Here is a 119201-nt window from a genome sequence, read left to right on the forward strand (position 1 = left end):
ACGAGCTGGAAGAACCATGAACCCATCCTGCCATAGGATGGACACCAGAGACTTTTAAGCCAGCAGCTGTAACGTCTCTGCTAGAGCCTGCGTTGAGAACTGGGAGATTCGATGCATGTCATGTAGGATACTTTAACAACCTCACTCTCCGGCTTTTCTTTCTTTTAGTAATAAACCTTTAGACTGTAGATGCTAAAGGACTGGCCCAGCGTGACCTTGTGGGTAAGATGCAGAGTGTACATTGACCTGGGAGTTGTGGCTGGTTTTTTGGTACCAGAGGAACAGGCTCACGGTAGGTGTCATTGGGTTGTGTAACCCCTCACTTTGTGAGGCCCGGGGCGATTAGGGCACAGGAAGAGCTGGGGTGTCTGAGGGGTTTTGCTCGTGAGGTTCCTGCCGGCCGGATTGGCAGCTGGAGCGCTCGGTGGGACTGGTGTGTGGCCTGTTTGGGAAGGTCTCCAGTCTGGGGCTGGAAGCAGCCCTGGTTTTGAGTAATTCACCCCGAGCAGACACCCTCTGTGGTGCCCAGACCTGGCCCAGCCCTTCACAGCTCCATGTCCTGGACCTGTGTAGACGGAGAGCCGACCCCAATGCTCAGCCAGACCCCAGGGCACCCGGAGGTGGAATCTCTCCTCTGGCAGCCTCTCAGGAGGGGTGAGCAGGTGGCTCTGGGCAGAGAATGGAGCCCATCAGTGGCCCTGGTATAACAGGAGGGCAAGGCATGGAGCAGCTCTCTGAGTCCTGCCAGTGCCCCACTCCCACCCCACAGCCTCTGCCAGCCCAGCCCTGCCAGTGCCCCACTCCCACCCCACAGCCTCTGCCAGCCCAGCCCTACCGGTGCCCCACTCCCACCTCACAGTCTCTGCCAGCCCAGCCCTGCCCCCAGCCCCGCCGGTGCCCCCCACTCCCACCCCACAGCCTCTGCCAGCCCAGCCCTGCCAGTGCCCCCCTCACCCACCCCACAGCCTCTGCCAGCCCAGTCCTGCTGGTGCCCCCCACACCCACCCCACAGCCTCTGGCAGCCCAGCCCTGCCCCCCAGCCCTGCCAGTGCCCCTCACTCCCACCCCACAGCCTCTGGCAGCCCAGCCCTGCCGGTGCCCCCCACTCCCACCCCACAGCCCCCGCCGGCCCAGTCCTGCCCCCAGCCCTGCCAGTGCCCCTCCAAACCATTCCCTGCAGGCAGGCAGAGGGGGCACGGCTCCTGGGTTCATCCCACACAGGGCGCCGGCATCGCCAGTCACCAGGGCACCCCAGAATATTGGGGGGGGGGGCATGCGTTGGGAACAGGAGGAGGCTGCAGTTACAGGGAGCAGCCACTAGAGGGCAGGGGGCGGGGGAAGTCCCCAGGACCCGCTAGCATTCACCCAGGAGCTCAGAAAGGACTCCAATGTGCAATTGCAGCACTCCTAGCCGTGGTGTGTGACCTGCCCTTACATCACCTTCTGTGCCACATGCCTGGAAGATAGCTCATGTGACACCAATGGGTTTTTAAAGGGCTCCAGAGGTGATCCTGGCAATTACAGAGCAGTAAGTTTAATGTCAGTAACGAACAGAATTGTCAGACACATAGAGGAACATAATTTGTTGGTGGGGGGAGCCAACATCAATTATGTAAGGGGAAATCGACTAGAATTCTTTGAAGGGGTCAATAAACACGCGGACAAGAGGGATCTAGTGGATGTAGTGCACTTAGATTTCCAGAAAGCCTTTGACAAGGTCCCTCACCAAAGGCTCTTAAGTAAGCTAAGTCGTCGTGGGATAAGAGGGAAGGCCCTTTCATGGGTTGATAACTGGGTAAAAGGCAGGAAACAAAGGATGAGAATAAATGGACAGGTTTTCAGACCAGATGGGGTAGCTAGGGGGGTTCCCCAAGTGTCTGTACTGGGACCCATCCTGTTCAACATATTCATAAATGATCTGGAGAACGGGGTAAACAGCGAGGTGGCAGCATTTGCAGATGATAGAAACCTGCTCAAGATAGTTCACTCCAGATCAGACTGTGAAAAGCTTTAAAACAGTCTCGCAAAACTAAGTAACAAAAACTAAGTCTCACAAAACGAGGCAACGAAAAGGCAGATGAATTGTAATGATGATAAATGCAAAAATGAAAAACATAATCCCAACAATACATGTAAAACGATGGGAACTAATTTAGCTCTAACGACTCACGCAAACAGAATATTTGGAAGCATTAAGAAAGGGATAGAGGATTTCCCCTATTGAAATCCATGGTACGCCCCCATCTTGAATACAGTGTGCAGATGTAGTTGCCTCATCTCATAAAAGATATCTTGGCATTGGAAAATGTTAAAAAAAAAAGGCAACAAAAATTATTAGGGGCATGGAACAATTGCCATACGAAGAGAGATTTAAAACACTGGGACATTTCAGGTTAGAAAAGAAGAGACTAAGGGGGGATATGACAGAGGTCTATAAAATCATGACAGGTGTGGAGAAAGTGAATAAGGAAAAGTTCTTTACTAGTTCCCATAACATAAGAACTTGGGGTCACCAAATGAAATGAATAGGTAGCAGGTTTAAAACAAACAAGAGGAAGTTTTTCTTCATGCAGCTCACAGTCAACCTGGGGAACTCCTTGCCAGAGGATGTTGTGCAGATCAGAACTTTAACAGAGTTCAAAAAAATAACTAGATACATTCATGGAGGACAGATCAGTCAGGATGGGCAGTGTGGGTAGTGTCTCTAGCCTCTGTTTGTCAGAGGCTGGGAATGGACAACAGGAGAGGGATCACTTGATGATTCCCTATTTTGTTCACTCATTCTGAGACACCTGGCATTGGTCACTGTTGGCAGAAAAGACAATGGGCTAGATGAACCTTTGTTCTGACCCAGCATGGTCCTGACCAGGGAGCGAGCCACTGGAGGGCAGGATGAGGCTGCAGTTACAGGGAGCAGCCACTAGAGGGAAAGAGGAGGCTGCAGTGACAGGGACCAGCCACTAGGGCAGTGTGTCTCAACCTTTTTTTCTTCTAAAGTACCCCTTTAAAAATATAAGTACCCCCAGTACCTACAGTTTTCAGACACACAATTTTTTTCTACCATTGCAACACATTTGTTTAAACAACTTAATCGTAGCCAGGTGGGCGATGACTTTTTTGGGTGTAAAAAGTACAAAAATAATAAAGCGCTGTGAAACTTAAAACAAAAATTCAGTTTTCTGCAAATTTCAGTTGTGCTGGCGTACCCCTCCCCAGGCTTCTCTCAAGTACCCCTAAGGGTACTCGTACCACTAGTGGAGAAACACTGCAGGAGGAGGCTTCAGTGTCAGGGAGCAGCCACTAGAGGGCAGGAGGAAGCTACAGTTTCAGGGAGCAGACACTAGAGGTTAGGAGGAGGCTGCAGTGTCAGGGAGCAGCCACTAGAGGGCATGAGGATCTGCAGTTACAGGGAGCCACCACTAGAGCAGCTGTAGCCAACCCGCAGCTTGCCGGCCAAATGCTGCCCACCAGGGGGCAGCTCACAAAACCACCCCTGAGGCTTGTGAAGCATCCCCTGTACCCCTGAAAATGAACCCTGCCTCTCGACTCACTGTGCTTATCGGGGCAGGGAAGCGGTCTGGCAAGGGCATTAAAAATGGGGTCTTCAAGAGGGCGTCAGCTGGCAGGAGCCTGATGTGGCCAAAAAGTCTTTACATGCGCATCTAAAGGGGCAGGCTTTTTTTTTTTTTGCTCAACCAAATGCATCTGGGGGGCTCCTTTCTTCCTTTTGCTCCACAACTTTGCCCCCCGTCTCTTTGCCCTATATTCACAACTATTTTGGCTCCTTTCCTGTAACCGGTTGGCCAGCCCTCCACTATAGGGCAGGAGGTGGCTGCAGTGATAGGGAACATCCACTAGAAGGCAGAAGGTGGCTGCAGTGACAGGGAGCAGCCACTAGAGGGCAGGAGGAGGCTGCATTGATAGGGAGCAGCCACTAGAGGGCAGGAGGGGCTGCAGTGACAGGGAGCAGCCACTAGAGGGCAGGAGGAGGCTGCATTGATAGGGAGCAGCCACTAGAGGGCAGGCGGTGGCTGCAGTGACAGGGAGCAGCCACTAGAGGGCAGGAGGAGGCTGCATTGATAGGGAGCAGCCACTAGAGGACATGAGGCTCTGTAGTGACAGGGAGCAGCCACTAGAGGGCAGGAGGAGGCTGCATTGATAGGGAGCAGCCACTAGAGGGCAGGAGGAGGCTGCATTGATAGGGAGCAGCCACTAGAGGGCAGGAGGCTCTGCAGTGACAGGGAGCAGCCACTAGAGGGCAGGAGGAGGCTGCATTGATAGGGAGCAGCCACTAGAGGGCATGAGGCTCTGTAGTGACAGGGAGCAGCCACTAGAGGGCAGGAGGAGGCTGCATTGATAGGGAGCAGCCACTAGAGGGCAGGAGGAGGCTGCAGTGATAGGGAGCAGCCACTAGAGGGCAGGAGGAGGCTGCATTGATAGGGAGCAGCCACTAGAGGGCAGGAGGAGGCTGCAGTGATAGGGAGCAGCCACTAGAGGGCATGAGGCTCTGCAGTGACAGGGAGCAGCCCCGCTCATCTCCCCACCACCTCTCCAGCACATCCCGCCCCCTGGCAGCCCCACCGGTCAGAGCCTCCTTCTCCTTTTCTCCTGCCCACTGGGATCAGCTCTGTGTCAGTGGGAGACACTGGAGGGGGAAGCGTGAGTGTGACAGGCTCCGTGGAGAGGGTGGGAAGTGGCAGGATCCTAGGGGGGTAGCGTCTAGGGCAGGGCTGGTTGTGGAACAGTGAGCACCCTCCGGCCGAGGGGAAAGTTGGCACCTGTAGCTCCAGCCCTGGATTTTTTTTAAATAAAAAAGAAAATGGCCCTCCCCACCTGGCGGCGCGATGCAGTCCTGGTACACTGAGGACAGTCCGCCCCGGTTGACAGTTGCACCAGGAGCCCCACCAGGAGGATGGAGGGGGTGGGGAGCCACGGGGGGAAGGTGCGGTGGCGGTCATCTCCCTCGGCCCTGGGAGGCGGCGAAGGCTGCTGCCCAGGAGCTGGAGCAGCCGTGGATTTGCTACTTATGCAAGGAGCCGCATATTAACTTCTGAAGAGCCGCCTTTGGCCATCCTTGCACTAGAGGGCAGGGGGCGGCTGCAGGTACAGGAAGGAGCCACTAGAGGGCAGCAGGTGGCTGCAGTGATAGGGAGCAGCCACTAGAGGGCAGAAAGTGGCTGCAGGTACAGGGAGGAGCCACTAGAGGGCAGGAGGCGCCTGCAGGGACCAGGAGCAGCCACTAGAGGGCAGGAGGCGGCAGGGAGTGGACGCGGGGGGGGGGGGGGGGGGGTTCACCTGGTCCTGCGTTATCAGCCAATCCCAGCAGAGCTCGGGATAGAGGCCTCCTAGGTCGGGGTGTCCCAGTGGGACCCACACATCCTGCAGGGGCTATGGGGTGGGGATGGGAACTGGAAGTGGGGGACGGGAGTGAAGACACCTGGGTTCTAGTCCCAGCTTCCAGACTCTCCCCACAGCCGCAGTTCTAACCAGGTGTCCTGCCTCCCAGCCCCCGGCTCTAACCACTAGCCCCCACTCCTCTCCCAGAGCCAGGGATGGAACCCAGGTGTCCTGGCTCCCCCCTTCCCGCTGCTGTATCCCTTAGTCTCTACTCCCCCCCACAGAGAACCCAGGTGCCTAGACTTTTGGTGCACGTCCCCCCAGTGGAGACCCAGCGCCCGGGGAGGCCGAGGGGCTGGACCCCAAGGGGGTGGAGCAGCAGGTGGCGTGTTGGGGCTGGGGGACAGACGGGGCCAGGGGCCGACAGCACGTGGGCCCAGGGGGACCGTGTACAGGGCGGGTCCTGGAGACTGCAGGAGAGAGACCAGCACGAGGAACCCAGGCGTCCGGGACACCCCTGCCAACACCCCTGGAAGCAGTGCCCGGCCCCACACCCTGGCAGGTGGTGAGCGAGTCCCCCCCACGTGCCAGGCCGTGGGGCCGGGGCGGACCTGCCACCCCACGATCTGGCCTGAGGGGTCGGGGGAGTGACGGGGGGGGGGCTGTCTCCACTTGTGGCCCTGGGCCCACGCTGGCGGGGCACTCCCTGGTTGCTGTGTGGGCTGGGGGTGACCCCTGCTGGCCTGCGTCTGCACTGCCCGGCGGGGGTGGCCCCGAGAGCCTCATGTCCCGGAGACCAGGGCGCTGAGCAAAGGAAGGGGTGTTGTGGAGGGGGCAGGCGGCTGTGGGGCAGGGTGGGGGACGCAGACTAACCAGTGTAGGGAGGCTCAGGGGCCTGCGACCCCTTCCCCCAGGGGAGCCGTCCTAAGCCCCCATCCGTCCCATGCGGGGCCGCAGTGACCCCTCGCTCTTCCACTGGCTGGCGGAGTCACATCCGGCTGGGGGCGGGGGTGCAGGGTCGGGAGAACCCCGACGCGCCGTCACGGGGGGCACCTGCTGCTGGGAGACCAGACACCGGGGTGAGGGGCAGCCGGCATGACGGGAAGGGAGAGGTGGGAAAAGATGGGGGAGGGGTCAGATACTCCCCTGGGACAGGCAGGCTCCGTGTGACACCTGCAATGGGGGGCAGGTCCCCCGGTTCCATCGACTCGGAGCCGGCAGCTCCTCTGGCATAGCCAGGAGGTGGGAGACCGGGGTAGATGGGCCCCTTGCTCCCTGCCAGCCAAGCCTCCCCCAGTGCCCCGCACTCCCACCCCCCAGCCCCTGCCAGCCCAGCCCTGCCGGTGCCCCCCACTCGCACCCCCCAGCCCCTGCCAGTCCAGCCCCCCCAGTGCCCCGCACTCCCGCCCCCCAGCCCCTGCCAGCCCAGCCCTGCCGGTGCCCCCCACTCCCACCCCCCAGCCCCTGCCAGCCCAGCCCCCCCAGTACCCCGCACTCCCGCCCCCCAGCCCCTGCCAGCCCAGCCCTGCCGGTGCCCCCCACTCCCACCCCCCAGCCCCTGCCAGCCCAGCCCCCCCAGTACCCCCCACTCCCGCCCCACAGCCCCTATCAGCCCAGCTCCCCCCAGCCCCTGCCAGCCCAGCTCCCCCCAGCCCTGCCAGTGCCCCTCAGACCCGCCCCACAGCCCCTGCCAGCCCAGCCCTGCCCCCAGCCCTGCCGGTGCCCCCCACTCCCGCCCCCCAGCCCCTGCCAGCCCAGCTCCCCCCAGCCCTGCCAGTGCCCCTCAAACCCGCCCCACAGCCCCTGCCAGCCCAGCCCTGCCGGTGCCCCCCACTCCCACCCCCCAGCCCCTGCCAGCCCAGCTCCCCCCAGCCCTGCCAGTGCCCCTCAGACCCGCCCCACAGCCCCTGCCAGCCCAGCCCTGCCGGTGCCCCTCAGACCCGCCCCCCAGCCCCTGCCAGCCCAGCCCCCCCAGTGCCCGCCACTCCCACCCCACAGCCCCTGCCAGCCCAGCCCTGCCGGTGCCCCCCACTCCCACCCCCCAGCCCCTGCCAGCCCAGCTCCCCCCAGCCCTGCCAGTGCCCCTCAGACCCGCCCCCCAGCCCCTGCCAGCCCAGCCCTGCCGGTGCCCCTCAGACCTGCCCCCCAGCCCCTGCCAGTCCAGCCCTGCCGGTGCCCCTCAGACCCGCCCCCCAGCCCCTGCCAGCCCAGCTCCCCCCAGCCCTGCCGGTGCCCCTCACTCCCGCCCCACAGCCCCTGCCAGCCCAGCTCCCCCCAGCCCTGCCGGTGCCCCTCAGACCCGCCCCACGGCCCCTGCCAGCTCAGCCCTGCCGGTGCCCCCCACTCCCGCCCCCCACCCCCTGCCAGCCCAGCTCCCCCCAGCCCTGCCGTTGCCCCTCACTCCCACCCCACAGCCCCTGCCAGCTCAGCCCTGCCGGTGCCCCCCACTCCCGCCCCCCAGCCCCTGCCAGCCCAGCCCTGCCGGTGCCCCCCACTCCCGCCCCCCAGCCCCTGCCAGCCCAGCCCTGCCGGTGCCCCCCACTCCCGCCCCCCAGCCCCTGCCAGCCCAGCCCTGCTGGTGCCCCTCACTCCCGCCCCACAGCCCCTGCCAGCCCAGCCTCCCCCAGTGTCCCTCACTCCCACCCCCCAGCCCCTGCCAGCCCAGCCCTGCCAGTGCCCCACACTCCCGCCCCACAGCCCCTGCCAGCCCAGCCCTGCCGGTGCCCCCCACTCCCGCCGTGCAGCCCCCTGGGGCACGTAGGGACACAGGCCGGGTCGTGGCTGAGGCTCGGCAGAGATGTTGGCTGAGGATCTGCGTCTCAGAACCCGTGTGCAGTGAGCTCATCCCTCAAAGCCTGACTTTGGCTGCAGGGCCGGGGCGGGAGCCAGATACAACTGCAGGGAGCCAGGGAGCTACAGCTGTCTAGACATGTCTGGGGTCAGAGCGGGGCGGGCGGGGGGCCAGGACTCCAGGGCTCTCTCCTGGCTTCGCGAGGGGAGTGGAGTCTAGTGGGTAGAGCAGGCGGGTGGGGGCCAGGACTCCAGGGCTCTCTCCTGGCTTCGGAGGGGAGTGGAGTCTAGTGGGTAGAGCAGGCGGGCTGGGAGCCAGGACTCCAGGGCTCTCTCCTGGCTTCGGAGGGGAGTGGAGTCTAGTGGGTAGAGCAGGCGGGCTGGGAGCCAGGACTCCAGGGCTCTCTCCTGGCTTCGGAGGGGAGTGGAGTCTAGTGGGTAGAGCAGGCGGGCTGGGAGCCAGGACTCCAGGGCTCTCTCCTGGCTTCGGAGGGGAGTGGAGTCTAGTGGGTAGAGCAGGCGGGCTGGGAGCCAGGACTCCAGGGCTCTCTCCTGGCTTCGGAGGGGAGTGGAGTCTAGTGGGTAGAGCAGGCGGGCTGGGGGCCAGGACTCCAGGGCTCTCTCCTGGCTTCGGAGGGGAGTGGAGTCTAGTGGGTAGAGCAGGCGGGCTGGGAGCCAGGACTCCAGGGCTCTCTCCTGGCTTCGGAGGGGAGTGGAGTCTAGTGGGTAGAGCAGGCGGGCTGGGGGCCAGGACTCCAGGGCTCTCTCCTGGCTTCGGAGGGGAGTGGAGTCTAGTGGGTAGAGCAGGCGGGCTGGGAGCCAGGACTCCAGGGCTCTCTCCTGGCTTCGGAGGGGAGTGGAGTCTAGTGGGTAGAGCAGGCGGGCTGGGGGCCAGGACTCCAGGGCTCTCTCCTGGCTTCGGAGGGGAGTGGAGTCTAGTGGGTAGAGCAGGCGGGCTGGGGGCCGGGACTCCAGGGCTCTTGCATGGCTGTTTCGGATCAAGGCTGTGTCCGGTTAGGCCCGCCGATGGGGCACAGGTCTGGTACGTTTGGGGGATCAGCTGGGGCTGCAGGGCTCTAGAAGTGGGGGCACCAAACAAGGAGGAAGGGATCTGAGGAGTTAGCTCTGAGCTGCGCCCCCAACATGCCGCTGGGGGTAGGGGAGGCAGTGACACTGTGCAATGCATTGTGGGAGGCTAGCGACGGTCCCCTAGATGCTGGGTGGGTTGCAATGCATTGTGGGAGGCTAGCGACGGTCCCCTAGACACTGGGTGGGTTGCAATGCATTGTGGGAGGCTAGCGACGGTCCCCTAGACGCTGGGTGGGTTGCAATGCATTGTGGGAGGCTAGCGACGGTCCCCTAGACGCTGGGTGGGTTGCAATGCATTGTGGGAGGCTAGTGACGGTCCCCTAGACGCTGGGTGGGTTGCAATGCATTGTGGGAGGCTAGCGACGGTCCCCTAGACGCTGGGTGGGTTACAATGCATTGTGGGAGGCTAGTGACGGTCCCCTAGATGGTGGGTGGGTTGCAATGCATTGTGGGAGGCTAGTGACGGTCCCCTAGATGCTGGGTGGGTTGCAATGCATTGTGGGAGGCGGCCCTGTTCAGGTTGAGATGCAGCAAAGTTTGCTGGGTGATGTGTGCTGAAGACTCATAGCTAATGGCCAAGTGCATTGTGGGAGGCTAGCGATGCTACCCTGGGAACGGGGCCTTGTAGCTAGGGTTGCTGGGTAATTTGCAATGCATTGTGGGACCAAGTTGAAGCCAATTCCCTCAGGGATGCAGATAGAAGGACAGTCTTGCAGCAAAGCATTGTGGGATACCAGTGAAGCCCCTCTCTACGGAGCCATGCAGCAAGGGCTGCTGGGTAATTTGCAGTGCTCTGTGGGACCCCAGGGAGCCGCCCCACCCGTGCATTGTGGGACACCGGCGATGCCTCTCCAGACGGCTCAGTTTGCAGTGCATTGTGGGACAAAGTCTGTCCGGCGGGGTCCAGGCTCGTGAGCAGCCTCCATGAGGCTGGGCAGGGAGCCAGGTGTGTGGGATGGCTAAGACCCAGCACTCTGGGGGGCAGCCCCCAGACTCCCCCCAATGCACGGCCTCTGGGTGCCAGCTGAGCTGAGGTCCGCTGTCGCTCCGCTATCTGTCGGGGGCGGGGAGCAAAGACGGGGCAGACTGGGGGTTGTGACCCCCCCATCCTGTAAAGAGCCAGAGAGCAGCCTCAGGGAAGGGAGTTTTATTAGGGGACAGAGAGTGGGGCACAAGGGGGCAGGGGCCAGCCCCTCGGATGGGCGCCCCTCACTCCCGCCCCCCCGGGATTCGAACTCGCGGCCCCCAGTCCGACATGCTCAGATGCGCCGGATTTTCATCTCGCTCTTGCGCAGCGAGTAGTAGAAGCCCTTCCACTGGGCCCAGTTGAGGCCGTTGGCGTAGGAGAGGTGGGCCCCGCCCAGGTAGAAGCCGTTCAGGTTGGAGAAGTGGCAGCTTTTGAACCACCAGGCCCCGGAGGAGAGCGCCGCGCAGTTCTGCACGTACAGGTCCTGGTCCCGGTCGAAGGTGGAGAACTTCTGCCCCGTGTGGTAGGACAAGGAGTCGCCTGGATCGGAGGGGGGCGGGTTAGAAGGGGGGGCTCCGTCCCACCGGGGGAGCGGGCCCCGCCCTGGGAAGGGGACGGGCGGGATGGGCCCGGGTAGGGCGTCTCCTCCCCTTGCTTTCCTCCCAGCATTTTTGGTGAGAGGGACACTGAGGAAGGGCCGGGGAGATGCGTGGGGGAGGGGGCTGGGGCCAGGGCCTCTGCGTTCTCTCCCCGGCTCTGGGAGGGGAGTAGGGGCTAGTGGTTAGAACGGGGGAGGGGCCTGGGGCCAGGGCCTCTGCGTTCTCTCCCCGGCTCTGGGAGGGGAGTAGGGGCTAGTGGTTAGAGCGGGGGAGGGGCCTGGGGCCAGGGCCTCTGCGTTCTCTCCCCGGCTCTGGGAGGGGAGTAGGGGCTAGTGGTTAGTGTGGGGGAGGGGCCTGGGGCCAGGGCCTCTGTGTTCTCTCCCCGGCTCTGGCAGGGGAGCAGGGGCTAGTGGTTAGAGCGGGGGAGGGGCCTGGGGCCAGGGCCTCTGCGTTCTCTCCCCGGCTCTGGCAGGGGAGTAGGGGCTAGTGGTTAGAGCGGGGTAGGTGAGATTCAGGGTATGGCTTGCAGGAGGGGCCCGGGACCCGGCCGCCTGGGCTCTCTCACCGGCCCCGCCGTCGGTGAAGGCCCCCACGTGTAGGGTGTAGCCGTCCTCCTCGGCGCTGATGGCGTGCGGCGACAGGGAGAAGTCGGTGTACTTGGCCCAGGCCGTGTTGTTCTCAAAGTCCTCCAGGTCCACCCGCAGCTCGTACTTGCGCTTCAGGGTCAGCAGGTGGATGTTCTGCAGCCCTGCGGGCGGGGCGCGCGAGTGAGGCTCCCCCGGGGACAGGGTACTCGGGGGGGGGGGGGAGCGCGTTTCCACTGGGGCACCGGGCAGGAACCGGGAAGCCAGGGACGGGAGAAAGGGGAAAGAATGGGGAGGGGGAGGCGATGGCGGTGGGGGTGGGCGGATGGCCGGGGGTGTGCACCGGTGGGTGGATGGCAGCATGTGGGACGGGCTGGACTCACGGGGTTCACGGAGCTGGAGGGGGGAGGGTTAGGTGGGTGGGGCAGAGGAGGGGTGAGGTTTGGGGCCAGTGAAGGGGCGGGTTAGATGGGGTGGGGCCGGTGGTGGGGCCGGTCAGACAAGGCAGGGCCGGAGGGGTGGACGAGGTAGGGGGTGGGGCCAGTGGTGGGGCGGGTCGGACAAGGCAGGGCCGGAGGGGTGGACGAGGAGGGGGGTAGGGCCAGTGGTGGGGCCGGTCAGACAAGGCAGGGCCGGAGGGGTGGACGAGGTAGGGGGTGGGGCCGGCGGTGGGGCGGGTCGGACAAGGCAGGGCCGGAGGGGTGGACGAGGAGGGGGGTGGGGCCGGTGGTGGGGCCGGTCAGACAAGGCAGGGCCGGAGGGGTGGACGAGGTAGGGGGTGGGGCCGGCGGTGGGGTGGGTCGGACAAGGCAGGGCCGGAGGGATGGACGAGGAGGGGGGTGGGGCCGGCGGTGGGGCGGGTCGGACAAGGCAGGGCCGGAGGGGTGGACGAGGAGGGGGGTGGGGCCGGTGGTGGGGCAGGTCAGACAAGGCAGGGCCGGAGGGTGTGAACGAGGAGGGGGGTGGGGCCGGCGGTGGGGCGGGTCGGACAAGGCAGGGCCGGAGGGGTGAACGAGGAGGGGGGTGGGGCCGGCGGTGGGGCGGGTCGGACAAGGCAGGGCCGGAGGGGTGGACGAGGAGGGGGGTGGGGCCGGTGGTGGGGCAGGTCAGACAAGGCAGGGCCGGAGGGGTGAACGAGGAGGGGGGTGGGGCCGGCGGTGGGGCGGGTCAGACAAGGCAGGGCCGGAGGGGTGGACGAGGTGGGGGTGGGGCCGGCGGTTGGGGCGGGTCGGACAAGGCAGGGCCGGAGGGGTGGACGAGGTGGGGGTGGGGCCGGCGGTGGGGCGGGTCGGACAAGGCAGGGCCGGAGGGGTGGACGAGGGGGGGGTGGGGCCGGCGGTGGGGCGGGTCAGACAAGGCAGGGCCGGAGGGGTGGACGAGGGGGGGGTGGGGCCGGCGGTGGGGTGGGTCAGACAAGGCAGGGCCGGAGGGCTGGACGAGGAGGGGGGTGGGGCCGGCGGTGGGGCGGGTCGGACAAGGCAGGGCCGGAGGGGCGGACGGGGGGGGGGTGGAGCCGGCGGTGGGGCGGGTCGGACAAGGCAGGGCCGGAGGGGCGGACGAGGAGGGGGGTGGGGCCGGCGGTGGGGCGGGTCGGACAAGGCAGGGCCGGAGGGGCGGACGGGGGGGGGTGGAGCCGGCGGTGGGGCGGGTCGGACAAGGCAGGGCCGGAGGGGCGCACGGGGGGGGGGGTGGGGCCGGCGGTGGGGCGGGTCGGACAAGGCAGGGCCGGAGGGGCGGACGGGGGGGGGTGGAGCCGGCGGTGGGGCGGGTCGGACAAGGCAGGGCCGGAGGGGCGCACGGGGGGGGGTGGAGCCGGCGGTGGGGCGGGTCGGACAAGGCAGGGCCGGAGGGGCGCACGGGGGGGGGGTGGGGCCGGCGGTGGGGCGGGTCGGACAAGGCAGGGCCGGAGGGGCGGACGGGGGGGGGGGTGGAGCCGGCGGTGGGGCGGGTCGGACAAGGCAGGGCCGGAGGGGCGCACGGGGGGGGGTGGGGGCCGGCGGTGGGGCGGGTCGGACAAGGCAGGGCCGGAGGGGCGGACGGGGGGGGGTGGGAGCCGGCGGTGGGGCGGGTCGGACAAGGCAGGGCCGGAGGGGTGCACGGGGGGGGGTGGAGCCGGCGGTGGGGCGGGTCGGACAAGGCAGGGCCGGAGGGGCGCACGGGGGGGGTGGGGCCGGCGGTGGGGCGGGTCGGACAAGGCAGGGCCGGAGGGGCGGACGGGGGGGGGGGGTGGAGCCGGCGGTGGGGCGGGTCGGACAAGGCAGGGCTGGAGGGGTGGACGAGGAGGGGGGTGGGGCCGGCGGTGGGGCGGGTCGGACAAGGCAGGGCCGGAGGGGCGGACGGGGGGGGGGGGGTGGAGCCGGCGGTGGGGCAGGTCAGACAAGGCAGGGCCGGAGGGTGTGAACGAGGAGGGGGGTGGGGCCGGCGGTGGGGCGGGTCGGACAAGGCAGGGCCGGAGGGGCGGACGGGGGGGGGGTGGAGCCGGCGGTGGGGCGGGTCGGACAAGGCAGGGCCGGAGGGGCGGACGGGGGGGGTGGGGGCCGGCGGTGGGGCGGGTCGGACAAGGCAGGGCCGGAGGGGCGGACGGGGGGGGTGGAGCCGGCGGTGGGGCGGGTCGGACAAGGCAGGGCCGGAGGGGTGGACGAGGAGGGGGGTGGGGCCGGCGGTGGGGCGGGTCGGACAAGGCAGGGCCGGAGGGGCGGACGGGGGGGGGGTGGAGCCGGCGGTGGGGCGGGTCGGACAAGGCAGGGCCGGAGGGGCGGACGGGGGGGGGGTGGAGCCGGCGGTGGGGCGGGTCGGACAAGGCAGGGCCGGAGGGGCGGACGGGGGGGGGGTGGAGCCGGCGGTGGGGCGGGTCGGACAAAGCAGGCCCGGAGGGGTGGACGAGGAGGGGGGTGGGGCCGGCGGTGGGGTGGGTCGGACAAGGCAGGGCCGGAGGGGCGGACGGGGGGGGGTGGAGCCGGCGGTGGGGCGGGTCGGACAAGGCAGGCCCGGAGGGGTGGACGAGGAGGGGGGTGGGGCCGGCGGTGGGGTGGGTCGGACAAGGCAGGGCCGGAGGGGCGGACGGGGGGGGTGGAGCCGGCGGTGGGGCGGGTCGGACAAGGCAGGGCCGGAGGGGTGGACGAGGAGGGGGGTGGGGCCGGCGGTGGGGCGGGTCGGACAAGGCAGGGCCGGAGGGGCAGACGGGGGGGGGTGGAGCCGGCGGTGGGGCGGGTCGGACAAGGCAGGGCCGGAGGGGCGGACGGGGGGGGGTGGAGCCGGCGGTGGGGCGGGTCGGACAAGGCAGGGCCGGAGGGGCGGACGGGGGGGGGGTGGAGCCGGCGGTGGGGCGGGTCGGACAAGGCAGGCCCGGAGGGGTGGACGAGGAGGGGGGTGGGGCCGGCGGTGGGGTGGGTCGGACAAGGCCAGGGCCGGAGGGGCGGACGGGGGGGGGTGGAGCCGGCGGTGGGGCGGGTCGGACAAGGCAGGCCCGGAGGGGTGGACGAGGAGGGGGGTGGGGCCGGCGGTGGGGTGGGGTCGGACAAGGCAGGGCCGGAGGGGCGGACGGGGGGGGGGGGTGGAGCCGGCGGTGGGGCGGGTCGGACAAGGCAGGGCCGGAGGGGCGGACGGGGGGGGTGGGGCCGGCGGTGGGGCGGGTCGGACAAGGCAGGGCCGGAGGGGCGGACGAGGAGGGGGGTGGGGCCGGCGGTGGGGCGGGTCAGACAAGGCAGGGCCGGAGGGGCGGACGGGGGGGGGGGTGGAGCCGGCGGTGGGGCGGGTCGGACAAGGCAGGGCTGGAGGGGTGGACGAGGAGGGGGGTGGGGCCGGCGGTGGGGCGGGTCGGACAAGGCAGGGGCCGGAGGGGCGGACGGGGGGGGGGGGGGTGGAGCCGGCGGTGGGGCGGGTCGGACAAGGCAGGGCTGGAGGGGTGGACGAGGAGGGGGGTGGGGCCGGCGGTGGGGCGGGTCGGACAAGGCAGGGCCGGAGGGGCGGACGGGGGGGGGGGGTGGAGCCGGCGGTGGGGCGGGTCGGACAAGGCAGGGCCGGAGGGGCGGACGGGGGGGGGGAGGCCGGCGGTGGGGCGGGTCGGACAAGGCAGGGCCGGAGGGGCGCACGGGGGGGGGGTGGGGCCGGCGGTGGGGTGGGTCGGACAAGGCAGGGCCGGAGGGGCGGACGGGGGTGGGGCCGGCGGTGGGGCGGGTCGGACAAGGCAGGGCCGGAGGGGTGGACGAGGAGGGGGGTGGGGCCGGCGGTGGGGCGGGTCGGACAAGGCAGGGCCGGAGGGGCGGACGGGGGGGGGGGGGCCGGCGGTGGGGCGGGTCGGACAAGGCAGGGCCGGAGGGGCGGACGGGGGGGGGTGGGGCCGGCGGTGGGGCGGGTCGGACAAGGCAGGGCCAGAGGGGTGGACGAGGGGGGGGTGGGGCCGGCGGTGGGGCGGGTCGGACAAGGCAGGGCCGGAGGGGTGGACGAGGAGGGGGGTGGGGCCGGCGGTGGGGTGGGTCGGACAAGGCAGGGCTGGAGGGGGGGACGGGGGGGAGCGACCCACGGTAGGGCACTCTGGTCAGACGAACGGGCGCAGGGGAGGCTGGTGGGAGGCCCGGTCCCATCACCTACCCAGCCAGTACTCCCCGTCGGCCCTGCCGAACCCGAACCGATAGTCGTTCCAGCCCCGGAAGAAGCTGACGGAGCCGTTGAAGCGCTTCTGGAAGACCTGGAGAGAGAGCGGGGTCAGACGCCCGGGGGAGGGGCTCCGGCAGGACGTCCCTTTCTGGGCTGCGAGGGCAGTGGGGGCTAGTGGTTAGAGCGGGGAGCAGGTGGGATCCGGGACTCCTGGGTTCTCTCCTGGCTGCGAGGGCTGTGGGGGCTAGTGGTTAGAGTGGGGAGCAGGTGGGATCCGGGACTCCTGGGGTCTCTCCTGGCTGCGAGGGCAGTGGGGGCTAGTGGTTAGAGCGGGGAGCAGGTGGGATCCAGGACTCCTGGGCTCTCTCCTGGCTGCGAGGGCAGTGGGGGCTAGTGGTTAGAGTGGGGAGCAGGTGGGATCCGGGACTCCTGGGGTCTCTCCTGGCTGCGAGGGCAGTGGGGGCTAGTGGTTAGAGTGGGGAGCAGGTGGGATCAGGGACTCCTGGGGTCTCTCCTGGCTGCGAGGGCAGTGGGGGCTAGTGGTTAGAGCGGGGAGCAGGTGGGATCCAGGACTCCTGGGCTCTCTCCTGGCTGCGAGGGCAGTGGGGGCTAGTGGTTAGAGCGGGGAGCGGGTGGGATCCGGGACTCCTGGGGTCTCTCCTGGCCCCGGGAGGGGCATGGGGGCTGGTGGAGAGAGAGGTGGAAGGGCGCCTGAGGGGTTGACGCACCGTCCATTTCCCGTCGTCCGTGGTCATGTCGCAGTAGACCGGCACGGGGGTGTTGGGGCCCGCGGGGTAGATGAGATAGACCCCGTCCGTCTCCGAGCCCTGGTCGTAGATGTCATCGCAGTCCAGGGGGAGGGGCTCGTCCGCACACAACTTTTGCTCGGCTGCCCGGCGGAGAGAGCGTCGTCAGACCCGGCGCGGCCCCGTCCTCCTCCTGGCCCATTGAGCCCTGCCCCGCTGCTAGCCCTGCTAGCAGGATCCACACGGCTTCGGATGGGACTTACCTTGCGTAAGGATGGCTTGGCCATTGGCCGTGGGCGCTGGAGCCAGCAGGAGGACCAGCAGCGGGAAATGGACCAGCAACTGGAGAGAGACAGACCCCGAGTGGGGAGCTTCAGAGTAACAATGGGGGACCCTGGAATTGGCCCGGCTCTGAACGTCCCTCCCCTGTAGAGATTTAACGTCTAGTCCCACAAAGGTTTTGGGCTGGGGACTGATGGCGTTTTGGGGCTCCCCAAACCAGTAAGACCCTTGGTCTTTTCCCCTCTGGTTGGCCCCCCCGAAGGAATGAACCCTTCACCCCGGTCTCCCGGGGGGCACAGTCGCTCTACGCCGGGTGTATCTCAGGCTCCATCACGTGTCCCCCCATGGCCGGAACCCGGCAACAGAGGTCCAAGCCACCGGCCGGTGCAGAACGTGAAAGGCTTCTGTGAAAGACCCGCCGGACCCCCACCGCCATGACGGGCTCGCTTCTTCTGGGGGGTCTCGTCGCCCTCTGAGGTGGCTGGACCCTGATTGCCCCAGGACCACCTTGGCTTCATTCACATGCTCCAAATGTCCACTCCCCAACGGTTAATTCCCCCCCCCACCACCACGCCCGCAGCCACCCATGCCTTGTGTCCCGGCGGAGTTTGTTCCAGCTTTGACTGCCAGCCATCGGGCTGGGGAGCAGGCTGGACAGACACCTGTCAGGATGGTCTAGACGGTGCTTTTGTCTCGTTACTGGATTTTAAGGGGAGCAGCCATATCACTGCTGCGCCTGGAGGGGGGGGGTTGCTCCAAAGTCTGTACAAAGGGGTCATGTGAGGTGTCCAATGGAAGCTCGTGTCCTACTGATCCTGTGTGTGTGATTCATGTGCGTGTGTGATGTCTGTGTGGGGTTAGAAAACATGGACTCTGTGTTGACGCTGGGAGATTCTCCGTCTGAGGCAGAGCAAGGGCTAGGAATCATCAGTCAGTGACTGTGCTAATTAGCGAGGCTCCAGGGACGAGGCTCTCGGAGAGGCCAGTACCCACCTGAGGAATGTGCCTGGGACCAGCAAACCAGCCAGTATCATGGGGATACTGGGATCGGTCACTGGGCCATGTGACCCGCTCCAGCTTGGAAGAGACCAGGGATGGATATAAAATGCCACAAGGCGACTCCATCTTGTCTTCAGTTCTGCTTCTGATCCCAGATGCAGCCTTGCGAGGCACAGTGAGCCGGGAAGCACCGTGGACCCATCCTGGCATAGGATGTGCACCAGAGACTTTTAAGCCAGCTCTGCTGAGAGCCTGCATCGAGAACTGGATGATTCGGTGCATGTCATGTATGGGTATGTCTACACTGCCCCCCTAGTTTGAACTGGCTAATGTAGGCATTCGAAGTTGCAAATGAAGCCCGGGATTTAAATATCCCAGGCTTCATTTGCATCTTGCCAGGCGCCGCCATTTTTAAATCCCCGTTAGTGTGGACTCCGTGCCTGCGGCTACACGCGGCTACTCGCGGCACGGAGTAGGTAGTTCGAATTAGGCTTTCGAATTCACGAGGAGTAACGGTAGAAAGCCTAGTTCGAACTGGGCTGGTAGTGTAGACATCCCCTATTCTCCTTCACAACCTCACTCTCAGGCTTTTCTTTCTTTTCGTAATAACCCCTTCGATGGTAGATGCTCAAGGACTGGCCCGGCGTGACCTCGTGGGTTAGATCCAGAGTGTACATTGACTGGGATTTGTGGCTGGTTCTTTGGGACTGGAAAGACCCGTTGGGGGTGGGTGAGATTGGGTCCCATAACCCCTCCCCTGTGTGTTAGGCCTGGGGCTGACTGTGGCACAGGGAGAGCTGGGCTGTCAGGGGTTTTGCTCGGAGTGCTGGTTTGTGACCTGTTTGGGAAGGCCACTGGTCAGAGGCTCTAAGGAGCCCTGAGTCGGAGCAATTTGCCCGGAGCGGATGCCTCGAGGTCCCTCCCAGTTCTAGTGCTCTAGGGTTCTATGATCTTTCTTTGCAACACTGAGGAGCCCGAACCGAAACACTAGACGATTCATCCGGCATTGCTCAGGTCCTTCTCTCAGGTCAGTTCTGTTTGTCTTCATTTTAATCATAGATGTGGGGCAGGGTTGTGGGGTGGGGGGTGGTTCATATGCAGGCTGCGCCAGGGAGAGAGGACAACCCCAGCCCTCCCTCACTGCAGCGGCTTGGGGCTTGGGGAGAAGCACTTCTCCATGGCTGCTGCAGCTGCAGCGGGCACAGCAGGGGAGGGGGGCATGTCCCCTTGCTGGGGCAGGTCCAGGTTCATCTGCCCCATGCACCCCCCCAGCCAGAATGAGGAATGCAGCAAACGGGGCACTTTCCCTTCGCTCCTTGCGGGTGGGCGGCTCAGGACTGAGTCTCTCTTTTCTGTCAGGTTTTGTGAGAAGCAATTCCGTTCCAGACACAGCCCCTTGTCCTGGCGCAACCAAACCCTGCCCTTGCTTTGAGCTGTGGTGAGAGGACGCTGCCTACCGAATTGGGTGGTCCTAGCGTTTACCATTTAGGAGAAATTCTTGAACAAACAGATGGCTGGCCAGACAGACTCGCTCGCTCGCATGAACAAACAAACTCTCTCAAATATATAGTAGACTTGTTCCCATTTGGCCATTTATGGACTGGGATTAAGTCATCCCTGGATCTTCTCGTAAGTTAAATCAATCGACTTCCTGGAGCCTTTCACCACTAAGAATGGTTTCTAATCTGTGCTTCATTTTCATGGCTCTTCCCTATTCCCTTTCTAATTTATCAACATCCTTCTCGGACCGCAGACACCAGATCTGGACAGAGGATTCCAGTAGCGGTCGCACCAGGGTTGAAGATACAGGTCAAATAACTAAGGCTGTCAATGAATTGCGGTTCGTTCCCATGATTAACTCAAAAACGGAATTGCAATTCCAGAAATGAACCATGACTAATTGCTTTTTAACCGCACTGTTAAACACCGGAATGCCAAGTGAAATGCATTCGATATTTTTGGATGGGTTTCTGCCTTTTGAATTATATTGATTTCAGTGACAACACAGACTATAAAGTTCACAGTATGCACTTGACATGATTAATTTGTATTACAAATATTTGTACTGTAAAAAAGACAAAAGTGATAGTATTTTTCATCCTGCCTCATACAGGCACTGGAGTGCAATCTGTTTATTGGGAAAGGGTAAGGTGGGTTTTTTTGGTAAAAAAAAAGTAAAACTTTAGAGCCGACAAGTCCACTTAGTCCTACTTTTTGTTCAGCCAATGGCTCAGACAAATTTGTTTATATTTACGGGAGATAATGCTGCCCACTTCTTATTTCCCATGTCACCGGAAAGTGAGAGCAAATGTTCTCATGGCACTTTGCCTGGTATTTACATGACAGCTTTGCTAAACATACATGTGTCCCTTCATGCTTCTACAGAGGACATGCGTCCAGGCTGAGGATGCTCGTTAAAAAAATGTGTTAATTAAGTTTGTGACTGACCTTGTTGGGGGAGAACTGCATATCTCCTGCTCTGTTTTACCCACACTCTACCACATATTTCATGTTATTGCCGTCTCGGATGACGACTTGGCACATGTTGTTCATTCTAAGAACACTGTCACGGCAGATTTGACAAAACGCAAAGCAAGCTCCAGAGTGAGATTTCTAAAGATGGCTCCAGCACTTGTCCCGAGGTTTAAGAGCCTTCCAAAATCTGAGAGGGACGAAGCATGGAATGAGCTTTCCGAAGTCTTAAAAGAGCAACCCTCCGAAAGTACAGAACCCAAAGCACCGGAAACGGAAATCAATCATCTGCTAGTGGCATTTGATTCAGATGATGAGAAGGAACGTAGGTCAGTCCACGCTGCTTTGGATCATTATGCAGCAGAGCCCATAAGCAGCATGGCCACACGACTCTTTAGCACACCTGGCATGTAAATATTTTGTGATGCCAGCTACGACAATGCCATGCAAACATCTGTTCTCGCTTTCAAGGACCACTGTGAACACGAAGCAGGCAGCATTACCTCCCTCAAATGTAAACACACTTGTTTGCTTGAGCCATTGGCTGAGCAAGCAGTAGGACTGAGTGGACTTGTAGGGCACACTTTTATTTTTAAAGGCAATTCTTTTCGGCACATAATTTGAAGTTCAACTTTCATGAGGCAGAGACTGCATGACCGTGCACATAGGAAGTGACCGGAAAAACACCATTTACTTTTTGATCTGTCCAGTGCAAATATTGGTCAGCACAAAGAAATGCAAAGGGAGAACCATTCTCTTTGGATTTTGGGCTGCAATTGATGTCTACATATTTGAAAACATAGAACCTCCGAATATGTAAATAACTGGCATTGTTCTTCTTAAAAGTGGGGGGACCATGGTTCCCCACCCCCACCACTCCTCTTCCCCCTGAAGGCCCTGGCCTCCCGCCAAGCCAGGGCTGGGTGGAACATACAGGGCTCCTCCACCTTCCAGCCCATATCCCTGATCCTCATGCTTCCCTGCCCCGTCTGTTGCTCTCTGCAGCTGTGTGGGTTCTCCTGGCTGTCCTTGCCAGTGCCTGGTGAGTAGCAGGGCCGTGAGGCAGCTGCAAACTCTCTCAGTGAAGATGTTGTGTTCTCTTCCAAGTCACAGACACTAGTGTGAAATGGTGTAGGGCCAAAAACCGCCAGTGGTGGGACCCCGCTAGAAATGCACCTGCTCCGTGGAGATCCCCTGGGACAGTTAGAGACCTACCCGCTGGCCAGGATCTAACCCACAGAAAGTGGGGTATGGTCATTTGATACCAGGCTGGTTTTTCAGCCAATATACCTTGTGGTAGGAAGTCAAATGTCCGACAGTCTCTGTCTATTACCAGCCTCACGCTGCCAAACGCTTCGGAAAGAGATCAAGTCTGGCGGGGTCGATCCCCCACAAGCAGAGTGCTGGCCAGAGGGGGGATTGAGCCTGTGACCTTGGGGACTAAAGCCACCTGCGTCTACTGCAGGAGGTACACACCGAGAAGCTGCTGGCTACGGCTGTACAGCAAATGTCAGTCTCCCTTGGCGGCGGTCCCAGGGCATGTGGGCCACACGCTCGTGTTGATTGGAGCGAATGGGATTGATGAGCAAGAGAGCGAGGTGGGGAAGGGGGGGGGCTAGACAGAGGGGTAGGTTGAGGGGTGGGGGAGAGAAGGGAGCTAGCTACGCAGATCAAGAGCAGGGGATAGGCAGAGAAGGAGACTAAAGGGATAAGTTGTCAGGCAGAGAGAGGCTTGCAGGGCAGAGGTAGGCAGGGGGGTTATGGGATAGGGAGACGGAGGGGGATGGGTAGGCAGGGGGGTTATGGGATGGGTAGGCAGGGGGTTATGGGATAGGCAGACACAGAGGGGATGGGTAGGCAGGGGGCTATGGGATAGGCAGACACAGAGGGGATGGGTAGGCAGGGGGGTTATGGGATGGATAGGCAGGGGGCTATGGGATAGGCAGACACAGAGGGGGATGGGTAGGCAGGGGGCTATGGGATAGGCAGACACAGAGGGGATGGGTAGGCAGGGGGCTATGGGATAGGCAGACACAGAGGGGATGGGTAGGCAGGGGGCTATGGGATAGGCAGACAGAGGGGATGGGTAGGCAGGGGGGTTATGGGATGGGTAGGCAGGGGGGTTATGGGATAGGCAGACACAGAGGGGATGGGTAGGCAGGGGGGTTATGGGATGGGTAGGCAGGGGGGGATGGGTAGGCAGGGGGCTATGGGATAGGCAGACACAGAGGGGATGGGTAGGCAGGGGGGTTATGGGATGGGTAGGCAGGGGGGGATGGGTAGGCAGGGGGCTATGGGATAGGCAGACAGAGGGGATGGGTAGGCAGGGGGGTTATGGGATGGGTAGGCAGGGGGGTTATGGGATAGGCAGACAGAAGGGATGGGTAGGCAGGGGGGTTATGGGATGGGTAGGCAGGGGGCTATGGGATAGGCAGACAGAGGGGATGGGTAGGCAGGGGGGTTATGGGATGGGTAGGCAGGGGGGCTATGGGATAGGCAGACAGAGGGGGATGGGTAGGCAGGGGGCTATGGGATAGGCAGACACAGAGGGGATGGGTAGGCAGGGGGCTATGGGATAGGCAGACAGAGGGGATGGGTAGGCAGGGGGCTATGGGATAGGCAGACACAGAGGGGATGGGTAGGCAGGGGGGTTATGGGATAGGCAGACAGAGGGGATGGGTAGGCAGGGGGCTATGGGATAGGCAGACACAGAGGGGATGGGTAGGCAGGGGGGTTATGGGATAGGCAGACACAGAGGGAATGGGTAGGCAGGGGGCTATGGGATAGGCAGACACAGAGGGGATGGGTAGGCAGGGGGCTATGGGATAGGCAGACAGAGGGGATGGGTAGGCAGGGGGGTTATGGGATAGGCAGACACAGAGGGAATGGGTAGGCAGGGGGCTATGGGATAGGCAGACACAGAGGGGATGGGTAGGCAGGGGGCTATGGGATAGGCAGACAGAGGGGATGGGTAGGCAGGGGGCTATGGGATAGGCAGACACAGAGGGGATGGGTAGGCAGGGGGCTATGGGATAGGCAGACAGAGGGGATGGCTAGGCAGGGGGGTTGCGGGCAGACAGAGGGGGTTGGCGAGGTCAGGGGGGGCTGGGGTCCCTGGCGAGCCCTGCAGGGGGAGGGCCGGCCAGACACACCTGGCCTTGGCCTGCCCTGCCGCAGCGCGAGCTGAGCCAGCCCCCTTTGCTGGGGCAGAGCCCGGCGCAGCCCCACCCGCTGCGGGGCCCGGCTCCGTCTCCCGGCCTGCTCCCTCCACCCCCACGCCCCTTCATGGCACCGTGTTACCTTCATGGCGCCGTGTGCCGCCCGTCCCAGCCCGCAGCCCCTGCCTCGTCTGGCCGGAGCGCCCAGGGTCCCGGCGAGCTCTGCTCTCGGCCGCCCGCGTTTCCTGCTCCCCGCCCCCCAGCCCCCCCAAAGCCCGGGGATCGGCTTACAGGCTGGAAATCTCTGCACCGGGGCTGGGTGGAAACACCACATCTGGCAGGAAATGAAAGCGGGGGGAGGGGAGCGCAGCCATGGCCCTGGCTGAGGACATCCACGCCCTCCGGGCAGCTTGGCCTGGACACATTGTTCACCGTTCGCAGGCTCACGTGTGAGCGGGCAGGGGCCAGCCGGGTAGGGGGGTGGAGACAGAGGCCTTTTGGGGACTGCAGGGGTCAGTGGGGAGCCAGGACTTCTGGGAGGGAAGTGGGGAATAGTGGTTAGAGCGGGGGGGCGGCTGGGAGCCAGGACTCCTGGATTCTCTCCCCAGGTCTGGGAGGGAAGTGGTCTCTAGTGGTTAGAGCAGGGGGCCCAGGAGCCAGGATTCCTGGCTTCTACCCTGCAGGCCCGAGAGGGTTAAACTCTTTCTCTGGCTTTAATAGAGCATTTAGCTCCAGCGTGGGAACAGGCAGCGCACGTTCACCCAGGGTGGGAAGGAAGCCAGCGTGGTCCTGCCTGTATCAGCTCCCCCTCCAGCCCCTCTGGTCTTGTGGTGGGGGGTGAGCCTGGCGGTGGCTCACATCCAGATGTGAACAGCTGCATGCCTTCCTTTCCCAGCCTCCGCGCCCCGCCCCCCCAGGATCTGCAGTGGAAAACTGGCCTGGATCCAGGGGACCGTGAATTTCCTCCTCTGGGAAGGGAACATCTCGCCAGTGCAAGGACGAGGCCGTTAGCTCACCCTGGGGACACCCCATCTGAGCCCCCCATCCTTCCAGGGTAGGCCCGGCCCGGCCGCCGGCTTCCTGACGGAGCTGCCCCTGCGTGGCGGGCCCCGTCTCGGCTCGCGGTGCCTCGCAGCTACTGTGCATCTTGGACCCGTTGCCGGGGCGAGCCCCCCACCCCACGTCGGCGGAGGGGGCGCGAGGAGTTCACACCCTCTCTCCAGCACATCTGGACCGGGGGGGGCGCCCAGCTGCAATCTCTTCCCCTTGCTTTATTTGCTCAGAGAGGCCGCTGTGGGGGCGAAAGGATTTTATTGGCTTCGAAGGAGGAATCCAGGCCTGAGCGCATCCAGAAGTCACGCTGGAAACGTCCGACAACAGACCAGGCCTCGGGAGCTGCAGGTGGGCTCCGAGGGTGGAGAAGAGCGCGTCTCCTTGGGACCAACCCTTCGGGAAGGGCCCTTTGCCGATCGCGGCCGCGCCAGGCAGGATGGAAACACAGCAGGCCCTCTCCTTCATGCCCACCAGGCTGAGGTAGGACCAAGTCAACCTAGACCCTCCCAGACAAGTTCCTAGACCCCTCCAGCGATGGTACATCCATGACCCCCCCTCTCCCCCGAGGAGCCTGTTCCAGCCGTGAGCTTAGGTCTGGAAAGCTTTCCTGAGAGCCAGCCCTTGTTGCAAACAGCGAATTCCTTTGTCCACCCCTTGCTGGCGCTGGCGACCTGATCAGTGGCCACCAGCCATTGGCTTCTCTGATGTTCGGCTCACGCTCCTTGGCTAGATCCCGTCTAGGTGCTTTGCTGCCCATGACGTGCAGCTCCCTTGAGAATCCGGGTATTCGCTAAAGAAGCAGAGAGAAGGATCTGGATTGGCACTCACAGAAGAGAGACTTGTCTGTCCTCGTCTCCTGCCGCCTTTGGAAACTTCCAAGCACTTCAACCCAAGGGCGCAGAGTTTGTAAAACTTCATAAAACTCCCTGAGATTCATCACTCTGGCCCCACGGGTCCCACACATTCTGACGGTAGACTCACCAAATCCCAGCCAAACAGCAAGGGTGAAGGAGTCAAGCAACAGCAGTTGAGAAAGTCGCATTTCCCCACCCGGACAGCTGGATGGAGCTTGCAACCTCTGTCTGCTAGTCATCTCTGGACCAAAGCAGTCCTGCGCTCCGGCGGCGAAATATTGGAATGCCGCGTTACCTTGCGTTTGACTGAAACAAGCCGCCGCCTCCAGAGAAATAGATGCTTGATCAAAAGAAAAATAATAACTAACGGCAGCAAGTTTTTTGTAGCTCCCAGAAACTAAGGAAATTCCCAGACAAAAAAAGTTGTTAAGGTCACAACCAATTCACTTACAAAACAAACCACCAGCAGGTGTGAAATATTGAAAGTCACAATAAAGATAAATGTTTGAAATACCAGGAACTGCATACCATTTCAACAAATACCCGTAGTTCTGGCATGTCTATGGACACACCTCTAGTTATCGGTCAATATTGTGTCCAGTGACCAAGCTGCTCCTTAATATCAAAACATCTGAGCTGTCTCTCATTCACAGTTTGTGCTCCACAGCGGGAAGACCATAAAACAACGCAGGTTATCTCAGGACTGCGTTTGTCTGTGTTTTATGATATTTAGAGTTAGTTCATGTGAGAAATGCATCAGTATATATACGCCCATAAACACCCTCTCAAATTTATAAAGGGGATCGGTCAATCCAGAGAGAAAGACTTCCGCTCCAAAGTGGAATAAAATTCATATGGTTTGTAACCCAGATTGTGCTGGTCAAAAGATGGTAGCGGTGAAAGAGGAGAATTGAAATTAATGAATTAATTACCATCAGTGCCTTTCTGTTATTCTCCTCAACTAAATGTGTGCTTTTCAAAATTTCAAAATTTGCAATTTTTGAAAATTTCAAAATGTGCACTTCTCAAAATGTCAAAATTTGCCCTTTTTGAAATTTCAAAATTTCACAATTTTGGCCATCTCAAAAGTTGCAATTTTCAGAATCGCAAAATTTCCAAACTCAGTTCCTCTCTCAGGCTTTGTTTTCCTAGACTAAAAAAGCCAGTCTCTCCAAGTCTCTCCTCATAAGATTGGCTTCCCATGCCTCTGCTCGTCCGCGAAGGCCTTTTCTGCACCTGTCCATCTCAGAATTTTACTTTCTTTTCCATGGGTGCCCAGAACTGAGCACACGAGTCCAGAGGAGGCCCTTGTCTGATGGCATTAGCACTTGCCAATCTTTTCCTGGTCAAAGTCAGAAATGTCGACATGTTCCTATCAAATTAGCACCATTCAAAACAGTTTCGGTTAACTTCACCCTCAACCAAAATCTCCTTGACTTCTCCCAAGAGACCTCATCCACCCTGCAAAACCAGACACTGATGGCCATCTCCCATGTATTTATACCCGCCTGAAATGATCCCTCCTAAGAAAGCAAAGGCTATTTTGTCCTATCTCCCATGCCCTAGCCCTAAATATATTCATGAAGATAGAAACCTAGAACAAGTGGCTGACCCTCCTTCACAACTATGGCACCCTGGCTGTAGCGACAGAGGGAAGTATGCGCACTTGCAGTGTTTCACAAACTTTTTGGTCTGGGAATTTCCTTAGTTTTTAAACTTTTTAAATTATTTCCCCACAGGGAATGCTAAAGTCCAGGGCTATTAGGGAGCCAGTCTTGGGGAGACAGGATCAGAGAGTTAGATTCCTTCTTTCTTTTTCTTCCATCTTGCTAGAGGAGGCAGGGAATCCTCTCTCTTTCTCTGTCCCACTGTCTCGGTTTTAGATCAGGTACAGCAGGCAAGCCAAGAGGACGAGGGTGCTGACAGCAGCAGAGGCAGCATGGCTGGCCCAGACTTCGTCAGGGTGCTTTTGTCCTATGATATTTGCCACGTCACGAGATTTCCGGCCCTTGGACTCCTTGATGAACTCTATATTAGGGACATATTCCTGGATCCAGTTCTGATAGGAGGTGAGGCGGCTATAGACTCCGGGGCGGTTTTTGATGGCACAGCCTTCGCCCCAGCTGACAACTCCAGCCAGCACCCAGACATCCCCTACTATGCACATCATGGGGCCTCCAGAGTCACCCTAAGGAAGAGAGGGAGAAGATTTAGTGCCCTGGGATGGGAGAATTGAAATTAATTAATTGATAATTAATGAGGTCATTAATTTATTTGTCAGTACCTTCCTGTTATTTTCTGCATATAAACTTGCACTTTTCAAAATTTAAAATTTTCAAAATTTCAAAATTTCAAAATTTTCAAAATTTCAAAATTTCAAAATTTGAAAATTTTCAAAATTTGCAATTTTCAAAATCTCAAAATTTTCAAACTCAGTTCCTCTCTCAGAGTTTGTTTTCCTAGACTAAAAAAGCCAATTTGGGGTATGGGAGCTATTCTGAGCTTGACAAAGACCTCCTGCCTCAGCAGGGCCCTGATCTCAGACCGGGCCTGTACACAATGGGAGCTTCTCTCTCAGTCAGAAGGGCTTGTGCAGATGGGAGCTATGAAATTGGGCAGCTGCATATTCACAGCAGGGCTCCAAAGGGATGGCTGCTCCAGAACTAAAATGCAGCCACCTCTGGGGTGGGGATTGGCAGGTGGATAAAAGTTGCACTGGGATGCTGCAAAGGGATTGCTTGCACAGAAGCCAGGCCTTGTCTGGTGGCCATAACCCTGGGCCCATTGCCACCCCGCCTACTCCCTGGGCTGGGAGCCAGGACTCCTGGGGTCTCTTCCTGGCTCTGGGAGGAGAGTGGGAGCTAGTGGTTAGAGAAGGGGTTGGGGGCCAGCACTCCTGGGGTCTCTGGCCCCTGGGCGCTCACATTGCAGGCGTCCCTCAAGCCCTCAGCGTAGCCGGCACAGATCATGTCGTCCTGGATGTCTCTGTAGGGCGGGCGGTTGACCCCGTTGGTGCGGTACAGGGACTTGCACGTCTTGGTGTCGATGATGGGGACTTGCAGCTTCTGCAGGGTCTGCGGGGACGGCAGGTCCACTGCAAGGGTACCAAGAGCCACGGTGAGGGGCTTGCTGTCTGCCCCAGCCCCTTCCCTGTCCCCTTGCGCTCCCCCGCCCCATCCTTCCCTCTCGACAGTTTGTTCCTCCCTTTCCTGGCTCTTCCCTGCTCTCCTGCAGCCCCTTTCCCTGGCTTTCCCCCTGCCCTGGCTCTCTGGTGCCCCTGCTCCCTTCCCGCTCTTTCATTCCTCCTCGCCGGCCCCCCGGCTCCATGCTGCCCTGCAGTCCTTCCTCTGCACAGTCTCTGTGTCCCTGCCCCCGACTTTCAGCCTCTGCCGGCCAAGCGCTGGCTCTGGTAACGCGCCTCCTCTCGCTTTCTTCCTTTGCTCTCTTTACGTGCTGGGTTTCTCTCTTGCTCGCTGTCTTGCTTTCTCTTCTCCCTCCCATCTTGCTGGCCCCACGTTGCCCGGGCCTATCCCAAGGCCCCATGCCCGCTGCGGGGGACCCGTGCCGACCTACCCCAGGGGCGCAGGTTGCCCCAGCCGGTCACCCAGCACTCTTTGCCCGGCGGGAATCGGATGGAGGTGTCCGGGAGGCAGATGGGCAGGATGTAGTCACTGAAATTGACCGGCGTGGCCAGCTGGATCAGGGCGATGTCCCCGCTCGTGGTCTGCCCGGCGTAGTTGGGGTTGGGGATGATGCGCTGCACAGGGCAGGCGCGCGAATGGGGGCCCGGGTTCTGCAGCTGGAGGATCCCCAGCACCACCCGGTACTGGGTCAGGTTCCGGAGCCTGGGAGGAGAAACCCATCAGGGCAGGTTAGGGGCTGAGGCAGTAGCAGAGAGGGGATGCGGCAGGAGTATCCCAGGGCTGGACTGACAAGAGCTGCGGGGTGGGAGTGAGGGGGCACGGTGGGGCTGGCAGGCGGGCAGGTGCCGGGGGGCAGGGCGGGAGCGAGGGGGCAGGGTGGGAGCGAGGGGGCAGGGTGGGGCTGGCAGGTGGGGCGGGAGCGAGGGGGCAGGCGGGGCCGGCAGGCGGGGAGGTGCCGGGGGGCAGGGCGGGAGCGAGGGGGCAGGCGGGGCCGGCAGGCAGGGCAGGTGCCAGGGGGCAGGGCGGGAGCGAGGGGGCAGGCGGGGCCGGCAGGTGGGGCAGGTGCCGGGGGGCAGGCCCGGGGAGCCCCCACACTCACTGGTAGAAGCAATGAGCGGCCGTGATCAGCCATTCCTGGTTGATGAGGGAGGCCCCGCACATGTGGACCCCTTTCCACTGGACACTGGCCTGCCAGGGGAACTCCCCCTCCTTGGTGTCGTTCCCCTCCACGATCCGGGTGAGGCTCACGTGGCGCCGCCCGCAGACTGCAGAGAGAAGGGACAGAGGGTAGGCGCCCGGCTTGGTGTGGGGGTTGCTCAGCCCTGGCTCCGGGGCGTGGACTCACCTTGGGTTCCTTGGCTCTGCTGGGCCCCTGCAATGCAAGGAGACAAGGTCAGAGGGGGAGACGTGGGGTCTAGGCCGCAGCCTTCTCCCGCCCCACCCCGGAGGCAGCGGAGAGACCAGCCGCGCCCCCAGTTCCACCCCCGAAGTGGCCGCCTCTCAGTGCCCGGCGAATCACTCCTGTGCTCCGTTGCCATGCGGCTGTTCCCCAGCTGTTCTACCCCAGAAGTGGCCGCATCTTGGCGCCAGACACCCCTTCCCTCCTCCCTTTCACAGCTACCAACCGGCCGCCTGGAGCACTCAGCACGGCGCCCGCGAGCCAGGACAGGCTCCCAACGACCCGGAGGTGTTTAAAACAGAACCAACAGGGGGATTCGGGTGAGTTGCCCCCTCTGTGCCGTGGGAACCCACGTTCTCCTGGCAACGCTCGTTGGTTTCCCACCAGCTCTGCCCCTTTCTCACCCCGGGAGCGCTTTGCAAAACCAGATGCGGGCTGGCCACCTTGCCGTCTCCCAGAAACAACTGGGGGGGAAAACGTGTTTTGCGCCGCCCGACCAGTTTGATTGGGACCTGTTGGGGCTGAGAGAGTCTGGCGCGAAGAGACGCTGGCTTCGCCATGTTGCAGAATGAGGCTCGGGGAAGAAACCCCCCCCCCCCCAGAGGGCTACTGGAAAGAAACTTTTGGATTGACCCAGTGTGGGACCCGCCGTCTCCTCCCGCGCCGATCGGGGCTTGGGCTGCCGAGCCTGATTTCAGCTGGGAGGAAAAGGGAAACTTTCAAAAACATCAGTGGGGCAGGAAGCGGCTTCCTGCCCTGCTCTGATTTGGGAGTCTCGGGGCAATCGCTTCAGGCTCTCTGCAAACTCAGGCAGCCTGGTATATCAATCACCCTCCCGGGATCTGCCCCCCCATTCACAGTCCCCCACCCCAGTGCTGGAGGGTCTCCGAGCTAGGCTGCACCCTGCCTGCTCCTAGAGGCAGGCTCACATTCCAGGGCTGGCGTGGGATCCGAGCCGGCACATCTCGGCCGGCTTCACCTCCCTGGTGTTTAATTGCAGGGTGGCAATTACCCGGGATTAGAGGGGAGGAAGTGAAGGATAGAAGCCAACCCCGTGGAATGCGGCACCGCCTCTTGCGTTGCGACACGGCTGGCTACAGGCCGGGCCTGGCGTCTCTGCGCTGGCCGCACCCCATGCCCTTAATCCTGCTGACTGTGCCGAAGCCAACCCATGGGCCCATCTAGCTTGGTATCAGGCCTCCTCCTTCCCACCCTTTCCCCTGGTGCAAGCCAGCAGCCAGCACCCCAAGATCCAAGCATTCCAGCCCCGTGGCACGCACGGCCCATGTCGCCTTTTGCCAGGCTGGCCTGGGCAGCAGCTCGTTAAGAATTACAGCTGTCCCTCATTAGCCAATTAAGCATCCCAGCTGCAGAGTTCCCCCTGAGGCATGGAGTTCTGCTGCTTGGTTGCACCTGGAACCGGGGGACGAGTGCTTGGGAAGAGGGTGCCCACCTTCCCTTCCGTGCCTGGCTTCACCGCGCTCACAGCAGGCAGGGCTGTTCACCTCGCACGGCTCAGCCCTGGTGCGGGCAGGTCAGGCATTGGCAGAGGGCACCAGGGAGACACCAGCAGGGTAACTTTCTCCCCTCACTCATTCTGCAGCATGCCAGGACAGGAGAGCAGCAGGACCCTGGGTTCTCTGCCTGGCTAGGGGAGTGGGGTTTAGTGGATAGAGCAGCGGGCTGGAAGCCAGGACTCCTCGGATCTCTCTCCAACTCTGGGAGAGGAGAAGGAGAGGGAGGTTGGTGGGCTCTCTTCCCAGCTTGGCTAAAGATTCCCCTGTGAGTAAATTTGTGCTTCACTCTAGGACTCAGTTTTCCCATCTGTGAAATGGGAAGAACAATTTTGCTTGCGCTGCCTGCTGCTTTCAGCAGGGACCTTCTCTCCCTGTGTGTCTGCACCAAAAAGTTTGTGCTAGTTGCTTTGTTTGTTTAGGAGAGAGGCTTAAAATATGCATGGGGGGTGGGTTATGTGTCTGCAGAAGGGGAGACAAAGCTGCATGCGGGACAAGGCTGCTGGGGAAGAGCCGCACACAGATGGCTTTCCCGGCGCTGCGACCAGCTCTGGGGCGGAGCATTTGCATGAAACCCGATCCGGACTGAAATCTGCCGAAGATACGGCGTAGGGAGAAGTTGCACAGACAAGAGTGGACTTGAAACTCCATGGAAAATCAGCTTGAGAATAACCCCCTGTGATTTCTCGCGAACACGCAACAAGCCCCCCCACAGCATGTATGAGACTGACACCGGCCTCGGGCCGGGGTCACAACTGAACCCGTTTCCGTGGCAACATACAAATTCTAGACCTTTTTTTTTTTTTTGCATGACTGGACCCAAAATCTGGCTGCATGTTTGCACCCCCCCATTTTGAGGTTTGCCCCGCTGGGGGCAGTTTTGAAGGCAGCCACATTTCAAAGGCTGGACCCGGAGTGGAGCATGTGGGGATAAATCCTTCCCCACCAAACCTCTGTGGGTTTTGCACTCTTCAACCGGACCCCTTTGCACCTGCAATTTCTGTGCCGTTCGCCCCCAAAACGTTTGCCCCCAAAGTCAGCAGGGAGTTTTGCAGACACATTACAGCTTCCCCTCCTCTGCCCATTTCTTGGACCAACTCCCCCGTCTCTCCCCTAAAGTTTGTGAGCCTAACTTTAATACTTCTGGGCAGACGGTTGCCTTTTCTCCTCCACCAAAAATATCGGTCAGTGTCAAATTTAACCCTTTTCCTACAGATGTTCCTTCTCTCTTCATCTGCCTGGAGTTTGTCATTTTGAAAAGCCAGATCTTGGCTCACAAACACGGGAGGAAAACACATCCTAAACTCAGAGCTCCAGTCATCCGAAGAGGTAGGCTGTGCCCACAAAAGCTCATGGCCCCATCTCCGAGTTGGGTGAGTCTATAAAGTGCTAGCAAACCATTTGTTGTTTTTTTCTGTAACAGACCAACTCGGCGACCCCCTGAAGCTTCGAAACACAGCAGGGGTTTAAAGCCCACGGTTTCCACAATGAGGCCCAGGAGTGGGCAGGTTTTTCCGCCCTGCATGTTAACCGCTCCGTTGACCGGCCAGGGAGTCATTCCTGACCCAGAGCTGGGGGAACCGATCCGGCGGGCCCGTGTCACCCTTAGCCGAGGGAGTACCCTAGCTTAGACGCCCTCCACCAGCAACCACAATCCACACGGAGCTGGGAATACAATGCACACATCCTACCCATGATTCCTTATGGCTCGAATTCCCAGCCCTGCTGCTCTAACCACTACACCCCACTCCCCTTCCAGTGCGGCAGAGAGCCCTGCTTCTCCCTTCCCCCGCACCCTTGCGGGAGGCGACTCGCTCCCGCGGCTGGAGTCTTACCGAGCAGCAACGTGAGCAGGAGCAGGGACCCAGTTCTCAGCCCGCTGGCCTTGGTTCCTCGCCGCTCCTCCATGCTGCTCCTTCGTCGCTAGCCCGGAAGGGGATCCCCAGGCCCGCAGAGAGAAGCAGCCAGGCCGCCGGGCGGTGCACAGAGCCAGGGCAGGGTGTGCACCCCGCACGGCTATATAGCCATCCAGTTAGGCTGCTGAGAATGTTGACCGACAGGTTCGGCAGAGGTTGGCACATGCCTCTCCTGCTTCCCCTGTTGCCACTCGCCAGCTGGGCCCGCGGTTCCCCTCGCTCTGCGGCCCCCCCGGGTACCGTCCGTGGCCATGGTGGGCGCCCCATGCCAGCCGGGTTTGGGGAGGGAGGGCTTGGAGGCACGGCTGTGGCCGTACCCGGCCCGCGGGTACCGGATTAGGACATGGAGCCGCACAGAGGTGCTGCGGGACTGCATGCGGCACTCCGGGAAGCGTACAAGTACGTTCTCTCGAAGACTTACCTGGCATTGCCGGGGGCACGGGGCCACTCTGCCCTCCGGCTCCTCCCTGCGGCCAGAGCAGGGCAGGGGGCGCTGCTGGTGCTCCCCAGGGCAGCAGGGGCCGCGGGACGGCAAGCCGCTGTTCCCCGGGGCAGTGGGGAGTGATGGGGGCCATGCAATGGCCGGCTGCTGCTCCCCGGGGGCAGTGGGGAGTGACGGGGGCCATGTGTCTGCCAGCAACTGTTCCCAGAGGTAGTCGGGTGTAACGGGGGCCATGTGTCCGCCAGTGACTGTTCCCGGGGATAGTTGAGAGTGACGGGGGCCGTGTGTCTGCCAGCGACTGCTCCCGGGAGTAGTCAGGAGTGACGGGGGCTGTGTGTCTGCCAGCGACTTCTCCCCAGGGGTAATTGGGAGTGACGGGGGCTGTGTGTCCGCCAGCGACTGTTCCCGGGAGTAGTCGGGAGTGACGGAGGCCGTGTGTCCACCAGCGACTGTTCCCGGGAGTAGTCGGGAGTGACGGGGGCCGTGTGTCCGCCAGCGACTGTTCCCGGGAGTAGTCGGGAGTGACGGAGGCCGTGTGTCTGCCAGCGACTGCTCCCCAGGGGTAATTGGGAGTGACGGGGGCCGTGTGTCCGCCAGCGACTGTTCCCGGGAGTAGTCGGGAGTGACGGGGGCCTTGTGTCCACCAGCGACTGCTCCCAGGGGCAGTGGGGAGTGACGGGGGCCGTGTGTCCACCAGCGATTGCTCCCCGGGGCAGTGGGGAGTGACGGGGGCCGTGTGTCCACCAGCGATTGCTCCCCGGGGCAGTGGGGAGTGACGGGGGCCGTCTGTCCGCCAGCGACTGCTCCCAGGGGCAGTGGGGAGTGACGGGGGCCGTCTGTCCGCCAGCGACTGCTCCCAGGGGCAGTGGGGAGTGACGGGGGCCGTCTGTCCGCCAGCGACTGTTCCCGGGAGTAGTCGGGAGTGACGGGGGCCATGTGTCCACCAGCGATTGCTCCCCGGGGCAGTGGGGAGTGACAGGGGCCGTGTGTCCACCAGCGATTGCTCCCCGGGGCAGTGGGGAGTGACGGGGGCCATGTGTCCACCAGCGATTGCTCCCCAGGGCAGTGGGGAGTGACGGGGGCCATGTGTCCACCAGCGATTGCTCCCCGGGGCAGTGGGGAGTGACGGGGGCCATGTGTCCACCAGCGATTGCTCCCAGGGGCAGTGGGGAGTGACGGGGGCCGTGTGTCCACCAGCGATTGCTCCCTGGGGCAGTGGGGAGTGACGGGGGCCGTGTGCCCACCAGCGATTGCTCCCAGGGGCAGTGGGGAGTGACGGGGGCCGTGTGTCCTCCAGCGACTGCTCCCTGGGGCAGTGGGGAGTGACGGGGGCCATGTGTCCACCAGCGACTGCTCCCCGGGGCAGTGGGGAGTGACGGGGGCCGTGTGTCCTCCAGCGACTGCTCCCAGGGGTAGTGGGGAGTGACGGGGGCCATGTGTCCACCAGCGACTGCTCCCTGGGGCAGTGGGGAGTGACGGGGGCCATGTGTCCACCAGCGACTGTTCCCTGGGGCAGTGGGGAGTGACGGGGGCCATGTGTCCACCAGCGATTGCTCCCAGGGGCAGTGGGGAGTGACGGGGGCCATGTGTCCACCAGCGACTGTTCCCTGGGGCAGTGGGGAGTGACGGGGGCCATGTGTCCACCAGCGATTGCTCCCCGGGGCAGTGGGGAGTGACGGGGGCCGTGTGTCCACCAGCGATTGCTCCCCGGGGCAGTGGGGAGTGACGGGGGCCATGTGTCCACCAGCGACTGTTCCCTGGGGCAGTGGGGAGTGACGGGGGCCATGTGTCCACCAGCGATTGCTCCCCGGGGCAGTGGGGAGTGACGGGGGCCGTGTGTCCACCAGCGATTGCTCCCTGGGGCAGTGGGGAGTGACGGGGGCCGTGTGTCCTCCAGCGATTGCTCCCTGGGGCAGTGGGGAGTGACGGGGGCCATGTGTCCACCAGCGATTGCTCCCTGGGGCAGTGGGGAGTGACGGGGGCCATGTGTCCACCAGCGATTGCTCCCCGGGGCAGTGGGGAGTGACGGGGGCCATGTGTCCACCAGCGACTGTTCCCTGGGGCAGTGGGGAGTGACGGGGGCCATGTGTCCACCAGCGACTGTTCCCTGGGGCAGTGGGGAGTGACGGGGGCCATGTGTCCACCAGCGACTGTTCCCTGGGGCAGTGGGGAGTGACGGGGGCCATGTGTCCACCAGCGATTGCTCCCCGGGGCAGTGGGGAGTGACGGGGGCCGTGTGTCCACCAGCGATTGCTCCCCGGGGCAGTGGGGAGTGACGGGGGCCATGTGTCCACCAGCGACTGTTCCCTGGGGCAGTGGGGAGTGACGGGGGCCATGTGTCCACCAGCGATTGCTCCCCGGGGCAGTGGGGAGTGACGGGGGCCGTGTGTCCACCAGCGATTGCTCCCTGGGGCAGTGGGGAGTGACGGGGGCCGTGTGTCCTCCAGCGATTGCTCCCTGGGGCAGTGGGGAGTGACGGGGGCCATGTGTCCACCAGCGATTGCTCCCCGGGGCAGTGGGGAGTGACGGGGGCCATGTGTCCACCAGCGACTGTTCCCTGGGGCAGTGGGGAGTGACGGGGGCCATGTGTCCACCAGTGACTGCTCCCTGGGGCAGTGGGGAGTGACGGGGGCCATGTGTCCACCAGCGATTGCTCCCAGGGGCAGTGGGGAGTGACGGGGGCCGTGTGTCCTCCAGCGATTGCTCCCCGGGGCAGTGGGGAGTGATGGGGGCCGTGTGTCCACCAGCGACTGTTCCCTGGGGCAGTGGGGAGTGACGGGGGCCGTGTGTCCACCAGCGACTGTTCCCTGGGGCAGTGGGGAGTGACGGGGGCCGTGTGTCCACCAGTGATTGCTCCCAGGGGCAGTGGGGAGTGACGGGGGCCATGTGTCCACCAGCGATTGCTCCCCGGGGCAGTGGGGAGTGATGGGGGCCGTGTGTCCACCAGCGACTGTTCCCTGGGGCAGTGGGGAGTGACGGGGGCCATGTGTCCACCAGCGACTGCTCCCTGGGGCAGTGGGGAGTGATGGGGGCCGTGTGTCCACCAGCGACTGCTCCCCGGGGCAGTGGGGAGTGACGGGGGCCATGTGTCCACCAGTGACTGCTCCCCGGGGCAGTGGGGAGTGATGGGGGCCGTCTGTCCGCCAGCGACTGTTCCCAGGGGCAGTGGGGAGTGATGGGGGCCGTGTGTCCACCAGCGACTGCTCCCAGGGGCAGTGGGGAGTGACGGGGGCTGTGTGTCCGCCAGCGACTGTTCCCAGGGGCGCTTGTAGCCCCCTTGTGGTCATTCACGACTTGCACTGTCCCTGCGCTCATACCCCTTCCCTTTTCATTGGCGGTGAAGCAATTCCATTCCAGGCATGGCCCGTTGTCCGGGAGCCCCCCCGCCCGTGCTGGCAGCTGGGATCCCAGGGAGCGGCTGAGCGGAAGTCGTCGCGCTCACTGTTCGGGAGGCACCGGACGCCTGCACGCCTGTAGAGCACATGGCAAGGTCCCTGCTGTGATTCTGACTCCGACGAGGGCGTTTTGGAGCACGCTCCAGCTGGCTGGCACAGTGCTGGCATTCGGACAGCAAGAGAACGAACCCAGCGGTATCCGAGCTATGCCGCAAAATAGGCTCTGGTATGTTGGAGCCATAGCCCCTGTAATTCTCTTAATAGAAATACCAAGGATTCCTGGCTGTTCTGCACCAAGTGCCCGGCACAATCACCAGTGCCAAGGAGAGCTAGAGCTGCTGGGCCGGTGTTTTGCACTCGGATTCCCAGGTTCCGGCGATGACTCGGGGACTGCGGGGCAGGACTCCAGCAAACTCAGGGGCACGGTCCTGATCCATAGAGGGGCACACGCACAGAACCCCAGGGCGGGCAGAGCCCTCAGGAGCCACCCAGTCCAGCCCCTGCCCAAAGCGGGACCCACCCCAATTCAACCATCCCAGCCCGGGCTGTGTCCGGCCGGGTTCCCTCTTGGGACTGCGCCAGGAAGATCCCTAGCAGTGTTCATGGCTGATGGGGCCACAAAGGATGCTGATATTGACGTACAGGACTTTGCCGCTGGGGTGCGAAAGGGACGCTGGCCCGTCGCCCAGCGATTCCAGCTGCCTCCCTGGGAGACGGGTGCTCCCCCGAGCAGCAAAAGACTCCCAGAGGGGAGTCACCGAGCGGGACTCAGAGCAGGTCTGGCGCTGCAGGGCCCTAGAAAGCCCGCGGGCCGGCTAAGTCCCCCCCCAGGGCTGGTACGCGGAGTCCGGCTGTGCTGCGGCTGCGCCCCCTTGGGAAGCATCCGTGCGGCGAGCCAGCCTGTGGACTTCACGGTGAGCTCAGCACACGAGAGTGAACTCGGGACCCGACGCCTCGGCCTGGCTTGCATCCCATGGGCAGCCCCGTGGAGACCGGCAGAAACATTCAACGGGGCTACCAAGTCCGTGAGTCTGCGACAGTCGCTCTCCAGTGGGAACGAGGGGTCCCGGGGAAACTTGCAGACGAGCCGATAGACCCGGGCATACGCTTCCGTGGGCCAAAGCCGCTTTGTCAGACCAAAGCTTCGGCCCACACCCATGGGCGAGGCCCGGTCTGCACTGGAGGGGGAGGTCGACCTAAGATATGCTGTGTCGAGAAGCTGGCGTCGACGCACCTTAAATTGCCGTCCACACAATGGGAATGCGACGGGGCAAGAGAGGAGCAGGAGAACCGGAGCTGACGGGGCGCCCTCTGAGTTCGATTGAGTGGGTCTTCGCTAGACCTGCTCAATCAAACCCTGGAAGATCGATGGCGGAGTCGATCTTCCCCGTACCATAGACGTGCCTTTAATCTCTACAGACTAACAGGGCGATCGGACAGCATAGTTCTGTGTGTGCGGTGGAAGAGTCTGTAGGAACAAAACTGCAGCAAGTCGGGAAGTCCCTGAGGGAGCCGGGCGATCTCACCGGACTAGGGTCCTGCAGTAACCAAGGCTCCTGGGTTCTCCTCCCAGCCTGGCAAGGGGGGGGGAGTCTGGTGAGGTAGAGCAGGGGGCTGGGAGCCAAGAGAGCTGGGTTTTGGCATGGGGCCTGCTGGGGGAACTGGGAGCCAGGCCCTGTGGGCTCCGTTTCCTGGCGGACGGCCCAGCGCGGAGACCCACCCAGTGAATTCGCCCCGGCCCCGCCTTCCCGAGGAGCCGCAGACCTCGCCAAGGACTGCACTGACCCCAGTGCCTACGCCCGCGCCCGGCTCGCGGCGGCTGGGCCCGGAGGAGACGAGGCTCAGGGCGGGCGGCCAGTTTGGGGGAGGCCTGGCCGGGGGCTCAGAGGGGAGCCAGGGCGCCGCTTGGCTGCTCTCGTTTGCTCAACAGCTTCCTGGAAAGGCGCATGCTGGGAAGGCTGCAATTATCCAGGCGAGGCGCCCAATTAGCAGGCTAATCCCCTCCACCAGGAACCCTTCTTTTGGGGCAAGCGCCCAGTGTAAGCCCTCAGTCCCAGCACCTCCTCGAGCCAGAAGAGAACCCAGGAGTCCTGCTGTAACCACTAGACCCCACCTCCCCCTCCGTCCCCAGAGCTGGAAGAGAACCCAGGAGTCCTGCTCTAACCACTACACCCTACAACCCCCCCTGAGCCAGAACAGAACCCAGGAGACCTGGCTCCAGCCCCCCTACTCTAACCACTAGACCCTACACCCCTCCCAGAGCCAGAACAGAACCAAGGCATCCTGGCTCCCAGCCCCCCTCTGCTCTAACCACTAGACCCTAAACCCCTCCCAGAGCTGGAACAGAACCCAGGTGACCTGGCTCCTTTGCTCTAACCATTAGACCCCACTCCCCTCCCAGAGCTGGAACAGAACCCAGGTGACCTGGCTCCCCTTCTCTAACCACTTGACCCTACTACCCCTCCCCGAGCCAGAAGAGAACCCAGGCAACATGGCTTCCAGCTCCCCTGCTGTAACCACTAGACCCTACAACCCCTCCCCGAGCCAGAAGAGAACCCAGGCAACATGGCTCCCAGCTCCCCTGCTGTAACCACTAGACCCTACATCCCCTCCCTGTGCCAGAACAGACCCCAGGCAACCTGGCTCTCTGCTCTAACCACTAGACCCCACTCTCCTCCGAGAGCCGGACCAGACCCCAGGCGACCTGGCTCCCGGCCCCAGCTCTAACCCACCAAAGTCTACTCCTCCATCCATCCACTCATCCATCCTCATACCCACTGTGGCGCTACACACTGATGTCTGCTCACGTGGATCTCCACCGTCTGCCCGTCTATCTACCCCAGTACTCCCGTCCACCTCTCATCCCGCTCCATACACAGCCCTCTAGCGACCCACCCAACCATCGAGTGCCCCAGAGGGTCACTAGTTAAGGGGGACTTGCTTGGCACCGGTCCCCGGGAAGAGGGCCGGGGGCAGTGACGGATTCTCCAGCCTCCGCCGGCTGCCTTTCGGGAAGATGCTGCAGTCCCCCAGAAGGGCCAGGGCTCTGCAGCCGGGCGTCGGGAGGGAAGGGAACCGCATGGGTTTTGTGGGAGACCCCCCCCATCCTGGGAGGAAAGGGGGAGGCGAGGAAGGAGGCCTCGTTCCACTGCCATGCCTGCCAGCTTTCCTCGGCGCCCCCTCCAGCCGTGCCCTGCGCACGGGAGCTGCCGGCTCTCCCCGTCACCCTGAGTCCCAGAGGGAGGCTCCCTCGTGTGCTTCGTCCTCTCCGGGGCTGTCGTTGGCTCGTGACTCGTCTGCACGGCTCAGGGCTGGCAGCTTCCCCGAAGGAAACCTGGGGGAGCCGGGGGAACAGGCGAGCGAGGCAAATCGCGTTTCCAGGCAGGTTTCACGTCGTATTCCACGTGTGGCGCCGTGGTGGGAAGAGACCTCAGGAGCCATCGAGTCCGACCCCCTGCTGAAAGCAGGGCCAACCCCAACTCCATCATCCCAGCCCTCTGACACGCCCAACGCCTGCCTGATGGCCTCTCCCGGCCAATCAGCCATCAGATGAACCCATTGAGAGAAGGCAGGGGTCAGCCGGACACGTAGGAACATCCCCATGGACAGGGACTTTTTGTAGGCTGTGAGCTTGTGTTTGGGACCAAGGCCGGACAAACCACACGGCGAAGGACGGAAAAGGGCCCCTGTGTCATCTCCGGCTTGTCAGTCGTTTCTCCGCAGACCGGCGCTCGCAGCCAACGCGTGGCGGATCCGTCCAAGCTCCGGCCGTGTCCCGGAGGGGCCTTCCAGCCAAGGAACCGGAGAAGCGGACAGAAGGGTCTGATGGCTCCCGCTGGCTAACAGGTCTCTGCGTGGTAATAAGCCCCCTGGATTTAGATACGGGAGGGCAGGCCTGCAGCGCGGCGGTGTGGGTCAGAGCCAAGCTGCCGTCGAGCTGGTAAGGTCCATAGACGTCGTGATATGGAAAAGCAGGTTGGACAGACACCTGTCAGGGATGGTCTAGAAGGTGCTTGGTCCTGCCGTGAGGGCAGGAGACTGGACTTGATGAACGCTTGGATTCTAGGATTGGCCTAAGCTACTTGTGTCCAGACATCGTCCCAAGACTTTCGGTCCATCCGTGCATTTCTTTCCTACGAGGAGAGGCTGAGGGATTTGGGATTGTTTAGTTTGCAGAAGAGTGAGGGGGGATTTGAGAGCAGCTTTTAACTACCTGAAGGGGGTTCCAAAGAGGATGGAGAGGGGCTGTACTTGGAAGTGACAGATGGCAGAATGAGAAGCAATGGTGTCAAATTGCAGTGGGGGAGGTCTAGGTTGGATATTAGGAACAGCTAGTTCCCTAGGAGGGTGGGGAAGCGCTGGGCTGGGTTCTCTAAAGAGGTGGTGGAGTCTCCATCCCTAGAAGTTAAGTCCCGGCTTGACAAATCCCTGGCTGGGATGATTTAGTTGGGGTTGGCCCTGCTTTGGGCAGGGGGTTGGACTCAATGGCTGTGTCTAGACTACATGGCTCTGTCGGCAGAGGCATGTAGATTAGACACATAGGCAAAGGCAAATGAAGCCGCGATTTAAATGATCGCGGCTTCATTTACGTTTACATGGCTGCCGCGCTGAGCCGACAAACAGCTGATCAGCCATTTGTCGGCTCGCGCGCTAGTCTGGACGCTCCCCCTGTCGACATCAAAGCCCTTTGTCGGCAGCCCCGTTATTCCTCGTGGGATGAGGTTTACCGGGGCTGCCGACAAAGGGCTTTGATGTCGACAGGGGGAACGTCCAGACTAGCGTGCGAGCCGACAAACGGCTGATCAGCTGTTGGTCGGCTCAGCGCGGCAGCCATGTAAACGTAAATGAAGCCGCGATCATTTAAATCGCAGCTTCATTTGCCTTTGCCAAAAAAACAAATCTACATGCCTCTGCCGACAGAGGCATGTAGTTTAGATGTACCCAATGACTCCTGAGGTCTCTTCCAGCCACGGGATTCTATGATTTCTACTATGTAGGAAGTGTTTAAATCTAGGGACACCAGGAATAAAAGATGGGAAAACCCTGAGCCATGATTGAAACTGTAGGTTATCTTGGGATTTTGATCTCATTGAATGTCACAATGAAAGTCAAAAAAGCCTGAGCAACATTTGGATAGGGGACCATTGATAGATCTCACAAGGAAAGGTTGTAGAATCAGGCTTTCTGTGTTTCAACAAAAAGAAGTAGTCCTGTAGCACTTTAGAGACTACCCTCACCACACAGGGATTGCCAGGATCCATTCATTGGTGTATTCAGTTACCCCATGCATACTGAAGCCCTTATCTTCAGTCCTATCCCAGAACAATGATTTAAATGAAAAATAAAAACTGAATTAAGAACCCCTGCAACGCTGGTTCTCTGCATCTTGGGTTCTTCAAAGTATTTGAAGGCTTCAATATCTGAGATATAGGTGAGAGGATTATTCTAGGAGGGGGTGGGTGAGATTCTGTGGCCTGCACTGTGCAGGGGTCAGACTAGATGATCATAATGGTCCCTTCTGACCTTAAAGTCTAGGAGTCTATGAGTCACAAACACCAAAAAGTCAGCTCCTTGCAGCTCAGCTTGCTCCTTTACTTGTTCATCACCAGAGACTAGGGTGGCCAGGTGTTTGGTTTTGAACCGGGCAGTCCAGTACTCGAGCTTTCTGTTCGGGAAACAAATGGAGAAAATAGAACTGAGAAAATAGAACTGTCCGGTATTTTCTAACTCCGATGGCATGTCGATTGTGATGGAATGTCAGGCGTCTCCGGTACTTTTGTTGAACCCATCCGGCAACCCTACAAGAGACACATTTCTAAAGCATGTGCTAACCGCTAGGCCTCAAACACGTTGCAAAACCGACCGCCATGGGCACAGTTCCGGGTGCTTTATCGGTCTTCACGTTCGGGGTAGCAGCAACAGCTGCCTTGATCACCCCTCTCTTAAGGGGTTCGTGTCTGAAGCGCCCTGTGTCCAGCTATTTGATGGCATTGTGGGGGGAGAACCGGCAGCTCACGGTTGAAGCCACGCCAAACTGGGGGCGACGTAGTCTGGAGCTGACCGCAGCTGCGCCGTGGGGCGTTAGAAAAAGCCCGTGGAAAGAGACTGGCCGCGGAGGAGCCTGCTCCGGTTTGCACCCGGCTTGGGGGTGACCGCAGAGGCCTTGGCAGACCAAAATCCGGGACTAACGACTGCACACAAACCCAGCCTGCTGCGGTCACAGGTTCAGGGCTGGAGTGTGTGCGGGAAGGGGGGCCCAGGGGCTGCATGTGGACCCCTGCTTGCCTAGATCTGGCCTCTGGGCTCTGTCTCCAGCATTGGGGAGCCCAAGCTGGTTCTCCGGCCCCCCTGCTTTCCCCCACAGGGCTGGGGTACACAAGCCTGGGCCCCTCCGAGGCTCTGGTGTGGGGGGGAAGGTGGGGTGTGTCTTTCTCCTTCCTCAGGGGCTGCCTCAGGGAGGGGTTTGGGGTTTTTTTGTGCTTCTCACTTGGGTGTGGCCCCCGGCTGATTGTTCTGTGGGTCAGCGGCCCCGACCCAGAAAAGGTTCCTCACCCCGGCAGGCCACATGCAGCTGGCTCCTGTCAGCTAGGCCTGAGCCGAATCGGGGCGCTCTCATGGCGGGACGTAGGGTTCCCTTTGCTTATATGGCCTGCAGGATCTTTGAGATTTACAGACGGACCCAGCGGGGCTGGCGTCCTGCATAACGCAGCCTGGAGAATGTCCCTGAAATAATCCTTCTAGTGCTGGGCAAATTGTGGGCGACTCCCTGGCAAACCCGGGGTGAAAAAACCTCCCAGCCACCCTTCCTTCCCTCCCCCACCCCGCCTGCTGACGTAAAACAATCCCTCCATACAGGAAAAAAAGTTTTCCCGTTCGGACGGCAGCGTGGCATCATCACGGCAGGAAACGTTTGCGGCCCGCTCCCTTCCTCCTCCCTGGTGGGGAGTGTGGTCTAGTGGTTAGCGCCTCATGGGGGAAGGGCTGGGCGGCCAGGACTCCGGGGTGCCGTCCCCAGCTCTGCCTGTCGTGACCTCAGGCAACTCCGCACCTGCTTTTGCTCCTGCCAGTGAACTTGTTCTCCCTCCCTCGAGGTGGTGCGAGGCGACAGTCATTACGCTTCTGAGAAGTGGTTGGAGTGGACAGGTGGGCCGTGGCTGTAATTAGCACGGATTATCTGCCCGCGCCCCACAGGGTCAGCAGAGGATGCTGCGTGTAGCTGGGTGCAGCCGGGTGTGCTGCAGGGAGATGCTTATCAGCTTGTTTTGCTCCCGGAAGGACTCGCCACGGATCTGTTACCCCAGAAGGCCATTTAATCCAGCCCCTGCATGCAGAGACAGGACCTAATAAACCCAGCCGATCCCCGGGAGTTGTCCCTCCTCTGTCGTTAGAGGGCTCTAAGGAGATTTCTCAACCGCCCTCGGAAACCTGTTCCAGTGATGACCTTGCCTTAATACCCCATCTCCCCCGGATCTTTCTGCAAGCTGAGCCGGTTCCTTCTTGTTCCATCCTTGAGGGAAGTGGAGAACTACTGATCCCCATCCTCTTTCTAGCAGAACCTAAGAATGGCCACATTGTTATAGTCTTCGTGGCCTTCACCACATCCTCTGGCAGGGAGTTCCACAGGTTGGCTGGGCTCTGCGTGAAGAAACACCGCCTTTGGTTTGTTTTAAACCTGCTGCTTGTTCATTTCACGTGGTAACCCCTTGCTCGTGTTACGGGACGGAGTAAACAGCACTTCCTCATCTACCTTCGCGACACCAGCCATGACTGGACACACCTCTATCATATCCCCTCTTCGGCGTCTCTTTCCCAAGCTGAAAAGTCCCGCTCTTATTAATCTCTCTTCACATGGCAGCCGTCCTATATCCCTCATCATTTCTGTTGCCCTTTTCTGAACCTTTCCCAATTCCAAGATAGCTCTTGTGAGGTGAGGCAACCACATCTGCATGCAGTAATCAAGCTGTGGGCGTGCCCTGGATTTCTAAGATACTGCTGATCTTATAAGCGAGGCTAGCTAATATCATATCCATCCCTCCGTACATCAGCCTTTCTTAACGATTCCCACTATTCGGTTTGCTTTTTTGACTGCCGCAGCCCATGGTGTGGCTGTTTTCAGGGAACCAGCCACAGCGACTCCAAGATCGCTTCCTTGAGCGGCAACAGCTGATTTAGAGCCCCGCGTTTTATGCATATAGTTGGGAAGGCGTTTTCCAATCGGCATGACTTTGCACAGATCAACACGGAACCCCACATGCCACTTTATTGCCCCATCACCCAGTTTTGCAAGTTCCTCTTGTCGCTCTTTGCAGTCTGCCTGGAGCTTAGCTAGCTGCAATTTTTGCCAGCTCACCTTTTACACCCCCAGACATCTCTGAGGGACGTGATCCGGCCCCTGAGCGGCCTTCTCTGCTCTAGACAGAACGGGCCCCGCTCTATCACCACAGCTGCCTGGGGAGCCAACCGTGTCTCACAGCTGCTTCCTGGAATCCCTCTTGGGTTTATATAAGGGGCCAGGACCAATCAGGGGCCACCAGGAAGCTGTCAGTCCAGCCTAGAGGTGGAACTTCCTGTGGTATTTATCTGCACAGGGTTTACACCCTGCTGCATGCGGCCTTTCTCACGCAATGCCCTGTCCCCACCATTTCCCACGAGGCTTCGGCAGCCTGCTTTTCCGCTTGAAGCCTCGTGGTGTTACCGGCGTGAGGCCTGGCGTGCGTGAAGCCGTGGCACGGAAAATGTAGCAACCCGTGGCTTGTGCTAGATTAAGAACAACGCACAGGCTCGTGGCACCTTAGCGCAGGCAATACAACGGCGGCGGTTCACCCGGGGTAGCCTCTGCTGCCGTATTTAGCTGCACCTCCGCAGGTATGGGCAAACACAGCTCCCCTTGGCCGGGAACGGTGGGCCGTGGCCAACAGGAGCTGCGATACCCCATACTTGTGGAGACGCAGGTAAATACGGCCGTGGACAGCCCACCAGGGCCAACCCTGCCCACCCTGCCTTAGAGACTAACAAAAGTAGTAGGACTGGGGTGTCCAACCAGCTCTGAAGCCGTAGCCACTGTAGTGCTTACTGCTGTCGCGAACTAGCCACGTTGTTTTGAAAATGTCAATAATTTTGTGAGCCAACTAGCCACGCTCAACTGGCCAAATAGCGACACTAGCGTGTTGGATACGACGGTATTAGATCATGAGCTTTCATGGGTAAAACCCACTTCATTAGATGAGTTGGAGTGGAAATTCCAGGATCGAAGGTATATATAACAGCAACAGCAGCTACGTGCCCATTGCAGGACCTGTCCTGTTTGCAGCATTTGGTGTGGAAATGTGAATATCAAAGGCAGGGAAAATTGCCTTTGTAGTGCGTTCAGCAGTTAAGATCTTTATTCAAGCCCAAGTTGATAGTGTCAGATTTGTAAATGAATCCCAGCTCAGCTGTCTCCCTCTGTAATTGGGCAATAAAATTCCTTGGTAGAAGGATGGCTATTTTTAAATCCAAGATTGACTGTCCAGGCAGGTTAAAATGTCCCCTATGGGGTTATGTGTGTTACCCCACTGCAGTCTGATGTGTGCCCATGTATCCTTTGGTGTTTGGCCAATATCCACGGCGGAGGGGCATTGTGGTAGGTTGTTAGCTGTGCTCAGCCAGACCTTCTTAGCCCTGCTGTATAGAGAGGGGTGTGTGTGTGTGTGTGTGTGTGTGTGTGTGTGTGTGTGTGTGTGTGTGTGTGTGTACAAACGCTTACCACAGTCGTCAGGAAGCCCCGCCTAAAAATAGCAAAAATGGCCAACAGGGCAAGAGGCCAGGACTTAACTGTGGTCCAGGAATAGGTGGGTGGAAGGGACTCACACCCATCACTGGGACCTCAAGGTGGCTACGACCACTATAGAGCCTACAGGGGGGCCCGTGGATGCGGATTCTCTTCTCTTGGGAGTTGTGGTTCCGTGACGTGGCTTGTGTGGACCGTGGTACCAATGGAGCGCAAGGCCCGTCTCCCCCGTCACCTGCTTCAGAGCCCGTCCGCAGGGAGCCACGCCGGAAGGCGCGCTCTGCTGGGGACCAGCGTGCTTTGCTCCCCTGCGACAGTCAGAAACTCCCTCGGTGGAACTCCTCCAGCTCAGAGCACAAGCTAAATGAGTCAGCCGTGGGACACTGGTGCAAAACAAGCAAACCTGATTCTGGGCTGCTTTGACAGGAGTGTGGTGAACCAGACACGAGGAGTCGTTCTCCCGCTCTGCTCTGCGCTGCGCTGGCTAGGTCTCAGCTGGAGGATTGCGTCCAGTTCTGGGCACCGCATTTCAGGAAAGATGTGGAGAAATTGGAGAGGGTCCAGAGAAGAGCAACGAACGTGACAAAACATCTAGAGAACATGAGCTACGAGGGAAGACTGAAAGAACTGGGCTTCTTTAGTTTGGAAAGGAGAAGACCGAGAGGGGATGTTTGTATCTAAAAGGGTGTCACAAGGAGGAGAAAACTTGTTCTCCTTGACCTCTGAGGTTAGGACAAGGAGCAATGGGCTTCAACTGCAGCAAGGGAGGGTTGGGTTGGACATTTGAAAACTTCCTGCCTGTCTGGGTGGTTAAACCCTGGAGTAAATTGCCCAGGGGGGTTGTGGAGGCTCCATCCCTGGAGATATTTAAGAGCAGGTTGGACAGACCTGTCAGGGATGATGTGGTGCTTGGTCCTGCCGTGAGGGCAGAGGACGGGACTTGGTGCCCCTCGAGTTCCCTCCCAGTTCTATGGCTCTTGGGGTGGCTGTAAGCCCCTGATTGCTGGAAGCCGGGAGTGGAGGATGGGGGTGCATCACCCCACAACTGCCCGGCTCCGGGTGCTCCCCTTGCAGCGCTGGCTGGGGCCACTATGGGAGACAGGACACTGGCCAAGCTGCATTGTGCTCTGCCCTGGCCTGGCTGTTCTGACGCTCTGCTAAGGTGCCGGGGCCCCGAAATTAAGGTGGGTGCTGGGTACCTCCCTGTCCTTGCGTTCCTGGCTGGCATGCAAGCTGGGCCCCACTGGGAGTGGAGGCTGGATCAGATCCCCTCCTGGGACCTCTTTCATTCTCTGGCCTCCTGGTGGGCAGAGGCCGACGACCGGATCAGCGGTGCGCCCAGCCCCTGTCAGCCTGATCCGCCTCCGCTGGGAGGAGGCACCAGTTAACCAGAAGGGAGCCCGCTCCAGTCCGACTGGTGTCTCTGGCCCAGAGCAAGGAGTATTAAGGGAGGGACCAGCTGGCCAGGAAATTGCTCTCGGCTCTGTAATTGGAATGGGTGGGCGGTGAAACCTAGAGATGGAGCAGGAAGCTTAGGGACAATGGGGCGCGTGGGCAGGGCGCTGGCACCTTTGTGCCATGTGGCGTTGGGCAGCTGGGTCACACGGGGTGCCCGAGTCTCAGTGTGGCTGGCCAAAGTGGCACTTTCGGTATTTGAAAAAGGAGGAAACTGAGGCTTCGCATACCGGGCAAGAGTCCTGACTCCCAGCCACCCCCCTTCTCACCCAGTCTCCTCCCAGAGCAGGGGAGAAAGCCCAGGCATTCTAACTAATGTTCCCTCTCACATTTTCCCGTCCAGTGTGGAATACATTTTGTTACATGCACTGTGGCATGCAGGGCTGTGCACCATCCATAGAAACACATACTGCTGGCTGTTGCTAATCAGCAGGGCCATATTGAAATCTCTCCTGGGATGGAACCCAGGAGTCCTGTCTCCCATCCCCCCACTCCGCAACCCACTCCATGACCACAAAGCCATAGGAGGCCTTTTTTTTCAAAACTCCCATCCTTTTTCTTTTCTTGGTCAAAAGCAACACTGGCCATGGTCTATGTGTTAACACATTGTGTTTTGTTGAAACAAAATGTTTCATTTGGCGTGAAACATTCCCCCCCTCACACTCCAGATTTTCTGCAAGTGAAAAACAAACTCATTTTTGATCCCACCGCTAACTTTTCCCCTCTGGGCTTTTTGGACTAGCCAACAAAATCCATTCTGTCAGAAACCTCAGGAAACGGGGATTGGATTCTGGGACAATCAAAATTGCCGAGAACACGAAGCAAGCAAAAGGTCTTGGAGTTACTGTAGCTCTCTGAAAACTTCAGCTCGGCCATGTGCAGGGGTCAGAAAGCTAACTAGATGCTGGGAAAGATTAGGACAAGGAGAAAGAACACAACCGAAAAATGTCATAGGGCCACTTTCTAAGGCCATGGTTTGCCAACACCTTGAATATTGGGCCCAGTTCTAGCTATCCCGTCTCAAAACGGGCGCAGAGAAGAAAGTTCAGAGAAAGGCAGCAAAGACGATCAAAAGTATAGAAGGAATTCCATACTTGGGATGACTAAAAACCCAAAGGCTGCTCAAGTTAACACTACAGCGTTAGTTTGAAATATCTCATTTCGTAATAGTTAGTTCAAAATAAGATATTTCAAAACAACGTGTCCACACTGAGCGGACGCTGAATCGCATTTAAGGCCGGCCAGAAGCAGGTCCGGCAGGACATCAGGTCAGGAGTTACTTTGTGTGGCTGCTGCCTGAGGCTATCTGAGGCCTGTGCTTAAAGGGATCCCCCTGGACAGCCGGTTCTCAGCTTTCCCTGCTTGCTTGCCTATCTCATGAGGGACAGCAAAGCATTTTGTCTCTGCGTGCTCTGGTTGCCCTCACTCGGGACACCACAGCACTCTGCAACACGGAGCCTGAGCCGCCCTTGGACACTCTGGTGCTTCTCTTGGACGTGTTGCTGTGAGCTTGGCTGCATTTTCTGCAGCCTGCCATCCGGGAGGTCCATCGGGGGGCTGTCAGTATCCAGGCCCTGCGGGAGAGCTTCCACCCTGAGGAGCACTCAGAGCCTCCCTGGTCTGCCCCACTGGGGTCTGTGCCTCATTCCTCCCTCCCGTCCTTCCACTTACCCCTCCCTAACCCCCCTTCCTGATGTCAAATAAAATACACCTTTTTTCATAAACACAAACGGTCCTTAGTTAACAAAACGGGGGGGGGGGGGAATGAAACTCTGGTGAGATTGGGGAAAGGAGGTGGGAGAGGGGAGAAGAGACGATGGGAGAGAGCAAGGGGAAGAAGGGGAAGGGGAAGCTCAGGGCTCAGAGTTGGGGGTTTTGTTGGACCACCTTGATTTTCATGCTAACCTGCTCCTGAGTTCGCATGTAGCCTTTGGTGGCCAGGCTGGCAGCTATCCTGCCCTAGACGGACGCGTTCCTCCATCTAGTGCAGAGATTATGGATGTTGGGGGCATCCCCCCCAAACCTGAATAAGGCCCATGATCTCCGCCCTGGACCAGGAAGGCGCCCGCTTTCTCTGGGCCCTGGCAGGCTCCTGGGAGCTGGCAGACTGCTCCTGGGGAGCGGTGGAGGGCTGGCTGCCAGTGGCTGGCTGGCTCATGTTTTGGGGCCACTGGGTCAGGGGCAGTTTCTGCTGGCTCTGGGCTGGCAGGCTTGGAGCTGGCACAGGCACTGTGGCCAGAGTCAACCCCTTTAAGGGCTTCGGGGAGGGAGGGAGGGAGGGAGGGAGAGGAGTGTCCTTGGTTGAGGCTGGAGTGGCCACCAGAGAACCCTGGGAAGGCTGGAGGCCCCCTATTTCGATATAAGTGTCTACACAGCACTTATTCAAAATATCTATTTTGAATTTGGTGTTATTCCTCGTGGAATGAGGTTGACCAAATTCAAAATAAGCACTCCGCTATTTCGATTTAATTTCAAAATAGCGGTTTGGCTGTATAGATGCTAGTACAGTTATTTCGAAATAACTTTGCTGTGTAGACAGACCCTTAGAAAACAGACGACTGAGAGCAGATCTGAGAGAGATCTATAAAGCCATGAATGTTATAAAGACAGCAAATCGAGAAACGTGACTTAACCCCTTCACGTAACAAGAACCAGGTGTCATGAAATGAAATGAATAGGCAGCAGGATTCATTAAAAAAAAAAGGAAGTATTTCTTCACACATTGCACAGTTAATCTGTGGAACTCCTTGCCAGGGGATGTTGTGAAGGACAAATGTATAAGGGGGTTCAAAAAAGAGCTTGTGAAGTCTATGGAGGATAGCTCCAGCAATAGCTAGTATTCCTGATGGTCAGGGATGCCACTCTGTGATTGGCACAGAAGAACATCTGGAGCTGAAACATCGAGCACTGGTCACTTTCGGAGACTGCCCGAGATGGCCCAGGGTCTGACCCCTTCTGGAGATGCCTATGCTGCTAAAATAGCTGCAGGGTCATTAGGAAAAGGCAGAGCTGGTTGGGAAAGATTTACGTCCCCTTTTTTTGATAGGAAAATGATGACTGGGCAAAACTTTCCAGCTCGATATTTTGCCCCTGATGACAGTTTGGCCAGGAAAGCTTCTCAGGTTCAGATTGGGGTATTTGGAGCTGTGGTTTTCCAGCCGAAGGTTTCCACAGGGCCCCGCTCCTCCGCTAGAAATGTAGGGGACCCCGAATGCAGAAAAAGGCAGGACGTCTGTGCTGGACCAATAGCTGCAGACACGTGGAGGGGCAGAGGATCTTGCCCCAGGGCCTCTGCTCTGTCAGGCCCATGAGAGCGTGGAGCTGGGTCTGAGGTTCGCTGGGATGTGGCTCGAAAGTCACTTTTTCCGTTTTGCAGACTGGGATTCCCGCGTTCCAGGCCCACCCGTACAGGGGGCGGCCCATGCAGCCTGGCCAGATGGTGAAGGAGCAGCCAGGCTGTCCGTACCAATCCTGGTGCCCTATGCAGCCCAAGCCCCGCCCTCCCCCGGTGTGTGGGGGCGGGCACTCCACAGGAGGGGGCGGGGCAAGAACTGCTGGACCCTTTTCAGCTGAAGCCAGTAGGTGGCGCCCCTGCTGGGGCAGGGCTGTAGGAGGCGACCCCCAGAGCCCGCTGGCTGGTACCCTTGCCCGAGAAATGCACCAGAACTGCCCTCCGCGGGGCAGGACGTGAGTTCCCCAACCGCCACCCCACAGACCGTAGGAATGGTGAGGGGGGGACACAGAGAAATCATGTTGGGACCTTTAGGAGGTACACGCGCCCCCAGCCCCACCATTACACACTGGGTAGGAGGAGCCTCTCTCTTGGGTCTAGTGGTTAGAGCAAGGGGGGTGGGGAGCCAGGACTCCTGGGTTCTATCCATGGCGCTGGGAGGAGAATAGGGACTAGTGGTTAGAGCAAGGGGGCTGGGAGCCAGGACTCCTGGATTCTATCCATGGCTCTGGGAGGGGAGTGGGGACTAGTGGTTAGAGCAAGGGGGCTGGGAGCCAAGATTCCTGGGTTTTATCCATGGCTCTGGGAGGGGAAAAGGGACTAGTGGTTAGAGCAAGGGGGCTGGGAGCCAAGACTCCTGGGTTCTATCCATGGCTCTGGGAGGGGAAAAGGGACTAGTGGCTAGAGCAAGGGGGCGGGGAGCCAAGACTCCTGGGTTCTATCCATGGCTCTGGGAGGGGAAAAGGGACTAGTGGCTAGAGCAAGGGGGCGGGGAGCCAGGACTCCTGGGTTCTTTGTGCCCGGCTCTGGGAGGGGTACGGGGGCTAGTAGATTACATCACCGCGGTAATCTCCGCCCCAGGGCTCAGCAGCACAAAATGCTGACAGGCCAGGCTGAGTGAGCAGGCAAACAGGAGGGCGGGGCCGCAGCAGCCAGGCTGAGCGGTTACAGCAGGTTGTCCCGGGGTGGCTCAGGTGACTAACGTGCCTCTCGCCGTGCCCAGTCAGCAAGGCTGCCATTCCTGGGGCCGCCTGAGAAGCTTTGACTTCTTGACCTTTCCCCGTGGGAGGCAGAGCACGACTCTGGGGTTCTCTCCCCAGCTCTGCGAGGGGAGTGGGGTCTAGTGGTTAGAGCGGGGGCGGAGGGGCTGGAAGCCAGGCCTCCCGGGTTCTCTGGAGTGCTCTGTCTAGCAGGCTGTCCCTTACAGACGTGCAACCCAGCTCTCAAACTCGGTCCAGTCGCCCCCCGGGGCTGTGGGTTCCTTCCTTCCGCCCCCATGCGATTTCTTTCCCTCCCCGACTTCACCCCTCATTGCTGCTTCAGGTTCTGGGCAGGGCGCCAGGGGTTGGACCCGTTGCTCTGATTTCGGGGCATGGCCTCCCTGGCTGTCAGGGCGAGAGAGCAGCCCTGAAAAAGGCTGGTGGGGCCAGATCCTTCGCCGGCGTGCACAGCAACGGGGCGTCACTCCGGAGTGACCCCAGGGACCCCTGTCCCCATTCAATGCTGCGTCAGCAGAGCGAGCCCGGGAAGAGATTCGAACCAGGTTCCCATGCTGGGCGCAGCGTCCCCACACTGCCCTCTAGGGACCGGCTGGGGCAAAGGGACTCCCCAGCTGCGGGGTGACGAGTTTGCAAGGCCGGATGGAGGCCCCACGCCAAATCCCGGCGGGGTCAGGCCAGGCTGGCGCGTTAAGACTCTGAAATCTTTTAGTCCCATTGACCGTGTTTCATGGGCCACGAAACGTCTCCTGCGCCCCCCGCTGTTGAGCCCGTGACGTGGGTTGGACTACGCTGTCCCAGAAGAGTGCCCAGGCTGGCTTGGAGGCTGTCAGGGCATGGGGCGCCAGGCGCTGCCCGTCAGCGGCCGTGCTATTGGTGAATCACCCCGACCTTCTGGCAGAGGGCACGGGGTGCGTAGCGTTATACAGGGTCAAACGTCTGCAGGTTAGCTCCCGCTGGCTGACACAGCCCTTGGGAACGGTGTGTGTGGACAGCACTGACGGAGTTGTGCGTTGGCACTGCAAACTCTGCTCTGGAAGCCTGAAAGCTAAGGCCACAGGTGTCCATACCTCGGCCTGGTCTCTCTCAGGCGGGTCTCTCCATACCTGAGCCTGGTCTCTCTCAGGCGGGTCTCTCCATACCTCGGCCTGGTTTCTCTCAGGCGGGTCTCTCCATACCTCGGCCTGGTCTCTCTCAGGCAGGTCTCTCTCAGGCAGGTCCATACCTTGGCCTGGTCTCTCTCAGGCAGGTCTCCCTCAGGCAGGTCTCTCTCAGGCAGGTCCATACCTCAGGCAGGTCTCTCTCAGGCAGGTCCATACCTCAGGCAGGTCTTTCTCAGGCAGGTCCATACCTTGGCCTGGTCTCTCTCGGGCAGCCGGGTACCACTCCCCGCTTGCTCCTTTTTGCGATGTGTATTGGTCGTGTATCAGTCTCACCGGTCCAGAGCTCAATTCACCGCATAAGCCCGTTGAGGTCCAGCGCCAAAGGGGTGCTCCTACCACGGTACTTGTCCATCAGGACCTCTCAGGCCTTCCCACCCAGGGTTCCTCTTCAGGGGATGGGAATTTTGCCTCCAATTTCTGGGCCAGTCAGGAAAGCCGGGCTGTGGAATGCGGAGGCAGCAATGAAACATAAGCTGCTGGCGACAGAGCCACTCATCCGACCGGTACGGCCTGATCCCGCGTTATCTCCCATCGCGATCAGCACAGGCTGCGGCTGAGTCACGGTGACACGTCACCAGTTGTCACAACAGCCAGCAGCACCTCCCCTGGCCCCTGCCCGTGGCAGAGGGTTACGTAAGTTCTTTGGCGTGACACGAAGCTGACGGCGTGGGCGGCCCAGGATTGGCAAAGGCAAGAGGCTGAAGAAATGGGCGCTGGCGACCGCAGGATGGCAACTGTCCCGTGAGGATTGTTACAGAACAGTGGGTAACCAGTGTGGCACCCTCTGCAGGCAGCCTGAGTCACTACAGGCGGACTGTAAAGTACTCGGTGTGTTGACTCTGGAACCTACAATGTGCCCATTCAGCCTGGGTTTGAACTGAAGTGGGGGCATCTGCAGAGAACCTGGCCAGATAGCCCCAGATCCATGTGCCCTGTTAACCTGACAGTGTGAGCATGTGTTAACTCTGAAGTCTAATGATAGCACAGTTGGCGATGAAGGTATGTTTTTTTCCAACCAACACTCTGATGCCAAAAAAGGCCTGGTTCCCTGCCTACATGTTTTGTGGATTTGTATTGGCTTTGCAACGTTTCTTGTATCAAAACCAAGTCAGAGAACAAAAATCAAACATTTTACTTTGATATTGTCTGATTTTGCATTTTGGGATTTTCTTTTGTTTCAGTGGGAAAAGCGCAGGAAAGGTTTAAAGCATTGAAAACAAAATTGTTCAAAATGGCTGTTTAATTTAATGTAAAGAGATAGCAGAAAAGCTGGCTAGATTGTCAGGCCCAGCGGGTAGTGATCAACAGCTCGATGTCAGGCTGGCGGTTGGTTTCTAGCGGAATGCCCCAAGGATCGGTTCTAGGGCTGGTTTTGTTCAATATCTTTATGAATGACCAGGCTGAGGGGATGGATTGCACCCTCAGCAAGTTTGCAGATGACACTAAGCTAGGGGGAGAGGTAGATACACTGGAGGGCAGGGACAGGGTCCAGAGTGACCTAGACAGATTAGAGGATTAGTCCACAAGAAATCGGACAAGGTTCAACAAGGACAAGTGTAGAGTCCTGCACTTGGGACAGAAGAATCCCAAGCACTGGTACGGGCTGGGGACCAACTGGCTAAGTAGCAGTTTTGCAGGAAAGGACCTGGGGGTTCCAGTGGATGAGAAGCTGGAGAGGAGTCAGCAGGGCGCCCTTGTAGCCAAGAAGGCTAATGGCATATTAGGGGCATTAGGAGGAGCTTTGCCAGCAGATCCAGAGATGTCATTATTCCCCTTTATTCGGCACTGGTGAGGCCGCATCTGGGCTACGTTTACACTGACATGATTTTCCGGAAATACTTTTAACGGAAAACTGTTCCGTTAAAAGCATTTTCGGAAAAAGCATGTCTAGATTGGCAGGACGCTTTTCCGGAAAAGCACTTTTTCCTGAAAAGCATCCATGGCCAATCTAGACGCGCTTTTCCGCAAAAAAGCCCCGATCGTCATTTTCGCAATTGGGGCTTTTTTGCGGAAAACACTACTGTGCTGTCTACACTGGCCCTTTTCCGGAACAGTTTTCCGGAAAAAGACTTTTGCCCGAACGGGAGCAGCATAGTTTTTCCAGAAAAGCACTGATGATTTTACAGTCGATCGTCGGTGCTTTTCCGGAAATTCAAGTGGCCAGTGTAGACACCTGGCAAGTTTTTCCGGAAAAGCAGCTGATTTTCCGGAATAACTTGCCAGTGTAGACACAGCCCTGGAGTATTGTGTCCAGTTCTGGGCCCCCCGTTACAGAGAGGATGTGGACACATTGGAGAGGGTCCAGCGGCAGGCGACCAAAATGATTAGGGGGTGGAGCACAAGACCTACGAGGAGAGACTGAGGGATTTGGGTTTGTTTAGGCTGCAGAAGAGAAGAGTGAGGGGGGATTTGAACTTCCTGAAGGGGGTTCCAAAGAGGCTGGAGAGAGGCTGTTCTCAGTGGTGACGGATGGCAGAACAAGGAGCAATGGGCTCAAGTTGCAGTGGGGGTTGTCTTGCTTTGAGTAAGAGGTTGGACTCGACCTTCCGAGGCCTCTTCCAGCCCCAATCGTCTCTGGTTCTTTGAAGTGTTTCCAAGTGGTTGCTAGAATCAGGGACTTTTGTCGGGGTGGGGGCGGGGGGGGGGATCAAAACGACATTACGTATTGAGATAGCCTTCCAGGCAATTTTTAAAAAAACCCCAAAATGTCTCAGAGAGGTTGAAACATTTCTTCCTCCGTTTGCCATGACTTCTTTGTTCAAGATACCGTCTCGTTCGACGTAACTGTCCCCAGGCTGAACAGCTCTGACCCAAAATGAATGTGCTTCTGGAGTTTTCAATTTGGAAAAAAAAAAAGTTCCACAAGCCTAATTTTTAGATTTACCCCCAAATAAACCCCCCACCCTGATTTTTTTTAAAAAAATCCATCATTTGCCCAGCACGAGGTATTCCACTTCATAGCTGATCAGAACAAAAAAAGAGGGGGGGAGGGATTGTGTTTTACAGGGATCTACATACTTTGAAATTAGTGGTCCCCAACGCGGTGCCCACAGGCACCATGGCGCTCGCTGGGGTATTTATGTGCGCCCGCCGAATCATCGGGGCCAGCCCCGGGTGCGTGGTGCCTGGGCGGCCCCCGCTCCCAGGTGCATGGAGTGTGCGTGGCCCTGCCCCCAGATGCCCAGCGCATGAGTGGCCCTGCCCCCAGGCACCCGGCAGCCCCGAAAGGTTGGGGACCTCTGGGATAGGACTAAGGTTGTGGGAGGAGCTAAGAAGAGCCACGCCCCTTAATCCCCCCCCCCGTCCTGTCCCTGGCTTGTGAATAGACTCTCAGCTCTGATTTTTTGCAACAAAGGTTTTTATTAAGCATAGAGGTGGAAGGTTACAAGACACTGAGAGCAGAGTTGATGAGCCCCAGCAATGCATATGTGTGTGTCTGACAATGTGAGGTGTGGGGCGTGTGCTGGGGCTGCATTTCCTTACTCCTAGGCTGTCCCTCCTGCCTCCTTTCATGGATTCTCACAGCATCCCCCTGTGAGGCAGGAAAGTCTTACAGGCCCTGTTTAACAGATGGGGGGAAACTGAGGAAAGATAAGAGACTGGCTGAAGATCACACTGTCAACTAGAAGAGAAGCAGGAAGAAAAGTGTGACCCCTTATTAGACCCACTCCCTTCCCTGAGCTAGGACTAGAACCCCTGGCTCCCATCTCTGTCTACTGCCCCCATTCCTCTCCCAGAGCACCCCGGAAGTCAGGAGTCCTGGCTCCAGACTCCAAACTGTAACCACTAGACATTGCCACCGCCCACTTCTGCAAACTTTAACGGAGAACAAACACAAACTATATTGCAAGGTAAAGTCAGAGGGTTTTTAAACTGGAGAAAAGATCAGAAAATTCAGAGGTCCCCTTCAGTCTGCCCATGGTGCCTGTTAATAATTTGATATGGAGAAAGTTCCTTCCAATTACAGTTGTTTCAGAACTGGAATTCATTATATTGGGGGGGGGGGGGGGAGTAGGAACCCTTGCTGATTCAGAGCAAATCTCCTCCCCCGAAGTTTTAAAATTTCCACAAAACAAAATGTTTGAAAAAGTCAAGTTTTGAATTTGACTTCGTTTCGTGCGCTTTTCACATTAAGCGTTTCTTTCCGATAAGGCACAGGACTATGTTTCAGCTACACCAGACTAACACGGCTACATTTCTATCACTTTCCTAGAAGGTATCCTTGTCACATACATTTCAAACTGACAAGTCATTTCAAAATTCAGAAAGAAGGAATGTCGTATTCTGACCTAAAACGTTTTGCTTTGCTTTCCGCTGTTCTCTCTGTGATTTCTCTTTTCATTTTGTAATCTCTATGCTAAAAGGCGTTTGGAAAAGAAACGGCAGAACTCCAGTGTCAACTTTGCTTTTCACTTCTTTCTTTTAAAATACACGATCAAGAGAATCAGTGTGGCTACGTCTACACTGGCATGATTTTCCGAAAATGCTTTTAATGGAAAAGTTTTCCGTTAAAAGCATTTTCAGAAAAGCGCGTCTAGATTGGAGGATGCTTTTCCGCAAAAGCACTTTTTGGGGAAAAGCATCCGTGGCCAATCTAGACACGCTTTTCCGCAAAAAAGCCCCGATCGCCATTTTCGCGATCGGGGCTTTTTTGCAGAAAACAGTCCTGTGCTGTCTACACTGGTCCTTTTGCGCAAAAGTCTTTCGGGAAAGACTTTTGCCCGAACGGGAGCAGCATAGTATTTCCGGAAAAGCACTGACACTCTTACATGAGATCGTCAGTGCTTTTGCGGAAATTCAAGCGGCCAGTGTAGACAGCTGGCAAGTTTTACCACAAAAGCAGATGATTTTGCGGAAAAACTTGCCAGTCTAGACACAGCCTGTGGCTATGTCTACACTGGCAGCTTCTTGTGCAAGAAAATCATGCACAAGGGTTCTTGTGCAAGAACTCTTGTGCAAGAACATGTCCACACTGCCATGTGCGAGCTGTGCTTTTGTGCAAGAGCATTCATGGCAGTGTGGACGCTCTCTTTAGCAAGAAAGCTGCAATGGCCATTTTAGCCTTAGGGCTTTCTTGCGCAAGCAATCCCTGCCGAGCGTCCACACTGCCCTCTTGTGCAAGAGCTCCTGTGCGAGAGGGCTTACACCTGTTAAAAAAGAGTGTAGCTCTTGTGCAAGAAGCCCTCTCTTACCACGCCGGACTGTAAATTTCCCTGTGCAAGAGCGGGTGGGCAGTATGGATGCTCTGAGGATTCTTGCACAAGAATGGTTGTACTTGTGCAAGAAGCTGCGAGTGTAGACATAGCGGCTACGTCTAGACTACATCCCTTTTTCGGAAAAGGGATGCAAATTAGATGTATCGCAATTGCTAATGAAGCGGGGATTTAAATCTCCCCCGCTTCATTAGCATAAAAATGGCTGCTGCTTTTTTTCGGCACGGAGCTCTGCCGGAAAAAAGCGCCAGTCTAGACGCGGATCTTTCGGAAAATAAAGCCTTTTCCGAAAGATCCCTTATCCCTCTTAAAATAAGTGATATAGTGCCTTGTATTCGTTCCTGTGTCGACTATAATACACAAGCCACGTCAACCCAAAATAGCAGAAAGTTTCAATTTTGCTTTTCTTGCCATTTCTTCATCTTGCATTTGATTTTACATTATTTCATTTTTCTAAATATTTTCAGTTTGCATTTTGTACGACTCCCTTTATAGTAGAGCAGAAACCAGCCCCCGTTTCAAAAGGAAAAACTGGAATTCCTATATTGCAATGTCAGCTTTGTTTTTCTTGATCTTGCATTTCATTTGTATATAGTCATTCCTCATTTCACACTATAGAGATGTTTCGGAAAATGGTCGTGTTAAGTGAAAACGTGTTATGCGGGGACAATTTTCCCATTGAACATAATGGAAAAGGTGGGGGTGTGTTTCAAGGGGTGGTGTCTGTTCAGATTGGGACATAAGGTTGGGGGAGAAAGGGGGCTGGGGTACAGCAGGGAGGGGAGGTGTTTGGCTCTGGGGAAGGGAAGGGGAGGAGAGGGGAGGGGGATTGGATGGGGAGTATGCACTGCATTCGCTGGAGAATGGCGCGGCAAGCCAATGCCGCTTTGCAGGGAGGAGGGGGAAGCCGCACGCAGCCGCTGGCGACGGGCTGGCTGGAGAAATCGTGTTATTCCGGGGACGGTCGTGTAATTCAAAAAACCTTCCCTAAAAAAAAATCGTGCTATCGCAAAAACATGTTACGCGGGCACGTGTTAAATGAGGAATTCCTGTATTTTAAAACCTTCCCTATTAGTAATATATTCCAAAGCGAAAATCTCTTTGAAATGACAAATGGGAGTGTTTGAAACGGACCAAAACGTTTCAGACGGGGTTTGTCTTTTCATTTCTTAATTTTGTATTTTATTTGATCTGTTGGAATCTCTACAATCCCATTCTTATTTATCATCGAATAGAAAATCAAATCCCTTTCAAAAGGCGAAGTCCCTTCAAAAGGAAAACGCAGAACATCTCTTTGTCTTGTCATCTCTCGTGCTTCTATTTTACTGTATCTTAGTCCCACTTTTCTATTTTTATTTCTAGTCTAGTCCTCATTGGAAATGAGACATGGGAATGCTTTGCCCTTGTGTTTTGAAATTAAATTCCCTTTGCACTGGCTTGCTCTCGGGGTGGTTTTTGGTTTCGAATCAGATGAATTGGCATTTCCTAGCAGCGAAAGGTCCCATCAGACAATTTTCTGTCTCCCCCGACCGACTTCTCCCCTGGATTGGCACCTGCAGGGGTGCTCAGACACTGCACCGCGACCCCCTCCTGACCGTGGAAGGTGCTCCGTGACCTCAGGAAGGTGGCCCAAACCTGTGCCTACCCCGGTGGGGGTGCCGGCCCCCTAGGCCACAGAGTTCAGACTTCGGCGTAGTCCCTGGGCAAATCTAACGCCAGCCCCGGCGATCCCATTACAGACGGGGTGGTGAGCCGCTTTGGGGTCCCGAGCCGCAGCTGGAGACCAGCCACACAAGCGTGTCCAGTTCTCTGCTTCTGCCCCGAGGCTGGGCAGGCTGGCAGGCTCATCTCCTGGTGCAGGGGCGGCCAAGTGCCTCAGCCACGCGTCGCCAGTTCTCCGGGGCAGGCGCTTTCTGTTCTCAGTGCCACTGCGGAGTCGGTCTGGGCAGGGAAGACACAGCTCCCGCCACCTTCCAGCACCAGAACGGCTCTCTGCTGCACAGGCCTTCCACGGCCAGCTGTCTGACTTAGCCAGCAGGGACAGAGGGAGATGGGTCCTGGGGCTGGCGGGCTGGTGGGACACAGACAGGGAGATACAGAGCTGTGCCTGGGAACGACTGGATGGAGAAATAGATACATGGGGTGCATGGGGATTGCTTGGTTGGTAGCTACAGGTTGGAGCACAGAGATACATAGAGAGAGGAGTGCATGAGGATAGATAGATAGATAGATAGATAGATAGATAGATAGATAGATAGATAGATAGAGGGTGTGTGTGGGGATGGATAGATAGAGGGTGTGTGGGGGGATGGATAGAGGGGGTGTGTGGGGATAGATTGATACAGAGATAGAAGAGGTTTATGGGGATGGATGGATTGAGGGATGGATGGACGAATGGAGGTACATGGGGGCAGGGACGGAGGGCCAGAGGGGCATGCATGGGGTCGTGCAGACAGACAGACGGGGGCGGAGATGCCAACAGACAGACAGGGGGTGACACTGGAGGCCCGGGTGGAGACAGCTCTGTCGATCGGGCTGGGGTCAGGTGGACGAGACCTGGGGGCTGCGGGCGCCGCAGACGGACCCTGGATTTTCTCACACTGACCCCCTATGGGTGTGAGCGGGCGGGACGGGGGTGCACCCCGAGAGCCCCCTCCCCACCACAGGCTCCCTCCCGGCAGCCCTTTGTCAGGGCCCCGGGCTCTGGGCGCAGCGTCCCCTCGCTGCCCAGTCCCCGCGGGCTCCCTGCCCTGTGCCCTTACCCCTGCATGCTCCTGCTGTGCCCACGTGGGGAGCTGCCCCCACCAGGGCTCCCCCCATCTCACCGTCCCCGCCAGGCTGTGTGCAGGCAGGGCAGTCTGGGGAGCAGTAGCCCCCCCCCTTGGGCAGGAGGAAGGAGGGAGAACCCCCCCCCCCACGCTCCCACGCCAGCTGGGAGCCATTGGTGACTCTACCCGGCAGTGGGCACCCATGTGCTGCCGCCGGCGCCCCCGGACCCTGCCGCCCCTGGGCCGTCTCCCAGGCAACCCTCCCCCGAGCGCGGCTCCGACTCCCGTTAGGCCTCCTCGAGGAGCAGCCCCACGAGCAGCAGCAGCACGGTGGCCGTGCCGGCCCTCCCCGCCCTGCCAGCCCCGGCGTTCCTGCCCGTGCTCCTCCCCTTCTCGGCCGCCACGAACTCCAGGCCGGGCACGTGCCGGCGGATCCAGCCCTCGTAGGCGGTGAGGCGGATGTAGACCCCGGGGCGGTTCCTGGCGGCGCAGCCTTGGCCCCAGCTGACGATGCCGGCCAGCAGCCACTCCTGGGCCACCTTGCAGACCAGCGGGCCGCCGGAGTCCCCCTGCGGGCGGAGGCAGAGATGGGCGTCAGGCGGGGCACGGGGGATCGGGGCGAGACGGACCCCCCAGGGGTCTGGGCCAGGACTCTGCCCGGGGACTCTCACCTTACACGTGTCCTTCATGCCCTCGGCGTAGCCGGCACACATCATGTCGTCCTGGATCGACTTGGGCTGGAATTTGCCTCCCGCCGCCTTGCTGTAGAGCTCCCTGCAGGTCTGCTGGGCGATGATGGGCACCTGGAGCTTCTGCAGGGTCTGTGGCGCCGGCAGGTCCTCTGGGAAGGAGAGCCAGAGGCCACGGTGAGGGGCACATGTAGCTTGGGAGCAGAGCCATCCATTCCGGGGGGGGGGGGGGGAGGAAGTGGGGATGGGGGGGGGGTCCGAGAATTCTCCTGCCTTGTCCAGAGCTATTGGTGGGCGCCCTCCCCCGGCCCCCAGGGGACCTTCCAGGTGACGGGCCCTGTTCAGCCCCGGGGAATCTCGCAGGACTCAGCTGTGGACTTTCAGGGTTGGAGTTTGTTGTGTAACAGGTTTAAGTTTTCATCAATGCAGGCTGGAGATATGTAAGCGCAGGTTAGACACACGCCTGCCAGGGATGATCTAGACCAGGGCTACTTATGTAGTCTTGCCTTAATCCTTGTATTCATGCCCGTGTTATTTGCATATATTTGCATATATTTGCATGTACATGCAACCACACTTAAGTTGCGGCCCTCAGCATGTGCAGTATCAGTGTGGTCTCCAAGGCGTGAGTAGCCCTGATCTAGGTGGTGCTTGGTCCTGCCGTGAGGGCCGGGGACTGGACTTGATGCCTCTTGAGGTCCCTTCCTATTCTAGTGTTCTAGGATTCTAGGATTCTTATTGGGGAGAGAAGAGAAATCGATTTCAAAGGACCAGGCGCTTTGGGATCCCTGTTTTTCATTGGCTGGTTTTTGGCTGTGGGCTTTCCTGGTTCCTGTGGTTGGGTTTGCAGTCTGCCTGTCTTGGTTTTCCATACTTGGCTTCGTTTATGTTGAGTTTGCTTCGCTGTGGTTTGGGCTTCCTGTCTCAATGTCTCTAAGGAATTTTGTGTTGGGTTGTTTCGTGTATTGTGTATTGGGTTTTATGTGGTCATGGCGAGTGGGTACTATCTGTCAGCTTTCGCATTTCCACAATCGATTATTGCTTGTTGCTTTCCTGTATTGGTATTGGTTATCAGATTTCATATATCGCATTTATTCATTGGGTTTCATATTTCTGCTGCTGGGTATTGTGTATCTGTTTCCCATACTGGGTATTATTCAGCAGCTTTTGTGTTGCTGTTATTGGCTATTGTTCACTGGGTTTCATGTTTCCATTTTTGGCATTGTTGGGTTTCCCGTTATATTGATCGGAAATTGATTATCAGGTTTGGTGGAGAAGATTTTTATAAGTAAATGTTGGTAAACATCTGTTTCATCCCATGTGCTCACACACACATGCATACGCGTGCACACACACACACACACACACACACACACACACGCAAAAAAAATATTTCCATTGATAGTAACAGGAATGTGCAGAGAGCCAAACTAAGAAGCTGTTTGAGAACTAATGAGAATTTGAGGAAAGGGTATTTCCTGTATGTATTTTGACATGTGATTTGGACAATTTGTGTTAAAACACTTTCATGTTTTGAAATCAATGTCTCTAGTAACTCAATAATGTACTGTCTGACCCATCCTGTTTGACAGCCCCCGTAATTTTCCAGATTTTACATTGATAAAAACAAGAAGATGCTTAAAACCCACAATTTTGTGCACCTGTGAAAATTTAAATGGATACAAAATAGCAAAAATACTTAAAATACGGATATCAGTTAAAATGATAAAACAATAAAAATAAAAATCTACCAAGAATTGTTATTGGGTATTTTTATCAGGTTTTCTTTTTCCATTTCCAATTTTCATGTATCAGTTTTCATTTATTGGGCATTGTTTCTTGGGTTTGGTGTTTTGTTTCTCAGGTTTTGAGTGGGTTTGCATTTTCAATTATTTGTTCAATATGTTTCATTTATTGTTGATCATGTTTCATTTGTTGTGTTTCACTTGCATTTACCTTGTTTTATTTGCAGGGTAGCATGTTTTCTTGATCTTCTTTCATGTATTGTTTATCTTAGTTCCCATATAATTGTTTGTCTCATGGATCACATTTTATCGATGATTTATTGGGTTTTGCTTATCTGGGTTCCTTCTCTCACCTTCCATTTTTATCCTGTTTTGTTTTTTGTGTTTCCTTTATTGTTGCCTGTGTTTTATTGACCAAGTGGTGTTTATTGGGTCTCCTTTGTCGCGGTTCTTTTATCATGGATTGGGTTTTGTTTATTGGTTTTGTTTGTCGAATTCCTTTTATCGTTTATCAGGTTTATCAGTTTCATTGTTGATTGTTTAGTGTGTTTTATTGGTTTCCTTCATTGTGCCCCTTTTAGGATTCGGTGGGTTTTGTTTCTAGGTTTTATGGCTCATTTATTGGCTTTTGCATGGCGTTGTTTTGCCTGTCGGGTTTTGCTTATCAATTGCATTCATCAGTTTCTATTTTGTGTGTGTTCACATTGGGGTTTGTCTACTGGTTCCCTGCTCTCCCCCTTTTCAAATCCCCCACCAAGTTCTTCGTAGGCCATGGTGGAAAAGAAATTCCAAATCCCCCACTCCACCAAATCCCCCACCCCCTGGATCCCTCCACGTTCCCAGTCTGTCTGCCCCAGCTCCCAAAGAAACCTACCACCTTCCCTGATGTTGCCCCACCCCGTCACCCAGCACTTCATGCCCGCTGGGAACTGGACGGAGGCAGCCGGGAGGCAGATGGGGAGGATGTAATCGGTGTATTGGATGGGTCGCTCCAACTCCACCAAGGCGATGTCACCGCTAGAGGCTTCCCCGGAGTATTTCGGGTGCAGGATGATGCGTCCGATGCCCAGGGCGAGCTTGTGAGGTTGACCGTTGGCCAACGTGTTGGCTCCCAGAAGCACCATGTAGTGGGAGGTGTTCAGACTCCTGAGAGCAGAGCGGAGTGGGAAAAGGCAGGGGTGGGGGGCTGCGGGTTGGGAGTGAGGGGCACCGGCCGGGGGCGGGGGAGAGACTGTGGGGCGAGGGGAAGGGATGTTGCGACACTCACCGTTGGAAGCAATGGGCTGCCGTCACCACCCACCGGTTGGAGATGAGGGATCCCCCACACAAGTGTTCGTTGTGCCAGAGCAGACTCACCTGCCAGGGCCACTCGCCCTCCATCGAGTCCTCACCCCCCACGTTCCGGTGGTGGGCCAGCGCCCTGGGGCGGCCACATACTGGAGAGAAGGAGGGAGGGATGCTCAGATAGCCGGGGTGGAGGCCAGTCGAAAGCATCTCGAATCGGCCACAGGCTGGGCCCTGGAGGGATCCACGCCCCCAGACAGAGCCCCGCTCTGATTGGCTGTGGGGAGCCAGTTGCCCGGGTGACCCAGCGGGGTGTGGCCAATGGGGAGGGAGGGACCAGAGACTCACCTACGTTGGGCCGGGGCAGGTGGGTGCTGGGGACTGAAAGAGATCAGAGAGAAGGACAGAGAGGTCAGACCCGCGAGCCCGGTGTCCTGCCCTGCTCCCTGCCGACTGCGGTCAGACCCCGGGCAATGTTTCTCCGCAGCCTTTGCGAGTTCGACACGGGCTTCTCCTCCGAATCCTGGGTTTGTAACCCAACTGGGGGGGGGGGGGTCTTTGTTTTGGGTGCCTCCCCCCTGGAAAATATTTCAGGCTGTGATGACACCCTCTTGCCACTCTTGATGTCGGACACAATGTCAGAGAGACCCCCACCCCATGCCTGATGAAAATTGGCTCATGACTATGCATAACTCAAAGATGCTTTATGCAAAACAGGTCATGGGAACCATCCATTTTGCCAACAGATTTATTAGCGCATAAGCTTTCGTGGGCAAAGACCCACTTTGTCAGATGCATGTCATGGAAATTTCCAGAGGCAGGTATAAATACGCAGGCCAGAATAAGGCTAGAGATAACGAGGTTAATTCAATGAGGGAGGGTGAGGCCCACATCTAGCAGCTGATCTGGAGGTGTGAACACCAACGGTATGTCTAGACTACGGGATTCTGTCGACAAAGAGCGTCTCGACGACAGCCAGTTCTGTCGACAAAGCGAGCCGCTTTCTCTACATGACAGTGTAGACGCAAAGGACAGTGTCGATGCAGTAACGCCTTCTGTCAACAGAATGCGGTTTACCGCCGTTGACAAAACTGCTGAGTTCTGTCGATGTTCTGTCGACAGAACTCGGCGGTAGTGTAGACGCAAGGATAGTTCGACAAAACCCTGTAGTCTAGACACACCCCAAGAGAGGAGAAGCTGCTTTGGCAGTTGGCTAGCCATTCGCAGTCTTTGTGTAATCCTATAATGATGGTACCAAATTTGCACATGATCTGTAGCTCAGCAGTTTCTCTCTGAAGTCTGGTTTTGAAGTTTTTTTGCTGCAGGATGGTTATCTTTAAATCTGCCACCGTGTGTCCAGGGAGATGGAAGTGTTCTCCTCCAGGTTTTTGTACATTGCCATTCCTGAGATCTGATTTGTGTCCGTTGATTCTTTTACGTAGGGACTGTCCAGTTTGGCCGATGTGTATGGCAGAGGGGCATAGCTGGCACGCGATGGCGTATAGTTGCCCACGAAAGCTTATGCTCCAATACTGTTAGTCTATAAGGTGCCACAGGACTCCTCATCGCTTTTGCAGATCCAGACTAGCACGGCTACTCCTGATACTTGACATCCTTTTTGTCATTACCCTATTGCGGGGCTTGTGGGAGAAGTGAGACGTACAGAGGGGGGAGCTGTTCATAGTTCTAAGTATGCTAATGAGGGTCATTAGCGATGCTCTGGAGACATAACGACGCGGTGCTCAAACCGACGCGTTGTGAATGGGCGTCTTTGCCCTGTAAACCCAAACTCTGGTTGGTCCTAGATAGACATGTGACCAGGCCACCTGGGACTGGGTCCATCTTGAACTTGCTGCGTTTCCATGGCGATGGGGATGCTGAACCAAGGGTTCCTGCCCTGGGGGAAAGTCTATTTAAGCAACAGGAAGCCACCAGGTCTTCAGCGGGGCGCTGAAAGTGCCTGGCCTGCCCGGGGAGGATACCAGAAGAACTCTGAAAGGCTGAAGACCCCGGCGAGAGTAAAGATCAACCCTGACTTGAAGTTTTCCCCTGAGCTAAGACCAGCTGTTTAGGGAAAGAATTTGCATGAAAAAAGTTTCTCAGTGGCTTCGAACTAGCTAAGCATTTTTGTGCATTTTCATTGAGTAACTTACCTTGATCTGTCCGTTTTCACTTGCAATCACCTAAATCTGACTGTTTGCACTTTATACAGACACTGTCATTTATTATCGAGCTCTGGGTAAATAATTGTTACCTGGAGGACAACCACTGTGCATATCTCTCTGTTATTTATTAGGGGACTGAATGTATCAGCTTTCACTGTGCAAAACTTTTACCCAGGGTAAGATGGATTTGTTTGGGATTTTGGTCCCTTTGATGGTTGGTTTCCTGGTCCTGAGCCCTCATAACTGAGTCCCCCTCCATCCAGAGCTGAAGGGGTTCAGTGTCTGTTGCTCTGCAGGGGGGTTGTTACCCCAACTCTGCGCCTTGCCTGAGGGAGACCAGAGGATCTGGCCCAGCAAGACCTGGTGGTGGGGAGCTCCGGAGGGTGGGAAGGTGGGTGTCAGTGCATGATCAGCACACTGACGGACAACCCCAAGGGGATTTCTATGATCTGATTTATCATACACAATGGGGTCAGTGCCATCCCAACCGAACTACGTCGGTGTACCAGGCCACCCTGCGTTGTGTGCTGCTGCTGGCAGCGATGCTGCCTTCAGAGCTGGACTTCCAGCCAGCAGTTTAATGGGGAGCAGGTTTAAAACTAATAAAAGAAAGTTCTTCTTCACACAGTGCGCAGTCAACCTGTGGAACTCCTTGCCGGAGGAGGCTGTGAAGGCTAGGACTATAATAGAGTTTAAAGAGAAGCTAGATAATTTCCTGGAGGTTAGGTCCATAAAAGGCTATTAGCCAGGGGATAAAATGGTGTCCTTGGCCTCTGTTTGTCAGAGGCTGGAGAGGGATGGCAGGAGACAAATCGCTTGATCATTGTCTTCGGTCCACCCTCTCTGGGGCACCTGGTGCTGGCCACTGTCGGCAGACAGGATACTGGGCTAGATGGACCTTTGGTCTGACCCAGTACGGCCATTCTTATGTTCTTATGTTCTTATATTCTTCAGTTGCTGACATCTGGTCACCCAACTCTGAAGGCAAGGATTAAAGGACAAGAAAGGACCCCAAAAGGGGTCATGGCTGGGAAAATCCAGACGTATTATGGAAACCCTAGACATTGCGATCTCACAATCCTGCCCCCCACAATAGCCTAGTGTAATTTGAAGGGGAACAGCCAGATCACTGCTGCACCCATGGGGGGGAGGGTGTTTGCCCCCAAAGTCTGTACAAAGGGGGCCATGTGAGGTGTCAAATGGAAGCTCGTGTCCTACTGATTCTCTGTGTGTTATTCATGTGCTTGTGTGATGTCTGTGTGTGGAGTTACGATTATGGACTCTGTGCTGATACTGGCCTGCACTGCCTGTTGTAAAGGAGGATTGTTCAGTCGATGACAATACTAATTAGCACAGTTCCAGGGACAATGGCTCGCAAGGTGCCCATCACACACGTGAGGAATGCGTCTGGAACCTGCAGACCAATCAGTATCTAATGGCCGCTGGCTTGGGACACAGGGACCGGTCACTGGGCCATGTGACCCGCTCTGGCTTGGAAGGCACCAGGGGTGGATATAAAGTGCCATGAGGCAGACTCCATCCTGCCTTCAATTCTGCCACTGATCCCAGATGCAGCCTTGCGAGGGACAGAGGCCGGGAAGGATGCTGACCCGTCCTGACATAGGATGGACACCAGAGACTTCTAAGCCAGCAGTTGGTAACATCTCTGCTGAGAGCCGGCATCGAGAACTGGGAAATCGATGCATGTAACGTATTCTCCTTCACAACCTCGCTCTCCACCTTTTCTTTCTTTTAGTAATAAACCTTTCGATGTTCGATTCGAAAGGACTGGCCCGGCGTGGTCTTGTGGGGAAGATCCAGAGTGTAAACTGACCAGGGATCTGTGGCTGGTTCTTTGGAACCGGAAGAACCTGTTCAGGGTAGCTGAAATTGGGTTCTCTAACCCCTCACCTGTGTTAGCCCTGGGGCTGGTTAGGGCACGGGGAGAGCTGGGGTGTCTGAGGGGTTTTGCTCACGAGGCTTCCTTCTGGCCGGATTGGCAGCTGGAGCGCTCGGTGGGACTGGTATGTGGCCTGTTTGGGAAGGGCTCCAGTCTGGGGCTGTAAGGAGCCCGGAGTCTGAGCGATTCGCCCGGAGCGGACGCCCTCAGTGGGGCCCAGACCCAGCCCGGTCCATCACACGTTGCACCCCCCTTTTGGGCCAGGAGAAATGCTGCCCTAGACCCTCCAGTAGTGTAGCAATTTGTCTGTTTCCTTCAGATATTCCCCGCTGTGGCTAGAAACGTGGGAGAACATGTGACCTCTGCCACGTCCTACCACAAAGTGATAGTCCGGTTAAGTCTCCTCTGGGGTCAGCTGTATTGCCATGGGTCGGTTCCCCCCTTCCCCCATATTCCCATCGCATCCTGGTTTGTTGTTAGCCACCCACGAGCCAACCCTGCCACATGTGGCATCAGGGAGCGGATCAGGGTCCCACCGTGCTAGGCACTGCCCAGAGACACAGGCCCCAGAGAGCTGCCAGTCTGAATACACGAGAGAGAGGCTGGGAGGGGAAACCGAGGCACGGAGCGGCCTAAAGCGTACCAGCTCCCTCATCGGAAGCCAGAGGGAGCTGAAAGGACACCCTCCTGCTTAAGGCCGGGCCTGACACAGCCCCTGGGTGAATGTGGGTGTCAAGCAAACTCCCCCAGGGGGGTGGGGTGACCCACCGCTGCCTCCTGCAGGGACCCCAGCGCTTTGCACCAGGGCTGGAGGGGTCCTGGCCTGGATCACTGTGCTCTGAACGTCCACAGCAGTGAATTCTCCAGGCTGTGGGGAAGAGAGAGGGGGGCATGGGAGGTGGAACAAGCCAAGCCTCATCTCCCCATGCCCCCGCCCCCAAGTGAGCAGCGGTGAGGCGGGGGGAGGTGCAGGCCAGGTGCTGTGACTGATCGGGTCCCCCCGGCTGTCCCAGCCCCAAGGAGGGGGGTGATGGACCCACACCCACTGTTGAGGCACAGCAGTGAGTCACTGTCGGGGCTGGGGATGGAACCCAGGCTCCCAGACCCCCACTCTAACCACTAGCCCCCACTCCCCTGCCAGAGAGGGAACCCAGGAATCCTGGTTCCTAGCCCCCCCCCCCCCCCCCCCGAGTGTGGCTCTCACCTCTGGAGTGCGATTCCACCTCGTTGCAGCCTTTCACGCGGAAACCCCACATCCCGCTCAGCCCAGCCAGGACCAAGAGCCGCAGGGCCCCCCAGCCCATCAGCCGTCCCCTCTGGGCGGCTCTGCGCCCCTCCCCCATACCACTCCACAAGGCTCCGCACAGTCTCTCCTGCGAGGGAGCCAGCCAGCCCTCTGGGGCGCCGGGCTCCTATATACCGGCCGGCGGGGCGGGGAACAAACCCGCCCAGCTTGTTCTGCATGCCCAAGCGCTGCGCCGGCCTGCGAGTGGTAGATCAGGAGTCCTGCCCTCTGCTCTAACCACTAAACCCCACTCCCCTCCCAGTGCCAGGGAAACAACCCGGGAGTCCTGCCTCCCAGCCCTCCTCTGCTCTAACCACTAGACCCCACTCCCCTTCCAGTGCCAGGGAAAGAACCCGGGAGTCCTGCCTCCCAGCCCTCCTCTGCTCTAACCACTAGACCCCACTCCTCTTCCAGTGCCAGGGAAAGAACCCAGGAGTCCTGCCTCCCAGCCCTCCTCTGCTCTAACCACTAGACCCCACACCCCTCCCAGAGCAAAGGAGACAACCCGGGAGTCCTAGAGCCCAGCCCCCACTCCTCTGCTCTGCCCCATTGAACCCCCCTGCTGAGAGCAAAACCAGCTCCTCGGGAACCCTGCTCCCCACATTTAACCCTGCCGGCACCTTGGGGGTGCCCCACATTCACGCTGGGCTCCCAGAGATCAGAATCCAGCCCTGACAGCCTAGGTGTCCGTGGATCGCTCCCAGCGTAGGTCCGAGTCCTTGCGCCCAGTGGCTGTGCCACCATCTAGCCCTTCTGATCCCTGCGCCCCAGGAACGACCAGTGAGAGCTTCTTCTTGGTTAAAAAACCATCTGTCAGCCCCAGGAGCCACCGGGAGACTGGGCGTGTGGGTCTGAGCCGGAGGAGGGGGGAATCTCGGAATTTTGTTGCTGGTTTTCCCCACCAAATAACTCCCTGGCAGTTTGGAAGCCAGGATCTGGTGGCCTGTAGAACACGGAGCACCATGGCTGCCCCATGAGAGAGAGGTTCCAGGTCTTCCTGCCGGGCTGGCATTGGCTGATAGTTATTGCGAGTACCGTGAGTTCACTCAAAGGCCCAAACAGCACGTGGGAGGAACACAGTTTGTGTTAAACTGCAGCCACTTGGGCCTTCCTTTCCTGCTGTGTGTCTGGCAGCCTCACCGCCGGGGGTGGATGGCTGCCCCCGGAGACCCTCTTCGGTCTCAAGCCTCCCTTGCCCTTCCAAGGAGACCTCCCGCTGTTGCGGACTGGAAATGGTTGCAGGCCCTTTGAGGCTCAGCGTCCCCGCTGCTCCGGCAGTGCCTAGCCCGGTCCTGGCTCCTGCTGTCACTCCACCCACATGCCCACCCACGCCTGGCATGCTGCTCTGGCAGCTAGCCCGGTTCTTCGGCCCACGCTGCTTTGTGGGCCTGCTGCTCAGAGCTGCCCCCGCTGCCTGGGGGCAGGAACACACGCTTCCCCAGGTGAGTTTTGTGTCAGTGACGCTGCCTGGCGGTGCCCCACGGCCTCCCGTCTGCCTGCCAGCTCCCTCGCCGCATTCAGTCCGTCAGTCCCAAGCCCTTCTCTGCCTGCCCGCTCCATCATGCCTTCACCCCGTATTTCTCCAGCCTTGTCCCTCTGGGGATGTCTACACTTGCCCGCTTGCCATTTTTGAAATTTACAAGTCCAGACTAACTGCCCCGTCTACACGCGGCAGGGACCCAGTTCAAACTCCTGCAATGAGGTTTAACAGATAGTTCAATTTAGGGCTTTAATTCGAACTACCGGGTCCCTGCCGCGTGTAGACGGGGCAGTTAGTCTGGACTTGTAAATTTCAAAAATGGCGACCAGCTGGGAAGATGCAAATCAAGCGCAGGATATTTAAATCCCAGGCTTGATTTGCAACTTTGAATGCCTCCATTAGCCTCCCTAGTTTGAACTAGGGGGCTAGTGTAGACATACCCTCTGAGATCAGCTTTCTCATTCCAAACCCATTTCCTAATCTATCTTAATTTGCCAATTAATCTAATCTAATCTAGTGATGTATGACACCCTGAAAATATAATATAATATAATATAATATAATATTTAGAAAAGGGCAACTAAAATGATTAGGGGTTTGGAACGGGTCCCATATGAAGAGAGGCTAAAGTGACTGGGACTTTTCAGTTTAGAAAAGAGGAGTCTGAGGGGGGATATGATAGAGGTCTGTAAAATCATGAGTGGTGCGGAGAGAGCGATTAAAGAAAGTTTATTTATTAGTTCCCATAATAGAAGAACTAGAGGACACCAAATGAAATTAATGGGTAGCAGGTTTAAAACAAATAAAAGAAAGTTCTTCTTCACACAGCGGGTAGTCAACCTGTGGAACTCCTTGCCAGGGGAGGCTGTGAAGGCTAGGACTAGAACAGAGTTTAAAGAGACGCTAGATAATTTCATGGATGTTAGGTCCATAAAAGGCTATTAGCCAGGGGATAGAAATGGTGTCCCTGGCCTCTGTTTGTCAGAGGCTGGAGAGGGATGGCAGGAGACAAATCGCTTGATCGTTGTCTTCGGTCCTCCCCCTCCGGCGTACCTGGTGCTGGCCACTGTTGGCAGACAGGATACTGGGCTAGATGGACCTTTGGTCTGACCCAGTACGGCCGTTCTTATGTTATTATAATATAATATAATATAATCTTATCTGAACTTCTGAAAATCTAATCTAATCTGATTATTTTCTAATATCTCTGACCTCTCATAATCTAACCTGCATTCTCCAAATCTAATCTAAACACTGCGGATCTCGTCGGCCTCTCTTCTAATCTCATTTCTACCCAGCTATTTCAGGGCTCCGTTCTCCAGCCCCTGTCTATGAGAATCACCATCCAAACTGTCCACCTCTTTCGCTCCCAATCTAGTTTAATCTAATGGTAACTGAAATAATCTCCCACTTGACGAAACTGTCTTCCAATCTGTCCCACCATTTCTAACCCCATCTTTGAATTGTAGCTATTCTGAGCCACTGTTCTAATGCAATGCACCAAATTATCCCTGTTGATACGAACATAAGAACGGCCGTACTGGGTCAGACCAATGGTCCATCCAGCCCAGTGTCCTGTCTGCCGACAGTGGCCAATACCAGATGCCCCAGAGGGAGAGATCACAACAGGTAATCCTCATGTGATCCCTCTCCTGTCACCAACCAACAGAGGTTAGGGACACCATTCCTACCCCGCCTGGCTAATAGCCACTGATGGACCTAGCCTCCATGAATCTATTTAGCTCTTTTTTGAACCCTGTTAAAGTTCTAGCCTGCACCACATCATCTGGCGAGGAGTTCCACAGGTTAACTGTGTGCTGAGTGAAGAAAAACTTCCTTTTGTTTGTTTTAAACATCAGGGCCTCTCATAAATTAATCTAATTGCTCCCTTACTCTAGGGCTGGTTTTTAAGATAAGTATTGCTATCGCCTTCATCTGGATCACTGATTACAAATGGTGGTGGTGATGACTAGTGGGTAGAGCAGGAGGTTGGGAGCCAGGACTCGTGGATGCCTTCTCAGCCATGAATACAGGTGGAATGGGAAGACCAGGCTTCTGTATTCCAGTCCACACCCTGCCACTCCTTCACCATGTGACCCTGACAAAGCAGCTTTTCCTCCGTGCCTCATTTTACCCATCTGTCCCAGGAGGCTGGTTCCACCGGTCGCTCCTGGGGCGTGTTTGTGGCTGGATGGGCAGCAATTTCTCCAGCACCTTTCGGGCGTCAGCGACATGCTGGAGTATATAAAAGTCGCACTGCCGGGTCCGTTTGGCCCAGATGTTTCAGGGATTGTTGGAAAAGCGACTCGGATCCAGGGCTTGTTAATTTCAGGAAGATTTCAACAGTGCGTAACACTGGAAAACTCAGGGGCAGGCCTGCAGGGTGTCTGCTTTAGTCCCTGGGGGACAGGGAAAACCCAGACTCCGGGAGCCGGGTGGGGCCTAGTCACACAGGAAGTCACAAAATCTCTCGCCAGCTTCTCATAAACAGAATTCCCACAACAGGAGGCAAATTTCTCTCTCTTTTTTTTAAAATAAAAGTTTGTATCCTTAGAAGCAGGAGCTAGAAAGGGATTGGTGTTTAGTCTAACAGGAGTGAATGTATTTTTTACAAGATTTAAGCAAAATTTCTTTTACTCTTTTAGCGGCAAAGTTGCGTCTGACTTCCGTTTGTATGTATAATATATTAACCGACTTTTTGTTTTTGGTAGCATGGAGAGAGCTGTCCCTCCTGGAAGGATTCGCAGGTTCTAAGATTTCTGCAAGTGGCAAAGGGATAAGAATGAAAGAAACAATGCAGGGGTTGGTGGAGGAGGGATGGGCGTGGGATTAAAAAAATATCCCTGCAGAGGATCTAGGAACTAGTGGTTAAAGCAGAGGGGCAGGGAACCAGGACTCCTGTGCTCTCTCCCCATTCTGAGAGGGGAGCAGGCCTAGTGGGTAGAGCAAGTTTTTTTTATTGCTGATATTTAATGGCTGTGCCCAGGGCAGGCGTGCAGGTTTTCTCACACGCACACAGGTATGATGCTGCGAATGCCTTAATTGTGTGGGACAGAAGCCAGGCACAGTAAGGGTGTGGCCCCAGGAGTCCTAGCCAGGGTTCTGATTGGACTGCAGAAGAGGCTGCCAGCTGAGCCAGCGTCGCTGGGTGGTTCTTACCTGGCTGTTCCACCCCTGAGGTGGCTGCATCTCAGCACTGGCAGAGCTGTCCCTGCGCTGTTACGTGCGGCCGTTCCCCTGCTGCTCCGCCTCAGAGTCAGCTGCATCTCTGGGCCAGAGGAGCCACCTCTTGGTGGCATTGTGTGCTGCTGTTCCGCCCTAGAGGTGGCTGAATCTCAGGACCAGGGGAGCCGGGGAGCCAGCCCTGTGCTTGCTGAGTGAGAGACTGATTCAGCCCCAGTCCCTCAACAACGCCAGGGGCCTGCCCCCCAGCTCAGCTCACAAGGGGAGGATGCTCTGGGGACACCCATGTTCAGTCCAATTGCTCCCATTGGTGGGCCTTGACTGCCCCCTGGTGGCTGCGGACTGGCTCTGCACTGGCTGGGACTCACTCTGCTAGTGGGAAACAACAGAGAAAAGTAACCTCTGCCCAGGCCCGGCAGCACTAACCACTAGCTCTCCCTCCCTCCTGGAGCCCAGTCACTCGCCCCCACTCTCCTACCAGAGCTGGGATGGAACCCAGGAGTCCTGGCTCCCAGAGCCTCTCCCTCACTCTAACCACTAGACCCCACTCCCCTGACAGAGCTGGGATGGAACCCAGGAGTCCTGGCACCCAGAGCCTCTCCCTCACTCTAACCACTAGACCCCACTCCCCTGACAGAGCTGGGATGGAACCCAGGAGTCCTGGCACCCAGAGCCTCTCCCTCACTCTAACCACTAGACCCCACTCCCCTGACAGAGCTGGGATGGAACCCAGGAGTCCTGGCACCCAGAGCCTCTCCCTCACTCTAACCACTAGACCCCACTCCCCTGACAGAGCTGGGATGGAACCCAGGAGTCCTGGCACCCAGAGCTTCTCCCTCACTCTAACCACTAGACCCCACTCCCCTGACAGAGCTGGGATGGAACCCAGGTGTCCTGGCACCCAGAGCGTCTCCCTCACTCTAACCACTAGACCCCACTCCCCTGACAGAGCTGGGATGGAACCCAGGAGTCCTGGCACCCAGAGCGTCTCCCTCACTCTAACCACTAGACCCCACTCTCCTACCAGAGCTGGGATGGAACCCAGGAGTCCTGACTCCCAGAGCTTCTCCCTCACTCTAACCACTAGACCCCACTCCCCTGACAGAGCTGGGATGGAACCCAGGAGTCCTGGCACCCAGAGCGTCTCCCCTATTCTAACCACTAGACATCACTGCCTTTCCAGAGCCAGGGAGAGAACCGAAGAGTCCTGGCTCCCAGGCCTGCTGCTCTAACCATTAGACTCCCCTCCCCTCTCAGAACCGGGAGTCCCGTCAGGCAGAGGGTCGGGGGTCTCCAGGCAGGCCTCTCACGAGCGTGAGTCAGATTGCTCCTAATCCCCAGGGGAACTGCAGTGCCCCCTAGGAGGAGCGAGCCAGGGCTGCGGGGCCTGGAGGGGTGAGTCCTGGGGGAAGCAACGGAGCTGGCCAGGGTAGGACACCTCACGTCTCATCGCTAGCACGACTGATTAGTGCTTTGCTCTCTGGCTAAGCCACGGCACCTCGCTCCCGACCCCCATACCCAGCTGAAATAGCCTGGCTGGTGTCGAGCAGCGGCAGCCAGTGGTTAGAGCTGGGAGGCAGGACTCTTGGGTTCTCTCCCCAGTTCTGGGAGGGCAGTAGGGGCTAGTGGTCAGAGCGGGGAGTCAGGAAGCCAGGACTCCTGGGTTCTCTTCCCAGCTGTGAGAGGCAGGGGAGCCTAGTGGTTAGAGCAGGGAGCCAGTGGCACTGCTTTGAACCCATCAGCAGTCTGCCCCCGGGCCAGGCCCCCAGCCGTGGTTTCTGGCCACGGAGCCCCGTAGGCACGGCGTTCCCGTGTAATTACCCCTCTGACGGCGCGGTGAGCTGGGCGGCGAGTCAGCCGCCTGGCAGGAAGCCCTTGCAGGGCTGAGATGCTTGGGAGGTGAGGTCAGGAGAGGCCGGGCCTTGCCAGCGGGATGGATTTCCCACCCCTCCGGCCGTGTGGAGCCAGGCCCTGCAGGGCCGCCCGACTGCTGTGAACTTCCCGGAACCCAGTGCCCCGGGAACCCAGTGACCGTGGGAAAGGGGGGAATTTGCATCTTTGCTTTTTGCCAGGATCACCCGATTACCGGAGCCAGCGGGGACCAGGGCCAGGGCCCTTCAGATAATCGGGACAATGGGCCAAGCTCCAGGCGGGGGCAGCTGGAAAGGGGGAGTCGCTGGGCCATGCCCCCCTCTTACCCACCCTAAGGTTGAGGGAGGGTCTTGGGGGGAGGAGGCAGTTTCAGGGTGGAGCCTCAGGGCAGCGGGGGAGGGCATGGGGCTGGTGCCTTTGGGGGGCACCTATAGGCCCCCCCACTTTTACGGCCCTTTCATCACTCCTGGCTCCAGGGGTCAACTTGCAAATTGTCAAGTGGCTCCGCCCCCTTCTCGCTGGTAGGGGCGCGGCCAAGACGGGGGGTTGGGATGCCCTTTTAGCGGGGCACCAGCTCCAACGTTGCCTGTGGCTGGGTCAGGGGCTGGCTCTGGGGGTGGGGAATGGGCCTTCGTCTCTAGGGCGCGTCAGGTCCAACGGAGATTCCCGGGCCCGGGAACTGGCTGGCGCACGGGGTCAGGAAGTGGGGTATGCACCCCCCCAGCTCTTATATTGTTATTATCTCGCTGTTCACTTCTTGGTCGCGTCTCCTGGGCTCGTATCGGCCCCCGAGCGCAGCTGTCGGCGTTTCTGGCCTGGGTACCGGTCCTGATGTGTGTATCTGCTTCCATTTTCATTTTTCTGTGGCCATTTTCGCCCTTGTTTTTAGTCCTCTTTGTCTACGACGTGTTATATATTGGGCCCATTTTCATCATAGAATCATAGAATACTAGGACTGGAAGGGCCCTCGAGAGGTCATTGAGTCCCGTCCCCTGCCCTCGTGGCAGGACCAAGTACTGTCTAGACCATCCCTGCTAGACATTTATCGAACCTGCTCTTAAATATCTCCAGAGATGGGGATTCCACAACCTCCCTGGGCAATTTATTCCAGTGTTTGACCACCCGACAGTTAGGAACTTTTTCCTAATGTCCAACCTAAACCTCCCTTGCTGCAGTGTAAGCCCCTTGCTTCTTGTTCTATCCTCAGAGGCCAAGATGAACAAGTTTTCTCGCTCCTCCTTATGACACCCTTTTAGATACCTGAAAACGGCTATCATGTCCCCCCTCAATCTTCTCTTTTCTAAACTAAACAAACCCAGTTCTTTTATACACTTTTAACTTGCTACTTATCAGTTAGTTTACATGTAGTTGTTATTTCCAGGTGTTCTTTACTACACTTTTTATTAGTAGTATTACTATTACTATTAGTATTTTGTTTTGACAATTTATTTTTGCTTCTAGTTATCTAGCCGTTTTTATCTATATTTGCTATTTGATGTTTATTTCTTTTTGTTATCTTTATTAGCAGATCTATGGCATTTGTTATCTGATAATGATTTCTTTTTTCTTATTAGCTATTTGTTCTTAATTAGCACTATCTGTTGCTTTTGGCATGTGATGGTTAGCTCATTTTACTCGTTCGCTGTTCATCCTCTATTTGCACTTTATTTCTGAACTGATCTTTCCTCATTAGACTCACCTATTGATTTTCCAGTTTTGTGATATTTGTTTTGATTTCTTAGCCGATAGTTTGTTACGAGCTCTGTTTATTGCTATTGCTATTTTTGTTATTTTTGTTATCCCTTCACCGTGCTACTGCAGAAAGACAACAGTCAAAAACCACTGTGATAGGGTCTATGTCTATATTCGATATTATCTAGTATTTTGGAAATATTTTGCTTTGTTCATAGCCGGTGTTTGGTTTGTAGATGATTCATCACTTGCCATTATTTAGTTTATAATTTTCTATTATTTGCAGCACTATTTCCTAGCTATGTATTGTTTTGTAATGTATTGATTAGTTCTAACATCTAACTTACTAGTTTATAGTTATCCACTATTTTTATTACATTTTAGCGATTTATTTATTGGCTGTCATTTACCAGGCAACATTTATTAATCATTTCTTTGCTAGTTATGTATCGTTTGTAAAATATTTATTAATGCTCATTTATTAGTTTATCTTTAGCTATGATTTGTATTGCTTATTTCCTAACTATTCATTGTTTGGTAAAATATTTATTAGCGACAATGTATTAGTTTATATGGATCTGTAATGGGTATTTCTTATTTCCCAGCTATTTATTTTATAATATATGTATTTGTTGTCATTTATTTGGTAGCAATTAGTTGTTCTCTGTTATTTTCTAATTATTTATTAGTTTGCTATTGTCTGGGGTATGTCTACACTACCCCGCTAGTTCGAACTAGCGGGGTAATGTATGCATACCGCACTTGCTAATGAAGCCCGGGATTTGAATTTCCCGGGCTTCATTAGCATAAGCGGGGAGCCGCCATTTTTAAATCCCCGCTGCTTCGAACCCCGTGTAGCGCGGCTACACGGGGCTCGAACTAGGTAGTTCGGACTAGGGTTCCTATTCCGAACTACCGGTACACCTCGTTTCACGAGGAGTACCGGTAGTTCGGAATAGGACCCTAGTCCGAACTACCTAGTTCGAGCCCCGTGTAGCCGCGCTACACGGGGTTCGAAGCAGCGGGGATTTAAAAATGGCGGCTCCCCGCTTATGCTAATGAAGCCCGGGAAATTCAAATCCCGGGCTTCATTAGCAAGTGCGGTATGCATACATTACCCCGCTAGTTCGAACTAGCGGGGTAGTGTAGACATACCCCTGGTTATTTATTGGGTTGAAACATTTATTAACTGTCACTTATTAGTTTACATTATTTTCAGGGACAATTTCCTAGTTATAGTTTGTAACAGACCTATTACCTGTCATGTATTGGCTTCTATTCATCTGCTGTTTGTGTTTCTTACTTCCTAGTTATTTGTTGTATTTTAATATATTTATTCACTGCCATTTATAATTTTATATTTGATATTCCGATTCGTTACTTCAGAGGTGTTTATGGTTTGCAATATATTTATTCAATGGCATTTATTTCTCTATAATTCGTTTTGGTTATTTCCTAGCTATTCCCTTTTGCCCTTTATGTCTTCGCTGCTATTTATTCGTTTGTATTTATGTTTCACTTGAACGGGTTACTGCCTAATTATTTATTGCATTCCTATTCGTTACTTGTCAGCTATTAGCAGATGTTTGTCTATGATTTGCACCGGTGACTTTCTCGTTATTTGTTGGTTTGTAAGATTGTCAGAGACCATTGGAAAGAGTTTCTTGCAACATCCGAAATTCTCGGTAGAGCAAACCAATGGGAAGCCCCCGATGGGAGAGAAAAGGATGGATATATTCCGGACCCCCAATGTGGCTTTGAGGTCAAGTGCTAATATGAACGATGGAGAAAGAAGCCAAATTCATCCACATGGAGCAGACCACTGCAAGATTGGAATAACAGACGGATGCTACATGCGCCGGCAGGTGTGGAAAAAATAACCCCCCCAGAAATATGTGTCACTTGTCACTCACTGGTTTCTCTTTTCACAGGACTTGTGTTGATTATTTCTCAGTTATTTATCATATTGCAATTTGCATGTTACGTGGCTTGTATTGTTCTATTATTTGCCTGGTTTATTTCCCAGTTCTCTATTGTTTTATAGCTTTCTAGTAGATTTACCTGGCCTTGCTCCGGACCTTAACTTAATTCTTTGTTGTGAGGAAGTGGGGAGTTTGGGAACTCAAGGGGGGGCTGCATGCAGAGGGGGGACTCAGTGCCCGGATGTTACTGGTTTAATGGGACAAGGGGGGGGGGGGAGTTTGTTGTCTCAGAGAACAGCCCAGCGTTGGAGCCATGGTGTCTGGTGCCCTGGTGACCCTGCTCAGAGGACGCAGCCGGTTCTGGCCAGACGCCAGACAATGGGCAGCAAAGAGGAGACCCCAGTAACCTGCCCAGCTGGTCCCACCGAGGGGAGAACAAGGAGGGAGGCACAGAAGAGGGGCCCAGGTGACCCAGTTACCTGGAGAGAGAATAGACAGGGGAGGGGCTGTTGCTGGGGGTATCGGAGGCTCTGCTAGGAGATGGGGGCTTCTGATCTGGACAGGGGGCAGAGCAGGCAGGACTCACAGACCTGCTGGGCTGGGGGGGGGGGGGGGGGAGGAGCAGGCCGACTGGCCTGAGGGATCCTTTGCTGCGTTCAAAACTCAATGACCTCTCTTGTTTGGTTCTGGCTGGGAGACGCTCTGGGCTACCAAAACAGGGCTGTGCTAGTCCCTCTGGGAGTGGAGGCCCCGGGGTCCAGAGGGAGGGGGCTCACGGCGGAGGCAGGCGGCTGAAGGCCCTGAGAGGCGCCGTCCCGGAGGCAGAGGGGTGGACCCCCCAGGTGAGAGTGGGCCCCCAAAAGAGGGTCACCGCATGGGAGTGGACTCCCTGGAGAAAGGGCTGTCTTACTGCTGCACTGGAGGGGGCGTCCTGCCCAGGGACAGAGGGGGCCGAGTGTGGGCACAGCCTGTGAGCCGTGACAATCGTTTTTGAAAATAAACGGGAAATGCGCACGTTTTTGTGGAAACGACGGTATTTTCACACCCCACCTCCGATAAAGATAAAGAAAAGTGATTTATTAGTTCCCTAATAGAAGGACTAGAGGGACACCAAATGAAATTAATGGGGAGCAGGTTTAAAACTAATAAAAGAAAGTCCTTCTTCACACACAGCGCGTAGTCAACCTGTGGAACTCCTTGCCAGAGGAGGCTGTGAAGGCTAGGACTAGAACAGAGTTTAAAGAGAAGCTAGATAATTTCATGGAGGTAGGTCCATAAAAGGCTATTAGCCAGGGGATAAAATGGTGTCCCTGGCCTCTGTTTGTCAGAGGCTGGAGAGGGATGGCAGGAGACAAATCGCTTGATCGTTGTCTTCGGTCCACCCTCTCTGGGGCACCTGGTGTTGGCCGCTGTCGGCAGACAGGCTACTGGCTAGATGGACCTTTGGTCTGACCCAGTACGGCCGGTCTTATGTTCTTATGTTCACCCTGATTTTGATGACGTTCATTTTAGTAAACTTTACAAAACGGGGAATTCCATCAGGCGCGGTTTGTTTCTTTGTCCCTATGAACTCCTGTCGTTCGTTATAGCTGAACGAAAAAGGTTCAGAGCCAATGTGGTCTCCAGGAACACTGTTCTTCTAGTTTTGAAACCTTAAGCGCTGATGCCCCTGAGCCACAACAGAGCGCGGCTCCAGATTTCTCCGTGTTAGCTCTGTTCTGTAAAGTTATGATGCAGCAATCCTCTTCTAGGGTGATCCTAGTTTTGTGGCTCAGTCTCTCTAACATTCGCTCGGGTAGGTCAGTTTTGAGGCTGGTATGTGATTGGGTGATTCTGTCTCTTTTCAGTGCGGTTTTATGAGAACCAATCCCATTCGCAGCACATCCCGTTTCCTTGGCAGAACTAAGTTGTGAGAAGACAAAGCTGTGTACTGAATTTGGGAGGGTCCTAGCTCTGACCATTTAGGAGGAGTTTGTGATTAAAGAAACAGACAAGCGCTCTAATATATATAGCAGCTTTGCCATCTTATATAGGTTTGTATTTATCTATCTGTTTTGTATCATTCTTGTAACTTGTCTTAACACGTCAAAATGGGAACAACACATTTCGGCGGGCTTGAAATGAACCCTGGCAACTTAATTTTGCAAATAAAAGCTTATTTTAAAAGGAAAAAAAACCCCTAAAGTTCCCTCCCCCAAATTCCGCATCTTCTCAGCATGCTGCCTTTCGATTTGCTGTTTGAACCAGAGTGTTACTGAAATAGACACGTTCAACTGCTCGGTTATGTCTTGCAACAAAATGGTGTTTTCCAACGGACAACACGGGGTAGAAGATTTTCAGTCAGGTTGGTTAACTCCTAGTTTCTGGTATTAAGTCCTAGACGACTTACCTGGTGTTGTAACTATCTGGCTTTTCTGTAGCCATGTTGGAAGGCCTGTGCTAGGCCTGAACCAAAGCCGCCTTCTGCAGCCAGACTGAAGAGCAGCAGCTAGTACTGTAAGTACAGATGTTGTGGAATCCTCATACTATGAGCATTGTCACTACACTTCCCTATTGTTTGACGGTGAGATCTCTGGTGTGTAACTGTTTCTGTCTGCTGGATAATTAATTTTGCTAGGTATAAATCAATTAAGATGGTGGGGTCCGATTGGTTAGGTAATTTTGTTATGATTGGTTAGTAAAATGATACTAAAATAATTGGTTACGGTCGAGCTAAGCAAGGCTCAGGTTTCATTATATAAACCGGGGTTCAAGAAGGAAAAAGAGGAACATCATGGCTACGTCTACACTGGCATGATTTTCCGGAAATGCTTTTAACGGAAAAGTTTTCCATTAAAAGCATTTTCGGAAAAGCGCGTCTAGATCGGCAGGATGCTTTTCTGCAAAAGCACTTTTTCCGGAAAAGCGTCCGTGGCCAATCTAGACGCGCTTTTCCGCAAAAAAGCCCCAATCGCCATTTTCGTGATCGGGGCTTTTTTACGGAAAACACTACTGTGCTGTCTACACTGGCCTTTCCGGAACAGTTTTCTGGAAAAAGACTTTTACCCGAACGGGAGCAGCATAGTTTTTCCGGAAAAGCACTGATGATTTAACATTAGATCGGCAGTGCTTTTCCGGAAATTCAAGCGGCCAGTGTAGACAGCTGGCAAGTTTATCCGGAAAAGCGGCTGATTTTCCGGAATAACTTGCCAGTCTAGACACAGCCCATCAGAAGTAACAGAAGGAAGAAAAGGCTGGAAGAGGACCTGGAGGAAGGGGAAGACCTGGAAAGAAGAACTCACCTCCGAGACAGCCTAAGACCAGAGAGACTGATTTTGCCTGACCAACAAGGGAAGTCTGCCTGTAGCAGGATTGGTAGCATGACGCTGTGCGCTTAGCATGTGCATTGTGCTTCCTTGGGAACTGTCAATACATAGAGGATAAGGGTATTACTGTGTGAGGCTCTTTCAGCGGCTAAAATCCGGCCAGCCCGCCGGTTGTTACACCCTGAGCCTTAGGAATTGGGTGAGGGTGGGTGTGTAAATTCACAGGCTTGCACCTGGAGCCCTAGGACGTGGGTGAAGGTGGGTGTCCCTCCAGTGTGGCAGGAAGAGAGACATTTGTGTGGGTAGCAGTGCTGCCCGGGTCCTTCAGGGCAGGAGGTTGGTGATGGGGTGCAGGAGTCAGGCGGGGCCTTGGGGATGTGGGAGGGCAGGAGGCTGGAAGTGTGTGTGTTTGGGGGGGGTGGGTGAAGGAGTAAGGGTTGGGGGGAAAGGAGGGGCTCAGGATGGGGCCATGTGGCAGGGCTTTCTCTCCCCTCCCTGGCCAGCAGGGTCTTGCCGTCCCTCTGGCTGCTGGACCTTTTCTCTCCCCGTCCCCTCCAGCATTGCACCCAAAGGCCAGGGCAGGGAGAGGTTTGGACAGGGGGCCACTTCTCCAGTCTGGTGGCAGGCAAGAGGCAGAGCGCCAGCCCTGCTGGCCACTCTCACCCTGGTGCGGCTGCCCCCTAGGGGCCACTCTCAGTATCACGCCCCTCTTCTGTGCCCCCTCCCTTTCCAGGATCTGGAAACCAGTCCCATTCCCAGCACTTCCCATTGTCCTGGTCCAACCAACCCCCGACCTTGCTTTAAGTTAGGGGAAGAGGCGGCTGCCTCCCGAATGTGGAGATGCTAGCTCTTGCCGTTTGGGGGACGTTCTTGAACAGACAGGCGGACACACGGACAGACAGACGCATTTGTAAAATCTATAGCTAGAGTATTGCTTCATTCGTTTCTATTGGAGAGTGATTCTGGCCTCTTGTCTAACGCGCGCGGAGCTCCACTGATGGGAAAGCGGGAGCTAAGTACGACAGAAATGATTGATCCTCGTTTCCTTAATTGCGCTTGATCGTTTCGGTTTGTTACACACGCGTGTTTCGTTGGCTGCGATTTATCATTGGTCTGTTCTCTCCAGTGAGTTGTCCTAGTTGCTCGGTGGATCTCATCTTGCCACCACTGGGTGATTCAGTGACCTGAGGAGAGGTAGTCACCTTTAGACCTGCTGGCTTGACCTCCTGGTGCATCCCGGTCGTCACATTTCACCTGCTTCCTCCTGTGCTGAGTCCCGTAACCTGGCTAAAGCATCTTCCAGGTAGGTCTCTGGTCTGCGCTGCAAGCAAAGAGGAGATGGCGAAACCTTCCCTTCCTTTAGGGGTTTGTTCCAGTACTTAGTCACCCGCGTGGCTCAGGACTCACAGTGTGACCGCGTCTGGCTCTAGCTCCCGGCCATTGGCTCTTTGCCTTTCTGGGCTTGGTGCGAGATCCAGTGAGCATCCAGGTTTGTCTTCTGTTCTTTGGTCTCCAGGCTGCCTAGAAAACCATCCAGGAACGTGTGCCTTTTATTTCCTCTTGGCTCCCGCAGGTGGCTCGATCTCGGGGGATTGGAATCGGGGGCGGCACGGGGACGGTTGCCATGCGGTCGGTTTTTAAGCAGCCTGGTTGGGTTTGGGCAGTGCCCCGTCACAGGGTGACCCCGGATCCCTGCTACGCCCCTGCTTTGCAGCAGCCCCTCGTAGGAACCCCTTTGGGGGGCCAGGCCCCCATGCTCCCGCATGTCCTCAAAGCCTCCAGCCCCCTGCCTCATGAGCTCAGCCCAACGAGCACAGTGGAGGTAGAGGCCTGCCCACATCGCTGGGCCCAACGCCCATGAGCCAGGGTTCGCCGGGGGGCCGGCAGCCTGTTGGAGCAGAGCTAGCCACCAGACCGTGGCAGGAGGAGGGGAGCCCAGGGATGCAGGTGAAGACAGTCTCCCGCCAGCCACGTTGCCACGGATTCTCTCGCTGCCCCTGCCAGGCCAGGCCAGGGGCGTGAAGGGTGGGAGAAGCCCTCTCGGGTTTAAAATGAGCCCTTCCACTTTTTAACTGGCCCTCGGGGCACATGATGCGGGGAAGGGTGGAGAGGAGAAAGTGGGGGCGGGTGATGAGAGAAAGGGTGCAGGGGGCGGGGTCTCAGAGGAGAGGCGGATCAGGGAGAAAGGGGGGTGAGGGTGGGGTTTTGGGGGAGGGAGTGGGGCCTTGGGGGGAGAAGCAGCACGGAGGAGGGGCCACGGACCAGCCCGTATCAGAGATGGACCGACCAGAGAAGGTCTCCAAGAGGGGCCACAGCTGCGGCCCTTAATATCCAATCCCATTTCATCCCAGCGGAGGCTGGCATGCGCCCGGGGCCTAGCCCCCGCCACCAGGATGGCTGTCAGGAGCAGTATGGCAAAGACCCGGGTTCCCAGGTGTGGTGGGGTGGCCCTGGGATGGTGACCAATGTTCCCTTGGGTCTTTTCCATCCATGTGCAGATTTTTCCCCATCCATGTGCGGATTAAATTTTGTGACACGCACTGGGGCATACCCCAATGTGCACCACCACCCAAAACTCACAATCTAGCCGTGGGCCCGCTGCTAATTAGCTGGGTGGCAGGTGAATCTCTCCTAAGCAGCCGCACAAGCACTCGTCTTACAGGCCACGCTGGAGATGAAGTCTATTCCCCCCTCCCCGCCAGGTCCCTTTCTTTCCTCCTGCGTGGTGCTGTCCACCGAGGAAGTCGTATTTCCCCCGGGCTCCCTGGGACTTGGCCCTTTGTTTGCCAGGCTCGATGGTGCCACGGTCCCCGACTTGTATCGGCCGTGGGATTCTAACAGCTGCGCTCTGAATTCCGCTCAGTCTGCCGGCCCCCACACGCCGCCTGCCGGAGATCCCCGAGGATCAACCTCACGTCTTCAGTTTGGGGGGGCGCCTGTCATCATGGCCAACCCGCCACGCATACCCGGGTGTCCGCCAGGCCTGGAACGACCCCGTCACCCACCCAGGCAGTGACATCATCTCCATGTGCCCTGTGCCGCCCACGACAGCAGCTTTCTTAACCCTTTCTGCACCCCCTGGGCAACCAGAGGGAAACTGAGGCAGGCGTGGGGATGGCAAGAGGAAAGCCGAAATTCCCCACTTTGTCACCGCGAGGTCAGGCGGGTGGGGCCGGGTGCTGTGACTGGACTTTCTGCCCCTCGCCCAACCAGACTGGCACCAGCCTCCTCACATCCCTTTGCGTGAAACTGCTTAGCACAGAGCACGGATCTCCCCGAACTTCCCCATCGCTTCCTTAGTCACCGTCCCCGCAGCACCGTGGGTGACCTTTTCTGCCCTGAGCTTCAGTGCGTGAGGCCGAGGCAGGGCAGGGCGCCTGAGTCACCCGGCACCCCGTTTCCTCAAGTGTCTTCATCCCCACAGCTTTCCCAACCCTTGTCTCCTGTAGCCTTTTGCAAACCTCCTCCCCGGCCAGGTAGGGCCCCTCCCTCGGTGCCGACGTGGGACGTGCTGGGTGGCTGGGCCGGAGGGAGGGGAGAGAGATCCCGGCCCGAGGAAGGCGGGGCAGGGAGGGCAGGCCAGGGGGTCGGTGGCGGGGGGCAGGCTGTGTGGGGCAGAGGAGCAGCTGCTGGGATGGCAGGTCCTGGCAGGGTCGGGGAAAGGAGGCTGCCAGGAAGGAAGGAAGGAAGGAAGGAAGGAAATGGCGAGGCATTTGCCAACGGCCACCCGACAAGTTGGGCAACATTCCCGGCCCGGGCTGCGTATATAGGAACCTGGCGCCTCCCAGGGCACCTCACTTTTGCCTTGTAGCCCAGGGGGAGCAGCATGGGAGAGCAGCCGCTGGCAGCCCAGAGGAGACGGGTGATGGGCAGATGGACGCTGCTGGCCCTGCTCAGCCTGGCAGGGCTCCTAGGGGAGGGACCGCATGCGGGGAGCTGCCTGGCACAGTCTGGTGAGAAAAATGGGCCGGCGGGCGGGGAACAGCCGACAGCCGATGCAAACGGAGCCGGGCGAGTTTTCCTTCTACAGCCTTCTGGACTGATCGGTTTGCCGGAGATCCTGGCTTTCCCCACCCTGCTGCCTGCTTCCACGCCCCCCACGGCTCCCCCTAAGGCTTGGGATCAGTGGGGTCAGCGGCGGGACTGCACGCCAGTTAACTGCTTGGTGGCCAGGCTCCAGTCATTACAATTAGGAGCTGCAGCGCCGCTGGGAGATAATTAGCACGGAATGATTGGACCGAGTGGCAGCCCTGTGCGGCCAGGACCAGGCACGTGAGAATTGCCAGGAGCAGGGGAGATGCTTTATTCGTGGCTAAGCCGGAAACACCGGCACAGGTCACAGCACAACCCCTTGGCTGGCCAGCAGGAGCTCGCACGGCACTTTGCAAGGGGAGCGAGTTGCTCTAACCACTAGTCCCCACTCCCCACCCAGAGCCAGGGAGAGAACCCAGCCCCCTGGCTCCCAGGCCCCCTGCTCTAACCACTAGCCCCCACTTCCCTCCCAGAGCCAGGGAGAGAACCCAGCCCCCTGGCTCCCAGTCCCCCTGCTCTAACCACTAGCCCCCACTTCCCTCCCAGAGCCAGGGAGAGAACCCAGCCCCCTGGCTCCCAGTCCCCCTGCTCTAACCACTAGCCCCCACTTCCCTCCCAGAGCCAGAGAGAGAACCCAGCCCCCTGGCTCCCAGGCCCCCTGCTCTAACCACTAGTCCCCACTCCCCACCCAGAGCCAGAGAGAGAACCCAGCCCCCTGGCTCCCAGTCCCCTGGCTCCCAGTCCCCCTGCTCTAACCACTAGTCCCCACTCCCCACCCAGAGCCAGAGAGAGAACCCAGCCCCCCTGGCTCCCAGTCCCCCTGCTCTAACCACTAGTCCCCACTTCCCTCCCAGAGCCAGAGAGAGAACCTAGCCCCCCTGGCTCCCAGTCCCCCTGCTCTAACCACTAGTCCCCACTTCCCTCCCAGAGCCAGAGAGAGAACCCAGCCCCCCTGGCTCCCAGGCCCCCCTGCTCTAACCACTAGCCCCCACTTCCCTCCAAGAGCCAGGGAGAGAACCCAGCCCCCCTGGTTCCCAGCCCCCCTGCTGTAACCACTAGTCCCCACTCCCCACCCAGAGAGAGAACCCAGCCCCCCTGGCTCCCAGCCCCCCTGCTCTAACCACTAGTCCCCACTCCCCACCCAGAGCCAGGGAGAGAACCCAGCCCCCCCTGCTCTAACCACTATGCTGGTTAATAGACGTGCTTAGTTGGGTGAGTTCTTGGCTTCTCTGTGCCCTGTGATGCTGGTGCCGTTCTGCCGGGCTGGCTCCCCGGTGCCAGGCGCAGGGCGCTATGACTCTGGGGTGGAGGTAGGAGTCCACGCTGGGTGAGAGCCCCGGGGGGACGGTCAGTCCATGGGGCACCCCTCTGATCCAGCGGAGCCAGGGTGCTCTGAGCTCGGGGTGTCTCTCCGCGCGAGGAGCCAGCCCAGGGCAGCCCAGCGAGGCGGGCGGCTGGTCCATACAGCCCGCAGCCGCGTGGGCCCCGGCTCACCCCCTTCTCCCCACAGTGTGCGGGCGCCAGGTCCCTCGGAAGCGAATCGTGGGGGGCTCGGACTCCGGGGACGGCGAGTGGCCCTGGCAGGCCAGCCTGAGACTCAACGGCACCCACCACTGCGGGGGGTCCCTCATCGCCCCCCAGTGGGTGCTGACGGCAGCGCATTGCTTCAGAAAGTGAGTGTCAAGTGCCCCTCACTCCCGCCAGCCCTGCCCCCGCCCAGCCCCTCGCTCCCGCCCCAGGTACCCCCGAAAGCCCTGCCCCCGCCCGGCCCCTCGCTCCCACCCCAGGTACCCCCGAAAGCCCTGTCCCCGCCCAGCCGGTGCCCCTCGCTCCCGCCAGCCCTGCCCCCGCCCAGCCCCTCGCTCCCACCCCAGGTACCCCCGAAAGCCCTGCCCCCGCCCGGCCGGTGCCCCTCGCTCCCGCCAGCCCTGCCCCCGCCCGGCCGGTGCCCCTCACTCCCGCCAGCCCTGCCCCCGCCCGGCCGGTGCCCCTCGCTCCCGCCAGCCCTGCCCCCGCCCAGCCCCTCGCTCCCACCCCAGGTACCCCCGAAAGCCCTGCCCCCGCCCGGCCCCTCACTCCCACCCCAGGTACCCCCGAAAGCCCTGCCCCCGCCCGGCCCCTCGCTCCCACCCCAGGTACCCCCGAAAGCCCTGCCCCCGCCCGGCCGATGCCCCTCGCTCCCACCAGCCCTGCCCCCGCCCGGCCGGTGCCCCTCGCTCCCACCAGCCCTGCCCCCGCCCGGCCGGTGCCCCTCGCTCCCGCCCCAGGTACCCCCGAAAGCCCTGCCCCCAACCCAGCCAGTGCCCCTCGCTCCCGCCCCACAGCCCCAGCCAACACAGTCCTGCCCCCAGCCCTGCCAGTGCCCTCCACTCCCGCCCCACAGACCTAGCCAACACATTCCTACGCCCCCAGCCCTGCTGGTGCCCCTCGCTCTGCCCTGCAGCCCCTGTCAACCCCACCCAGCGCCCCAGCCCTGCCAGTGCCCCCCACTCCTGCCCCACAGCCCCTGCCAGCCCAGTCCTGCCCCCCCTAGCCCTGCCAGTGCCCCCCACTCCCGCCCTACAGCCCCAGCCAACACAGCCCTGCCCCCAGCCCTGCCGGTGCCCCTCGCTCCCGCCCCCCAGCCCTGGGCTCCCCTCACCGCTGCCCTGTCTCTAGGCACAAGGACCCCGCGCAGTTCTCCGTGCTCCTGGGGACCCACTGGAAGCGGCAGCCCAGCGCCTCGGCCGTCCTGGCTCCCGTGGGGCAGATCGTCTGCAACCCCCGCTACAAGGGCAAGGTGTCCAGCGGGGACATCGCCCTGGTGCGGCTGGAGCGGCCCGTGCCCCTCAGCGACCGCGTGGTGCCCATCTGCCTCCCGCACGCCCAGGCCACCTTCCCGCCGGGCACCAAGTGCTGGGTCACCGGCTGGGGGGCGGTCAGAGCCGGAGGTGAGCCAGTGGGGGGAGGGCGGGACCCTCATCCTGCGGGGAGGGAGGCTGGGGGTGGGGAGAAGGGATCCTGCCCCTCAGCCCATCCCCCCAGTGGAGGGCGGCTCCTCTCCCCGCTGGGGGGGCCGGGGGTGACTCCCAGCCTGGCTCTCACGCTGCCCCCCCCACAGCCAGGGCCAACAACGCCCCAGAGACGCTGAAGAAGCTGGAGGTGCCCATCATCGCCCAGGAGACGTGCAACGCCCTGTACCAGGGGGGCAAAGAGCAGGAGGACAAAGGGCAGGACATCCAGGAGGACATGCTGTGTGCCGGCTACACCCACGGGGGCCAGGACGCCTGCCAGGTGGGAGCCCGCCCCAGAGTCAGCCGCAGGGTCCCCCCAGTCACCGGCCCTTGTGTCCCACCCCAGAGTCAGCCGCAGTGTCGTGTAACCGGCCCCCTGCCCCACCCCAGAGCCAGCCGCAGCGTGGTGCAACCGGCCCCTGTCCCACCCCAGAGCCAGCCGCAGTGTGGTGCAACCGGCCCCTGTCCCACCCCAGAGTCAGCCGCAGTGTCGTGTAACCGGCCCCTGTCCCACCCCAGAGCCAGCCGCAGCGTGGTGCAACCGGCCCCTGTCCCACCCCAGAGCCAGCCGCAGCGTGGTGCAACTGGCCCCCTGCCCCACCCCAGAGCCAGCCGCAGTGTGGTGTAACTGGCCCCCTGCCCCACCCCAGAGTCAGCCGCAGGCTCCCCCCAGTGACCGGCCCTTGTGTCCCACCCCAGAGCCAGCTGCAGTGTGGTGCAACCGGCCCCTGTCCCACCTCAGAGTCAGCCGCAGTGTCATGTAACCGGCCCCCTGTCCCACCTCAGAGTCAGCCACAGTGTGGTGTAACCGGCCCCTGTCCCACCTCAGAGCCAGCCACAGTGTGGTGTAACCGGCCCCCTGCCCCACCCCAGAGCCAGCTGCAGTGCGGTGTAACTGGCCCCTGCCCCACCCCAGAGCCAGCCGCAGTGCGGTGTAACCAGCTGCTCTGCCCTGCCCCAGAGCCAGCCGCAGAATCTCCCTGTAACTGGTCCCCGTGTCCCTCCCCAGAGCCTCGCGAGGGTCCTTGTGTAACCAGCCTGCGTGTCCTACCCCAGAGCCAGCTGCAGCGCGGCGTAAGCAGCCCCTGTGCCCACCCCAGAGCCAGCCGCAGGGTCCCTGTATAACTGGTTCTGTGCCCCACCCCCGAGGTGGCTGCATGTCAGTAACTCCTGCTCTGTGTCTGTCCCGCAGGGCGACTCCGGGGGGCCGTTGGCGTGTAAGATGGGGGAGAGCTGGGTGCAGGCGGGCGTGGTCAGCTGGGGAGAAGGCTGCGCGCAGGAGAACCGCCCTGGAGTTTACATCCGAGTCACCAGCTACCAGGGGTGGCTGCAGGAACACGTCCCCAGCCTGACGTTCATCCAGGACAGCACGGGCGGAACCGGCCCTGGCGCGTTCAGGAACCACGAGAGGAAAAGCGAAGGGAGCGACTCCAGTTCTGCACCCACGGTGCTGGCCAACAGCCTGCTGCTTGTGGCTAGTGTCCTATACCTCCTCTGAGAGCCAAGCCTATCGCTGGCTCTGGGGAGGGAGGGGGGTCTAGTGGTTAGAGCAGGGGATTGGCTGGGCGCCAGGACTCCTGGGTTCCCTCCCTGGCTCTGGGGAGGGAGTGGGGTCTAGTGGTTAGAGTGGAGGAGGACTTCTGGGTTCTGTTCTTTCCTGGCTCGGTGCCTCAGTTTCCCCATGGGCATGGGCTGTCCCACTCCTGGGACGTGCAGTTTCTTTGTATTCCTGTTTGTGAGCCATTTTTGTAGCCTGTATTCAGGCGCCGCCAGACAGTAAATTATTTATTTATTCTGAGTCCGTTCTTTAGCGTTTCAATCAAACCTGTGCGTCAGAGACCTGGCCGGATCAGGCCCATGGGCCCATCTGGCCCGGCCTCCCGTCTCCTCCCTGCTGCCCAGCTTCTCCCAGCGTGAGGCGGACAGCTGGGGAGGCAGCTGGCAGGCCACGGTTTGTGGCCGGGCTCTGCTCAGCACCGGGCAAGTGGCTGCAGGTCACACGCCGCCCACCCGTGATCCACCCAGGCCTTGGGGCAGCTGGGGGCGGGGCTTGTGGGTGGGTGGGCGTGGCTGCGACCAGGGGCAGAGTCATGTTGCATGAGGTAGGCAGGGCCCGTCCCAGAGCCACGAGGGAGAGTCCACAGGGAAGGGAGGTTGCCGTGGTACCGTCGTGGCGAGTGGGCGTGGCTGGAAGGGGGCGGAGTCACCGGAAAGGTGGGAGGCGGTGCTCCTGGAAAGTCCCAAGTCCCCCAGAGCGGTGAAGGGAGAAGCGTCCGAGGGTTCACTCCACGTGGGGCGTGGCCTATCCTGGGGGCGGGGCATTAGCCGCCAAGGGGCAGGGCTCAGAGGATGCTGATGAGCCAGGCAGCTAGAAGCAGGGCAGCGGGGGCCGGGCGGGGGGGGCTGCCCCCGTGCGGGCTGGAAGTGCTGCTATTGGCCACCCCAAAGGTGGCGTTGGGCACGTGCTGCCCGATCCAGTCCCGGTAGGCGCCCACGCGGGTGTAGACGCCAGGGCGGTTGGGGAGGGCGCAACCCTCGCCCCAGCTGACCACGCCGGCCACGAACCACAGCCCGGCCTGCTGGCACGCCAGCGGCCCCCCGGAGTCGCCCTGCGGAGAGAGAGCCGGTCACACAGCGCCCCTCACTCCTGCCCCCAGCCCTGCCCCCAGCCCTGCCGGTGCCCCTCAGACCCGCCCCATGGCCCCTGCCAGCCCAGCCCTGCTCCCAGCCCTGCCAGACCAGCCCTGCCCCTAGCCCCTGCCAGCCCAGCCCTGCCGGTGCCCCCCACTCCCGCCCCACAGCCCCTGCCAGCCCAGCCCTGCCCCCAGTCCCGCCGGTGCCCCTCAGACCCGCCCCACAGCCCCTGCCAGCCCAGCCCTGCCCTGCCCCCAGCCCTGACAGTGCCCCTCAGACCCGCCCCACAGCCCCTGCCAGCCCAGCCCTGCCCCCAGCCCTGCCGGTGCCCCTCAGACCCGCCCCACAGCCCCTGCCAGCCCAGCCCTGCCCCCAGCCCTGCCGGTGCCCCCCAGCCTCTGCCCTCACCTGGCAGGCATCTCTCTGCCCCTCGGCGTAGCCCGCGCACATCATGTCGTCCTGGATGTCCCGCATGGCGCTCCGGTGCTGGTACAGGGCGTCGCAGGGCAGCGGGTCGATCAGGGGCACCTGCAGCTGCTGCAGCGTCATGGGGGCCGGGAGCTTGGCTGGGGGGCATAAAATCACCTGAGTGGGGGGGGCAGATCCAGGGGCAGGACACAACGCCCCCTCCCTGCCCCCCCAGTGCTTCCCCTTCCAGCCCCTCCTCCTTTGTGTTCCCCTCCCCTCCCGCTTCCCTCATGGCCCCTCCCCCTTCCCTCATGGCCCCTCCCCCTTTCCCACATGCCCTTCCCCCTCTGTTCTACTCTCCTGCCCCTCCCCGTTCCTCTCCCCACTTCTCACCTCCCTCCTGCGGTGACCCCCAGCCAGTGACCCAGCAGAGGGTCCCGGCGGGGAAGTGGACCCTGGCGTCCGGGAGGCAGGCGGGCAGCACCCGCGGGGTGAATGCGACGGGGCGGCCCAGCTGCACCAGGGCGATGTCGCCGCTCGAGCCCTCTCCGGAGAAGAGCGCGTGGCCCAGGGCGCGGGCCAGGGGCAGCCGCAGGGAGCCGGGCTCTGGGGCCGACAGCTGGCGGGAGCCCAGGACGGCTCGGTACCGAGACAGCTCTGCGTGCCTATGGGGAGAGAGGGGTCAGACCCAGAGACCCACAGCAGCGCCCCCCAGCTCCTGCCCCCCCAGCCCTGCCGGTGCCCCTCACTCCCGCCCCCCACCTCCTGCCCCCCCAGCCCTGCCAGTGCCCCTCACTCCCGCCCCCCACCTCCTGCCCCCCCAGCCCTGCCAGTGCTCCTCACTCCCGCCCCCCAGCTCCTGCCCCCCAGCCCTGCCAGTGCCCCTCACTCCTGCCCCACAGTCCCTACCAGCCCAGCCCTGCCCCCCCAGCCCTGCCAGTGCCCCTCACTCCCGCCCCCCACCTCCTTCCCCCCCAGCTCTGCCAGTGCCCCTCACTCCCGCCCCACAGTCCCTACCAGCCCAGCCCTGCCCCCCCAGCCCTGCCAGTGCCCCTCACTCCTGCCCCACAGTCCCTGCCAGCCCAGCCCTGCCAGTGCTCTTCACGCCACATCCACAGCCCCTGCCAGCCCTGCTCTGCCCCCCCAGCCCTGCCAGTGCCCCTCACTCCCCACCCCCATCCCCTGCCAGCCCAGGCTGGTCACTCACTCCGGGAAGCAGTGAGCCGCACTGAGCACCCACTCCGAGCTGATGAGGGTCCCGCCGCAGACGTGACGATTCTCATACTGCAGACTGACCTGCCAGGGCCAGGCTCCCACCGGGGCGTCCTCCCCCCCGACAATCCGGCTCTGGGGCCCCCCGTGGCCACATGCTGTGGTCGGAGAGAGAACAGTGACAGGTGGGAGGAGACACAGCGCCCCCTGGTGCTGGGGGCTGGAGCTGCAATGGAGCCTCCTGTGGGGTTCTTGGTGCTATATAGTGCCCCCTAGTGCTGCCCTAGGGCACTGGGCCGGCCCTGCCTGCCAGGGGAAGAGAGCCCCCTGCTGGACCCTGCCCTGCTCCCTGCCCCACAGCACCCCCTAGCACCACCCTGGGGCACTGGGCCAGCCCTGCCTGCCAGGGGAGAGCGCCCCCTGTTGAGCCTTGCCCTGCTCCCTGCCCCACAGCGCCCCCTAGCACCACCCTGGGGCACTGGGCCAGCCCTGCCTGCCAGGGGAGAGCGCCCCCTGCTGGACCCTGCCCTGCTCCCTGCCCCACAGCGCCCCCTAGCACCACCCTGAGGCACTGGGCCAGCCCTGCCTGCCAGGGGAGAGCGCCCCCTGTTGAGCCTTGCCCTGCTCCCTGCCCCACAGCGCCCCCTAGTGCTGCCCTAGGGCACTGGGCCGGCCCTGCCTGCCAGGGGAGAGAGCCCCCTGCTGGACCCTGCCCTGCTCCCTGCCCCACAGCGCCCCCTAGCACCACCCTGGGGCACTGGGCCAGCCCTGCCTGCCAGGGGAGAGCGCCCCCTGTTGAGCCTTGCCCTGCTCCCTGCCCCACAGCGCCCCCTAGCACCACCCTGGGGCATTGGGCCAGCCCTGCCTACTAGGGGAGAGCACCCCTGGCAAGTACAAGGTTAGGGACACCAAGGGTGTGAGCCCCCACCCCGCTAATAAACACCGATGGATCTCCCCTCCATGGATTTACCAAACTCTTTTTTTAACCTGATTATAATTTTGGCCTTTAAACATCCCCTGGCAAGGAGTTCCACAGGGTAACCACATCCTTCCTTTGGTTTGTGGTAAATCTGCTGCCTATTCATTTCCTCGGGTGAGCCCTGGTGTTTGTGGTTTGGTGGGTCACCACTAGTTCCCTCTCTGCAGTCTGAAAACTGACCATTTGTTTGGGCCCTTTGTTTCCGCAGTGGGGACACGCTAGTCGGGAGTTACGAAGTTGATGTGTTACTTGGACAGTTTCCCACTGCAGCCATGGCCCTAGGGGCCTGACAATTCCTCCCTCTCCGCTAGCTGCAAGCACTTAGGTTTACCAAGCCTCCAGGGCCTATTTAACCAGATCGGTAGGTGCAGAGGTGACGTGATGTCCCGCCGGGGTTTCCTACCTGTCTGGATTCCATTGTCCGGGGCAGCTGAGGGAGCCAGGTGCCGGCGTCGCAGAGGGTGCAAAGTGGGGGAACCGGTTTGAGAAACGAGCAGGAATCGGGCAGCGAAGGAAAGAAGGAAAGAAAAGCCCTCACTAAAGTACACAGTCCAAAGAGCACAGCTCTCCGCACGCCGGGTTCTCGCCTCAGCTACGGGCAGGCTTGTCTAGTGGTTAGAGCGGGGAGAGAGCCAGGACTCCTGGGTCTCCCCATTGGTTCTGTGTCTTCCTCCCCCTGCCCAGCTCACACACAGCACACCGCTGGGGGGGATCCCTCTGCCCCTGAGAGCTTGCTATCCACCTCCCTGCTGAGGTCGCGTCCCAGGGTGCTCGCAAGATTTGGAGCAATTCAAGAGCCCAAAGGTGCATTTTCAGGGCTGGCTCAGAGGGGGGGATGAGAGAGGCAGTCTGGGGCTGAGAATGAGAACTGAACCCGAGCGCCCTAGCTCCCAGCCCCCCTGCTCCAACCACTGGCCTCCACTGCCCTTCCATAGCAACCAGGAGTCCCCATCACCCGACAGCATGGGCAGCAAGAGAAGGGTGGTTGGTGAGGTGCAGGGAGGTCCCATGACCCAGCTCCTCCAGCTCAGCTTGCATGGGGGACTAGGTGGGGGTCAGAGAGCTGCCCCAGTGACCCCACTGTGCGGCGCCAGCTGTCTGCCTGGGCAGGGAATGTCGCACAGCCGGTCCTCCCCTTGTCTGCCTCTTCTCAGCCCCCCAGGGAAACCTCCCCTCTCCTGCCTCTTCTCAGCCCCCCAGGGAAACCTCCCCTCTCCTGCCTCTTCTCAGCCTCCCAGGGAAACCTCCCCTCTCCTGCCTCTTCTCAGCCCCCCAGGGAAACCTCCCCTCTCCTGCCTCTTCTCAGCCCCCCAGGGAAACCTCCCCTCTCCTGCCTCTTCTCAGCCTCCCAGGGAAACCTCCCCTCTCCTGCCTCTTCTCAGCCTCCCAGGGAAACCTCCCCTCTCCTGCCTCTTCTCAGCCCCCCAGGGAAACCTCCCCTCTCCTGCCTCTTCTCAGCCCCCCAGGGAAACCTCCCCTCTCCTGCCTCTTCTCAGCCTCCCAGGGAAACCTCCCCTCTCCTGCCTCTTCTCAGCCCCCCAGGGAAACCTCCCCTCTCCTGCCTCTTCTCAGCCCCCCAGGGAAACCTCCCCTCTCCTGCCTCTTCTCAGCCCCCCAGGGAAACCTCCCCTCTCCTGCCTCTTCTCGGCCTCCCAGGGAAACTCATTCTTCTCCTCCAGCCCCACCCTGACGTCAGAACAGGAGACTGCTGTGTCCTCAAATGACCTGGGAGCTTTGCAAGAGCCTTATTGGCAGGAGGGATGGCCAAGTTCTGGTGTGTGCGTGCGGGTGTGCTGAGTGTGTTTGGGGGGGGGTCCCTTGTGGTGTGTTTGTGGTGTCAGTGGCAAAGGACAGCACAGTCCCAAAGAGTTTCACAGTATTCTGGAGGGTCGGTATTATGTGTTGCGCTGGGTAATGAGAGGTAGATCCATCCCAGACAGATAGACACAATAGAGACAGATGGTGATGGCACAGACCGACACCTATAGACACAATCTAGACAGACAGACAGACACAATAGAGACAGATGGTGATGGCGCAGACACCTATAGACACAATCTAGACAGACACAACAGAGACAGATGGTGATGGCGCAGACAGACACCTATAGACACAATCTAGACAGACACAATAGAGACAGATGGTGATGGCGCAGACAGACACCTATAGACACAATCTAGACAGACATACAGACACAACAGAGACAGATGGTGACGGGGCAGACGGACACAGTTTATAGACAGTCTAAACAGACAGACACAAAGCAGACACATGGTCAGACTCAACCCAAGAGGAGAGAGACAGTGTAGACAGGCAGACACAATCTACACAGATGAACAGATGCAATCTGGACAGATGGCATGTAGACTGTAGGCAGCTGGATACAGCTCAGACAGACAGGCAGACAGATTGACTGACAGACAGACACATCTTTTGTTACTAGAATACTCTCCATTATTGTAGGACCGACGACACCCAAAGGCAGGCCAGGAACACTTTGTGCCGGGTGCTGCCCAGGCTCAAGCTGGGATCGGGCCCCAGGGTGCCAGGTGCTGCTCAGACCCAAAGAGGGAGCCAGTCCCTGTCCCAAAAGGCTCACAGTCTAAACAGACACAGGTCGGTTTATTCTCTCCCTTTTACATCTAGGGAAACTGAGGCTGAGAGAGAGACCCCATGACACACTCAAAGTCACACAGAGTCTATGGCAGTGACAGGGGCAGAATCCAGGTATCCTGGTTCCTGGCCACCCTGGTGAGCTAACCACTAGTCCCCACTGCCCTCCCGTAGGACCCAGGCATCCTAGCTCCCAGCCTTCACTCACCTTGCAGGATGGGCAGCAGGAGAAGGGTGGTTATTGTGGTGCAGGGAGCTCCCATGACCAAGAGCTGCTCTCAGCTCGGCTTCCACAAGAGACTAGGGGTGTGCGAGCTGCCCCAGTGACCCCACTGCCCGGCGCCGTCTGTCTGCCTGGGCGGGGAATGTCGTACAGCCGGTCCTCCCCTCGCCCGCCTCTTCTCAGCCTTCCAGGGAAACCTCCCCTTGCCCGCCTCTTCTCAGCCTTCCAGGGAAACCTCCCCTCGCCCGCCTCTTCTCAGCCTCCCAGGGAAACCTCCTGTCACCCGCCTCTTCTCAGCCTCCCAGGGAAACCTCCTGTCACCCGCCTCTTCTCAGCCTCCCAGGGAAACCTCCTGTCACCCGCCTCTTCTCAGCCTCCCAGGGAAACCTCCTGTCACCCGCCTCTTCTCAGCCTCCCAGGGAAACCTCCTGTCACCCGCCTCTTCTCAGCCTTCCAGGGAAACCTCCTGTCACCCGCCTCTTCTCAGCCCCCCAGGGAAACCTCCTGTCACCCGCCTCTTCTCAGCCTCCCAGGGAAACCTCCTGTCACCCGCCTCTTCTCAGCCTCCCAGGGAAACCTCCTGTCACCCGCCTCTTCTCAGCCTCCCAGGGAAACCTCCTGTCACCCGCCTCTTCTCAGCCCCCCAGGGAAACCTCCTGTCACCCGCCTCTTCTCAGCCCCCCAGGGAAACCTCCTGTCACCCGCCTCTTCTCAGCCTCCCAGGGAAACCTCCTGTCACCCGCCTCTTCTCAGCCTCCCAGAGAAACTCCTTTTTGGGTCTCCATCCCCTCCATGTTATTCACTCTCCCCATCCCCAGCCTGCCGCAGCCCATCTGCATGGGCCCCTCAACCCTTCCCCAGATCCCATGTGGCTGAGAACAGCCCCACTGCTACATGGGACCACCAGCCTATGTGGAATGGCTGCTGTGTGTGTCTCTCTGTACGTGAGTCTGTGTGTGTGTGTCAGTGTGTGTGTGTGTGTGAGTGTTTGCATGTGTGTTTGTGTGTGTGTGTGTGTGTGTGTGTCAGTGTGTGTGTGTGTGTGTGTGTTTGCATGTGTGTTTGTGTGTGTGTGTACGTACGTGTATGTGTCTGTGTGTGCGCATGTCGAGTGTTTCTGCAGTTAAGCTGCAGGGTTTCTATGTCTATAGGAAGACTCTGTGCTGTCTGCATCTCTCTGTGTGTAGTTAAACTTGGGGAGAGAGGGGCTTTGGGTAAATAGCCCAGGACAGACTAGTCCAAGGAAATTCAAGGCCTCCATGGGGTTATTTATTTTGTATCATTCTGGGTACTGAGACATGGACCCGTCTGAGACAGACAGACAGACACAACAGAGACAGATGGTGCGGATAGAGACAGACACAAAATATAGACACAATCTAAACCGATGGGCAGCCGCAGGAGGGATGGATGGATGGTTGGAGAAAGAGAGACACAGCGGAGACAGACTGGCAGGCACTATGCAGACAGACAGACAGACAGATGCAATCTGGACAGACAGGCATGTAGAATCTAGGCAGCTGGATGCAACTCAGATAGGCAGATGGACAGGCGGGGAGACAGACAGACACATCTTTTGTTACTAGAATCCTCTCCATTATTGTAGGACCGATGACACCCAAAGGCAGGCCAGGAACACTTTGTGCCGGGTGCTGCCCAATGTCCAGCTGGGATTGGGCCCCGGGGTGCTGCCTATATGCACAGTGGGAGCCAGTCCCTGTCCCAATAGGTCGGTTTATTCTCCCCCTTTTACATCTAAGGAAACTGAGGCTGAGAGAGAGACTCTGGGACATGCTCAAGGTGAAACAGGGAGTCTATGGCAGTGACAGGGAAAAAAAATCAGGCATCCTGGTTCCTGGCCACCCTGGTGAGCTAACCACTAGTCCCCACTGCCCTCCCGTAGGACCCAGGCATCCTAGCTCCCAGCCTTCACTCACCTTGCAGGATGGGCAGCAGGAGAAGGGTGGTTATTGTGGTGCAGGGAGCTCCCATGACCAAGAGCTGCTCTCAGCTCGGCTTCCACAAGAGACTAGGGGAGTGCGAGCTGCCCCAGTGACCCCACTGCCCGGCGCCGTCTGTCTGCCTGGGCGGGGAATGTCGCACAGCCGGTCCTCCCCTCGCCCGCCTCTTCTCAGCCTCCCAGGGAAACCTTCCCTCGCCTGTTGACTCATATTTAGATTGTGGTCCTCTTTGTCCCCTAGGTCCCTTTCTGCAGGACTCCTTCCTAGACAGTCACTTCCCTTTCACTACAGTTTTTCCCGGAAAAACTGTTCTGCGTCCTGGGAACACATTGGGTCTTCTCCTTTTCTTTTGCAGAAGAGCAAACGCGCTCTTTCGGAAGCCCCTGTATTCCTTCTTCCGCGAGGAATACGGGGGCTTCCGAAAGACGGCTTTTTCCTGACATTTGGCCCAGTCTAGATGGGCCAAATGTCAGAAAAGCCTCTGTCGACGAGAGAATCAGAAAAAGCTACGCAAAATGCAGAGTGCATTTTGTGTAGCTTTTTGCAGAAAAAAGATGTCGTCTAGCCATATCCTGTGTATATGACCCGGATTGTTCCTTCCTAAGCGGAGCACTTTGCATTTGTCCTTATTCAACTTCATCCCGGTGGCCTCCGACCATTTCTCCAGTGTGTCCAGATCAGTTTGAATTACGACCTGTCCTCCAGAGCACGCCCAGCCCCTCCCAGCTTGGGATCATCTGCAAACTTAATAAGCGTGCTCTCTATGCCAGTATCGAAATCATTGATGACGATACTGCACAGAACCGGCCCCAAAACAGACCCCTGCGGAACCCCACTTGTTCCAGCAGGATTGCGAACCGTTAATAACTCCTCTCTGGGGGTACGTCTACACTAGCTCGTTAATTCAAGCTAGGTAGGCAAATCAGGCAATTGGAGTTGCAAACGAAGCCTGGAATTTAAATATCCCAGGCTTTATTTGCATGTTCCCGTCCGGACGCCATTTTGAAATCCCACATAGTTCGAACTGACTGCCCGCGGCTACACGCGGCAGTCAGAAGTTAATCCGAACTAAGGACTTAGTTTGGATTAACTGTTACTCCTCGTGGAATGAGGTGTAACAGTTAATCCAAACTAAGGACTTCGTTCGGATTAACTTTAAACTGCCGCAATTTGTCTACCTAGCTTGAATTAACGAGCTAGTGTAGACATACCCTGAGACCAGTTATCCAGCCAGTTATGCACCCGCCTTATAGTAGCCGCATCTAGGTTGTATTGTCCTAGTTTATTATAAGAAGGTCATGCAAGACCATATCCAATGCTTTGCTAAAACCGAGGTGCCCACGTCCACCGCTTCCCCCTTTGCCACGAGGCTTGTGAGCCTGCCAAGGAGAGCGATGGGGGTGGCTTGACGTGAGTGGCATCGCATTATTTCGTGTCGTTGTGAGCAATGAGCGATAGACCCGCCCTAGGCAGTAAGTGACAGATGGTGACTGTGGAGACAAACACAATACACAGCAGGGGTGGCCAATCATTTCTGATGGGGGGGGGGCACGCCAAGATTTTGGAAAGTGGTGGAGGCAGCACTCTTCCAGGATATGAATGGAGGAGATGTGGGGTGTGGGGTGGAGGTTGGGTGCAGAAGGGAGTTTGGGGGAAGGGACTGGGGTGCAGGAGGGAGACTGGAGTCTGGGAGGGAGTTGGGATGAAGCAGGCGGTTGTGACCTAGGGCAGGGGACTGGCGGGCAGGAGTTTGAGATGTGACCTAGGGTAGGAGGGGACTGCAGCGGAGATGGCGCCAAGCCGTGTCCAGAAGCCGTGGGGACCGGAGAGGGGGGGGCTGAGGTGGGAACAGCGGTTTGTCGTGTCCTGGGAAGACGTTGCTGAAATTCCCGGCGCTGTTTCACCGGGACGGCCCCCAAAGCTGGCTCCCTTGAACCCGGCGCTTCGGAAGCCTCTGCTAATGATATCGGGCAGCCTCGTAGTGATGACTACCCCCAGAACGACGGTCACTGTCATGGCCCAGCACCTCCAAGAGCCAACTGGCCTTTCGGGTTTTGAAGGGCCTGTGACCCAGGGCCAGAGAAGGTGACCCAAGAAGCAGACTCCTTGACCTTGCTTTGATCTTTAGAGCCATCTCACGGGGTATGCAAATGGATTAGGGCCATTCCATGCTAGATAAGCGCGAACTTTGAAATGCAAATGGGGATGGCTGGAGAATTAACGGCCCTAATTGCACCGGTTGACTTATATCTCTGTAGCTGTTAGCCATAGAACCAACCCGTTCCGGCTGCAGTCCATGCAGGCGGCGATCCAAAGGATGGAAGTATGGAGCCAAATCCATCCCCGTGGCGGGAGCTCGGCGGCTGCCTCCTGTGGATTGCTGTGGCTAATTGCTGGAGCTGCTTAGGAAATAGCATTTTACATCGAAAGCCCTTTGATCTCCCAAAGACGGCATGCATTCAAGAGGCGGCACAAGAAGTCGCTGCAAAATTCCCGGGGCCCGCTCTGTTATCGGAGGCCTGCTAAAGTTTCACCTGGGGAGTCTGAGTCGTCAGAGAGAAGGTGCCGGTTCTATTCTGCCTTGCCCGGATATTGAATATAAGGCCGCTGGACCTGGGGGACTGATTCGGGAAAGGGCTCTCTCTGTCTCGAAAGCTCCCCATGCCTGTTACAAAAACAACCAGCGGGCCCAGGGCACCTTAGGGTATGTCTACACTACAGCGCTAATTTGAACTAGGCGTTAGTCCTCGTAAAATGAGGTTTACCTAGTTCGAATTAAGCGCTCCACTAGTTCGAATTAAGTTCGAACTAGCGGAGCGCTAGTGTAGTGCCTATCAAAGTTAATTTGAACTAACGTCTGTTAGTTCGAATTAACTTTGTAGTGTAGACATACCCTTAGAGACTAACACGACAGAAATAATATCCTGACCAAAATTCAACACCCAATTGACATCCAAAACAAAGTCACGGACACGTCCAGTCTACTCAGTGCGCCTCATTAACACCGGCATGACAATTAACAAGTACTTCCCCCCTTTCTTTTTCTGCTATAAATTGTGAAGGGCCCCCCCTTTTCTCTCCACTCATCTGAGGAAGTGGGTTGTGCCCCCAAAAGCTCACGACAGGAGATATACTCTTTGTTAGTCCACACAACACCCTGAACTTAAAGGAAGATATGTCGTTTGCGCTGCGCAAATCGCATATCTTGTTTCAATTCCATTTCAAAATAAGCAATGAGGAGTCCTGTGGCACGTTATAGAGACTAACAGATTTATTGGACCCACTTTGTCAAATGCAGGTAGTGGAAGTTCCAGAGGCAGGTATAAATATTCAGGCATAAGAAAAGAGTCCCAATGAAGAGTAAGGCTGGAGATAACGAGGTCAATTCGGTCAGGGAGGAAGAGGCCCACTTCTAGCAGCTGATGTGGAGGTGTGAACTCCAAGAGAGGAGAAGCGGCTTTTGTAGTTGGTTAGCCATTCACAGTCTTTGTTTAATCCTAAACTGATGGTGTCAAATGGCTACCCTTCTGATATTTCGAAATAGTTTCTTTTGGAAGTTGGCGCATCTACCCAGCGCCAAATTTCGAAATAACGCACTATTTCGAGACATCCCTCAGCCCTCATGGAACGAGGGTTACCGGGATGCCGAAAGAGCGTGCCCGTTATTTTGAAAAATACTTCGAAATAACAGGCAGCTTGTAAGGACGCTTGTTCGGACTCTTGTTAAGACGCGGGGTAGCTATTTCAGGATACCTGAAGTAGCCAGGCAGTATAGACATACCCTAAGATGCTACAGGACCACTCCTTGTTTTTTAAAGTTACAGGCTAAGACGACGACCCCGCCGAGACTTTGAAACGTGTCTGCTAGGAAACGGATCCGAGAGCTCTGTTCATCCCCGGTTGTGTGTTGCTCTTTTCCTCAGTCCCCTCTCTCTTGTTCCTCTTTAAATCAGTGTTAGGTGAGTGAATAAGAGTTGGCTGCCAGTGTGTAGCTGGGGAAGATGTGAAATATTCACGGCCCTGGGGGAGTTTGGTTTCCGAGCCCTTGGGACTGGTACAACATTTTTACAGGATGAACAAAGTTTGTATCGACTTGCGTGTTTTGTTGATTTCCCCCCTGCTGGCCTGTTGAATTTTCAGAGAAATCCCACTTAAATAAAGTGCAGTGATTTGGACATGGCTCATGTGCATCGTGATTTGGTTTTTCTGAAGTAAAGTAAGTCGTCTGGGAACAATTGCCGGAGCAGCCGCAGGGAAAGAGGCAGGACACGCTCGGTGGCCAACGAAAAGGTTTGTGTGAGAAGCTGGCCCATACAAAGGCCGTTTCCCCCCTTCCTCTTTAACACCTAGAGAAACTGAGGCACCGAGAGGCCTGGGGCTTTCTGGCCCCCCTGCTTTGACTCAAGGCTCTCAATGCTTTTCGATCCGAGGGCTCCCAACACATGATGGAATTGCAGGGTCCCGCGGGTGGGAGTATCCTGGACACGGGGTTTCGGCTGCAGGGCAATGGAAAGTTCAGGGCTCAGGCCTTCAGGAGTCGTGGAGTGCAGCTTCCCTGCTCTAACCACTAGGCCCCACTCCCCTCCCTATAACCATAGGGTCGTTCTCACAGCTGGCCTGGCCTCTGGCTGTTGAATGAATAGCCCAGAAGTAGCAGGGGGCAGAGGAGCAGCGGGCTGGGAGCTGGAGTGCAGCCGGCGTTGGGCTGGCTCTGAATCGTGATGTTCACCGTCCCGAATTCCACCCCGGGGAGCCGCTGCTGGATCCAGTCCGAGTAGGCGGAGACCAGGGTGTAGACCCCAGGACGGGCCGGGAGGCCGCAGTCGACTCCCCAGCTCACGATGCCAGTGAGGAACCAGGAATCGTTCTGGGGGCAAACGAGGGGCCCCCCCGAATCGCCCTAGAGAGACAGAGAATTAGTGAAACAGCGCCCCTCACTCCCGCCCCACAGACACTGCCCCCCAGCCCTGCCGGTCCCCTCACTCCCGCCCCACAGACACTGCCCCCCAGCCCTGCCGGTCCCCTCACTCCCGCCCCACAGACACTGCCCCCCAGCCCTTCTGGTCCCCTCACTCCCGCCCAACAGACACTGCCCCCCAGCCCTGCCGGTCCCCTCACTCCCGCCCCACAGACACTGCCCCCCAGCCCTGCTGGTCCCCTCACTCCCGCCCCACAGACCCTGCCCCCCAGCCCTGCTGGTCCCCTCACTCCCGCCCCACAGACACTGCCCCCCAGCCCTGCTGGTGCCCCCCACTCCCGCCCCACAGCCCCTGCCCCGAATGCCCTCACCTGGCAGGAGTCCTTCCCTCCGGCGGGGAAGCCAGCGCAGACCATGCCGTCTCTGATGGGCCGTGACCCGGGAGACTCCGGGATGGGCTGGCTGTACAGGTCATTGCACGTCTGGGTGTCCATGAGCGAGACCTGAACCTCCTGCAGCGTGCGGGGGGCAGGGAGACTTTCTGGGGGGACAAACGACAGTTCAGCAGGGCCCAGCTCCCCCTGCCCCCCAAGCTGGGTCACCCCCTATTCCCTGCAGGGCAGAGACGCCCCACCTGGGCCCTACAGACCAGGGGAGACGGGAGGTTTTACGCACAAGCGGAGTCCTGGCTCCCAGTCCCTGCTGTAACCATTAGCTCCAACTTCCCTGCCAGAGCCAAGGAGGGACCCCAGGAGTCCTGGCTCCCGGGCCCCCCCCCCCACTTAGCTCCCCAGCCCTCCCTCCCTTCCCACAGCTGCCTCCTTTCTCCCGTCGGATGCTCAGCAGGTTCCCTATGGCTCTGCCGTGCCCGGTCGGCCTGCAGCCGTACCACGGCGACACGGCTCCTGCAGCCACGCCTGCCTCCAGGGCCCTGCCACGTGTCAGCCCCCGCCCCAATGCCTGATGAAAACTGCCTTATGAATATGCATAGCTGAAAGAGGCTTTATGCAAAACAGGTGATGGGACCCATCCTTTTAGCCGTTACACGCTGCGGATGGGCCCCCCAATTGCGGGGCCCGGGGGAGAAGCGAGACGTACGGAGGGGGGAGCTGTTCATAGTTCCGTGAGCGCTAATGAGGGTCGTTAGCGATGCGCTGGAGACATAACGACGCGGTGCTCAAACCGACGCGTTGTGAATGGGCGTCGTTGCCCTGTAAACCCAAACTCCGGTTGGTCCTGGACAGACATGTGACCCGGCCACCTGGGACTGGGTCCATCTTGAACCTGCTGCATTTCCATGGCGATGGGGGATGCTGAACCAAGGGTTCCCGCCCTGGGGGAAAGTCTATTTAAGCAACAGGAAGCCACCAGGTCTTCAGCGGGGCTCTGAAAGTGCCTGGCCCGCCCGGGGAGGATGCAAAAGAACCCTGAAGAGGGCTGGCGACCCCGGCGAGATACAGGTCAGCTCTGACTTGACGCGTTTTCCTGCGCGAAGGCCATTTCAGGCACGTAACCAGTGTCTCTGTAGCTTAGAACGAGTTTTTGTTCATTTTCATGTAGTGACTTACTTTGATCTGTCTGCTGTCACTTGCAACCCCTCCAATCAGGGGCAGGGAACCATTCTTAGGGCGGGGGGCTGCTGACCCACAGAAAAATCAGTCGGGGGCTGGCAGCCAAGAGAGAAGCAAAGTGAGAAGCCCCTGGCTGAGAAGAAAACCCCTCCCCACATTCCCCTCGCACCCCAGAGCCTAGGGGGGCCAGGCGAGTAGATGTGGTGTGCTACAGCCTGGGCTGTGTGGCGTGTAGTCAACCTGTGGAACTCCTTGCCAGAGGAGGCGGTGAAGGCTAGGACTAGAACAGAGTTTAAAGGGAAGCTAGATAATTTCATGGAGGTTAGGTCCATAAAAGGCTATTAGCCAGGGGATAAAATGGTGTCCTTGGCCTCTGTTTGTCAGAGGCTGGAGAGGGATGGCAGGAGACAAATCGCTTGATCATTGTCTTCGGTCCACCCTCTCTGGGGCACCTGGCGCTGGCCACTGTCGGCAGACAGGATACTGGGCTAGATGGACCTTTAGTCTGACCCAGTATGGCCGTTCTTATGTTCTTATGAGCTCCCTAATGCTGAGCCTCGGTGCTATATCCAGGCAAGGGGGTGCCGCATCGGGCCCCCGGGCCTGAGGTACCCCTGTTTGTAATTAATACAAGCGCTTTTACTTCTTATCGAGCTGTGTGTCAATAACTGTTCCCTGGGAGGACAACCATGGTGCATATCTCTCTGTCACTGATCGGGAGGCCAACCTCACGAAGTTCCGCTGTGTAAAGCACTAGGATGGGTTTATTTGGGGTTCTGGGCCCAGGAGGGGTTGGGTTTTCTGGGTGCTGAGTCCTTAGGGCTGAGCAGAGCTGAACTGGTTGCTGTACGGTGGCGGGGGGGATGGTCACCCCAATTCTATGACTTGCCAAGAGGAGACCAGAGGATCTGGCCCAGCAGGACAGGGTGGTGGGGAGCCCAGCAGGCAGGAAGTAGGCATCAGTGGTATAAGCAGCCCACCAGGGCACAACTCCAAGGGGACTTCTGTTATTCAACCCATCACACCCAGGCCTCCTATTCCCCGTCCCCCCATGCCGTCCTGCCATGCGTCTTACTGTTGGACAGCACATTGCCCCAGCCGGTGATCCAGCAGAGGGTGCCGTTGGCTGTGGTGTCGCTGCTGCGCGGGAGGCAGACGGGCAGGATGTGGGTGGTGTAGTGGAGGGGCGTGCGTAGCCGGAACAGGGCGATGTCGGAGGTGAAGGTGACTGGGTCGTATTCACTGTGGATGATGACCTGGGCCACAGCCGTGGTGAAGGCGTTGGCACTTCGGTGATTCAGCTGGAATTCCCCCAGGGAAATGGAGTAAGCGGAGAGGGACAGACGCCTGGGAGAGGGGGGAGACATGGGACAGGAGTGTGTGATTCTACTCCCGCCCCAGAGCGCAAATGCAGCCACCTCTGGGGTGGGGCGGCTGGAGAACAGCCTGGAGTACTCACGGATCGAAGCAATGAGCTGCAGACACCACCCATTCCTCCGTGACGAGGGACCCGCCGCAGATGTGGGATCCCTTGTACCGGATGCTGGCCTGCCAGGGCCATTCCCCGCTCTGGGCATCCTGGCCCCCGACGATGCGTTTGGAGGCCACTGGCTGCCCACAGGCTGGGGGCAAAGGAGGGGAGGGGTGTGAATAGACCCCAGGAGTCCTGGCTCCCAGCCCCCGGTTCTAACCCACCAGCCCCGCTCCCCTCCCGGCGCGGGGAGAGAAAGCCCAGGTTGCTTACTTGACTGGAACGCCGTGGCACCTGGAAGAGAGAGAGGGAGGTGTGAAACACTCCTGCTGGCAGTGTACCCGCCGAGAGCCTCACCCCGGCCTGGCCTTTTCCTCCTGAAACTCACACGGGGCAGAGTCCTCCAGGAGCCAGCCGCAGGATTACTGGGCGGGGGAGAAATTCCTGAGGGACAGCTGCTGAGCACTGGCTCCAAGTTGTGAGGGACACACACCCGCACCCTGTCCCAGAGCTGGGGAGAGAACCCAGGCTCTCAGCCCACCCGTTGCTCTAACCACCAGACCACACTCCCCTCCCATTGCTGGGAATAAAATCCCAGCATCCTGGTTCTCTCCCATCCTCCTTGCTCTAACCACTCGTTCCCACTCCCCAACCAGGGTTGGGGGTAGAAGCCAAGTACCCTGGCTCTCAGCCCACCCCTTCTCTAACCACCAGACCACACTCCCCTCCCATTGCCGGGACTAGAACCCAGGCTTCCTGGCTCCCAGCCCACCCGTTCTGTCCCTGTCTGCTCCCCATCCCGGCAGACCCCATGCTCACCTGCTAGCAGAGGCAGCAGCAGCAGCAGGGCAGGCAGTGGGCAGCTGAGATGGCCCATGGGACCGGCTTTTTTGACTCCCTCCGGCTTCCCCAAGGACTGGCACCAAGTCCGGGGCCAGAGGGCAAAGTCACTGGCCGTGAGGCAGAGGCAGGACGTCACGCTCGTAAACAGAGCTGTAAATCCACCCGGCGGTGAGTTCGAAGAGGATCCGAAAGTGGCTCCCCTTTCTACACCTCGGAGAGACCCCAGGCGTCCCGGCGCCCGGCTGCCTGCTCTAACCACTAGCCCCACTGCCCTGCGGTAAGATGAATGGCATGGAAGGCTCGCAGGAGGTGGTTCTCTGGCTCTGGGAAGGGCCGGGATGGAAGCAGCTCTTTGACTGTATCCACAGGCATGGGAGCCAGGGTGGAGACTGCAGGGGGCAGGGGGATGGCGGGGAAGGGGTCCCAGCTGAGCGTGTGGCTAGCACAGGAGTTCACCTATATCTAGGCTTAAATATTAAACCTATTAACTGCCTTGATGAGGAAATAATGTCGGGTTTAATGGAGTGAGAACGAAACCAGAGCGTAACCCAGTAAATGATCTCTGGGAGGGGAGTGGAGGCTAGTGGTTAGAGCAGGGGGGCTGGCAGGACTCCTAGGTTCTCACGCAGGCTCTGGGAGGGAGTGGAGGCTAGTGGTTAGAGCAGCGTGGCTGGCAGGACTCCTAGGTTCTCACACAGGCTCTGGGAGGGAGTGGAGGCTAGTGGTTAGAGCAGCGTGGCTGGCAGGACTCCTAGGTTCTCACACAGGCTCTGGGAGGGGAGTGGAGGCTAGTGGTTAGAGCAGGGGGGCTGGCAGGACTCTTAGGTTCTCACGCAGGCTCTGGGAGGGAGTGGAGGCTAGTGGTTAGAGCAGCGTGGCTGGCAGGACTCCTAGGTTCTCACACAGGCTCTGGGAGGGGAGTGGAGGCTAGTGGTTAGAGCAGGGGGGCTGGCAGGACTCCTAGGTTCTCACACAGGCTCTGGGAGGGGAGTGGAGGCTAGTGGTTAGAGCAGGGGGGCTGGCAGGACTCCTAGGTTCTCACACAGGCTCTGGGAGGGGAGTGGAGGCTAGTGGTTAGAGCAGGGGGGCTGGCAGGACTCCTAGGTTCTCACACAGGCTCTGGGAGGGAGTGGAGGCTAGTGGTTAGAGCAGCGTGGCTGGCAGCCAGGACTGCTGGCTTCTCACCCTGGCTCTCGGAAGGGGCGTTCCCTTTGACACCTTCCAGCTGCCCTTTGGTTTCATATTTCTGTTTGCGAAACTGAGGCGGTATCTGTATGCCCCTCCCGCCAGCGCTCCCTCCCCCGGCCGGATCCTGCGCCCCGGGTGCTGGATGCCTCTGGGCCATGGCAGCCGCCTGCTGCCCGCTGCCCGCTCTGCTGCTGCTGCTCGAGCTGCCCTGGCTGGAAGGTGAGGGCTCCGCTGGGGGCCTGGGAACCGGCCCAGGGCTTGAGAGCTCCTGAGTGGGGAGGGAAGGCAGGGTACAGGCAACGTGCCAGGCAAGCAGGAGCCAGGACTCCTGGGTTCGCTCCCTGGCTCAGGGAGGGGAATGAGGGCTAGTGGTTAGAGCAGGAGGGCTGGGAGCCAGGACTCTTGAGTTCTACCTCCAGTTCTGGGAGGGCAGTGGGGGCTAGTGGTTAGAGCAGGAGGGTTGGGAGCCAGGACTCCTGGGTTTTCTCTCTAGCTCTGGGAGGGGAGTGGGGACTAGTGGTTAGAGCAGGAGGGTTGGGAGCCAGGACTCCTGGGTTCTCTCTCTAGCTCTGGGAGGGGAGTGGGGACTAGTGGCTAGAACAGGGAGGTCAAGGGCTCTCGGGTTCTCTCCCCCGCACTGGGAGAGGAGTGGAGTCTAGGGGTAAGATCAGGAGAGGCTGGGGGCCAGGACTCCTGGTTTCCCTCCCCAGCTCTGGGAGGGGAGTGGGGGCTAGTGGTTACAGCAAGGTGCTCTAACCCGGACTCCTGGGTTCTAGTCACTCTGCTCCCCTCTTTCTCTTTCTCCCCAGCATGTAAGCAGCCAGTGGGGCTGCCCCGCATCGTGGGGGGCAGCGATGCTAAGAATGGGTCCTGGCCCTGGCAGGTCAGCCTCCGCGACGGCAGCAAGCACATCTGCGGAGGGTCCCTCATCGCTGAGAGCTGGGTGGTGGCGGCAGCTCATTGCTTCAAGAAGTGAGTAACCCGGCCGGAAGCCATGGCTCGGGGGCTGTTCCCCAGCTGCCACGCTCCAGAGACAGCTGCCTCTCAGTGCCAAGTGAACCCACCTCACTGTCTGGCCTCTTCTCAGCTGTTACATCCCAGGGGTGTCTTCATCTCCCGGCCCGGAATGCCATCCTTGTACGGCGTTATACACTGCTGTTCCCCAGCCGCTCTGCCCCAGAAGCAGCTGCATCCGAGAGCTGGGCAAGCCTTTTTTATGTGCCTCTCGTGTCTTGCAGAGACAAATCTGCCTACATGGTGAACCTGGGGGAGTATCAGCTCCTGAACCCCTCTGAGAGTGTGCGATCCTCTTCCATCAAGAATATCTACATCCACCCCAGCTACACCGATCTCGGCTCCAGCGGGGACATCGCCCTGGTTGAGCTGGGAACCCCTGTGAGCTTCAGCCGCGTTATCTTCCCCGTGTGCCTTCCGGCCTCCTCGGTGGAGTTCCCCACCGGTCTGCCGTGCTGGGTGACCGGCTGGGGGGACACGCAGCACGGAGGTGAGGGGGAGAGCGGGGGGCTGGCGGGATGGGGGGAATTAACGGGGCAGGATGCTCTCGAGGTGCCCCGGCTGGTGGGTGGAAAACAGCCACGGAGAATGACGTGGGGAGCTGATCAGCTGAGTCCGGAGGACCATGTGGTTTGGAAAGCGAAAGTGTTCGGAAGGCTGCACAGATAGCAGCAGCTCGTGGTCCCGTCCGGGCGGGGACTCCCTGCGTCACGCAGCCCCGTTGAAACACAGTAAGGTGCAGCCCTAGCGAGTGGCATTTTTCGCGCACAGTTCAATGTCAGTAGAAACCTTGTGTCCCCAGTGTGTACGCGGAGGGTGAAATCGACAGTCACCCGTCAAAATCGGATCCTTCCGAGCTACCCAACTCTTTCAGCGTCACCCGGACCCTTGATTCTCACCCCAACAAAACCTCAGCACCCACGCTTGGGCCAGGATCAACAACCCTTCGCCATTCACCGGGAAACGTAGCTTCCCTGGACCCGCCCACAAGCCCTACACGTCTCAGTGGGGCAGTCCCACTAGTGTGTAACTTTAACAGCAACGAGCAACCTGTGGCACCTTAGAGATGAACCACAATATATAGCTAGGGTCAGGAGCTTTGGTGGGCACAACCCACTTCCTCAGATGAGATGGAGCGGGGAAAAATGGGAACCCAGAATTTATATCAGAAAGAGAAGGGAGAAAAGGGGGAAAAGTACCTGTCAGTTGCAGTGTCGGGGCTAATGAGGCTAATTGTGTGGGCAGGAAGTGTCCCCTACCTAGCTTTTGATGTGAACGAGGTGTTAAACGCTAAATCGTGCTCTGCCCTCTATCCTCATCCTTGACCTTTAAATTAACAGTTACGTTCTTCCTACACCTAAAGATAATCTGTCCCAACCCGAACCTTAACTCTAACCTGAACCCTAATCCTAATCCTAACCCTCTAACCCGAACCATAATCATAACCCTAGCCACGATCATAACCGTAACTTTAACCCTAACCCTAACCACGATCATAATCATAACCTTAACCTTAACCCTAACTTTACCCCTTACCTTAACCTTAACCATAAACCTAACCCTAACCCTAACCACAATCATAACCTTAACCCTACACCTAACTTTACCCCTTACCTTAACCTTAACCCTAACCCTAACCCTATAAGCCTAACCCTAGCCCTAACCCTAACCACAATCATCACCATAACCTTAACCCTAACCCTAACTTTACCCCTTACCTTAACCTTAACCTTAACCCTAACACTAACCTTAACCCTAACTTTATCCCTTACCTTAACCTTAACCCTAACACTAACCTTAACCCTAACTTTATCCCTTACCTTAACCTTAACCCTAACTTTACCCCTTACCTTAACCTTAACCATAAACCTAACCCTAACCCTAACCACAATCATAACCTTAACCCTAACCCTAACTTTACCCCTTACCTTAACCTTAACCTTAACCCTAACCCTAACCCTAACCCCAATCATAACCAGGGCTCGCCGAACCGTGGTTTGGCACAAATGCTTCCCCCCTGCCCTCCCCAGGTGAACGCCCCATCCCCTAGGCCATGCTGGAACCCGCCCCACTGCCACCTCATCTTCAGGGCATCCCTTCTCCTGCCTTCCACCAGGGCAGCCGGTGTGTTGGCTATCCTGCCTCTCCCCGAGTGTGTGTGTGTGGGGGGGGCTTGAGCCCCCTGCCCTCCCCATCCCCTGGGCCACGCTGGAACCCACCCCGCCACCTTACCGTCAGGGCGCCCGTTATCCTGCCTCTGCCTGGGGGGGCCCTATCCCAGTAGGCCGCAGCAGAACTCAGCCCACCTCCCTACCTTGAGGACGCCCCGTCCCATCAAGTCCCATCCCCCGCCCCCAAGCAGCCCAAGCTCCCCCACCACCCTTGGGAGCAACCAGACACAGGACGAGGGCCCCCCGGAGGGCAGGGCTGTGGGCTGGCGCGTGGGCCTCATTTGGGTCCCCCCGGGAGGTGCATAAAAACGAGCGGTGGAATTTATCAAATGCCGAGGGTCTAAATTCGAGGCCTCCTTTGAGGCTGAGTTCCAGGCCGATTGGCCCTGCCTGCTAGTGCCCTGGCCTGGAGCGGGCAGGCTGGCCCAGGGCTAGTGCCCCCTTGTCTTTGCCCCCTTCCTTCTCCCAGCCTTGTTTCCAGTCCCTGGCGTTGCACTGGGCTGGGTCGTCGGCAGCAGCTCTCCGCATCCTGGTGCGGCGAGGGACTTGGCTGGAGCTGGAGCGCGGTGTATTGGGTGGTCTCACCCCAAAGCAGATCCCTCTGCTGGGGGTGGGGGAGCAACTGTGGCTGGGGGTGGCCGTGACTTTGATCCTTGATCAGTTGCTGCCTTGTCCATCCCCCGGATCTCCAAGCGCTTTGCAAAGGAGGCTGGGATCATCCCCCCGACTTTACAGGTGGGAAACTGAGGCTGGGAGAGACCGGTTGGAAGGCTGGGCCAACTCAGAGCGTGTGCCCGCCCATGGCATGGCCAAGGGCTCCCCCTGGTGGCCAGCACAGCACGGTGCAGGCGCTAGAGTCCCATCCATGGCTGAGAGTTGTCCAGCCGTGCTCAGCTGAGTGGGGTCTGCTCCATGGGGGTGACTGGGCCCTGTCCCGCTGTCTGTCCCCAGTGAGCCTGGCAGCCCCCCAGACCCTGCAGGAGGCAGAGGTGCCGCTGATAGGCAGAGACGCCTGCAACAGCCTCTTCAGCTCCGCCTCCTACCCCGAGGACCCGGAGGAGGCCAACCCCATCAAGGACGACATGATCAGCGCCGGGTACTCGCAAGGGGGGAAAGATTCCTGCCAGGTGAGAGCCCGTCTCCTCTCCCTGGACACCCCCCCCCCCCCCCCGCCCCACGCCAGCCAATCCCAGATCGGAGCCGGAGTCCCAGAGGGGAAAGGCCTCGTGTTCCATTCCCTGCCCCCCGGAGCCAGTCAGACCCCGCCATGGGGCTGGGTCCCAGCTGCCCACCAGTAGAGGGGACAGGCCCCATGCCCCTTTCCCTGCCCCCCGGAGCCAGCCAGCCCCAGTCCCAGCTGGCACCCCCTAGAGGGCCCCCCCGGAATTAACCCCTTGGTCCTGCTCTCCGCAGGGTGACTCGGGGGGCCCCCTGGTCTGCGAATGGGACAGCGCGTGGCTCCTGGCCGGGGTGGTGAGCTGGGGCGTGGAATGCGGGCGCCCCAACCGCCCGGGGGTCTACACCCTGCTGCCCCCCTACGCCGACTGGATCCAAAGCCACATCCCCACGGCCTCCTTCACCGTGCGCGTCTCCTGGGCCTCGGCGGCCCCCCCACGGCCCCTTGCCTCCGCCGGACTCCTCCTGGCCACGGCTGTGTCCTGGCTCCTGTGAGCGCCCCCGCGCCGCCCCGCCCCCTGCGGCCCCTGCACCCCTGCAACGCCCTCCGGGGGGCCCAGGGGTCGCTGCCTCTGATGGGTGCTTGGCGTGGTGCAAACACCACTCATGCTAACAAAGGCACACACACACGCACGCGCACACGCACACACACGCACATACACACACATGCACACACGCACACACACACACATGCACTTACACACACACATACACACACATGCACACGCGCACACACACACATGCACATACACACACATGCACACACGCACACACACACACATGCACATACACACACACATACACACACATGCACACGCGCACACACACACATGCACATACACACACATGCACACGCACACGCGCACACACACACACACGTGCGCACACACACACACACACATACACATGCGCGCTACTAATGCCAATGAGGACACAAACACACACACACGCACGCACACACACACACGCGTGCGCACACACACGCACACACGCACACATGCGCGCTACTAATGCCAATGAGGACACAAACACACACACACGCACACACACACACGCGCGCGCTACTAATGCCAATGAGGACGCAAACACAGAAACATACGCACGCACACACACAGGCGCACGCACACACACACGCGCGTGCACACACACACGCACACACACACGCGCGCGCTACTAATGCCAATGAAGACGCAAACACAGAAACACACACACAACTGCTAATGCTAATGAGGGCACAAACACACAAACACACAAACACACGCATGCACACGGAGTGGCTGTAGCCTTCCTCCACTTTTGGGGTGGGGGGGCGGGTCTGTTCTTTTCCTTTTCCTTCACTTGCTTGAATTCTCTTTCCCTGCCGTTCCGCTTTCCTGGCCTGTTTCCCCCGTCGCCATTCTCTGCCTCAGTTTACCCACCACCCACCCAGACCCTCTCCAAGGCACCAGCACTGCCCTGCATTGGCCGGAGGGGTGGGGGGAGGCATCCTCCAAGCCCCCTTGCCCCATCCAAGCTCAGGTGCAATCGGCGTGTGCCTGGGAGGGGGCAGGGACAGACTCGGGGGGCGGTGAGAGTGGCAGGCAGTGACCGGGGAGCCCCCGAGATGACCAAAGCCGCCCCCAGTCCCTTAGGGAGGGTTTGAGTCCATGGCAGGGATGGTGCTAAGGGCACAGCCCGGAGAGATCACGGCGGCCTCCAATCTCTCCTCTGCCCGGCATTCCTCCAGCCCGCTCCGCCGCCCGCCCCGTCCCTGCGCCTGCCTGCCTGTCGCCCGGGGGCATCTCCCTGCATCTCTGATCGCTGTCAGGCCCCCTGCCCTGGGGGAGACGTGGGAACCAGCACATTCCAACTTCCCAGCTCCGCCCGCCTGCTCTTGGGCACAGGACTCGGCCTCCGGAGCTGGCCACTGCTCTCTGATCCTGGGATCCTGTTCCTTGGGGACAGACCTGGGAGCCCCCCTCCCGCTTCTTGATTCTGACCCCCCGCCTTCCAGCCTGGCCTGGTTCCTCTGGCCGGGGCCCCATGCTAACCCTAGGCCGCCCACTCCCCCGCCTTGACAGCGGCCGAGCTAGCCCGGGCGGCTTACAAAGGAATCCAAGCGCTGCCCGCCCAGCCCATATCTGAGAGCTGAGCTAGCAGGGGGTTCCGAAAGGGGACCCGCTCTTCCTGGCAATGCGCCGAGAGACAGACCCTGGGGAAAGTCCTCCAGAGATGGAGGCAGAAAACGGAAACGATTAGAACAGCGTTTCTCGACCTTTTTTTAGAAGTACCCCCTTTAAAAAAAAAAGTCCCCCCAGTGCAGTTTTCAGACCCACCATTTTTTTCTACCGTTGTAACTCCTCTATTTAAAGAACGTCGTCGTAAACGGGGGGGGGGGGGGGGGGATTGACATTTTTGGGTGTAAAAAGTACAAAAATAATAAAGTTCTGTAAAACGTAAAACAAGAATTCGGTTTTCCTCCGCGTGCCAGTCGTGTTGGCGCACCCCCAGACGTCTCTGCAGCACCCCTGCGGGTCCTCGTACCACTGGCTGAGAAACGCTGGGTGGGACGGGAGGGATTAAAAGCACCTGCCCATACAAGGGATCTGGCGTGGTTTTTGGGTGCCTCCGGGACTGACCAACGTGGGGGGCTGCCGCTGACCCGTAGGGAGGGAGAGTCCTTGGGTACCCTAGGGACAGAGACAAGAGCAGGAGAGGGTGGGGGGGCGGACAGGTGTGGGGGGGGATACACCTCTTACAAGCTTCCAGCATCTGTACAGAGGGGTCCATCTGGCACCTCGCAGCAGCTGCCTCTGGGGTGGAGCCCCACAGCGCTACCCCATGGGAATGGCTCCCCCAGCATGGAGATGGGGCCTGGAACGCCAGCTGGGACCGAGCGAGTCACCACGCGGCCGGGACGCCGGGGATCAGGACCTGTCCCTGGGAGACACACCGGGAGTTTGCAGCTGCAGTCTGCCTGGAGAAGAGGAATTGTATGCCCGGAGAAGGGGGTTTGCACACCCAGAGAAGGGGGTTTGCACACCTGAAGAAGGGGGTTTGCACGCCCGGAGAAGGGGGTTTGCACACCTGAAGAAGGGGGTTTGCACGCCTGGAGAAGGAGGTTTGCATGCCCGGAGAAGG

At 58.5% G+C, this 119201-nt stretch overlaps 6 protein-coding genes across 8 annotated transcripts; 2 read left to right on the forward strand and 4 right to left on the reverse strand.

The window, feature by feature from the left end:
- Nucleotides 1-10347: 10347 nt before the first annotated feature.
- MFAP4 (microfibril associated protein 4) lies at nucleotides 10348-23920 on the reverse strand. The gene is made up of 6 exons (XM_075928750.1): nucleotides 23762-23920; nucleotides 16972-17050; nucleotides 16691-16851; nucleotides 15957-16053; nucleotides 11348-11530; nucleotides 10348-10723 (listed from the first exon to the last, which is right to left on the reverse strand). Exons 1-6 carry the CDS (start codon nucleotides 23765-23767, stop codon nucleotides 10476-10478), a joined length of 774 nt encoding a protein of 257 aa, XP_075784865.1. The 5' UTR covers nucleotides 23768-23920; the 3' UTR covers nucleotides 10348-10475.
- A 3301-nt stretch (nucleotides 23921-27221) lies between these two features.
- On the reverse strand, nucleotides 27222-33592 carry LOC142829302 (serine protease 27-like). The gene is made up of 6 exons (XM_075928745.1): nucleotides 33418-33592; nucleotides 30015-30041; nucleotides 29769-29934; nucleotides 29100-29371; nucleotides 28451-28620; nucleotides 27222-27714 (listed from the first exon to the last, which is right to left on the reverse strand). Exons 1-6 carry the CDS (start codon nucleotides 33488-33490, stop codon nucleotides 27406-27408), a joined length of 1017 nt encoding a protein of 338 aa, XP_075784860.1. The 5' UTR covers nucleotides 33491-33592; the 3' UTR covers nucleotides 27222-27405.
- A 25248-nt stretch (nucleotides 33593-58840) lies between these two features.
- LOC102443532 (transmembrane protease serine 9-like) lies at nucleotides 58841-100013 on the reverse strand. Its single transcript, XM_075928847.1, has 12 exons — nucleotides 99754-100013; nucleotides 97336-97362; nucleotides 95949-96111; nucleotides 95135-95406; nucleotides 94742-94899; nucleotides 94045-94308; nucleotides 71140-71347; nucleotides 66219-66251; nucleotides 65854-66022; nucleotides 65461-65732; nucleotides 62824-62993; nucleotides 58841-62721 (listed from the first exon to the last, which is right to left on the reverse strand). The coding sequence occupies exons 1-12, from the start codon at nucleotides 99806-99808 to the stop codon at nucleotides 62440-62442; spliced, it is 2073 nt and encodes a 690-aa protein (XP_075784962.1). The 5' UTR covers nucleotides 99809-100013; the 3' UTR covers nucleotides 58841-62439.
- On the forward strand, nucleotides 88293-94038 carry LOC142829301 (serine protease 27-like). The gene is made up of 5 exons (XM_075928744.1): nucleotides 88293-88627; nucleotides 90217-90379; nucleotides 91365-91636; nucleotides 91807-91979; nucleotides 92892-94038. The coding sequence occupies exons 1-5, from the start codon at nucleotides 88501-88503 to the stop codon at nucleotides 93195-93197; spliced, it is 1041 nt and encodes a 346-aa protein (XP_075784859.1). The 5' UTR covers nucleotides 88293-88500; the 3' UTR covers nucleotides 93198-94038.
- A 4956-nt stretch (nucleotides 100014-104969) lies between the features above and the next one.
- Nucleotides 104970-110637, reverse strand: LOC142818227 (serine protease 33-like). Of its 2 annotated transcripts, none has more exons than XM_075928748.1 (6): nucleotides 110509-110637; nucleotides 109963-109983; nucleotides 109678-109840; nucleotides 109294-109565; nucleotides 107019-107188; nucleotides 104970-106629 (listed from the first exon to the last, which is right to left on the reverse strand). In XM_075928748.1, the coding sequence occupies exons 1-6, from the start codon at nucleotides 110564-110566 to the stop codon at nucleotides 106336-106338; spliced, it is 978 nt and encodes a 325-aa protein (XP_075784863.1). In that variant the 5' UTR covers nucleotides 110567-110637; the 3' UTR covers nucleotides 104970-106335. The 2 variants fall into 2 exon arrangements, with proteins under 2 accessions (XP_075784863.1, XP_075784864.1); XM_075928749.1 differs by having other exon boundaries at nucleotides 109294-109519; nucleotides 110509-110611.
- A 42-nt stretch (nucleotides 110638-110679) lies between these two features.
- Nucleotides 110680-117418, forward strand: LOC106732767 (prostasin-like). 2 transcript variants are annotated; one of them, XM_075928747.1, is made up of 6 exons: nucleotides 110680-110809; nucleotides 111823-111939; nucleotides 112530-112692; nucleotides 112959-113224; nucleotides 115857-116032; nucleotides 116319-117418. In XM_075928747.1, exons 2-6 carry the CDS (start codon nucleotides 111876-111878, stop codon nucleotides 116574-116576), a joined length of 927 nt encoding a protein of 308 aa, XP_075784862.1. In that variant the 5' UTR covers nucleotides 110680-110809; nucleotides 111823-111875; the 3' UTR covers nucleotides 116577-117418. The 2 variants fall into 2 exon arrangements, with proteins under 2 accessions (XP_075784862.1, XP_075784861.1); XM_075928746.1 differs by lacking the exon at nucleotides 110680-110809 and having other exon boundaries at nucleotides 111532-111939.
- The last annotated feature ends 1783 nt before the right edge of the window (nucleotides 117419-119201 follow it).

Source organism: Pelodiscus sinensis, chromosome 4, assembly GCF_049634645.1.
Source record: "Pelodiscus sinensis isolate JC-2024 chromosome 4, ASM4963464v1, whole genome shotgun sequence".
NCBI lineage: Eukaryota > Metazoa > Chordata > Testudines > Trionychidae > Pelodiscus > Pelodiscus sinensis.

Coding starts and splice junctions, on each gene's coding strand:
- MFAP4 (XM_075928750.1), bottom strand. Junction 16,852..16,971: donor CCAAGCCATCCTTACGCAAG/GTAAGTCCCATC, acceptor TCCGCCGGGCAG/CCGAGCAAAAGTTGTGTGCG. Junction 11,531..15,956: donor CGACGGGGAGTACTGGCTGG/GTAGGTGATGGG, acceptor CCCCGCCCGCAG/GGCTGCAGAACATCCACCTG.
- LOC142829302 (XM_075928745.1), bottom strand. CDS start 33,490: ATGGAGGAGCGGCGAGGAACCAAGGCCAGCGGGCTGAGAACTGGGTCC. Junction 30,042..33,417: donor CCTGCTCACGTTGCTGCTCG/GTAAGACTCCAG, acceptor CTTGCATTGCAG/GGGCCCAGCAGAGCCAAGGA. Junction 28,621..29,099: donor GGGCAACCTGCGCCCCTGGG/GTAGGTCGGCAC, acceptor GTACCCTTGCAG/TGGACCTGCCGTCCCCGCAG.
- LOC142829301 (XM_075928744.1), top strand. CDS start 88,501: ATGGGAGAGCAGCCGCTGGCAGCCCAGAGGAGACGGGTGATGGGCAGA. Junction 88,628..90,216: donor GAGCTGCCTGGCACAGTCTG/GTGAGAAAAATG, acceptor TTCTCCCCACAG/TGTGCGGGCGCCAGGTCCCT. Junction 90,380..91,364: donor GCAGCGCATTGCTTCAGAAA/GTGAGTGTCAAG, acceptor CCCTGTCTCTAG/GCACAAGGACCCCGCGCAGT.
- LOC102443532 (XM_075928847.1), bottom strand. CDS start 99,808: ATGGGAGCTCCCTGCACCACAATAACCACCCTTCTCCTGCTGCCCATC. Junction 94,309..94,741: donor GGCAGAGAGATGCCTGCCAG/GTGAGGGCAGAG, acceptor CTCTCTCCGCAG/GGCGACTCCGGGGGGCCGCT. Junction 62,994..65,460: donor GGGCAACATCAGGGAAGGTG/GTAGGTTTCTTT, acceptor TCTCCTTCCCAG/AGGACCTGCCGGCGCCACAG.
- LOC142818227 (XM_075928748.1), bottom strand. CDS start 110,566: ATGGGCCATCTCAGCTGCCCACTGCCTGCCCTGCTGCTGCTGCTGCCT. Junction 109,984..110,508: donor GCTGCTGCCTCTGCTAGCAG/GTGAGCATGGGG, acceptor TCTCTCTTCCAG/GTGCCACGGCGTTCCAGTCA. Junction 109,841..109,962: donor TGCCACGGCGTTCCAGTCAA/GTAAGCAACCTG, acceptor CTTTGCCCCCAG/CCTGTGGGCAGCCAGTGGCC.
- LOC106732767 (XM_075928746.1), top strand. CDS start 111,807: ATGCCCCTCCCGCCAGCGCTCCCTCCCCCGGCCGGATCCTGCGCCCCG. Junction 111,940..112,529: donor CGAGCTGCCCTGGCTGGAAG/GTGAGGGCTCCG, acceptor CTTTCTCCCCAG/CATGTAAGCAGCCAGTGGGG. Junction 112,693..112,958: donor GCAGCTCATTGCTTCAAGAA/GTGAGTAACCCG, acceptor CGTGTCTTGCAG/AGACAAATCTGCCTACATGG.